Raw genomic sequence first — 143,885 nt, forward strand, 5'->3', positions numbered from 1 at the left:
GCCTCTCACTGTTGTGGCCTCTCCCGTTGCAGAGCACAGGCTCCGGACGCGCAGGCTCAGCGGCCATGGCTCACGGGCCTAGCCGCTCCGCGGCACGTGGGATCTTCCCGGACCGGGGCACGAACCCGCGTCCCCTGCATCGGCAGGCGGACTCTCAACCACTGCGCCACCAGGGAAGCCCAATAAATGATTTTTAAAAAGAAAAAGAAAAGGAAGACTCGATAAAAATAGCAGTCATTATAATATATTTGCCACAAAGAATGGCAATCATGTTGGAAGCACTGGCTTCTCCAGACAGTGCTGGACCTGTGCTTCTGACCTTCTCATAGCCTCCTTCTGTTACTGTGTTCGTTTATTTCTACATGGACTCTAACCCCTCCCATTGACCTCTTCCTTTTCATTTCTTAATATCATCAATTAACCAGCCTCCATCTTACCCTGGGTCAGGGTGACTGTCTAGTTTGCCTGGTGACTTCACATAGCTAAGCTCAACCACTGTCATTTTATTTGCCAACTCTGGATAAAGCCAAAGCCTTATATCGTTGCTGCATTGTGTATATGAATTACTATCTACAGATAAACCTGAGGTTTATGATCAGAAAACAAGAATTGTTTTTAATCCCACAAACCAAAAGTAGGTTAGCCCTCAGTATCTTTTCACACCTTGCTGGTTTCTCACTTTCTGTTTTCTCTCAAAATAGTTAAACAGAATACAAACCAGCAGGGGTTGCCCACAGTTGTTAGCAGGACTGCTATCTCTCACTGAAACTGACCTGTCAATCCTTCCCTCCCCTTTCCCTACTTTAAAGTCCTCTGCCTCCTATAATACCCTGCTGGGGTCAAAGTCCTTCACAGAGTGGCCAGTGTACAGTACAAACAGAGCCTTGACACATACTGTGGGCTGAAATCAAGAATGGTAGGGACATGGAATGCAAATCAAAACCACAATGAGATATCACCTCATACCTGTCAGAACAGCTATCATCAAAAAGACCATAAATAACAAATGTTGGCAAGGATGTACAATAAACTTGAAAATCTTGTACACTGTTGGTGGGAATGTAAATTGGTGCAGCCACTGCGGAAAACAGCATGGAGGTTCTTCAAAAGCTAAAACTATAACTACCAGGGACTTCCCTGGCAGTCCAGTGGTTAAGACTCCGAGCTTCCATTGCAGGGGACATGGGTTCGATCCCTGGTCAGGGAACTAAGATCCTGCATGCCGCACAGTGCGGCCTAAATAAATAAATAAATAAGAACTACCATACGATCCAGCAATTCCACTCCTGAGTATATATCCAAAAAAAATGAAAACACTAATTCGAAAAGATGCATGCACCGCAATGTTTATAGCAGCAGTATAGCCAAGATATGGAAGCAACACAAGTGTCTATAAACAGATGAATTGGTAAAGAAGATCTGGTATATATATATATATATATATATATATATACAATAGAATACTACTCAGCCATAAAAAAGAATGAATTTCTGCCATTTGCAACAATATGAATGGATCTGGAGGACATTATGCTCAGTGAAATAAGTCAGACAGAGAAAGACAAATACTGCATGTCATCACGTATATGTGAAATCTAAAAAATAAAACGAACACATCAATATAACTAAACAGAAGCAGACTCACAGATACAGAGAACAAACTAGTGGTTTACCAGTGGGGAGAGGTGAGAGGGAGGGAGGCAACAAGGGGTAAGAGATTAAGAGATACAAACTACTATTTATAAAATACATAAACCACAAGGATATATTGTATAGCACAGGGAATATAGCCAGTATTTTATAATAACTTTAAGTAGAGTATAAGCTATAAAAAGTTCAAATCACTCTATTGTACACGTGAAACTAATATAATATTGTAAATCAACTATACTTCAATTAAAAAAATTTTTTAATGGTAAGGACATGAAGTAAAGCAAAATTGTCAGGACAGGAAATCAGATAGCAAGCCTTGTCCATTTGCAAGTGCACAGGACAAGGTAGATATAGAGAGAGCTGGGTCTGATTTCCCAGGATTTGCTGCAGTTGAGCGAGGTCCAGCTGCTGGCAGGGTTTATAAAATATGGCTACAATCACCAAAGGAAGTTAAACAGTAGCCAGGAGCCAGAACAAAGTTACCCACAGGAGAAAATATCTTGATTTATTTCCGTTTGCATTACTTGCTATAAATAGCATGGCCTTGGCCTCCTTGTACTGCCTAAGGAAAGGGATTTGTGGCCCTATTGTTCTTCCTCCTGTTTTATTGATAAAAGAAAGGGCAAAGGTGGAAGACATACTCCCAGTTGGCAAAGCTGTGAGACTAAACCAGCTGGATTGAGGAGGAGAGACTTGAGATGGGCGGGCACCAGGGTCTCCGGTACTCCGGAGAGAAACAAGTCATAGAGGAGACGTTTCTGTATAAAGACAGTGGCTAATCCATGCAACAGATACATCCTTTCAACAGATACAGACTGAATGGAGGAGCAGAGTGAGAGATCACAACCAGTCTCTCTATATGGTTACTTGTATATATCATTCAGTCAAGCTCTTGAAATTCATATTGGAACTGGACCCGCCATGTTTAAACTTGACAGTCCAAAGGGAGGTATTATCTTGGTCAGATCACATATTCTCAAAGCAAGCAGTCTTAAAATGCTGAGCCTAAATGTATAACTTGTAATGGGATGTCACCTGGCAGATGTGGGAAATTTATGTTTCCAAGTTAGGGGGTGTAGGTATGTACACCAATCCCAAAGGTCTAAACTCACGCTAATACACGTGTAATGAGAGCCACATATGTGGGATGTGTGTAGAGAGCCGGGGACCATGAAGGCCATGTCCAAGGCCAATTCTGAGGCTTAGTATGATGAGGTCTTGGAAAAGGTGCAGCAGTGGCTGTGGAAATGGGCAAAGGTTGTAAGAGGCATTTCCCAAGAATGGATGGTGAAAGATGCTTCTAGCTTTTGAACCTGTATGCGTGCAGCCAGGCCGTTCATCTGGTCTAAGGATCTGCTGGACGATCCCAGAGACTCCAATGCACTGAGCCACGTCCCGTGTCCACAACTCTGAGTTCAGGAACTTTGTAGACCAGGCAGCTTACCTGAGGTCGGGCAGGGTGATGATCAGCCATGCTGAGGGTATGTAAATGGTGCCCCACAGTGAAACCCCATAGTGTTTAGCCCCAGGACTGGGGAGGGTCACCTGGCCCAGCACATACCAGGTTGATACATACACACAGCAGTCTGGGCCCAGGAGGGGTCAGTTGAGCTTCCTGGAGGCTGAATGTGACCCTGGAGACTCAGATGTTCCCATCTGCACCTCACCCCACCACCAGCACACGCACATTTATGGTGAGATTGTTTAGGTTCTGAAGCTTGCACTTCTGTCCATCCCAAAGATTGCTGCTGATTGATTTGTTTTCTGACTGCTCGCTTCCTTATGGATCCCCTAGGTATGTAAAACCTGTCTGATTTACCCAAGGGGGTGACTGGGCTTGGCTTTCCTTCCCTCGGAGCCAGCTACTGACATTCATCAATACAGCTGATAAACCCGGGTGAGGAAGTGAGGCTCTAGAAACTCCTATGTGCTGTGGTCAGAACGGCCTCCTCTTCATCATAGCAGGTTCAGGGATATTTAAAACAGTTGCCTAGGGACTTCCCTGGTGGTCCAGTGGTTAGGGTTCTGCCTTCTAATGCAGGGGGCGTGGGTTCGATCCCTGGTTTGGGAATTAAGATTCCCAAAGATTCCACATGCCTCGCGGTGTGGCCAAAAATTTAAAAATAAAATATAAATAAATAAAACAGTTGCCTAACTTTACCTCTTAAGTGGCAATGGCCAAGCAGTCCTACACACAAAGAAGGAACTTGAAACAATTCATAACAGGGGTTTACAGGTACCTACCTAGTAAACTGGGCGTTCCTGAAGGCGGCTGGCCTGGAGTGAGAGACAGCAGGTTCTGGAAAGGAAAATGACCATAAGAGAGAAGTCTTGTTTAATTTACCTAAAGGGTGTCTGCATTTGACTTTTCTTCCATCAGCCCCTTCTATTGACAAATTGTGTCTGCACAGCTATCATGCAATGGAAGAGAAGGTGCATGTGTAAAGATGTTGGTTGTAACACTTTGAAACAGCAAAAAATTAGAAAATATCTCAATGATCACCGTGGAGGATTGGTTGTATAAATCAAGACACATCTATACCATGAAATACTAAGTAACCATTAGAGGAAAAGGTAGAGAAAATATATTTCAAAAACATATGAAAAATAATGGTTTTCGAAACATTGGACACCAGGTGATAAAAAACAGTGATCCTTGTGGGACAAGAAACAAACAGGACTCTTTAACATGGCCTGTGTGACCAGGAACAGTCTGGCTCCTCCCTGCTCCGGGGACCTCGCCTTGCCCCTCGTTCTCTCTGCTCAAGCCACACTGAACATATGTTCATCCCTCACACTCAGCAGGATCCCTCTCACCGCAGGGCCTTTGAACCTGCTCTTCCCTTTACCTTGCTAATTTCTACCTTCAGATCTAGCTTCTTCAGGCCTTCTCTGAGCCTCCTGACTCCTGGGCTAGGTCCCACAAAAAACACTCTCAGAATCGCATCTTTCTGCTCCTTCTACCTCTCATTTGTCATAACATATTATATAACATAACAAATATATACAATCAAATGTATATACATACATATGACTCTTCGTTAATATCTATAGCCTTATTGGTTTGTAAATAGACAGGGTCTGTGTTCATTTTCATTCTCCATTGAATTGACACTTTAGCACAGTACATTCCATAACTATTTGTTAAATGTGCAAATCAGTGAATGCAATTCTTATTTGGGGTGATTTTTGAAATATTTAGTAGCAAATATGGCATAGGCACTTTTCATTCAGTACTGGAGTCATCTGTAAACAACCAGCATAACCATACGCATGAACACTAACCATATATCAATATTAGCCCTGACGACATCACAATACCAAAATTTCTAATGCAAACTTATGGTTTTCATTCTGAGTTATTACAGGATTTACGTGGGACCATAAATAATGAAATAATAAATTTAAATGACACAAGCAAAAATAAAATCAGATCTATTTGCTTAATTTCATTTAGAAACTGAAGCAGTTAAGATTAGTTTCAGGGACTTCCTTGGTGGCGCAGTGGTTAAGACTCTGCGCTCCGAATGCAGGGGGCCTGGGTTCGATCCCTGGTCAGGGAACTAGATCTCACATGCATGCTGCAACTAAGAGTTCGCATGCCAGAATTAAGGAGCCTGCATGCCACAACTAAGGAGCCCTCGAGCTGCAACTAAGGAGCCCAAGAGCTGCAACTAAGGAGCCCGTTTGCCACAACCAAGACCCGGCACAAGCAAATAAATAAATTAATTAAAAAAAGATTAGTTTCAGCTTTATGTGATAGAACACCCAAATTAACAATGAATAGGGGCTGCCCTGGTGGTGCAGTGGTTAAGAATCCGCCTGCCAATGCAGGGAACAAGGGTTCAAGCCCTTGCTGGGAAGATCCCACATGCCATGGAACAACTAAGCCTGTGCGCCACAACTACTGAGCCTGTGCTCTAGAGCCCGCGAGCCACAACTACTGAGCCCACTTGCCACAAGTACCGAAGCCCGCGTGCCTAGAGCCTGTGCTCTGCAACAAGAGAAGCCACCACAATGAGAAGCCTGCCCACCGCAACAAAAAGTAGCCCCCGCTCGCCGCAACTAGAGAAAGCCCGTGTGCAGCAGCGAAGACCCAACGCAGCCAAAAATAAATAAATAAAATAAATAAATTTTTAAAAAAACCAAAAAACAATGAATAAGCCTTGCATGCAACACACACACAAATGCAGTCTGGAACTGGTATGGAGCGTCTATGATATCATCAGGAATGCAAGCTCTTTAAGCTTTCCACTCCTCTATCCCTTGGACTCTTGGCTTCAAGATCTAAGATAGCTGTTAGAGTTCCAGCCATCACATTTACATTCTAGGCAGCAGGATGGAGAATTGGAAGAAAAAGAAAAAAGAGGAAAAGAAGACATGCAAAAACCTTTTAAAGCAGTAGTCCTGTGACTACACCTAGCTGCCAGGGAGAGTAGGAGAAGGGAGCCTTTGATGAGTGAAAATTATAGATTGTATGACTTTTTAAAAATATTCAATGCTTTATTTTTTTTATTGGACTATAGTTGATTTACAATGTTGTGTTACCTTCTGCTGTTCAGCAAAGTGAATCAGTTATACATACACAAATATCCACTCTTTTTTAAAATTCTATTCCCATACAGGTCATTACATTGTATTGAGCAGAGTTCCCTGTGCTATACAGTAGGTCCTTTTTAGTTATCTATTTTATACATATCAGTATGTATATGTCAATACCAATTTCCCACTTTATCCCTCCCCCCACCACTGACTGTATGACTTTGGAAGACGAACTCATCCGGGGTAGGTGACTAAGAGTCTCTACTTCAGAAATGTTCACATTTTACATATTTCTAAAAGGTGGGGGGTAACTGAAGTTCTCAGGAACTTAAGTTGATTACCAGGGGTGGGTGGGTGGAAAAGGGTAAAAAGAGAAGATAATGGGAATGGGAAGTGCAGGTGAGGATAGGGCTACAGTTCTCTGAGAATGCCTTTTTTTAAAAAATTTTTGGCTGCATTGGGTCTTCCTTTCTGCACGCGGGCTTTTCTCTAGTTGCCGAGAGCGGGGGCTACTCTTCGGTGCGGTGCGCGGGTTTCTCATTGCGGTGGCTTCTCCTGTTGCGGAGCACGGGCTCTAGGCGCACAGGCTTCGGTAGTTGTGTCACTCGGACTCAGTATTTGTGGCTCACGGGCTCTAGAGCACAGGCTCAGTAGTTGTGGTGCACAGGTTTAGCTGCTCCGTGGCATGTGGGATCTTCCCCGACCAGGGCTCGAACCTGTGTCCCCTGCGTTGGCAGGTGGATTTTTAACCACTGCGCCACCAGGGAAGTCCACACATGGACTTTAATTTCAAAAAGATTAAGGACTGCAGTTGATTAAAACATATTGAACATATAAAAAATATATGAGTTCAGAATAATTTTTTAGAAAAGAAATAGTCCTAGAGATTGTTGGGACATCAACTTACTCCTCGGAACATCAATAATTATAGGGGAAAGAACTAAGCATTCATCCTACCTTTCTGATATAAACTGAATTTCAGTGTAACCAAATATCACTGTGGACAAGGGAAAGTTTTTCACTGCAGAAGAATTCTAGCTAGGGCTAGGACTAAGGTAAGGCAAGGGAGATGCCTAGCGTATAAAATTCACGGAGGCTCTCAGCCCTGATTCTAGTTAACGGAGGCAGGAGTGTCGAAAGTCGAAAATTGTTTCAACTATTAGTGAAATAACTGATTAAGGCAGTGATCATTAGTGCTTCAGAAACCACTAGGAGAAAGGCTGGTAGGAAATGTATAAAAATCAGACTGTCAGGGACTTCCCTGGTGGTGCAGTGGTTAACAATCCACCTGCCAATGCAGGGGACACGGGTTCAAGCCCTGGTCCGGGAAGATCCCACATGCCACAGAGCAACTAAGCCCGTGTGCCACAACTACTGAGCCTGTGCTCTAGAGCCCGTGAGCCACAACTACTGAGCCCAGGTGCTGCAACTACTGAAGCCCACATGCCTAGAGCCCGTGCTCTGCAACAAGAGAAGCCAGTACAATGAGAAACCCGTGCACCGCAATGAAGAGTAGCCCCCCGTTCGCCCCAACTAGAGAAAAGCCTGCGCACAGCAATGAAGACCCAACGCAGCAAAAAAAAAAAAAAAAAAAAAAATCAGACTGTCACTATCTGAACCCAAGGATCAATCTAAATGTCACCAAAAATGAGACAGAAAGTATAACATGCCTCCAGACAGTGATGCAAAAAGTACACAGCACCACCTAGGAAAGATTCTCAGGGAAAAGTTTTTTTGAATCATAATATAATCAAGCCTTTAAAGCTGATCTCCAGTCCACAGGAAATATTGAGCATAAAGGATGTAGTCCACAAGGAAGCAATATACCAGATCTCAAAGGAGGGATCTTATATTGGACTCTAATTTCATCAACCAGTCAATGAAAGAAAAAATAAAAGGGTAGGGGACTGTTCTAGATTAAGAGAAACATAGGACTTAAAAGACTTATAAGAAACACAAGAGACATAACCAAATAAAAGAGATCTTGTTTGATCCTGATTCTAAACAGAAATTACAGAAAGAGTATTTTTATACAATAGAGGAAATTTGAGTATGGCTTGGTAATTGAATGATATTAAGGAATTATTTTGAATTGTGTTAGATGTGATAATGGCATTGTGGTTATGCAAGAAAGTATTTGGATATTCCTTTTGGGGTGCATACTGAAGTGTTTAGAAGTGAATGGTATGATGTCTGGGACTTGCTTTAAAATATTCCAGCAACAAAAACATAAGAAGGGGACAGGGGAGATGAAATAAGTCTATGATGAAATGAGGCTAGGGGATAGACACATAGGATTCGTTATACTTTCAAATAAATTCCACCTTATAGTATGTATCCTAGAGAAGCTCTGGTAACAGTGCACATGTCCAAGGGTGGTTCTGCAGCTGTGTTTGTAAAATGAAAATTGGAAATGAGTCTGTCAATAAGAGAAAAACAGTGATAAAGTGATAAGGGACTGTCCTTTCAGCAGTCCGTTCCTGCTCCTCCTGTTTAACAAAATCCTGATTTTACTTATCCCCCACATAAATGTTTTATGGATGCATTGTGATGAATCCAAGGCATAAGATGGAATCTCTTTTGCCAGTAATTGATCCAGTGGTGGGCAGGCTACCAACTTCACCGAGGAGAACTAACGGGAGATTTTGGTGAGAGACTTCTGAGAAAGATTCACTGTACTTCATTGATTCTAAGACACACACTCTTTCTTTTGTTTCTGAAATTATCAGGCTTCTCACAATCTCTGTCAGATGGCTGCTATGGTGTGATTGTCGTTCCCCGTGTGTGTGCAAACGATCTGAAAACCTACCATTCGTGACTTCTGGTAAGATCCAGAAAGTGCCAGAACTGAAACCTGCAGAATGGGCCTTCTTGAGACAACAGTGGTGATTCTGTGAGGAGACTGCTGTCCTGCCAGTGTTCCTGAGGGCACAGAGGGTGATGAACACAGACAGGGAAGGCACTGAATTGAAAAGTAATTTAGAGTGGAACTCTGGCGGGAAGACGTTCTGAAAATACCTTAAACAATTTAGTTCATTTCTATTTTCTTGTTTTGTATACTCAGGAGTAATATATAATTTTAAAAATTTTATGTCTAGGTCTCAAAGAGCTATTTATTTAAACATAAATTCTAAGGGATAAGAAAGCATTAAGTCAGTTTAATTGTCAGCACTCTTTATTTTTAGTAGTAAATTGATAGGATCTTGGGTTTGATGAAATGTGGTACCTATTTGTTAGAGAATAAGGCTGGAAAAGGAAAATTCTTTTCCCCCTTCCTCCACTTCCTTTGGATACCGCGACAGGCAAGCGTATGATGCTCAGAGCTATGGCCATTATCTTGGGACCACAAGAGGAAGATAGAACCCCAGGGATGCCCAACTGCATCTTGACACTGCTGAGTCACTGATTTAGCAACGGAACAGTCTACCTGCAGATTTCTCATCAGTGAGATATTTAATGCCTTTATTATTTATGAGACTTTTCTTTTTTGGCTACACTGCGAGGCATGTGGGATCTTAGTTCCCCGACCGGGACTGAACCCAAGCCCCGTGCGTTGGAAGTGCAGAGTGTTAACCACTGAACTGCCAGGGAAGTCCCTATGAGACTTCTATGTAAGGATCATGCTACAAAAGTATACCTAAGTGATCATCATTTAGTGGAATATAAATATATAAATATATAAATATAAACTATATATGTTGTTTAATATATATAATACATTTATTATATATATTATATATATAATATATATGTTTATTTATATATATAATACATTTAATACATTTATAATGTTTATATAAATATATTATATATTTTAAATGAATATTATATATTATGAATATATATTTCAATCTCAAAAATGTAGCATTGAGTTGAAAAAGCAAGTTTCAGGGAATTCCCAGGCAGTCCAGGGGTTAGGACTAGGCGCTTTCACTGCCGTGGCCCGGGTTCAATCCCTGGTTGGGGAACTAAGATCCCACAAGCCCCATGGTGTGGCAAAAAAAAAAAAAATTTTAATTTAAAAATTATTTTAAAACATTTTATTTTATTTTAAAAATATTTATTTATTTACTTACTTATTTGGCTGTGCCAGGTCTTAGCTGCAGCACACGGGATCTTTGTTGCCATGTGCAGTATCTTTTAGTTGCAGTATGCAGGCTCTTAGTTGCGGCATACGGGATCTAGTTCCCTGACCAGGGATCAAACCCAGGCCCCCTGCATTGGGAGTGCAGAGTCTTAACCACTGCACCACCAGGGAAGTCCCTTTTTAATTTTTTTAAATAAAAGAAATTAAAAAGCAAGTTTCAGAATGATACCGTCAGTGTGATATTTAAAGTTGAATGAATAATAATAAATGTTGTTTATGGGTATATCATGTTTTAAACATGGACTACAAGGACACATAGCATCTTCAAAGAAGTGCCTACCTCTGGGAAGAGAGTAAGGGAAATGCAATCAGGAAGGGAATATAAATTGAACTCATCTGTACCAGTAACGGTTTTCAAAAGAAAGATCTGAAGCAAACGTGGTGAACGTTGACATTTGTCAAATCTGAGTGGTAAATAAACTTGTCATAATATATCTGTACTTTTCTGTGTTCTGAAATATCTCATCATGATGATGATAAAATTTTAACTACTCAATTTTCCCATTATTTATAGTTGAATAATCTTTCTGAATTCAGGTTTTAGAGAGTAATAAAAATATGTTTAACATACATATTTTTTTCTTCACTTGTAAATTGGAAATGTCCTCAAGGAGAAGGCACCAATGAGTCATTAAAAAAAACAAAAAAACAAAAAACAGGACCGGTGGTCCAGTGGTTAAGACTCCGTGCTTCCACGGCAGGGGGCACCGGTTTGATCCCTGGTGGGGAAAGATCCTGCATGCCACAAGGTATGGCCAAAAAAAAAAACCCCGAAAAACCCCACTCTACCTTGCTGGTTTGACACAGAATTAGATATTGGTAATGTCTGCACAACTTTGTGAATATACTAAAAACCATGGAATTATATACTTTAAAATGGTGAATTGCATGGTATGTGCTTATATCTCAATTTTTTAAATTAGTCATTGTCCAATAACAATAACTTATTATTTTTCACCATTCTGGGGGTTGACTGAGCAGTTTTTCTTTTCTTTTTTTTTTTTTTTTTTTTGGCTGCATTGGGTCTTCATTGCTGCGTGCGGGCTTTCTCTAGTTCTGGCCAGTGGGGGCTACTTCTCATTATGGTGGTTTCTCTTGTTGTGGAGCACAGGTTCTAGGTGCGCGAGCTTCAGTAGCTGCAGCACGTGGACTCAGTAGTTGTGGTGCATGGGCTTAGTTGCTCTGCAGCACGCGGGATCCTCCCGGACCACGGATCGAACCTGTGTCCCCTGCACTGGCAGGTGGACTCCCAACCACTGCACCACCAGGGAAGCCCCTGAGCAGTTTTTCTGCTTCATATGATGTTAGCTAGGATCACTCATGTGACTGCATTGAGCTGGCAGCTGGATTGGGCTAGAAGGTTCAAGAAGGCTTCATTCTTATGTCTGGAACCTTGGTGCTGGTTGTCACTTGGGACATCTTGGCTCCCCTTCTCATGGTCTCGCTCCAGCAGGACAGTCTTATAGCCTTACAGCATGGTAGCTGAGTACAAGGGAGGAAAAGTGGACACTGCCATGCCTTTCAAGGGCTAGAACCAAAACTGGCTCAGCATCACTTCTGCATTCTGTTGGTTGGAGCAAGTCACAACTCATATTCAAAGGGAGGGGAAGAGCAGCAATGTTCATATTGGGATGGGAGGGACTGGTGACAACCATTCTTGGAGACAGTCTTCCACAAATGGCAAGGACCACATCGGGTTTGAGGCACTGTGGGTACACAGTGGTACCATCACTAGCTGGTACCATCACTAGCTGGATGCGAATTGACTCACCATGGCTGGTGACCAAGCAGAGTCCCACTGAGATTTTTTACCTCCCACTTTTTTTTTTAAATAAATTTTTATTTATTTATCTATTTATTTTTGGCTGCGTTGGGTCTTCATTGCTGCGTGCGGGCTTCCTCTAGTTGCGGCAAGAGGGGACTACTCTTTGTTGCGGTGCATGGGCTTCTCATTGCAGTGGCTTCTCTTGTTGCAGAGCAAGGGCTCTAGGCCTGCAGGCTTCAGGAGTTGTGGTGCACGGGCTTAGTTGCTCCGCGGTATGCGGGATCTTCCCGGACCAGGGCTCGAACCCGTGTCCCCTGCATTGGCAGGCGGATTCTTAATCAATGCGCCACTGGGGAAGTCCCACACCTCCCATGTCTGAATTAACTCTTCTTCCTCCCTGTAAACGAGGGAGAGCTGCCAATATGGAAAGGTGAGAGAAGAGACCCAAGACGTTTTCCACATAGGCGAATTCTAGAACCTTTAAAGCTGAATGTAACAGTTAAGATAATAGTTGTTTACTAGTCTTGTTACTTGAGAAAGTGGGTTAACACCTCATTTTCCATATCTGTGAAATGGGTAAGGTCCAAGAGGTGGGACCACATGTGAGAAAGTGAAAAATGGCTCTGCTGACAAGCCTGGAGACTTAAGAGAAAAACAATTCTTCTAGCAGAACACTCCCAGCGGGACATACACTACACTCACAGAATATGAACATGTTCAGAGAAGGTTACACCATAATTGTGTTTGGGACAAGACAGAAATGAAGCCCTCCATAAGCACAAAAATGAGGGAACACCTCCTTCTTCTAACATGACTGATGCAGCTCCCTGACCAATGACAACTCTCTAGCCTTGCTTTAATCCTCCTGCCTCCTAGATAAAAACTACTAGATAAAAACTAAGACACTCAATCACTGAATTGTCTGTTTCCTGACTGCCTCCAATCCAAAACTGCCAACCCCTCAACTTCCCTAATCCCTCTTTAAAATCATCCAGCAAAAGCCCAAATTCTCTCAATTTCCTTTTAATTCCTTTTTTATTGAGAGGCTCCTTACAGTGGCTAGATCAGTAAACACTGCAGGTGTCTTTTTATGTGGGCTCTAACATACTCATCAAAAGACATACTAGGGCTTCCCTGGTGGCGCAGTGGTTGAGAGTCCGCCTGCCGATGCAGGGGACACGGGTTCGTGCCCTGGTCCGGGAAGATCCCACATGCCGCGTAGCGGCTGGGCCCGTGAGCCATGGCCGCTGAGCCTGAGCGTCCGGAGCCTGTGCTCCGCAACGGGACAGGCTACAACAGTGAGAGGCCCGCGTACCGCAAAAAAAAAAAAAAAAAAATCTTGACCAGTATTCTTCAAAGCTGTTAAAGTCATCAGGAACAAGGAAAATCTGAGAAGTGATTACAGACGAGAATAGCCTAAGGAGGGAATTCCCTAGCGGTCCAGTGGTTAGGACTTGGATGCTGGCCCAGGTTCGATCCCTGGTCGGAGAACTAAGACTCTGCGATTCTGCAAGCGGCGCAGCAGAGCGGGAAAAAAAAAAAAAAAGCCTAAGGAGACATGAATAATTTAATGTGGTATCTTGGACAAGATCCTGGAACAGAAAATCGACATTGACTAAAAAAGTGTTTTTTCATTTTTTTAAATGTTGAATTTAGTTAATAGTAATGTACCAACCAAAGTTGTTTCTTAGATGTGACGGATGTACCATAGTAATGTAATAATTATTCAAGAGGATCACAACAGGGGGAACTAGGTGAAGAGTATACAAGAGCTCCATGTATCATTTTGCAATTTTCTTGTAAATCTAAAACCTCTAAAATAAAATGTTTCGTTTTGTTTCCAAACGGGGAATCGCAACTGTGCCTTCTCACAGAGCTGAGAGAAATCATTAAAAGTGTACAAGCCAAGTGCAAGGCTCAATGCTTACCATATAGATGTCAGGTGCAGTTACTCTGGTTTTATGTAAAATGAGGGACAAGAGCTCGGATACTCGAGAATTCTAACCAGGATAAGCACACAGCAGCGGCGCGCAGCTCCCACCCGGCACACCCAATACACGCGCAGACGCGCGGGTGAGCGCACGTCCGGCCGGGCGCGCGCGCTCACGCCGCAGGGGGCGGGCCGCCGGGGACGCCAGCGTGGGGCGGGGCCAGCCGCAGTTCCCACGCCGGCCGCGGCCCCCGGAAGTAGTGTGTCAGGGGACGCGGCGGGGCGGAAACCGTGCATGGCTGGAGGTAGTGGCACCGCCCGGGGCGGAGACGCTGCTGCTGTTGCTAGACGACGCAAACTAGTCTTCGTCACTTCCTCAGCCCGCCGTCTGCCCACTCCCCAGGCCGGAACCCAGGGGCCCGGAGCCGGACTGGGCGCAGGGTCGTCCTCCGAGGTCCAGGATAGCGGTAAGCCGGGCAGCTGGAGTGGAGGCCACGCCACCTGCGGGGAACCCGAGCCGAGGCGGGAAGATGGCCGCAGACAAGCCTGCAGGTGAGGCGCCCGCGCCTCGCGCGCTGGGGCGGCGGGACCCGCGGGGGCGGGCAGACCCTATGCTGCGGTGGCGGGGCCCCGGGTGGGGACGAGGGATGGGGACTCCGGGGCGACTCTAATTGGAGCGTGCATTTCTCTCCCCCATCTCCTCCCTTGGCCGTCGCTACTGTGAGTCTTTGGGCCCAAGGTCCGATAGTTTCTTACCAAGTGCAGTATGAAGCCGCTTCTGGCCGCCTTTGCCCGGCTCTCCGGAATATCTCAGATTTAAAAAGCTTAAATCTAGGTGGCCGCTTCACAGACTTTTCGAATTCCCACTGAGGAAGGCAGAGCAAGGAAAGTTCACCCCGGAGATGCGGCTACCTTGATGCCCCCGGCTCGGGCTAGGACTCATCTGGGTGGTTTCCGCCACATCAGCCTGCCTATGGTCAGCGACGTCTTGTGTAATTAGCTTTGTAAAAACAACTTATTGAAATAGGCATAACATTATCGTGTCTCACTTCGAGCTGTGCTCTCTATAATATCTTGCGTTTAGAACCTCTTTTCCCCTTAAGTTTAATCTCGACGATTTTCTTTATGGATTACTGCTCCATTCCTAGAATCTTCTCCATTGAGGAATATAAAATTCTTTCCTGCCTACTCTGCGACGGTCTGGTGTATATTTCCTGTAAGAAAATAATGTTCTCTGTGGCATCCATCCAGGTTTTGTTGGAAGGAACTTAAATGACAGGACTTAGAAGTGGTCAACAGTTAGACTTTTTACAGTAAAATTAATTTTTTTAAAAAAGGAAAAGAGGGCTTCCCTGGTGGCGCAGTGGTTGAGAGTGCGCCTGCCGATGCAGGGGACACGGGTTCGTACCCCGGTCCGGGAAGATCCCACGTACCGCGGAGCGGCTGGGCCCGTGAGCCATGACCGCTGAGCCTGCGCGTCCGGAGCCTGTGCTCCGCAACGGGAGAGGCCACAACAGTGAGAGGCCCGCGTACCGCAAAAAAAAAAAAAAAAAAAAGGAAAAAATCTCAATGTGCTGTAATTTTTTTATTAGGTCCTGATCTCAATAACTGACGAACTTGATTTGAAATTAAAGTGAGCCAAGCCTAATATAGGTACAGATGAATGAAATTGTCAGAGCATCTCTTCAGTAATCTACTAAGAAGAAAAACAAGAGAAAAGGTTTAGAGAGTGAGGCTAAACCTTTAGAGGGCGCTAGAGAATTTTAGGTAGGCTGGTCAGGGAAAGCCTCTGGTGAGGTGATATTTGAGCAGACACCCCAACGAAATGAAGGGGTGAGCCATACGGAATGAGGAGGGGTGGGTGGGAGAAAGTTCCAGGCAGGGAATAAGCATGGCCTATGCAAGGCTGGACCAAGAGGACCAACATATTCCATCTTAGTTTAGGACATTGTCTCTCCCCCAGGTTTACCATTTCTATTCACCCATACCATTGCACTTGCCTGGAATGACCTTTTTAGGCCTAAAACCTATGTTGTTTTCAAGTCCTGTTTCAGTCATAAAGCATTCTTCTACTTATTCATTCATTCGTTCATAAAAATTGAGTGCCAGGCACTGCCTTGGATATTAAAGAAATGGATATGACACACTCCCTGCTTTTGAAGACCTGCTATTCAGTCTGTTAGAGTCAGCCTTATTATAGTGGCACTCCCATTTGGGAAGAGCTATGTAATATATGTAGTAGAAGAATAAGGTCCAGAGTGATTTGGGGCCTTTCTTTGATTGGTTTAAGTTTATAGGCCACAGTGTAGGAAACTTCCTACCTAGATAATAAGGTTGAATTTGTATTAAGTAGATGAGTGTTTAGTGTGGCCCCATGAATCTCTCCGCTCCTCCTCTCCATCCCCATTTCAAGTGCGGTTGTTCTGGCCTTTATCTCTCTCTTTTTTTAAAAAAAAATTGGAGTACAGTTACTTTACAATGTTGTGTTAGTTTCTGCTGTACAGCAAAGTGAATCAGCTATACGTATACATCTGGCCTTTATCTCTTGATGTGGTCTGTTTCACATTGAGCATCCTTCTGAATGGTTTTGTCTCTTCCTATCCAGTCCATTCTCACTGCTGCGTTTTCACTTTATTTCTAAAACACTATTTAGATCATACCATTCCTTGCCTATAAACTTTCTAAGACTGTGCCATTTTTTGTGCATCAGATCCTCACTCCTTAATGTCATTTGTGAGGCTCTTCACAATCTTTTCCCATCTGATACTTCTATATCATCACATCTAGCTCTTCACACCAGAAATGATTCTTAAAAAGTATCATGTTCTTTTGAGTTTCTGAGCGGTAATGCCCTTCTTTCTCTTCTCTATCTGGTGAACATGCTTCTCATTCAAAATCTAGTTTATATGCTGCTTCAACTCTGAGCTCCTGAGCCCAAGACCCTTTTCATGGAGATTGTTCTTCATTAGGTTAAGAAAGAGGCCCATGAAAGGATTTAAGGAGGTAAGTGACCTGATCACACTGACTGTGGTAGAGAATGGATTTTTTTTTTTTTTTTTTTTTGGCCTCACCTCTCGACCTTTAGATCTTAGTTCCCCGATCAGGGATCAAACCTGTGCCCCCTGCAGTGGAAGCGTGGAGCCTTAACCATTGGACCACCAGGGAAGTCCAAGGATGGGTTTAAATGAAACAAGACTGGAAGCTCAGAAACTAGCTGAGACCAGCTAATGTTGTGATATTAATTTATTCATTAAATATTCACCAATAGCCTGCTCTGCCAGACACTGCGAAGTCTCTGTCCATGAGGAGCTTGTAATGTAGTAAGAAAGGCAGATAAACATGTAAACAAAGTAAGAAATAATTCGGATTTCAAGCTGTGATAAATATTGTGAAGAAAAGAAAAAATGAGTAAAAGGATAGAGGATAACTGAGAGCAGGGACCCTACTTTGAGTGGATTGGTTAGAGAAGGAAGGGCTCTCTTAGAGGTGACATTTGAACAATGTCCTTGCTCCTTGGGAAAGGTTCTGAGTTAAGCCTCAGTTTCTTCATTTGTAAAATGGGGGTCCTAATAATTTTCTAATTTATTCCTAATAGCTTTCTCATTTATTTACCTCCCCAGGTTACAGCTTGTGAGGATCAGCTGAGGTGAGGTGTATGTTTTAGCCCACACCCTCTGGGAAGCAGAACCCGATTAAGGTGTTCACTTTTTGGAAGGTGCAAGCCCAGGATAGTGAAGGTGAGGGAGAGAAGGAAGGAAGGCAAAGGAAGATGAACTACATTACAGCCCTAGCTACTGTTCCATCGTGACCTGTGAAGAGATGTAGCAGGTCATTTGCATATGGGACTTTTCTGTAAGGCTTTCAAGGAGAAATTACACTTCAGAATAGTCCATATGAGAGAGAAAGAAGGGATGATTTATTTGTCCAGCTTTCTCCCATTTCCTGTTTCCAGCTGGTCAAGACTCACCTCCTGGAGAATTAATTTACCTGTGCTTCTAGGTTACGTGGCTTCTTAGTGATTGATCAGCCAGCAGTTCTCACACCCTGATTTGTATTTCAACCAAATCATGAAGGAAGGGGGTTCCCATCCACCCTGATCCCATCCTCCCTTTATGATTCAAAGATAAACATTGAAGGGGCAGTTGAAAGTCCTAAGGTTCATGTCCCTATGTAACAGAAAAGCGGTGTGAAACACCAGCAATATTTTAGGGTGATTTATTTGACTTTACTTTTGATAGTTATTTGAAAGGAGAAAGTGGCTGGAGTTAGGATGCAAAATCCTAGATTTGAATTTATCTGAGAATTTGGACTATGAGGATGGCAGTAGTAGGCTTAATAGGAAAAGGTTGATGACATTATGAATATGGGAAAGACAGGACCAGATGAGTAATATGAAATCGGGAGAAGAGTACTTGAAGATGGCTTTGAAATTTTGAGCCAGGATGACTGTAAAAATGGTAGGAAGGGGCTTCCCTGGTGGCGCAGTGGTTGAGAGTCCGCCTGCCGATGCAGGGGACACGGGTTCGTGCCCCGGTCCGGGAAGATCCCACATGCCGCGGAGCGGCTGGGCCCATGAACCATGGCCGCTGAGCCTGCGCGTCCGGAGCCTGTGCTCCCCAACGGGAGAGGCCACAACAGTGAGCGGCCAGCGTACCGCAAAAAAAAAAAAAATGTTTTAAGGTTGTAGTTAAAATGGAATATATTAAATTATTTAAGGTAGTTATAATTTTGTTTGAAGGTATAAGTGAAATCAAACATTCATCACGGCCCTTTAAAATGAAAACTCCAAACAGAGTAAGATGTCGACGTTAAATGTAAAAGTTTGAGGAAAATCTAGTCATTCTGAACTTGTAAATTAATAACTGTTAATATTTGAAAACTAGAGTAAATCTCTTCTCCATGCATAAAAACTACTATTTTTTTAAACTAGTATTTATGAAAATAAAAACAGTCATCAGCACTGGTAGCGTTCTGCTTTGCCTGTCTTTCCCAAAGTGTGCTGATATTCTTGAAGCTTGGTATTCTGTTCTTTGTTTCTGCACTGCTGGACAGGGTGCTCAAGTCTATAGCATTGCTGGTCACGTGTTAGTCCTCTGAGCTGTGGAGAAATCAGCCATTGTATGTAGGGCTTTGCTAAGGCAGGTGTACTTGGTCATGTGATAGAAAACCACACGTGAGGTGTGTGAACATTAGCTGGATGGTGGCTTTAGTAAACCTGAATTCTTTTTCTTTGAAATGGCATCCTCATTTAAACTTTTCCTTCACAAAAGCATCAACACTATTTTGCGAGAGTAGCAGTAGATTTCCTTAGGCCTGCATTTCTTTTTACTTTGGGGAAATTTTTCTTTTCTTGAACATCATTGGAGCTGTATTTTGAAAAGTGTAGCTTGTGTGGAAGATCCTCCGATCAGATTTTTTTTTAATAAATTTATTTGTTTTATTTATTTATTTTTGGCTGTGTTGGGTCTTCCTTGCTGTGCGTTGCTTTCTCTAGTTGCAGCGAGGGGGGCTACTCTTCATTGTGGTGTGTGGGCTTCTCATTGCAGTGGCTTCTCTTGTTGTGGAGCACAGGCTGTAGGGGCGTGGGCTTCAGTAGTTGTGGCTCACAGGCTCAGTAGTCGTGGCTCACAGGCTCAATAGTCATGGCTCACGGGCTCAGTAGTCGTGACTCACAGGCTCAGTAGTCGTGGCTCACAGGCTCTAGAGCGCAGGCTCAGTAGTTGTGACGCACGGGCCTAGTTGCTCCCCGGCACGTGAGATCTTCCCGGACCGGGGCTCAAAACCATGTTCCCCACATTGGTAGGCGGATTCTTAACCACTGTGCCACCAGGGAAGCCCCTCCAATCAGATTTTTTTCTTTTTTCTTTTTTTTTTTTTTTGCTGTACGCGGGCCTCTCACTGTTGTGGCCTCTCCCGTTACGGAGCACAGGCTCTGGACGCGCAGGCTCAGCGGCCATGGCTCACGGGCCTAGAAGCTCCACGGTATGTGGGATCTTCCCGGACCGGGGCACGAACCCGTGTGCCCTATATCGGCAGGCGGACTCTCAACCACTACGCCACCAGGGAAGCCCCTCCAATCAGATTTGAATTGTTAACATTCTGTGTTGGAATGTGTCTGGGCTTTCCGTTAACTGACTTTTTCCAGTTTTGGAAAAGCAGTGTGTTTCTTTTCTACTTAGTTTAAACCTAATTGGTTAGAAATGAAGCCCGTTGGCTTAAAAAGCATCAAAGTCTGTGCGCCGAAGAGCTCTGTTCGCCTAGATGGTCAGCCCTGTTCATTAGGCCAGAGTAGAAGGAAGGTCAGGCTTATGGATGAACGGTCATATACTCTTTCAATTGGCAATAGAGACTATTTTGGGACAAATAAAGACACGTTGTGGAATTACGTGCAGCCTCTTTCTGGTAAGAAGTCAGTAGTTACCAAGAAATTGAATGTTTTAAAGACTGATTGTCAAAATAATACCTGTTCCTTGCAGAAAACTTGAAAAGTGCAGAAAGATAAGGAAAATAGGAATAGGAATCCTATTGGAGTGGGGTTTTTTTCCCCTAGTTTTATCTTGAAGTAAAAGAATGTAGGTAAAATAATAGCTGGTTAACATGTAAAAGTCTGTTTACTGAGCTCAGTTCTCTAAAATGTCTATTTCAGAGACTCTTGTCATCCTTAGAGTCTAGCTTATTAAAGTTGGCTTCTTTCCTTATTTGGAAGATTTTAGGAGACTTTTACAGTTCCTAGAGAATAATGATAGCAGTGGCCACATAAGCCAATCTGCTTCTGGTGGGAAGTAGAAGCTTAAACTCTTCAGTGCCTTGGTGAATTGTTGGGTGTTTCCCTCTGCCTTGTATTTATAATCACAATTTATAAATGACAGTTGGGCCAAAAAGTCCCATTAAAGAATGTCATCTAATTTAGAGAGGCTATATTTTAGAAGAAGCTATGGAGATAACTTGATGGCAAACTAAGAATTTTGGGCATTTGGTTTAAATTTAGTGTACTTCTTTATGAGGGGAGATAAAGTTTTTAAACACTTTAGGTTTCCTAAAAAATTTCAAAGTATTTACGTTCATTGTTAAAATTTTACGGTGAATATACCTAGAGTTGAGGTTCTGTCTCAATCTAAACTCATACCTGGCTTTCTGGGGTCCTGAAATCCTGTGTCCCCATTTTTACACATTTTAAAGAAAATGGTCCTTACTGTTATTGTGCACCTGAAAGTTTTGCAAAGCAGGTGTATTGTGTAAACAGTTGAGTTAACAGTAACTCACTGTTACTGGCTTTCTAAAGAAAAAGCTGTTTGACAGGGTCCTCTTAAACCAGTGAGCTCTCTCACTGGTTTAAACTGTTAAACTATTAGTTTTTGTCCTCCCTGTTACGAATCAATTCTTATTTATTTGTATGCAAAAGTGGAAATGCAATACTAATTTATCTAACTTTAATTATCAGAGGTAATACTTCTAATAAACCCCAATGCCAGGGACTTCGCTGGTGGTCCAGTGGTAAAGAATCCATCCTGCAATGCAAGGGACACAGGTTTGATCCCTGGTCAGGGAACTAAGATCCCACATGCCGTGGGGCAACTAAGCCCATGCGCCATAACTACTGAGCCTGCACACCTCAACTAGAGAGCCCGTGTGCCTCAAACTACAGAGCACTCGTGCTCTGGAGCCCGCGCGCCACAACTACAGAGCTCATGCACCCTAGAGGCCGTGCACCACAACTAGAGAAAAGAAAACCCGCACACCACAACTAGAGAGGAGCTCACATGCTGCAGTGAAAGATCCCACATACCACAATAAATATCTCGCATGCTGCAACTGAGACCCAACACAGGCAAAAATAAAAATAAATAAATAAAATAAATATTTTTAAAAAAACACTGTGAATAAAATTTACCTCTAAAAAAACAAAAACACCCCAAAAAGCCCCAAATACCAGAATACCTTTTTTTGTAGGGCAGATCTAAGTCTTAGATAAGTTCACTTAAGCACAGGTTATATTTTGTTTTTAAGTGTAAGTGGTGATTCTCAAGAGTATTGTAATAATAGGGGTTTTGCAGTGATCTATGGAGCTGTTCACACTAAATCTAATTTCATTGTTTATTTGTATGTTTAAAGTGCAGAAATAAGTATTTTATAAAAAAAAAAACAAAAAACCACAATGGAATCCTAAGTTGTTCTGTCAAAAGGAAAGGGGGAAGGAATCCTTAGTTGTTCTGTCAAAAGGAAAGGGGGAAGGAAGCTAATATCTAGTTAAGAGAGTTAGATGGTCAAGGGGAGACCAGACTGAAGATATGACTGATTCCAAGACGTATGTTTTCATTATACCATGATATCATCTTGACAGAGGGAAATCGGGGGTCTTTGCTTACTGCTTATATGTGCCACGCCAGGGCTTCCAAAAGTCAGCTCTACTGAGGACTCATTTGTTGAAATGATCCTGGAAAACAGGTTTCTAGGCAGTTATCAAAAAGTGCTCACATCATAAGTGTACATACAGTTTAATGAATTCTCACACACCCAGAAGCACCCCCCACTCTCCACCCCATGCATCTTGCAGTCACTAGACTCCTGGAGGTAACCCCTTATCTGAATTCTAAAACCTTGTATTAGTTTTAGGCAGGCATTTAAAAATAAAACTTAAAAAAAAAAGTAACCCATTTAAATTATAAAAATTTAAACAAGTGTTGTCAAATGCAAGTTTATGTGCCTGAAGCACAGTGAGGCCAAACAAACCAAAATGTCAGAGTTTGGAGCAGGGAAAGGTTTACTGCAAGGCCAAACAAGGAGATTGGGTGGCTTGTATTTAAAAAACCCAAACTCCCTGATGGTTTTTGGAAAAAAGTTTTTAATAGGCAAAATTTGGGGTGAGGGCTGCAGGGTGTGTGGCTTTCTTCTGATTGGTTGGTAGTGAGGTAACAGGGTGGTGTCCAGGAATCTTGTGCTCAGCCTGAAGTTACTATCCTCCACCTGTGTGGGGGCCTTAGTTCCTGCAGAAGAACTCAAGAGATGTGTTATATATATTCCTTGAGGAACCAGTACTCTGCACTACTGTTTCTTGACTGCTCCACCTTTGTTTCTGCATTCCCTCCCTTCTCTAATTACTGTTTGAATCTGCCCTTTGGTACTCAGGAAAGGTCTAGGAGCCTGAAGCTTTTTTCTACAAAGAAGAAAACGGGGTGGGAGGGGTGTTCGGAAGGGTTTTTGTATCCAGGAGGGCCCCACAGACAGGGTCCTGCTCTGTTTCACAATTGAGAGGAATAGGAAGGGAAGTAAAATCTCTCACTCTTCCATCCCACTCCCTGAAGGTAATCACTGAGTTTGATGTATATCCTTCCAAAGTTTATTCTGTACATATTCAGAAGTACATATCTATGTATATATCTTTACAAAACATGAAGTTCAGTTGTATAATACTGTTTGCAGGACTTCCCTGGTGGCGCAGTGGTTAAGAATCCATCTGCCGGGCTTCCCTGGTGGCGCAGTGGTTAAGCGTCCACCTGCCAATGCAGGGGACACGGCTTCGAGCCCTGGTCTAGGAAGATCCTACATGCCACGGAGCAAATAAGCCCGTGCGCCACAACTACTGAGCTGCACTCTAGAGTCCATGAGCCCCAACTACTGAAGCCCTCATGCCTAGAGCCTGTGCTCCACAGCAAGAGAAGCTACTGCAATGAGAAGCCCGCACACCTCAACGAAGAGTAGCCCGCACTCGCCACAACTAGAGAAAGCCCCTGCGCAGCAACAAAGACCCAACTCAGCCAAAAATAAATAAGGAAGGAAGGAATCCACCTGCCAATGCAGGGGACATGGGTTCGATCCCTGGTCTGGGAAGATCCCACATGCCACGGAGCAACTAAGCCCGTGCACCACAGCTACTGAGCCCACTAGCCACAACTACTGAGCCCACACTCCTAGAGCCCATGCCCCACAACAAGAGAAGCCACTGCAATGAGAAGCCCGCGCACCGCAATGAAGAGTAGCCCCCACTTCCCACAACTAGAGAAAGCCTGCCTGCAGCAACGAAGACCCAATGCAGACAAAAATTAATTAATTTTTTAAAAAAAACTGTTTGCAATCTGTTCCTTTAAGATGTTGAAGATATTTTTCCATGTCAACACAAGTAGACTCAACTTCTTTAACAGTTGTTTAGTGTGCCATTGTATTCCTATACCATGCTTCAGTTAGCAATTTGTTTTTAATTGGAATATATAGTTAGCAATTTCTTAACTGAGGGATATTTAAGGATATCTCTAGTTGTGTTATTTCTAGACATTCACTTTTATAAATAGTGCTGCAGTGAGCATCTTTGTGTATTTGTAGAGTGAATACCTAGAAGTGGGATTGTTTGGTCAAGGCTATGTACATAGACAGGTATTGGCAATTCCTTACCAGGAGGTCTTAACCAGTTTACGCTCAGACCCAACAGGTGTTGTCCTTGAGTAGTTTAAGACTTGGTTCAGCTGAGATTTTTATGTTTATTTTTTAAATTAAAAAAATCTAATTTTTAAAAGAGTAAATTGGGTAGAAATTGTGAATATTAGAATGTACATGGACAGTTCTGTTAAGGAAGCTTTTTAAAAAAAATTTTTTTTTGGCTGTGTCAGGTCTTAGTTGTAGCACACAGGATCTTTTCATTGTGGTACACCGGGCTCTTCGTTGGGCGCATGGGCTTCTCTCTAGTTGTGGCACGCAGGCTTCTCTAGTTGTGGCACACAGGCTCCAGAGCACGTGGGTTCAGTAGTTGCAGCGTACGGGATCTCTAGTTGTGGGGTGCAGGCTTAGTTGCCCTGCGGCATGTGAGATCTTAGTTCCCGAACCAGGGATTGAACCCACGTCCCCTGCATTGGAAGGTGGTTTCTTAACCACTGGACCACCAGGGAAGTCCCAACGAGGCTTTTTAAATGTATTAATCTTGGCTTTTGGATTTCTTTGCCTGGAAATTACCTATGAGTTCTTATCAATGTAGTTTTCTTATTGTTAAATGTTGCTGTGTTCCAACTGGATTATAAACTTTTTGAAGGCATTGTATATGTATTTATAATCTCCTTGTGTCTGCAGGGCCTGGCATATTTTCTTGAATATGTGGGATTTTTGGTATATGGCTGGGGGACAGATCTAATATTTTTAAGAGAACACAATATTCTCAGCCTGAATGACCTGACAGACAGAACTGTAATCCTTACATAAGGATTTCCACAGCAAAAGGAAACATTTCTTAAGTTTTCGAAGGAATGGCTTCTTCCTCACTTATGACACTAATAGCCATTGTGGTTGAGAGAGGTCTAACTTTGGCAACTTCATTAGAAAGAAGACAATTAAGAAGAAAACTAGGGATACATTCACTGCATTACTGTTGTTTCTAAAGAACTATAAAACTTGTGTGTTTGCAGATCAGGGAGCAGAGAAACATGAAGGGACAGGTCAGTCCTCTGGGATTACTGATCAAGAGAAGGAGTTGTCCACCAGTGCTTTCCAGGCTTTCACAGTAAGAAGTGGTTTCTCTTAATCTGTTCCATTTTTAGTAACTGTCAAGCATGAATATTTTCACAGTGAATTTTTTAATTTATAATTTTTGTTCTGTACTAATTCAAGAGTTTAAGTTTATAGAGTAGGTTTAGGTTTAAAATTTTTTTTTTAATTTTAGAGTTTAAATATGGTGAAAGGAATGAGAGTAATTTGAGCCATTCCCAAATTTTTGTGTTTCCATAAACATATTTTAACTGTCAATGTTGTTTTTAAGTCTCTTAAATTTAGATTTGTAGTATGTGAGTCAGTCTTTTCATTTTACTACTCTCTTCAGTTCTCTTCCTTGACTGTACTTTAAAGTGGAACCCCAAAAGTTTATTGTCAGAATTTTAACTTTTCTGACATTAAACGATATGAAAGAAAACATTATTTGATTATCAAGTTACATACATGTAAGTGGAAGAACTTGATACTTGGGTATTCCAAGTATACTAGAAATTAAAATTTGGAGTAATTAATCATATTACTTTTCTTGGCTAGCCTTGGCTATTATACCTTGCTAGCAATATGTACTAATATATATTATATCTGATTATAATATATACTATATATAGGTATATTACATACCCATATATGTGTGTGTGTCTTGTAGATATAATGCACATGTATCACTGTTAGAGTTTCATTCTTTGGAAATAAATATCCACATTTTTTTTTCAGTTTTATTGAGATATAATTGACATATCACAGTTTCTTAATTGGCATGACTCTTACTTCAACTAGTGACTTTAATTAGTATATTTAGGGGAATTATATCTGTCTTTGTAAGAATTTTTAAATAAAGATCACTGAAATATATTTGGAAATGAATGTATAGTTCTTAAAGTTGGTATGTAATTTTGTTTGTTTGTTTTTGTTTTAGGCTGGAAATTATGATGTCTGTCTGCAACATCTTGCCTGCCTACAAGATATAAACAAAGACGATTATAAAATAATTTTGAATACAGCAGTAGCTGAGTTTTTCAAAAGTAACCAGACAACAACAGATAGTTTAAGACAGACACTTAACCAGCTGAAGAATCAGGTGATACATAAATGAATTTCATTATAAAAATATTGTGGTGCTCTCTAGATTGTGAAATAAAGTTAGTTAAGTAAAATTAATTTCACTTCCTATCTGATATTAATAGCATAATTTCTAATATAAAACATTTGTTGGTATTAATTTTATTTGTATAAAATTCTTATTCCAGGAAATGAAAGGTATGTTGTGTGATTTTATTTTGTATTGGTTTTTTTTTTTTTGGCTGCATTGGGTCTTCGTTGCTGCGCACAGGCTTTCTCTAGTTGCGGCGAGTGGGGGCTACTCTTCGTTGCAGTGCAGGCTTCTTCTCATTGTCGTGGCTTCTCTTGTTGCAGAGCACAGGCTCTAGGCGCTCAGCCTTCAGTAGTTGTGGCACACGGGCTCAGTAGTTGTGGTTTGCGGGCTCTAGAACGCAGGCTCAGTAGTTGTGGCGCACGGGCTTAGTTGCTCCGTGGCATGTGGGATCTTCCCAGACCAGGGCTCGAACCCATGTCCCCTGCATTGGCAGGCGGATTCTTAACCACTGCACCACCCGGGAAGTCTTTCTATGGGGTTTTGAACCTGAACAGAATAAGCTAATACACAAAATTTGAATGAGCTTTGGAGTTTTGAGAAAGAATTAAAATAGAAATATGTGAGAAGAGTAGCTGCCGAGATTTTATCTTATTTATAACTGCAAAGATCTGATTATTAATAATAATGTCAAACTGTTTTAGCATTTTGGATTAGGAGATGATTAACTGATCAAATAGAAGATATTCTGATTTATATATGGTTTGGGACTTGCCTTGGTCATTAGGCATAACAGTCACAAGGGTAGACCTTTGATATTCAAGAGGGCTAATAGCAGACCTTTAGTGCTTACTGTGTAACAAGACCTTACGTAACTAAGAACCTCATATAGGACATCTCACTTATTCTTCCCAGTAGTCCTGTGAAGTAGCTACTATATTTTTTCTCATTTTACAGATGGGAAAGCTGAGGTACAGATGGCTTGGATAAATTGTCAAAAGACACAAAGCTTTTAAGTAATAAGAGCTACATGTTTGTGTTTGTGTTTTTAGTTACTGCTTCATGCTGTACAAGGTCTTGAGACCTTTTTGAGCCCCCGTCCTGGATTCATGAGTACCACCATACTGTGGAAGCATCACCTAAAATGTGACATGGTTAGAAATAAGAGACCCCTTCAGGCTTTTCATGACTTTATAGGAGTAAAGTAATTATTCAACCCTATTAAAATTCGTCAATGAAAAGGAGAATAATAGCCAACATTTATTAAATGGTTATTACTTGATTCCATATTTCATATTAAGTGTTTTTTATGTCATATCTCATATAATCCTCACATTCAACCCTTGTGGTAGGTATTTGTTATCTCAATTTTTAATTTTTTTTATATTTTATTTATTTATTGGGCTGCACTGGGTCTTAGTTGTGGCATGCAGGATCTTCGTTGCAGTATGCGGGATCTTTCCTTGCGGCACACAGGCTTTCTACTTGCAGCACATGGGCTCTCTCGTTGTGGTGCACAGGCTCCAGAGCGCACGGCCTCAGTAGTTGCAGCGTGAAGTCTTAGTTGCCCCTCGGCATGTGGGATCTTAGTTCCCCGACCAGGGATCGAACCCGTTTCCCTTGCGCTGGAAGGCTGATTCTTAACCACTGGACCAGCAGGGAAGTCCCCTATCTCAATTTTAAATTGAGGTTTAGAGGACCTACTAATTTTAATTTTTACAGCTAGGAAGGGGAGAAGCAGGATTTGAACCAGACCCTCTGACTCTTGAGCCTGTTCTCATAACTGCCTCAGTCTTTGTAAATGTGTATGTCATCACATCATTGCTCTAGTCTTATTAACCATGATTTATCTGGAGCTCCAGAATCAGAGGAAAGATGATGTTTGCTGATGTCTAGTACTTGTGCCCTACAACCCCATAGACAGTTTCTTGCAGGGAACATTAATTTGGGCTTTGAGTACAAGTTCATCCTGAAAACTTTTTTTAGAATAAGAGGCTCCTGGGGACTTCCCTGGTGGCACAGTGGTTAAGAATCCACCTGCCAGTGTAGGGGACACGGGTTCAATCCCTGGTCCAGGAAGATCCCACATCCCACAGAGCAACTAAGCCCGTGTGCCACAACTACTGAGCCTGCTCTCTAGAGCCCGAGAGCCACAACTTACTAAGCCTGTGTGCCACAACTACTGAAGCCCATGCGCCTAGAGCCCATGCTCCACTATAAGAGAAGCCACCGCAATGAGAAGCCCATGCACCACAACAAAGAGTAGCCCCCACTTGCCACAACTAGAGAAACCCCGCACGCAGCAATGGAGACCCAGTGCGTCCAAAAATAAATAAAATAATTAATTAATTAAAAAAAAATAAAGAATAAGAGGCTCCTGCAAACTTCCTGTAATTTAATTTTTGGCTGCATTTGTTGCTGCTTGTGGGCTTTCTCCAGTTGCACCAGGCAGGGGCTACTCTTTGTTGTGGTGTGCGGGCTTCTCACTGCAGTGGCTTCCCTTGTTGCGGAGCACGTGCTCTAGGCGTGTGGCCTCAGTAGTTAATTAACTCAGTAGTAGTTAATAAGATTGGTTCAGTAACTAACACACAGACACACACACACCCAGTGCCTTCCAACTCTTGAGTTTCCTACAAGTGTTTGTACTTGTGTCTCCTTGCTTTCTCTAAATCATACTTCTGTTCAGTCACATGTCCTGGGCATAGTGACACACCTTGTCAGTCTATTCCACTTTCAGTGACTTTTTATCTCATTTAGTGAGTAGTTTTTGTTCTGGCTGGAGCAATTACTAGATTATTTTGGTGAATCATAGAAAATGTGGCAAAGTTATTCATATCGTAAGTTCAACCTTTGCTGAAACCAAAACTCCTTAATTTGTCCAAAACCCCTTTTTCTGGCTGAGAATTATCCCTTCTTAGCTTATTCTCTCTTCATTGCATAACTACCTAGAAGTGTTACCTTTCTTTGGAAATTGAGTTTTCTCTATTTAAAGAGACTACTTTTAATCACTTGAAGATAGAGACTTGATAAGTAAACATTATAAAGACCCCAAACTCATTGAGATGCACATGCTATTAGCTAGCTAGGACCAATTGTTAACAATTGAATCCTCCTGTCAGGCTCACCACATGGGTGATTGAAATCTGCAGAAGTCTGATTACAAATCACTATGTATCATGAACTTTCTGTTTCTTATCATTAGCTAGACCAAGGTTGTTAAGTCCCTGTACAGTTGAACCTGGAGGTCCACGGGGGTTTGATTCCAGGGACCGCCCCCCACAACCGCGGTAGCAAAATCCACAGTTCAAGTCCCTTATATAAAATGGCATAATATTTTGATATAACCTACACACATCTTCCTATCTTCCTGTATACTTTATTCATTTATATTTTTTTTGCGTTACGCGGGCCTCTCACTGTTGTGGCCTCTCCTGTTGCGGAGCACAAGCTCCGGAAGCGCAGGTCCAGTGGCCATGGCTCACGGGCCCAGCCGCTCCGCAGCATGTGGGATCTTCCCGGACTGGGGCACGAACCCATGTCCCCTGCATCGGCAGGCAGACTCTCAACCACTGCGCCACCAGGGAAGCCCTTCCTGTATACTTTAAATCATCTCTAGATTATTTATAATACCTAATACAATGTAAATGCTATGTAAATAGATGCCAGCGCACAGCAAATTCAAATTTTGCTTTTAGGAACTTTATGGAATTTTTTCCCCCAAGTGTTTTCAATCTGTGGTTGGTTGAATCCACAGATGTGGAACCTGTGGATACAGAGGGCCAACTGTATGTCAAAATTCCACTGCTTAATTTAGGAAAATGTCAGTCTTAGAATTAATTACTTAACATTCCTCAGTAATTTATTGCAGTCATTGTGGTGGCAAAGAAAGATAAATTTTAATACAGGTAGAATTCCATTTTAATGTGTTCCATGGGATTATAGAATGGTTGTAAAACTTGATAAAAATTTAAAAGCCTATTACAGAAAGTGGGTATACAGATCGTCATTAGCTTTAAAATGCTAAGTGTTGTGACTTTTCTTCTTTTGGTATCAGATGTGGATGTTAGGGTTCTAGTAAAGCCATTAAAAGCCGATTTTCACCACCATGTGTGACAAAGTGTATTTTTGTTGTTCATTACTTTGAAAAATCTTTTTTTTTTAATTGTGAGAATAAAACCGGAACATAATAGGAAAATCAGAAAATATACTTTCTAGTCATATGACCTCAGGCAAGATAATTAAGCTTTTTTTCGTTTGTTTCCTTATTTATAAAAAGGAAATGATAATGTCTGTGTCCTTGAGGTATGAGAAGGATTAAATGAGGTATTCTCTGTAAAGGGTTTAATGTAGCAGGCCTGGCACATAGTTAAATAGTATTATTTGTTAATGTTTAAATTTACTTTGGTTTTTACAAAATGGAATCAAGTTTATGTATATGTACCTCATAACATCCTCATAGGAAAGGTCGTTTTGAGTTTTGCCCACTCCCTATGTAGCCTCTTGCTACGTGAGGCTGGAAAGTGGGAATCTAACTCAGAAGCCACACTGGCTTTTAGAAAGCATTGAGGATACCTTCACAGTGGCAAGGAAGAGACTCGCCTTGCCTTGGGCAAGGTACTTAATAAAGTCCCATCAGAATGTTTTACTTAGCAGAATTTTATATGAATGAAATAATTTTTAGTATGTGAGAGTAATTAAAATCTAGAGGTCCTATTAAAAATGTGGAAAATTTTAGAGTAAGAAATGTTGGTCTGTGTTCCTGTTTATTCATTTAGAGTCTTTCACTTTTGCTCTTTAGTACTGTTAGAACATAATCCCTATTGATTGTTTAAATAGGTGCACTCGGCTGTTGAAGAAATGGATGGATTAGATGATGTTGAAAACAGTATGTTGTATTACAATCAAGCAGTCATCCTGTATCATCTCCGGCAGTATACAGAAGCCATATCCGTTGGTGAAAAACTTTATCAGTTCATAGAACCTTTTGGTATGTTATCTGTCAAATCAGAAATTTGCCTATCTTCTCATACCTGTGAAGGTTTCTGATACTTTCATCTAGATAATAACCTGAATCAGAATTACATGTGAGTGTTTAAAGAAAGAAAAAAAGCTGTGTCGAGTTTTCTTAATGGTTAGAAAAAATAAAAATTATATCACTTTTAGATGAATCCAGGTTTTCCTTTAATATCCCAGTTACCCCCACCCCAGTTTTTGATGATAACTGTTAGAAATGCTATTTCTAATTGAAAAGATTTACTGATTTTTTTTTCTTTGATGTTTAAACACCACCTCAGTGTACCTGATCCTTTCTTTCTTAAGTAGTATATTAAGGAAGGAGTGTTTTGGAATGTTAGGGGACAATGTAGTATTTTATTTTGTATATTACCTAATTGAAATTTCTGTGGGTAATCATAGAGTAGATAGTATAGAACACAATTAGCTTTTTTGTTAACTAGCTTACAATTACTAGCCTCAAGTGAGAGTAGTGAGACAAGTAAGGGCAAAGAAAGAAGAGGGAGCAAATAAAGCAGCAAAGCTGGACCCAGGAAATGTTTGAGAGGGCCGTTAGTTTCCAGCCTGCAAGCAATCAGATTTCAACTGTCTTTTTCTCCATGGCTCCTTTCTTTTAAATTCAAAACACTGGGGCGAATTCCTGATTTATAAACCCCTTATTGCTGTTATGGTCACCACAGGACGGGTGGTGGTCTGTACTTGCTCTGGTACTTTGGGAAGGTTCCAGGGTCCCTTGTGCTGACGGCTGGCTGGAGAGCTCTCACTGTGGCTCCAGGGAGGCCTTTTCCAGGTGCTCTTCTGCCCCTCAGCCCTGAAGATGCAGTGGTTGACAGACTAGGCAGGAGACATCAGTGGTGAAGGATTGTGTGCTAGGGACCAGTTCCTTTCCCCTGTAAAGCTGGAAATCAGTTACACTTCTAGGATGGCACAGGTGTGCTTTTGCTAGAAAGCTGGTTTTTAGAATTTCCAGAACAGTTAATGAAATGATGTTCATCTTTACTATGGCTGAGCAGAATATAGCAACCAACTAGTCAGTTTTTAGATCCACTTTTCCTCCTTCTTTGAAAACTTTTTTTTTTTAACTTTATTACTTGGCTCTTCATACAACATAAATTATTGAGCATACCCTATGGAGCAGACACTATTCTAGGGTCTGAAGATAATACAGTGAATGAAAGAGAGGAAGTCTTTACCGTCATTAAGCTTATGTTCTAATGGCAGAGAGAGGCAATACGATAAATACATCTGGCGAGGTAGTTAAATGCTGCAAAGAAAGGCTAAAATTGGGTAAGAGGATTGACTGGGGATGTTATTTTTAGATAAGATAGTTGAGGAAGGCCTGGGATAAGACAGTATTTGAGAGACGCTTGAATGAAGAGAAGAGGTGAGCCATGCAGCTGGGGGAAAGCATCACAGCCAGAGGTAATAGTGTGTGCAGAGGCCTTGCGGTGAGCGTGGTCCTGGCAAGTGAGAGAAGCAGCAGGAGCGCCGTGGTGACTGGAGCGAGGTAGGAGCACAGGGTTAGCATTTTAGCCTAGGGAAGGACTCACTCTTTTTCAGGTGTGGTGGGCAGCCCTTGGAGATGTGTGACCTTTGCACATCAACTGCACTGACTTTAATTCTAAATGGATTCTACTCTGGCTGCTGTGTAAGAGCAAGAATGGAATCAGGAAGACTTGTTAGGAGGCTCTTAAGGGCTTTTGAAATGTTCAGTTCTTGATTATAGCAGCCTTCTTTTAGACGCTTTCCATTTATCTTCTCTTTTGAAAGGAAAGGAAAATAGTGTTATGTCATATACCAGATTAACCCTCCTCTCTTCGCTGGGCTCTTCTTCCTTTGAAGTTCTTGTCTTTATATTTTCCTCTTGGCTGTTTCAATTTTCTGGTATACTCCAGTCCACACCTTGTTTCTTTTATGTCTGTAATCGCCCTGTTTCTTTTCCCCATCTCTGCCTAGAAAGGAAGTCTTTTTCCTAGAGTCATAGACCTTTTTAGAGTTAGAAGGAACCTCGGGATCGCCTGGTCCACCCCCTGCCTTCAGGCATGTGAAGTATTCTCCCCATTTTACAGGTCAGCCAGCTGAGGTCTAAGTAGTTCAGTGATGTGCAGAGGCTGCACATCTATTAAGTAGCCAAGCAGGCACTGGAACTAGGGTTTCCTTCCACCTAAAGTAATACTCCTCATTTCATGTGCTGGTATTTGGTAGATATTTTGCCAAAGGAATTTCAGACAGTAGAATCCCTGATATGAGAGGCCTTGAGATGCCTAATAGAATGACACTGTGGCTTCCATCCACAGCTCTAGGTAATAAATATTCCTTTAAGTCAAGACTCAGGCTTTACTTTTAGAGCTTTTTCTGTGGGGAATGGTCTGAGATGCTTGCTTCACTTTGGATTGTGACTTTTCTTTTCATGTTTTTTTCTCCCCCAGAAGAAAAATTTGCCCAAGCAGTGTGTTTTTTGCTCGTAGACCTGTATATATTAACCTACCAAGCTGAGAAAGCTTTACATCTTCTTGCTGTTCTAGAAAAAATGATTTCACAGGGCAACAATAACAAAAATGGAAAGAATGAGGTGAGTGTTCTGAGGTGATCAGACTAAAATGTAAAGTATGATTAATATTTATGGTTATTAAATATTTTAACAGCTTTATTAAAATATAATTTACATACACAAAATTTATCATTTTAAAGTGTACCATTCAGTGGTTTTTAGTATACTCACAGAATTGTGCAACCATTACCACTATATAATTTCATCACTCTGGAAAGAAACCCTGTACCTGTTAGCAGTGATTCCCTTTCCCTCCTTCCCTCGGCCTCTGGTCACCACTAGTTTACTTTTCTATCTCTGTGGATTTGCCTCTTGTGGACGTTTCATATAAATGCAATCATACACTATGTGACCTTTTGTGATTGGCCTCTGGTATATTATTTTCAGTTTACCATGTGTAGCCTGTAGCATTCCTTTTTCATGTATTTCATTCCTTTTTATGGCCAAATAGTATTCCGTTATGTAGATATGCCACATTTTTTAATCCATTCATCAGCTGATGAACGTTGGTTGGGTTGTTTTCCTCTTTTGGCTGTTATAAGTAATGCTTCTATGAACACTGATGTACAAATTTTTGTGGGGGCATGTTTTCAATTCTCTTGGGTGTGTATTTAAGAGTGGAATTGCTGGATCATTTGGTAACTCTATGTTTAACTTTCGGAGGAACTACCAGACTGTTTTCCAAAGTAGCTGCACTATTTTATATTCCTACCAGCAACTTTTGAGGGTTCCAGTTTCTCCACATTCTCACTAGCCCTTACCTGTCTTTTAAAAATTGTAACCATCCTAATGGGTATGAAGTAGTATCTCATAATAGTTTTGATTTCCCTAATGACCAAGGATATATGTTCACATCTTTTCATGTGTGAGATATTAGTTTTACAGAATGTGAAGATTAGAATGAAGACCACAAAATTCCATTATCTGGGAAAATTTCATCATTAAAGTTCTTCAAAAGGAGGACATACTTATGACAATTAAGCTTCACCACGTTCTGGAGACACTTGGTGTAAATTAAGAACACATCTTCGTTCTTGTGTTTTTCATTTTGCTTGTGCTTCTGGCTGCCAAGGGATGATCCTTCTTTCTTCCTCTTCCTGCTTCTTTGTTGAAAAAGGAGTGTTTGTAGAAAACAGATTATCAATACATTTCTTTCTGCCTGTATAAGTTCTTGAGGTTTAAAAATAAACATTTAGCGTTACTTTTTACAGGCGTGTATATCTGAGAGTTCAGTTAAATAATCTTAGCATTATTCCCAAACACTGTCTGTCGTGTAGTAAAACATTTCGTTTTTATATTCAGTACTTGTAATAGTTGATGAAATATAACTCATTTCAGCAGATGCTGTGTCCTCTATGAGGTGGTACTAAGGTGACAAAAATGAAAACACTGCAGTTGTTGCTTTTCAAGGAACTCACATCTGTGGGAAGAGAAAGATGGAGCAAAATCTGTTCATGACAAGGAGCAAGGAGGTTAGGGAACGTTTCAGAGCAGTTTGGATGTTTGACTTGAGCCTTGAAAGATGTAACAGTTCAACAAGTCAGAAGAGGAAAGATGGAGCAGGATGACCATCCTGGCAGAGTAGAGAGTACAGAAGGAGTGAGAGTGGTGTGTGGGAGGATTTCTGGTCATCTGACCTGGGGAGTACCTGAGGGATGTGATGGAGATCATTGGGGTGAGATTGGCATCTCAAATATGGGTCAGATCGTGAAGGACTTTGAATACTTTGCTAGGTATTTAGGGTATGATGTTGGCAGTGTTGATACCAGAGAAAGTTTTGTTTTGTTTTTTAATTTATTTACTTATTTGGCTGCACCGGGTCTTAGTTGCAGCACGCATTATCTTCGTTGCTGCGTGCGAATTCCTAGTTGTAGCATGTGGGATCTAGTTCCCTGACCAGGGATCGAACCCAGGCACCCTGCATTGGGAGCGTGGAGTCTTAGCCACTGGACCAGCAGGGAATTCCCCAGAGAATGTTTTTAAAGAGGGAATGACATGATCTATTGTGGGTTGCAGAAAGACAATCTGAGTTCTGACCAAGTAATATCCAGGCTTTTTTTTTTCTTTTTAATAAATTTATTTATTTATTTTTGGCTGCATTGGGTCTTCGTTGCAGTGCTTGGCCTTCTCACTGAGGTGGCTTCTCTCGTTGCGGAGCAAGGGCCGTAGAGCACGTGGGCTTCAGTAGTTGTGGCATGCAGGCTCTAGAGCACAGGCTCAGCAGTTGTGGCACACAGGCTTAGTTGCTCCACCGCATGTGGGATCTTCCCAGACCAGGGATCGAACCTGTGTCCCCTGCATCAGCAGGCGGACTCTCAACCACTTCGCCACCAGGGAAGCCCTATCCAGGCTTTTTAAACCTAGCCCATCACTATACTAAACTATGAGCTTCTTATAAGTAGAGTTTCTTGTCATCCACTCCAAACTATTTTTGTTTTTTAATTTTTATTGGAGTATAGTTGCTTTTTACAGTGTTGTGTTAGTTTCTGCTGTACCGTAAAGTGAATCAGTTATACGTGTACATATATCCACTCTTTTTTAGATTTCCTTCCCATTTAGGTCACCACAGAGCACTGAGTAGCGTTCCCTGTGCTAAACAGTAGGTTCTCATTAGTTATCTATTTTATATATAGTGGTGTATATATGTCAATCCCAGTCTCCCAATTCGTCCCAACCCCTCCCCGCTTCCCTGCTTGGTAACCATAAATTTGTTCTCTACACCTGTGACCCACTCCAAACAATTAAACCTGAATCTCTGGGACCTGGGATTCAGAATTTTGAAAATGCTCTCTAGGTGATTCAGATTAGCTCACTTGGAAATCAGTGATTTCAGTTATGGTTAAAAATATTTAATTTTGGTTAACTTTGTTTCACCACCCTACAGACTGGTAATAACAGCAACAAAGATGGGTCTAATCATAAAGCTGAAAGTGGAGCTCTAATAGAAGCTGCGAAGTCAAAGATACATCAGGTAGCATAAATTTTAAGAGAAGTTATATGTGACATGTATTTACTAGTAGTTAATGAATGATGAAGAATGTGATAGATCATTGAGAGCAGTAAATAATTCAAGGCATGTATGCTTATTTGGCTTTGAAGTATTACAGTTTAGAAGCATGTTTATCCTTCTAAATATATTTTGCTCAAGATGATAATGCAATGTTATTTCTTTTACTTCTCTATAGAAAATTGAGAGAAATGGCCTGGGAATGTATTGGATGATAAAAATCAGTTTGTAGAATTTTAAAATTCATTGTTAGTTAGCCATATGCAGTTAAGAATTAATAGGATTTTTGCTTGGAACTTAGTTATAAATTTCATCCTGCCATGTTTTAGTTTTTAAAAGTATATTCCAAGAGTACAATAAAAATAGATTATTTAAGATAATTTTAAACTCGCTTTTGCAAGTAACTGGTATAACTGTTGTGAACAGATTGGGCTTAATTTTCTTGACTAGAAAGTAAAATTGCTTCAGCATCTGTAAATCCACTACAGTTCCTACATACTAGCGTTTTTCCTTTGACAGTATAAAGTAAGAGCGTATATCCAAATGAAGTCCCTGAAGGCATGCAAAAGGGAAATCAAGTCTGTCATGAACACAGCTGGGAATGTAAGTTTCTTCTTAAGTTTTCTCTTTTTTATTTTCAATTAGCAGCTTTTATGTCGTAAATTTTCTTATTTGGACAATAGGTATTATCAGTTTTAAATAATTTATCACAGTCTATTATAGTGTATATATACTGCCAGCTGTAACCCTTTATACTGAGTTGTGAAGTAGTGATCATACTGTGTCTATAATTTAACATCATACTTTTCTCACTTAAAATTATAACAAGCATTTCTCTTTGGTATATAGCCTTCAAAACCACCATTTTGAATAGCTGTCCAGAATTCTTTGAGTGGTTTATCACAATTCACGTAAACATTTACTGTTATTAGACACTTTAGGATTTTTTTAGATTATACTCAAAACATTTATTAAAGATAAACAGTTTGGTTGTAGCCCAAACCTGCCCCTTCCAAATGATCTTTGGCTTGACAATACCTTCAGTTTGATTAGTGCCAGAGTACTTGAGTTATAATTACTCCTTCATTTCCCTCCACCCCATCCCTCCACTAATAAGTAATTTTTTTAAAGACAGTAGAGGGAAAGTTTAGGAAAACTGTTCATTAAAAGTGTGAAATCATAAAGAGATACGGTTTATAGAAGGAATAGTTCAGGAAAATTGACTCTAGAAATCTCAGGCAGGATCTAGATTGGCCACTGGGTCAGTTTTACTCAGGTGATTTTTGAGAACACTTGTAGCCTAGACCTGAAGGGTAGACTTGAGGCTAAGAGGGAAAGGCTTAAGTATAAGTAGCCAGCCAGCCGTTATCAAACCTTTTTTGGGAGAAAAGACATGATTCCCTTCCTTAAAGTATACCATCATCAGAGGGGAGAGACAAACAGGAAAATAAATAATTGTTAGTCATACCCAAATCAGGGAAAACTTCAGGAGGAAGTTTTAGGAGAAGCAAAAGGTGGTCTGTGATCTAAAGCATGATTTTTGTAACAGCAAGATTAGCCCTTGAAAATAAGGAATTCTGTTAGGGAATTTTTCCATTCATAAAATGACACTTTTTTCCCCCACTTGGAAAAGCATTTGATTATTTGTACTTCTTTGGGTTCTAATGGAGGTGTATTTATATCCTAAAAAATAAGGGAGATCACCAGTCTCTGTAATAACCATTAAAATGAAGGACTTAGTTTCTGCTGTTACATTGGCTTTCAATTAATAGTGTAATAGATGAAGACAGTCAGTGGATATTTTGCAGACTGTATTCTTACTCATATATGTTATATGTATTTTTTTAGGTAGACCTTTAATAATTCAGTTTGTAAAGTGCTCTCTGCCAGGTTTCATTGTTTTAGATTGTGAGAGCGATGGAAAGCTCAGAGACCATAGTTTTTGTGACCGTGGCTTAAGTGACTCATGTATGCCCTTGACCACATGCCAGTGCAACAGTCTGATTATGATCTCACATTAGGCATCTGAGTACAAACTGTAAGAAACTTATGTTTTCTTTACAGTCTGCACCCTCCCTGTTTCTTAAAAGCAATTTTGAGTACTTAAGAGGCAATTATCGAAAAGCTGTGAAGCTGTTGAATAGTTCAAACATTGCTGAGCATCCAGGATTCATGAAAACAGGTAAAAGAAAATTGTGAAGTTTGGGTATTTTCTTCCTGACTCTTATGCCTTGTTTCTTGGTTTTTTTCCCTAGACTGCTGTTCAGAGTGATTTTTGCTAATTTTTTAAATGAAAATGTTTTATTATTGCTGCTTCAGAAAATTCCTGGTATTTTATTACTCATTTCCATTTTAAAAGAAACCTCCCTTCTTATTTTACTTTTCTTTCACTTCATATGCTCTTTATATCATTTTGGTTTTAATACCAGCTTAGAAATTCTGTCCAGGGCATGAGGTCCTTGGTCTTTTGCTTTGTGAAATGAGTCCTTTTAAGGAAATGAGATCATAATGTTTTTACTTTTCCCTTCTCTCCCATAAAAGCAGTGAATAATATGATACTAAAATGAAAGGTAGAATTTGTAGCTGTCATTTAAGTTCATATCATTGCTGTTTTATGGGGAAGAAGGAAAATCAGTTTATTCAAGAAATGAGGTTAAACTATTTTTTTTAAGATTTTTTTTTTTAATGGGGCCCATTTTAAAAATCTCTATTGGGACTTCCCTGGTGGCACAGTTGTTAGGAATCTGCCTGCCAATTCAGGGGACACGGGTTCAAGCCCTAGTCTGGGAAGATCCCACATGCCGCAGAGCAGCTAAGCCCGTGTGCCACAAATATTGAGCCTGCGCTCTAGAGCCCGCGTGCCACAACTACTGAAGTCCGCGTGCCCTAGAGCCTGTGCTCTGCAACAAGAGAAGCCACCACAATGAAAAGCCCGCGCACCACAATGAAGAGTAACCCTCGCTCGCCGCAACTAGAGAAAGCCCGCACACAGCAACAAAGACCCAACACAGCCAAAAATAAATAAATAAAAATTTTAAAAAGACATAAATAAATAAATTTATTTTTTTAAAAAAAGAAATCTAATTAAAGTCTCTATTGAATTTGCTACAGTATTGCTTCTGTTTTATGTTTTGGTTTTTGGCCACGAGGCATGTGGGATCTTAGCTCCCCAACCAGGGATCGAACCCACACCCCCTGCATTAGAAGGCGAAGTCTTTAACCACTGGACCACCAGGGAAGTCCCAAGGTTAAACTATTGAAAATATTTTGTACCAAGTTCAGAATGCAAAGGATGAATATAGTGTTTGTTTCGTTTGAGATTCTATTCAGACCAATGCACAGAACACACATGCAAACATACTCAAACCTTCCCGCATTCACCCCTTCAGTTCAGTGGAGTCATAGAGGATGGAGAAAGTCAGTTTTTTCCATTATAATTCTCTTGGGTACTCCATTTGTTCTGAGTACCCATTTCTGATTCTGTTAAATTTTTATTTTTCATGTTTTTATTGTCATAGTTTCTCCTCAGAGACCCTGTAATACCCAAACTGGAACGGTCTCTCAGACTAAAAAGGTAATATACATTGCAGAAATTTTACTTAGAATTGTCTTGACACAGATTTCAGAATTTCAGATATTGTCAGTCTTTAAAATGGAGCAGGACATGTAGTCGACTAGTCAACAGTTATGATAATCTAATAGGATAGATTTTATATATAGTTATATACTTTAATGTATTGATATTTTTCATAGTATTAATTTTAAAATCTTTAATTTGCTTCCCACACATAAAATTCAGTGTTTGCTGCTGATAAAATAGGCTTATTAGAGAAGATTTGGGAATAGAATTTCTCCTAAATTGTTCATAATGCCACTCGCCAGAAGCAACCTCCTTTAAAACATATTAATGTATTTCTTACTCTTTTTTCCTCCGCCTAGTTTTTTTTTCTTTCTTAAATATTCTCATTGTTTAATTTTAAAACATATCAGAGGCCAACCTTTAATTTTTAGCATTCAATGAATATTCTGATAATTAATTTTATCAATCTAGTTGGGTGTTTTACATCATTGAGGAAAAGACAGACTATCAGTAAATTGTTTTGGAATGTTTGGGAAACCATTTAGAAAAAAACAATTTAGAGGGCTTCCCTGGTGGCGCAGTGGTTGAGAGTCCGCCTGCCGATGCAGGGGACACGGGTTCGTGCCCCAGTCTGAGAAGATCCCACATGCTGCAGAGCAGCTGGGCCCGTGAGCCATGGCCGTTGAGCCTGCGTGTCTGGAGCCTGTGCTCTGCAACGGGAGAGGCCACAACAGTGAGAGGCCCGCATACCAAAAAAAAACAAAAAAAAAAATTTTATAAAAACCTGGATTGCTTTCATTACACCAAAATAAAATCTAGAGAGATGCAGGATTATAATGTAAAAATAAAATCATAAAAACAGCAAAAGAAAACTTGGATGAATATTTTGTTTTTGTGGTGGGGAAGCCTCGATTAAACATTATCCAAAATCTAAGAACCATACAATTTAGAAAAGATTACCAAATTTGACCACATAAAAATGTAAAACTTTTTATGATTGAAAACATAAGCATACACACACACTCTGAACCAAGTCACAAGACAGATGACAAACTGGCAGTGGAGGGAAATAATTGAAACAGATGTGACAGAAGGTTTCTATAACATACACACTAGCAGGTAACCAATAGGAAAAACATCTGTAACCAAATTTTTTAAATGGGTAAAGAGCAGGAAGAGCCAAGTGTACAGGATAAGAAATACAAATGCCCAACACACATGGGAAGATAGATGCTCAGCCATAGTCATATTTAAAGGAGTGTGAATGGAAAGAAGAGTGGAGACTTAAGAGTTGAGCAAAGCAAAGCAGGATTTTCCATGTTCTGTTTATATACTCTTGCTATTCTTCATTTAACATATTTTGACTGTTTCTGTAGCTTGCTGCATTCCTTCCAGTTTGTACATAATATTTTGTTGTGCGGATGCAGTGCATACATATGTTACTAATAAATACTTCTTGTCCTTTGCATTTTTGTATTATTTGCCTATGATTATTAAAAGTTAAATCAGAAGAAAAAACTAAACAGGCTAACAAAATCAATATGCAGGATTGATTTATCACCTTTAATAAGAGATTTTAAGAGAAAAGGAATTTACAAAATTTTCATGTTTCCTAAATTTCAAATGCCTTGTAAACTGTTCTGTAAGGACTGAGTAGAATTGCATATATAATTAACTCTTGCTTGCTAAGCCTGATTCTTGTATGATATGTAGCAGCAGTAAAATTTGTGGATAAACTTATGTATGTTTTTCTCAGGTGAATGCTTGAGGTGCATGTTCTGGAATAATCTTGGTTGTATCCATTTTGCCATGAGCAAGCACAATTTGGGAATTTTCTACTTTAAAAAGGCTCTGCAGGAGAACGACAACGTCTGTGCACAGCTCAGTGCAGGTAGCACTGATCCAGGTAAGCCCATTAAAGGGGGACAGTTTATATTTTACTACTTGAGGAAAATATGATTTTAAAGAGCAAGCATCTGGTTATAAAATGCATGCCATGTGTTCTTACATACACTTAACACTGATCCTGCCCAAAAGTTTGACTCGGGATTTTTAGTAGATGTTGCTCCTTTGAGTAATAATTAAAGAAGTTTAAGCTACATTCATTTTTTCATGGATTTGAAAGTCAGTAATCCCATATGGTAATGCTATAAAGCAAAATATTTTGCTAAGGTTTCTTGACTGTGCCAAACTAGTTTTATTCTAGCTTCCTTTCAGAGTTTCAAATGTGATACTGTTGACAGCACCTGACAATCTTTAAGCAAATTCCTAGAGTTTATTCCTTTAATATTCATAGGATGTGGATCCTTGATCTGAAATGCTTAAAATCAGGCAATTATTTAGCTTTTTAAAATATTTAAAAATTTTTTAATTTTTAAAAAATTATTTTTTAAAATATTTATGTATTTATTTATTTGGCTGCACCTGGTCTTAGTTGCAGCACACGGGATCTTTGCTGCCTCGTGTGGGCTCTCAGTTGCAGCATGCAGGACCTAGTTCCCTGCCCAGGGATCGAACCCAGGCCCCCTGCATTGGGAGCATGGAGTCTTAACCACTGGACCACCAGGGAAGTCCCGCTTTTTAAAATATTTTAAAGACTATTTAATTGATGGAAAATGTATCCCAAAAATCACAGTCTCTTTTTTTCTTTTTTTTTTTTTTTTTTTTTTGTGGCCACGCCACTCGGCTTGTGGGATCTTAGTTCCCCAACCAGGGATCAAACCTGGGCCCTGACAGTGAAAGTGCCAGGTCCTAACCACTGGACTGCCAGGGAATTCCCTAGTCTCATTTTATTATGGCCTGCAAAAGTTAGAATAAGTGAGTGGGACTTCCCTGGTGGTACAGTGGTTAAGAATCTGCCTGCCAATGCAGGGGACACGGGTTCAATCCCTGGTCCGGGAAGATCCCACATGCGGCGGATCAACTAAGCCCGTGCACCACAACTACTGAGCCTGCACTCTAGAGCCCGCGAGCCACAACTACTGAGCCTACGAGCCACAACAACTGAGTCCGTGCACCTAGAGCCTGTGCTCCTTAACAAGAGAAGCCACCGCAGTGAGAAGCCCACGCGCCACAACGAAGAGTAGCCCCTGCTCGCCGCAACTAGGGAAAGCCCGTGTGCAGCAACCAAGACCCAACGCAGCCAAAAATAAATAATTAATTTTAAAAAAAAAAGAATAAGTGAGTGAACAATAGTCACTGTAGATATATAGTACATTAATTTTTTATTTCCCTGGTAAAGTTCCCTAACACCTAAGATTAACTGAATGTTTCTGGTTAAGAAAACACATAATGATAACATGGCTAACTGAACTGAAAGTGAAAAGGAGTGGAATCTTCTTGCAGGCTCTAAAAGTGTGCAAAGGTAGTGTAAGGTTCAGTGGAGTGAGAGTGGGTCTTTGCCTTCCTGGAACATTGTTGCCTGAGGAGCTGGTAATGAAAAGACACATCTCTGGCCCCACAAGCACAGACAACTGAGATGCCTCTGGAGGATATTTGTGGGGTTGGGGATGGAGATCATCACTGTGGTGAGAGCTGTTTACAACTTCAGATTGGGGATTGGGGTCATTGGTGTCAAAAAGGCAGTAGTTGAGTACTTAGTGGAATAAATGTTTTCAGTGGAGCTGTTATTTAAAATCTGATGATTCTCATCTGCTTTTTATCATCAGGCAAAAAATTTTCAGGAAGACCCATGTGTACATTACTAACCAACAAGAGGTATGAGTTGCTGTATAACTGTGGGATTCAGCTGCTTCACATTGGAAGGCCTCTTGCTGCATTTGAGTGTCTGATTGAAGCTGTTCAGGTTTACCATGCAAACCCCCGCCTCTGGCTGAGGCTGGCTGAGTGCTGCATTGCTGCCAATAAGGGGGTGAGTCTCTGTCTTTTTGAACCCCCACCCCACCCCCACTTGTTGCATAGAGAGCAATAAATACTTGGTAACATAAAGACCTCCTCCCCTTTTTAACTCTCAGGGAATTTGTAAAGATAGTCTTCTGTTCTTTATCAGTTGGACAAAATTTAGTTTCATGAAGTCATGTGTTCACTTTCTGACTCTTGGTGAGCACGGCAACATGTGTCAGCAGTCATGTTGAAAAGTTGAAGCCATTAAGAAGGTCATATCTGTTGAAACAGTGGTCTGCGAGCTGCTGGGGCAGGGGCCACGCCATCAGCTGGCGTGAGAGTGGTGTGTGCGCCCAGTGATTAAAGGAGGGCTGCTGATAACACAGTGAGTGTGGAAAGAACCGCATTATGCTGTGCTTCCTCCAGTGCCTGCAGGGTTTACTTTTGATTCAGTAAATGTTGTCGAGTTAGTGGATTACCAGGCTGTTTCTCTCTGACACGTGTTCATCCACGGTGGCCGTGAGAAATAGGCCAGTTTACACTAGTGTCCATGCCTAGATTATCTCCAAACGGCAGTTGGTGAAAGCCTTTTGAATCTCAAGTGGGGAGGGGTCAGTGGGAGGTAGGGGAAAGACAGGTTGTATCAGAATCACCAGACACCCCATTTCCTAGCCACCCCCTACCCCCCGCCGTTGCTGGGCTCAGACTCATCAGGTCTGTGGAGGTGGGGGGTATGGCATCCTGAGGTTTTGCTTGGCATGTTTGCCATAGGTGATAACGCTTCCTGAAAAGCAACTACAGGAACTAAAGGGATTAAAGAGGTGTGTTTGCCTGGCAGTTTTCACACTTGATACTTAAAGTAGCTTATGATTTGAGTATGCCACTGGGGGAAGAGATGAATGTTGTCTTTGAGGCTTTAATGGTTTATTTCATTGTCTCTTTTAAGGGACAACATTCTTATTAGATAATTCTTAAATTAGCTGATAAACAACTCAAGGCAGAATTTACACTTTTTTAAAACAAAAGAATCTGTAGAAATTGCTTATTCTCTTTAATGTGATGAATTTAATCAGTGTTGGAGGCCTTAGTAAGGTTTAACATTTTCTTTTAAAATTACTTATTTTTAGAAATAGTACTTTTAGGATTGTCTTTCTTCTATGGATTTCATTCTGACGGTTTTTTCCTCCCATTTTTTCTGGAAAGTTCTAAATTTGTAACTTTTTTTTTTTTTTTTTTTGCGGTGCGCGGGCCTCTCACTGTTGTGGCTTCTCCTGTTGTGGAGCACAGGCTCCAGACGCGCAAGCTCAGTGGCCATGGCTTACGGGCCCAGCCGCTCCACGGCATGTGGGATCTTCCCGGACCGGGGCACGAACCCGTGTCCCCTGCATCGGCAGGCGGACTCTCAACCACTGCGCCACCAGGGAAGCCCTAAATTTGTAACTTTTAAACAATGGTAAAGATGACTTGGTTGCCATAGCTTGGTGGATACCAGAACACTCACAGTCTGTGCTACTAATAGGAAATTTGCTATGAACAATTATGTTTATCTTTGTGCTTCTCCTCTTTCTAAAACCTGAGGTGGGGAACTCCCTGGCTGTCCAGTGCTTTCACTACCAAGGGCCCACTTTCAGTCCCTGGTTGGGAAACTAAGATCCTGCAAGCTGCGCACAGCACGGCCAAAACCAAAAAAAGGACAGAAAAATAAAGTAAAATAAAACCTGAGGTGACCGAAAAGACAGTAAAAACAACCCCAAAATACACTTGAGGAAAATCCCAACAGGAGAAATTATGAACTCCAAATAAAATTTCATAACATTTATTTACTCAGGACAAAAGGGATGCTGAACAGAGCACTTTGTACCTTCCAAAATAAATTCATTTTTTAATAAACAGAACCAATTTAATTATTAAATTGGTGATGCCAAAGAGGTCATTTTGTCCTCATTATCTGATGCATGTTGTTTCAGACCTCTTCTGGCAGATGCAGAGTTTATGTTTACCTGGGCAGTGTATGATATATAAGAAAAGATTTGCTAGATAAAAAACATAGACTCAGGGACTTCCCTGGTGGCGCAGTGGTGAAGAATCCATCTACCAATGCAGGGGACCACGGGTTCAACCCCTGGTCGGGGAAGATCCCACGTGCCGCAGAGCATTTAAGCCCGTGTGCCACAACTACTAAGCCTGTGCTCTCAAGCCCGCGAGCCACAGCTACTGAGTCCGCACACCACAGCTACTGAAGCCCACATGCCTAGGGCCCGTGCTCCACAACAAGAGAAGCCACCACAATGAGAAGCTCGCATACTGCAATGAAGAGTAACCCCTGCTCGCCGCAACTAGAGGAAGCCTACACGCAGCAACGAAGACCCAACGCAAGGCTACTTAGGACTTCCCTGGTGGTCCAGTGGTTAAGAATCCACCTTCCAATGCAGGGAACACAGGTTCAGTTCCTGGTCGGGGAACTAAGATCTCACATGCAGGGCAACTAAGCCCACGTGCCGCAACTACGCCGCAGCAGAAATCCCACGTGCCACAGCTAAGACCCGATGCAGCCAAATTCATTCATTCATTCATTCAAAATGGTAGAATTTCCTTCTTTCTAAAAAAAAGAGAGAAGGCTACTTAAAAAATCACCATGAACCATTTACTTTTCTGAAACTGCCGTTTATTTTTCTGAGTTCTGAAACTCGTATTTCTTGAGTGCAGTTCCTACTGCCAAGACACTATAAAATTGCAAATACTTTAATTACATATCATTATTTTACATTAAGACTGTTCTGGGGGCTTCCCTGGTGGCGCAGTGGTTAAGAATCTGCCTGCCAATACAAGGGACACGGGTTCGAGCCCTGGCCCTGGAAGATCCCACATGCCGCGGAGCAACTAAGCCTATGTGCCACAACTACTGAGCCTGAGCTCTAGAGCCCACGAGCCACAACTACTGAGCCCACATGCCACAACTACTGAAGCCTGCGCGCCTAGAGCCCGTGCTCTGAAACAAGAGAAGCCACGACAACGAGAAGCCCACGCGCCTCAACGAAGACCCAACGCAACAATAAATAAATAAATAAATAGATAGATAAATAAATAAAGACTGTTCTGGCACACTTTTTTGGCTACTGATCTATTGTTGAAGCTATGGTATATTATTGTGGAATTTTAGTTCCATCCAGATCTAGCCATCTGATCAGCTTCTACAGCCTTAAGGATCAGGGAAGAGAGTATGGACAAACCATCACAAATTTATCACCCCACCAGGAAAAAAGGTCAGAAGAGAAGGCCTTCCAATCATGGTTCAGAATATCCACTCTTTCTTATTTTTCACTAATGTTCCTTAGCCGCCTCCTCAAGACAAAATAGTTCCAGTCAGTTTTATTGTATTTTTTGTGTTACGTAATACTTTCTTTCTAAAATGAATCTACAAGTGAATCCTTGTTTTGCTTAAAGTCATACATATATGGAAGTACAACTATAAGAAAGTTCGGTTACGGAGCAAGAAGTAATAAGTAGTACAGAAACATTTGTATTTAGAGATGGACTTTTTGCAGGGCAGAGTTTATCTCTGCAAGTTCCTATGAATTGGCTCCATTTTGTTCCTGTGTATGAGAATCTGCAGGACTTTACAAAATGCAGGTAAATCAGAGACTTAGAGTGAAGGGGGAAGATAAAGGAAATTGGCATCACCAGGCTCCTGTAGTGAGATGATGTACTGTAGTGAAATATCAAAAAAAAAAAAAAAAAAAAAACACTATATGTATAAGTAGCTTTTACTATTTTCAGTTTAATGTTTACAGGGCTTTAGAATTTTAATTTTCTAGAAGGTAAGAATTGTGCCCACGTAAATTTTGACATATATAGCTTGTTAGTATGTATATGTTGTTGACATTTATAATTAAAACTTTCAATTAAGAAGGAAAAGATCTGTGTTTTAGGAAGTGTAGCTGCTTCCCTTCTCTTGTTCACTGTGTTTTTGTGGCTTTTATTTTCCTTACTCTGACATCGACGTGCCCATCACATGCAGCATGGTGCCTGGGGCACAGAATGGTCCAAATAAATGATTCTAAATAAATGCTTGAGTCATTCTTTTTTTTCTTTAATACATTCTTTTTTTATATATATTCTTTTCCATTATGGTTTATCATAGGATACTGAATGTAGTTCTCTGTGCTGTGCTATATAGTAGGACCTTGTTAGTTGAGTCATTCTTTTTTTTTTGGACGCACCTTGTGGCATGTGGGATCTTAGTTCCCTGACAAGGGATCAAACCCACACCCCCTGCAGTGGAAGCACAGAGTCCCACTTGAGTCATTCTTTTTTTTTTTTTTTTTTTGCTGTACACGGGCCCCTCACTGCTGTGGCCTCTCCCATCGCAGAGCACAGGCTCCGGACGGGCAGGCCCAGCAGCCATGGCTCACGGGCCCAGCTGCTCCGCAGCATGCGGGATCCTCCTGGACCGGGGCACGAACCCGCGTCCCCTGCATCGACAGGACTGTGCCACCAGGGAAGCCCTTGAGTCATTCTTGAATTGCTTTTTTTCCTCAGAATTACCTCAGACCTTATACTAATAAAGTGTAGTGTATATTGCAGATTTTCAGACTCATGTACTCATCTCTTCACTACCAGACATTTCCTGTATCACCCAAAACTCCACATTGATCTTAAGAATCTTAAGGATCTTAAGAATTTTCTTAGAGTAATTGTAAAAGGTACTGGATTATTTTTCATACCCCATCTTACAATTCCATTAAATTAATTGGAAATTATTTGTATTTTGTAGACTTCTGAACAAGAAACTAAAGGTCTTCCAAGTAAAAAAGGAATTGTACAGTCTATTGTTGGTCAAGGCTATCATCGTAAAATAGTTCTGGCATCACAGTCCATACAAAATACTGTATATAAGTAAGTATTTTGCTAAGAGAAAGTGTATAATAATATTTCATAGTAATGTTATGTATAAAAAATATGCTTAGGAATTACTTCATAGGAGGAGCCACTTTGTAATTAGATTTTATTGCTACTTCAAGAAATAGACTCCTATACGTAGGTATGTGGTGAATGTTATTTGACATATGATTTTGGTTTATTACATCCACGGGTGCTGAAATTGTTGACGCCCTAAGAAACGCTGGTCTATTCAGTGCCATTATTCAGAATGTCCAGAAGAGGGCATCTTGATGTTTCCTTTTTATATCGTTTATCATTGATACTTTTCATTTAGTTATTTTTATTTTCTCATAGTCCCTAAAGCTAATTCTTAATATCAGGATAAAAAAGTACTAACACATATATAAACAAAAGTATTATAAAGCTGTCACTTGTAGAACTACTTTTCAATTGAACAACTTTTAAATATGAACATCTTTATCTTTTACATAGATTCCAATTTGGCGTTGCTCTTATTTCTAAAGGAGTAGGCTTTGTAAGAAACTTGCTCCTTTTCTTCTTTTCCCAAAAATAAAATTGTTCACTACCATTTAAAAGTTTTCCCAAAGTTTTAAAAAAGTATCTGGCACACAATATTTTGCTCTTAATTTATTTCAACAATAATGCAGATTTCGTTCAAAAGACAAGTTAAAGCATCACTTTCCTACAGTTTCAAAATTGTTACTACTTTTCACTTTTTTCCCCCTAATAAAGCTGACTTAGTTTGATATATAAAACCAATAGGAAGTTATATAAAATCTCAACAAAGTTATAACGCTGCTTTTTCAAAATGTGTAAATAAGGTATTTCCAAAAGCAAACATCAACCAAAACAAGGCTCAAATGTGAAAAATCTACTTTCTTCCCTTCTTTCCAGTTCTGACTGTACCTGTCCTGGCCTTCACTACAATTTTCCTTGTCTATAACTCCTTTGTTAGTTTAACGTTGATGTTGCAGATATCCTTCAGGTTGTCTCCTAGCCTCAGTCCCATTCCTATAGACACAATGTGGTGTCTAATGTATATACTTGCAATCTATTATTTATACTTTTTATATCTTATACACAGACATATCTCCTTTTACTGCACTTTGCTGTATTGAGCTTTGCAGATGTTGCTTTTTTTGTGTTTTACAAACTGAAGGTTTGTGGCAACCCTGCATAGAGCAAGTCTGTTGGTGCCATTTTTCCAAAAACAACTGCTCACTTTGTGTCTCTGTGTCACATTCTGGTAATTCTTGGAATATTTCAAACATTTTCATAATTATTTGTTATGGTAATCTGTGATCAGTGGTCATCAATGGTACTATTGCAAAAAAAAAATATTATGACTCGCTGAAGGCTCATGATGGTTAGCATTTTTTTTAACAAGTATTTTTTAAGGTATGTACATTGTTTTTTTAGACATAATGCTATTGCAGACTTAATAGACCACAGGGTAGTGTTTTATTGCAATCTTTGCTTTATTGTTTTATTGCAATCTTTGCTTTATTGTTTTATTGCAATCTTTGCTTTATTGTGGTGGTCTGGAACCGAACCTGTGATATCTCCAAGGTATGCCCGTATAATATTTAGGATTTGGGTTCTTTAGCATTCTCTTATAACTGCTTATATTCAAATTTCTACCTCTTAGATGGCAAAGTTTTTATTTACAGTTATATTGGTTTTATTCCTGATAATAGAAAAGTTTTATTTATTGTTTTTGTTTTCTTAGCTAACTTGGTTTTGTTCTTTTAGTGATGGACAGTCTTCAGCCATTCCTGTAGCCAGTATGGAGTTTGCAGCCATTTGTCTCAGAAATGCCTTGTTGCTGTTACCTGAAGAACAGCAAGATCCAAAGCAGGAAAATGGGTCTAAAAATAGTAATCAATTAGGTGGCAACACAGAGAGCAGCGAAAGCAGTGACACTTGCAGGTATTCTGACCCCTTTGACCTCCCTTGGTGAAATCTTTAGGACTTCATTAGTCAGCCTCTGTCTTGTAGTTGAATTCCTGAAATCTGCAGCCTGAATTTCCAAAGTTCTCTGTTTTGAGTAATAAGAAAGGAAAGTATGAATGTTTAAGTATTTCTGGAAGAGAGAAATAAGGTGAAGCCTAAGTGAGGAAAGAACCTTAAACGAGACAAGTTGAAAGTCACAGCTTTTCACTGCCAGGAGGAATCACTGCAAGAAATCCGGTTGCTGTCAGAAATGGCTTTTTTTTCTTTAACTTTTATTAAAATAAATACTTAAGTCCCTAAAACTTCTCTTTTCTTACTATCTTCTGCCTTTTCTCTTAACATACTGTAAACCACTGACCTCCAGAACATTTCTATACATTTCTGGTTTCCTACTATCAATTAAATATTATGCCAATCTATAGAAATAGGGAGAGTTTATCTAGTAATAAAACAAACACCATTATATGTAGAGAGTTCTTTTTTCACATGGCACCTTTAAACTCAAGTCTTCCATCTCAGCATTTTTTCTTGATTATAGTAGAAAAACATGTTTATTATAGAAAATTTGAAGCAAAATTGTGGAATGGTTTTTCCTCCATCAAGGGGTTATGCTTTACTATACTTAGTAAAAGACAGAAGAATGAGAAATGTGTGAAAATACTGGAGTGGTTTCCTTTGTATAGTAGAGATATTTTTTCTGTTAAGAGACTTTTTTTTTTTTTTTGTGGTACGCGGGCCTCTCACTGTTGTGGCCTCTCCCGTTGCGGAGCACAGGCTCCAGAAGTGCAGGCTCCGGACGCGCAGGCTCAACGGCCATGGCTCATGGGCCCAGCCGCTCCGCAGCATGTGGGATCTTCCCGGACTGGGGCACAAACCCGTGTCCCCTGCATCGGCAGGCGGACTCTCAACCACTGCGCTACCAGGGAAGCCCTGTTAGAGACTTTTTAAAGCGGTATCATGTACTGGGAAAAAGAAACTCAATATGCAGTGTAGCTTTAACATGTTAGTGATACCAAGTTACTACGCATTTTTCAATGTTTTGGTTCTTTTACACTTTTTTCATAAAAAGTTGCATGGGAGTGGGTATAGGGAAACAAAATTTTACATTTAATTGTTTATTCATGTGCTTCATAATTAGCAGTCTATCTTTATTTTAGCAGTAAAAGCCACGATGGAGATAAATGCATTCCAGCTCCACCTTCTTCCCCATTGAGAAAACAGGAATTAGAAAACTTAAAGTGAGTATCTAAACAAAATTAGCATTGTATCTACTAAGTAAGCACATTGTTTATCTCCTTTATTTTGTTAATGTTATGAATTATGCTGATTAAATGTCAAATATTAAACCAACCTTTCAATCTTGTGACTAAACCATACTAGTCAGGATTTATTACCTTTTTTATAAATTGTTAGATTGGATCTGTTAATATTTTGTGAGGAATATTTGCTTCCATGTTCACAAGTAAGGGTGGTCCATGCTTTTCTTTCTTAAGGTGTCTTGGTTAGGTTTTAGTTTCAGAGTTATGCTGAACATATGAGTGAGTTGGGAAGTACTTCCTCTGTTTTCTGAAAGAGTTTATATAAGATAGGTATTGCTCCTTCCTCAAACGTTTGATAGAATTCATCAGTGAAACCATCTGGCATAGGTTTTCTTTGCGGGAAAGTTTCGATAATGAATTCAAGTTCTTCAATCAATGAGTGCTCTTCAGATTTTCTATTTCATCTGTGTCAGTTTGGTTAAGTTATATTTTTGTCTGTGTAGATTATAAGCCCCATTATTTTTGCTTTGAACAGTCATATATATGTTAAAAGGAACAGAGTAGTCTTTTATGTTTAGCCACATGAGTACCATTTCCTGATGATTCTAGTTCTCATATAAGATAGCAAGCATTTCCCTTCAGTCTGAAGATCTCCCTTCTGCATTTCTAATAGTACAGGTCTTTGTTTTTCTAAGGTTTTGTGTTTTTTTGTTTGTTTTTTCTTTTTTAAATCTAGAATTGTCTTTATTTCATCTTCATTCTTGCAGGATGTTTTCACTGAATACAGTATTTTAGGTTTTGTTTTTGTTTTCTTTTTAGTCAGCTCTTTCAGGATGTCACTGCATTATCTTCTGGCCTCCACTGTCTGATCACAGCCATTGTATTGTAGGTGCCATTTTTCTGTCAACATAGATTGTCTTTGTTTTTCAGCAGTTAGACTATGATGAGTCTAAGTGTGATTTTCTTTGTTTTTACTCTTCCTTGGGGTTATCTTTCTTAAGTCTATAAATTTATCTTTCAACAAATTTGGAATATTTTGACCATGATTTTTTCATATATTGGAAGTAGGATTGATTGGTTCAGCATTACTTTTAAGAATGATTTCAATAATGGGACCGCAAATTAAAATGGAAAGAAAACCATCATTGCTTATTTTTTCACCTATTAAGTTGCAAAAAGTGAGAAGAGTATAGTTAAGACATTTATATATTGCAGGTAGCATTGCAGGTAGTTCATTCACGTTTTTTCCAACAAACATTCTTGTGCTAGTTGCAGGGGATTCAGAGGTAAAAGAAAAAGCACTGCCCTCAAAAGCAGATGGCAAACACTTAGGAGAAAATTATATTACTTAGTAGATTAGCTACTAGGTGGTGAGATCAGGGCATCTTTTCTTCTTATGATAATTTGATCACCCTGATAAGTGGAAAACAACCTCACTTTAAAATTTTGCATTTCTTTCAGTCCATTCAAGGTGCTTAGTCTGATGCCAAGGTTTATTGATCACCTATATTACTTTTTCTGTGAACCTTCTGTTTGTAGGATTTACCATTTTCGTATTGGGTTTTTCATCCTTTTTGTTTTTATAAGAGTTTTTCTATATTAAAGAAATTGGCCTTTATCATTTGTCTTGTAACATTGTTTCTGGTATTTAGTTTTGTTTTGTTTTGGCTGCACTGGATCTTCATTGCGGCACACGGGCTCAGTAGTTGCAGTGCACAGGCTTAGTTGCAGTATATAGGATCTTAGTTCCCTGACCAGGGATTGAACCTGGGCCCCCCGCATTGGGAGCACAGAGTCTTAACCACTGGACCACCAGGGAAGTCCCTCCGGTATTTTGTAAAGCAGAGTTTCATTTATTATCATATTTATCAATCTTCTTTACTTTTTTTTCCATTTTGTGCAATGTTTGGAAAGGCCTTCTTGCCTCCAAGATTTAAAAAATAATTTAGCCATGTTTTCTAGCACTTTTACTGATACACTATCACAACCACCAATCTAAATTTTTGTTTCATCTAGAATTTATTTTATATAAACAAATAAGGTATGGCTCTATCCATAATTGTGTAATTTTTCATAATAGTACATTTGATTAACGTCATTTAACTTTCCAAATAAATCTTGGAACAGAGCTATAAAATGCTAAGATTTGTGTCTAAACAGTTTTAAATTACATTTTTATAAAATAACCTACATATATTTTTTTAACGTCTGTTTGCATAAAAAAAGTCTGGAGGGATCTATGTCAGAACCTTCCTAGTAGTGGGATAACTGATGATTTTTATCTTCTTACTGGATATCTGTTTCTTCCAACTTTTAAAAAATGAAGTTACTTCATTAATCTTAGTGAATCCCTTTGGAGGAAAGACTGGCCAGCAGATGTGCCCTTTTCTGGTCATGTATTGTCAGGTCAGTGTGTTCATGGCACTGCATTACTGTCAATGAGCTCAGGGCTCCACGCACCCTGTTCAACAAAACAGCAGCTTTTTAATCTCTTTATTTTATTCTGTCAGATTCCTACTTTGCAGTAATAACCTTTCTTTCCTGGGTTTTATGTATGTGTATATTCCCCCTGTATCCTATTGTCAGGAGGAAAGCATTAATCTTCTGATTATATAGAGGGAAATCTAAAATCTCAAATTTAGTTAGAAATGAGGAGTTGGTAATATAAGGTTTTGAAAGCAGTGTTTTGATTTTTTAAAACTTGACAACGGTAATTGTTTTTTTCAGTAATCTTCAGTTACATTAAAATTTCTTGAATTCTTATTTCTTGTATGAGTCATAAGATAGCAAGAAAATAAAAAAATACTATGACAGGGCTTCCCTGGTGGCACAGTGGTTGAGAGTCCGCCTGCCGATGCAGAGGACACGGGTTCGTGCCCCGGTCTGGGAGGATCCCACATGCCGCGGAGCGGCTGGGCCCATGAGCCATGGCCGCTAAGCCTGCACTTCCGGAGCCTGTGCTCCGCAGCGGGAGAGGCCACAACAGTGAGAGGCCCGCGTACTGCAAAAAAATAAATAAATAAAATAAAAATACTATGACAAATTACTGGTGAAACAATGGCAAAAACAAAACATACAAAAGAATATTGTGGGACTTCCCTGGTGACACAGTGGTTATGAATCCGCCTGCCAATGCAGGGGACGCAGGTTCAATCCCTGGTCCAGAAAGATCCCACATGCCACAGAGCAACTAAGCTCGTGCGCCACAACTACTGAGCTTATGCTATAGAGCCCACGAGCCACAGCTATTGAGCCCACGTGCCACAACTACTGAAGCCCGCACACCCTAGAGCCCTCATGCCGCAACTACTGAAGCCTGCACGCCTAAAGCCCGTGCTCCGCAACAAGAGAAGCTACCACGAGAAGCCTGTGCACCGCAACAAAGAGTAGCCCCCACTCGCCACAACTAGAGAAAGCCTGTGGGCAGCAATGAACCCGTGTCCCCTGCATTGGCAGGAGGATTCTAAACCACTGCACCACAGGGGAAGTCCCTAAAATGGAATTTTAAAAAAGAAAAAAAACAGTCAAATTTGGGGATTCCCTGGCTGTCCAGTGATTAGGTATCTGCCCTTCCACTGCAGGGGACACAGGTTCGATCCCTGGTCATGGGACTAACATCCCACATGGCGCGGCCAAAAAAAAAAAAAAAATCAAATTCCAACCATATAACTAAAATAAACTCACTATGCTAGATTTTCATCTGAGTGGAAATGTGTAAAAACAGAGCAAGTTAAGTAAAGCTAAACTGGGTTTGGTATAGTGAGCTGATGAGAAGGGGTGGATTGTAAATTTCAGCCAGGACCATATTTGGGAAAATGCTTTAATTTGCCCCAAAAATGTACCATTTCTTCCCCAATATGCCTAATATTTTCTATACATTTCTCTGTTTATGGAGCCACCTGCATTTTATAGCTATCTCAAGGTTCATCTATCTTTAATAGGTTATTTTATATGGTAAAAATACAAGTAAGACAAAAGGTTCTGCAGTGTAAAGTGAATATTGGCCAATCCCAGTCCTCTGCTTCCTCTCCCTTGAGGGGCAACTGCTGACCAGTTTCCTATGTATCCTTCCAGTGAGATTTCTCATTATCATCCCAGTATATGTATATATGGGAATTTTACACTACAGCTGCAGAGTTCCACACTGCTCTATACCTTAACTTTTTGCATTTGACAATATGTCTTTAGAGATTGTTCTATATCAGTACAGAGCTCTGTTTCATTCTTTCTAATGGGTGCATAGAATTGCATTATATGGATATGACACTTTATTTAACACTGATTTATATTTAGCTATTTATAATGTTTTCAGTCTCTGCTGTTACAAATAATGCTGCAGTGAATACCATTGTGCACAGTTTTTAAGGGGAATCCTTAATGATGAAGGTATTTGAAACGATGTTTAAGTTTAACTTAATTTTTACAAATATATTTGAATGAATACTAATCTTAGGGTTGCTTTATGTATGCATATGCAATTTAAGAAGTTTATGATTCCACACTGGTTGAACAGCTGCAGAGTTGTGTAATTTAACTTTACCTTCTGTAAGTGGCATTAAAGAGAAGGGTATGTGCAGGGTGGCATACCTCCTCTCAAAGAGTTTTGTGCCTTTCACAACTGTTTTCTTTCCACACACCCTAGTAGGAGGATTGGTGGTTTTCAGAGAAAACTACTTCCCTATTTTTGTGGAAAGGGGCAAAGGGTCTCCATAGGGAATTCCGTCATCATAAAGTGAGGTAAAGATGGGTTTGCTGATATATATTAACCTTTTTTTCTTATGGAGCAGATGGGAGAAGGGAAATGGAACAAGACAGAAGGAGCCTTAGGGTAGATTTATAAAAAGAACCGCTCCACAGGACAGTAGTAACGGTAATGTGGAGACAAATGGTGTGGGGGAAGGAGTCGTAAAAGATTTGTGTGGTAATTTTCAAAGCTATAAAAGCTCCCAGCGCAGTTGGGTGTGTTAAAGGGCAGTTCCGTGGCAGGAGCCAGCTGTCTTCTACAGAAAGGGGTCTGAGCACAGTGGTTCTCCGTTGAGATCCTGGAATTCTTAGAGATTTCATCCATTTCTGACCTGAATTCTTTTATGTGATTGGAAATGTGTGTGACTAGTGTATAGTTTAGTTTTTATGGACTATTATATTTGACCCCTCTGTTCTATAATACCCAAGACACCAGTGCAAAACCTCATTTCCTATTTCCAGCATAACTAATATGCTGTAAATTATCATGACTGTTCTAATGGCCACTTCTTAGCATATGGTTCAGAGCTTCTTGACTATTTTCTTTTTTTTTTCATTTGTATGTAAAAGAAGATGGGGCCAAAAAAATTCATTCTAACCGAGTTACAAGTATGTTTTCAGAAGGCATAGGACACCTGAAGCAATTGTGAGATTCCATATTAAAATCAAGGTAGCTTTCAGGGCTTCCCTGGTGGCGCAGTGGTTGGGAGTCCGCCTGCCGATGCAGAGGGTGCAGGTTCGTGCCCCGGTCCGGGAGGATCCCGCGTGCCGCGGAGTGGCTGGGCCCGTGAGCCATGGCCGCTGGGCCTGCGTGTCCGGAGCCTGTGCTCCGCAAGGGGAGAGGCCGTGGCGGTGAGAGGCCCGTGTACCGCAAAAAAATAAAAAATAAAATAAAATCAAGGTAGCTTTCAGAAAAATATTCTCACAATTAAAACAGAAATTTGTCCTCCAAACAGGAAAATGTCTCAGAAATCAACTAAATAGTTTAATTGTGAGGCTCAGATGAACTTAGAGATACCAATATAATGGATGAAGAAAAGCATATATATAATGACACTGTGAGAATATTGCTTCAGTTCCTTAACCACCTAAAGCTCTGCAAAGCCATTGGTTTCATTCAATTAAGAAAACACACAGGGACTTGCCTGGTGGTGCAGTGGTTAAGAATCCGCCTGCCGATGCAGGGGACACGGGTTTGAGCCCTGGTCCAGGAAGATCCCACATGCCGCGGAGCAACTAAGCCTGTGTGCCACAACTACTGAGCTTGCGTGCCACAACTACGGGAGCCCACGTGCCTAGAGCCTGTGCTCTGCAACAAGAGAAGCCACTGCAATGAGAAGCCCACGCACTACAACAAAGAGTAGCCCCCGCGCACCATAACTAAAGGCTGTGCACAGCAACGAAGACCCAACACAGCCAAACATTAAATAAATTAATTTATTTTTTAAAAAAAAGAAAAGAAAACACACATACACTCTGTAGCCTTGAGTTAAATAAATGCGATGACTTTAAATTTTTAAAATAGAAGATTCTATTTCTAGGTTCTGAGAGAAATGAGAACTTGTCCATGCAAAAATTCCATAGCAGCTTTACTTGTGATAGACAAAAAGTAGAAATAGCCCAGTCATGCATCAGTGGGAGAATGGATAACTAAATTACAGGCCAGGAATTCCCTGGCAGTCCAGTGGTCAGGACTTCACGCTTCCACTGCAGGAGGCACGAGTTCAATCCCTGGTCAGGGAACTAAATCCCACATGCCCCGCAGTGCAACCAAAATTTTTTTAAAAAGAGTTTAAAAAAATAAAAAATATATTGCAGGCAACTCTGTGTATTGGAGTGCTACTCAGCTGTAAATAGGAACAAGCTGCTGATGCACAAGTCAACATATGAAACTCAAAACATTTCGTGTTTCTTCTTTTACTCAATATAAGGCACATGCTGTATGATTTTATTTATACTATTTATACGACAGGCAAAACTATACAAAACTAACTTATGTTCATAGAAATCAGAACAGTGGTTAGGGAACTGACTGGAAGGAATCTTTCTCGGGTGAAAGAAATATTCTGTATCTTAATTGGGCTGGTGGCTACTTGTGTATATTCAAACTTATCAAACTGTGCAGTTAAAATGATGTATTTTAAGGTATAAAAATTATACCTAACTTAAAATTTTTAAGGTATTTTGAAAATTTTCAAAATTAATATAATTTTAAATATATTATTTGGGGAAATATAATTTAACTACTAATGATTGATAAATGGTCAGTTTCTCTTACATATATATCACTTATGGGGTGATATGACATGGAAAACTTAGTTTCTTGACAACAGCAAAAAAACCCTTTCTTTGTATTTTACGTGTATTCCTTAGACCCTAAGACTGCAGTGTCCGGTACCAGAACCACTCATCACATGTGGCCCCTGAGCACATGAGATGTGGCTGGTGAAAGGTCAGATGTAGGACACACACTGGATTTCAAAACTTTAAAAAATGTAATATGTGTCAGTAATTTTTTATATTGACTGTATGTTGAAATGATATATTGGATTAATTTAAATCTATTAAAATTAATTTCACCTGTTTCTGCTTTTTTTAATGTGTCTACTAGAAAATATAAAATTACACTCATGGCCCCAATTATATTTCTGTTGGACAATGCTGCCTCTAAGGTTTTAGAACTGTTTGAAGTGTTTATATTTGTTGATACATGGTTTCTACAAATGTATAATATTGTTCCTATGCCAGTTTTCTCACATGCCACAAAATTTAGCTGAATATCTCTTCTGAAAAATTTGTCTTTAAAAGGCCTAAGGTCCAAATGAATCTTAGAATGTAGAAGCATGTGTGGGATTGATATGTTGGCCATTTGCTTTGATTTAAATATTAATGTTGCCACATGCATTTGGGAGATAATGATTGTCATATAGTGATTGGTTATAAGGATGTACTTTTTAAAATAAATTTATTTATTTTTGGCTGCATTGGGTCTTCGTTGCTGCACCCGGGCTTTCTCTAGTTGTGGCGAGCGGGGGCTACTCTTCGTTGCAGTGTGCAGGCTTCTCATTGCAGTGGCTTCTCTTGTTGTGGAGCATGGGCTCTAGGCACGTGAGCTTCAGTAGTTGTGGCACGCAGGCTCAGTAGTTGTGGCTCATGGGCTCTAGAGCGCAGGCTCAGTAGTTATAGCGCACGGGCTTTAGTTGCTCCACGGCATGTGGGATCTTCCCGGACCAGGGATCAAACCCATGTCTCCTGCATTAGCAGGTGGATTCTTAACCATTGTGCCACCAGGGAAGTCCCAAGGATGTACTTTTAATTTTTTTTTAAGTCAAACATTTATTGACTGTATCACTCATATATTTTTAAAACAGCTTTATTGAGATATAATTCACACATACCATACAATTCACCCATTTAAAGTGTACCATCCAGTGTTTTTTAGTATATTCACAGCATTGTGCAGTCATCAGCACAGTCAATTTTAGAACATTTTCATCACCTCAAAATGAAACCCTGCACCCTTTAGCTGTGACCCCTTTATCCCCAATCTACTCGCCAGCCTTAATCTACTTTCTTTCTCTATAGATTTCACTGTTTGGGACTTTCCTATGAATGGAATCATACAATACATGGGCTTTTATGACTGACCTCTTCCACTTAGGATAGTGTTTTCAAGATTTACCCAAGTTGTAGTCTGTATCAGTACTTCGTTCCTTTTTATTGCTGAATAATATTCCATTGTATGTATATACTACATTTTGTCTATCCATTCATTGATAGACATCTGGATTGTTTCCATCCTTAGGCTATTAAGAATAATGCTGCTATAAACATTCATGTACAAGTTTTTGTGTAGACATATGTTTTTCTTTTTCTTGGGTGTATACCTAGAAGTAGAATTGCTGGGTCCTATGGTAACTGTTTAATCATTTGAGGAATTACCAGGCTGTTTTGTAAAGTGGCTGCACCATTTTACAGTCCCACCAGCAGTGTAGGAGGGTTGCAGTTTCTTCACATCCTCACCAACACTTGTTATTCATCTTTTTGAATATACATTGTAGTGGATATGAAGTGGTATCTCACTGTGGCTTTGATTTGCATTTCCCTGAAGACTAATGATGTCAAGCATCTTTTCCTGTGCTTATTGGACATTTGTATCTCTTCCTTTAGAGAAATGTGTATTGAGATCCAAGACCCTTATCAGATATATGACTTGCAAATATTTTCTCCCATTCTGTCGGTTGTCTTTTCACTTTTTTGGAGGTGTCCTTGAATCGCAAATATTTTTCATTTTGATGAAGTTCAATTTATGTTTTATTCTTTTATTGGTCGTGCTTTTTGTGTCATATCTGAGAATCCTCTGCCAAATTCAAGGTCATGAGGTTTACCCCTATATTTTCATCTAAGAGTTTTATAATTTTAGCACTTAAGTTGAGGTCTTTGATTCATTTTGAGTTAATTTTTGTATACAGTATGAGGTACGAGTTCAACTTATTAATTCTTTTGCATACTAGTGGTATCTTATGATAAAGAAAAAAGTTCATAGGATTAGTCACATATTAACATTTTAGGGAATTCCCTGGTGGTCCAGTGCTTAGGACTCGGTGCTTTCACTGCGTGGCCCGGGTTCAATCCCCAGTTGGGGAACTATGATCCTGCAAGCCAAGTGGTGCAACCAAAAAAAAAAAATTTCATTGTCGCATAGTGTTTTAATAACTGTCATGGATATGTACGAAGTCTTATATGTTGCATAATAATAGGACATCTTTGTTATTCATTCTGAGATTGTGATATTAGCGAACTTTTAGTTTCTAAAACTAAATCGGAGGCTTCTCTAGAACCTGGAAAAGAGTATAACAACTAGAAAAGGGTAGCAAATAACACTGAGGCCAGACTTAAAGCATACAAGATAAAAATGAAATTTCAATTTGTCTTTTTTTTTAATAAGAGGCTCAAAATGGATAAAAGGAAATGTTCAGACCAAATTTAATTAGGCCCAGTTATTCCACAGGTATAAATTATGGAACCTTAATTAGTTCTTTTAGACTCTGATGTGACACTCAGTGAATTATTTCCCATTCAGTTAAAAGGGACCTCCCTTGGGCCAGTGTTTATAAAAGAAGATGAGTCAAACAAATGGTTGATAACATTAATATTACAGGCAGTTTTAGTGTACTTAAGGAATCATATTTCTTTTGGTCTTACACAAGTGGTTCTGTTATAGCTCATGAGACATTCCTAAAACAGGTTTATAGCTAATAATCTTTTGAATCTCATATTGCTCTTGCTAGAGACTTGACCCCATTTCAGTCTTACAGCTGGGTCTGGTCCTACTGAAACTTTTTTATCTAATAAACTCTGCCAAAGCGGGAACCTGCCTGTGTGACATATCCTTCACCTTATCAGCAGTTTGTGTTCACATCAGCATGATTCACACCTGAGTCCCAGGACCCCATTCAGCTGAACTGATGATCACATTGATCACAAGCGGGGGTTAGAATAATTCTTCAGTGGTCTCCCACTCTGGAGAAACCCCACAGGGCTCCTGCTGACATTGAACAAATCATTTAACCCCTTTGGGCCTTTCATTCCTCTTCTGTCAAATTGGATTGCATTGTCTTAAGGTCCTGTCCATGTATAAAATGCAATGTCTGTGACTGTTGCATTTTATTTGCCACCAGGGGTAAGACTGGGTTCCTTGAGATGCTAGATTTGGTTGAGGAGGAAAACTTCTTCAGCTTCTTTGAGCTGGGCTTATATTAGTGTTGGATTTGGAGTGTGTTTGTCAGTAAGATTCTTTTTGCACAGAACTGTTATTAGAAAGCAAAATGTTAAAAAAAAAAAGAAAGAAAGAAAGCAAAGTGTTTACAGAAGACATGAAGTGAAAAACTTATCTAATTTAACTTTTTAATTTTCTTGAATGGGAAGTTGACAGGTTTAACATTTTCTAGATTTTTGTAGCTAAATGGGAACAGCTTGTATATTTTTTTAAATTTTAAAATCCAGTACCATGTTCAGTTTATTGGAAGAAATTCTTTATAGGATTTTTTAAGCCAGTTTTTCAAATAACATTTGCCATGAAATTACTTTGTGAATTTATTTTCCTTTGACCGATGGTGACTGACTGGATTTACCCCCATTTTAGCCTCTTTTGATATGGGTTGAGCTATTTCAGACACTTGGTTCATTTTACTCACAGAATATATGGCTTGACAAATTTTAATGCCCAGTCTTAACATAGCTTGTTGCTGTAGTTTGGTCCTTTAAGGAAAATTATTTCCCCATTTCTCTTTCTTCTTCTTCATCCTTTTGTTCCTTTCTTTTCCAAGGGTTGGCATTCTGTAGACCTAAAGCCAGCTCCTCCAGCATGTGGAGGAGAGGGTGGGGCTGTGTCAGATCCGCCACAGTGGGGGGGAGAGGCTAGCGTGTCCTTTCCCTTGAGGTATAGTTCTTCCAGTCTAATGAACTGTCAGATCCACTGAGTGGCTGGTAAAGCAGATTGGACAGTGACTCAAGGAAGTAAGAAAGTAGTGGGGCAGGCTGGTGGGTGGGGGTCAATATTTTAAGTAGCAGCTATCAGAAGTAAAGTGATTTCTCCAGAGGCTCAGTAGAGAGAGCTGTGCATGTTTCTAGTGTGACTGGTCTGCAGGAATTATGTAGAGTTGAGTGTTGTTTTCTAAGAGGAAAAGGAGGATGAGTGAGAGGGTGGTGAGAGATGAGTTAGGGTGGGTTGGAAGGCACTCTGACAAGAGGAGCATAAATGCCCCAAAGTTTTGCATTCACATATTCAAGTATTTTTTAATAGGAGGCTTGTATTATTAGTATAAATCTTTCACCCTGTTCTAATTTGATATGGTATCTTATGGGGAAAGAGGTAAAAGCTAAGGAAAACAAGATTTTTACCTTATACATAATTATAGTTTGGGAGACAGAATCCTGCTGCAAATCTTACATGACTGATTTCTGGACCCAAAGTGGGCTTGACAGTGGGCTGGAGCAGTAATAGCCCCCCTACTGTCAGGAGAGGCCAGGGCAGGCTTTTCCCAGCAAGCCTGCCTGAGGTGAGGCCTGTCCTAGACTCTAGGACCTAGAGCGTGCAGGGTGACTCCCCTGTGTTTGGGAGCCGGGAAGGAGCTGGCCTGGTCAGCAAGGTGGCCTGCCAGCAGGACAGGTGGGGGTCTGGGTGCCTGGAGAAGTAAATCTAAAATGTTGAAAGCTGTGGTCTTCAGTGATTACCTATTAAACACCTACTGCAGATGGTGAGAAATTGCTCTCGTCTTTGTGTAGGAAACAAAAGATGCAGGCTTCTGCTTTTAAGGAGCTGTGTTTTACCCTGGCCTTTGGCAAAGTCACAGATGAAAACGGATATTAAATTGTATGACTGCCATGAGCTGATGGTGGTCTTGGGCCTCTGGAGACTTAGGCCTTTAAACGTCATTCTTTGTCTTCATAATGCATATCTGGCTGATGAATGAATGTTTATTGCCATTTAAAAATAAAACTACAAATAAACCAAAAGAGGAAATTAAGTCACCTAATCTTACCACACAGAGCTTAACCACTGAAGTGCTCCTGAAAATGGGAGATAATTAGCCAGTGCCTCCGTCCTGTGGGCCCTGGAGTCTTCCATCAGGGAGAGGACTTCCCCCAGGGGCCGTGGCTACAGGGTAGCCTTGCTAAGTGAAGACAGCTCTTGGAGACACAAGGATGACAGTCAGCTTGTTAGGAAAATCCCTTTGGAAATAACACTACTTGCCTGCTCTTAAATTACTCTCTTCTATGAACAGGGTTCAGATTTTACATTAGGTGCTCAGTAACAAAATTTAAACTTGTAATGTTTCAATTAAATTCTGTTTTCTTCCTTTTTAAAAAGACAGATTACATATGCGTGCATAGTTATGTATGCATTAGGAAAATCATAATGTAATCTTTTCTTTCTGCTTTATTTTTAGGGCAATCTTATGAATTGACAGAGAAGCAGTGTGATAGGATGGGAAGAACTGTGAATTGAGAGTCCACAGTGTTGCCCGTTAGTTAGTCCAGACTTTAATCACATACTCTAAGCTAGTGAATATATTTAATCACTTTGGATCTCAGTTTCTACACTGATATAAAACAAGGACCCACAGTGGGCAATCTTCTAGCCCTTATCATCATAACCTAAGGCCATAAATACCAATTTCCTCGTGCCAGTCTACTTTTCTGTGTTGTTAGGAGTTGAGGGGCTGCTTTTCGTTTAGTAGATAATTTTATAAGGTTCCAGCAACCAGGAGTGAGCCAGTAAGGAGGAAACGGCAGGCTGCTTCTGAATTTGCCTGGCTGCGCTTTTACCAGAGGGGCATTTCTGGTCAGAGGATTTCAGAGTGTTAGAAAACTCTGTGTTGCCAGGATGGTTACATTCTTCCTCAGACTAAAATTACAACCCAAGTACACTTCATGATATACATATGTATTGTAATTTGTAAACATAACTCAAAACCCTGTATCTAAGTCAGGTCATTTGTGGTCGGCCATTCAGACCTCATTTCTATTTGACAAGGGTTTATTTTAAGATTGCTTTGTGGAGCGGTTGTTTAACATTCAAATGATCTATTAGTGTCAAGTCTTTGGCTAGACTTGTTTTAAATGAGCTGCCCCTTAAGTAGAAAACAAAACAGAAATTTAGGTTTCCAACCCAACCTAGCAAAATCGGTGTAACTTAAATTTTTTACCTTCACATGTATTTATTCAGCCTGTTTTTTTCTTGAATATTCATTTAGGATAATAGTACCTATGTGAATGAAATTCTTTTAGTTACTCTTGATACTGTTGCTTAGCAAGACCTATAGACTTCTTAATAGTTTCAGAGGAGAACACTTTACAGTAAGCTGAGCTAAATGGATTTTTTAGTAAGTTAATTGTGTTTCTTAGCAGAGTCGCAAATGTGCTTCCATAGCGTTTCTAGGATATTAAAAGAAATGTTCTATGGAAGTAAGTTCTCACTAGGCCATTAACTATATTATTTTTTTACAGGCTAAATATATATTGTAACTCCATTTGGTTATTTTGTTGGAGATGGGATGGAAGCTAAAGATGATCTAGGTAAATAGCTAAACTGAACCTCAGACGGTAGTTTACACATCATTCTAATTCTTACCATTAGTACCGTGGCTTCCTCTCTCCTTTCCTGGTGTCCAGATTGCCACAGCTATAATTAGGGAGCTCTTTCCTGTTTAACAAATATCATCATTGTCACTTTGTAACTCAGGTCTTCAGCCCTTGCCTTTTGTGTTCCAGGTGCTCCATACTCGCCTGTAGTGCTTACGTGGCTCTGGCTTTGGGTGATAACCTTATGGCTTTGAATCATGCAGATAAACTTCTTCAGCAGCCCAAGCTGTCAGGATCCCTGAAGTAAGTATGACTTGCCCTGTGTGTCCCTGGTTTGTTTTCTTTGGAGGGTTTCAGTTAGTTTGTGGTGCATATTGCTTCTTTTACTCCCCCAGTGGAAAATTATCTTAGGGAAAGCAAAAAGTTTCTTTCTTAATTTGGTAATTGTGTGTTTGGTAGTGAAATTTTTTTCACTTGTTGCACCTCAAGGGTTATTGGAAATGGCATTTGCCGTTCTGAGCATTAGGAAGCAGAATCTTTGGGCTCTGTAGTTTCCACTGCTGGGTCTGACTGGAGCATGTTATCATATATTAGCTCCCAAACAAGCTTAGTCCTCAAGCAGAAGACCCACACAAAAAGGAGTTTGGTCAACAGGATAAATCTGCTTTGAAGAATTAAATTAAAGTAGACAAATAAGAATTTTAAAATATTTTTCCAGACTACTGTACCATTTCCTGAGTACATGAGTTTTATTTAAACTCTTCAGATGCCTCTTCAATATTAGTGTCATTGTCATGCTAAAATTTTTCTAAAGCACATCATCTTTTCTTTTATGGAAATTGAGGAAGATGCAGCATTCTTTGAATCTTTGCATGATGCTGATGCTAGAAATTTTACCCAAGACCACAAGTACTCTGCATAGCATTAGGACAGTTGTTTTTTCATTCATCCTGTGGGTATATAGTTATAATTTCCAAAATATGTTCTTTTGCCTTTCAGCGCCCTTTGTGTGTAACATGCAACATTTAGAACTGTGAGATCGTACTCTGAGGAACAATTCTATAAATGTTTAATTATTTTTGTCTTTTAAAAAAGTATTACTTTATATAATCATCTAAAATTTACATTGATTAAGGTTGTTTCAGGTCAGTGTTCCCCAAACATGCCTTGTGTTTTATTATTTTTTGTTGTTTTTCATGCTTTGTGTTAAAAAAAAAACAATAAAATTAAAAGAGCATCCAGGAACATAGGAGAATTTGTCACAATTCAAGTGTGAGCGTTCCTGCTTGCCTGTGAGAAAACCTTATCTAATATCCAGGCCTGGAGGGTCCTGAGCTCGAGGTCAGGGCGGTCGGTCGCGTTACCTCTAAGGCGCCTTCCCTCCTTCCCGTGGCCCAGCCCCGTGAAATACCAATCAGGAACGTCGGCCTGCACCGCCCCACTGGACATGCGCTGCTCAGATGTGGTGTGTGTGGTCGTCAGTAGAGCAGAGTTGTGTGTGTTTTTTTTCTTTTTAACAAAAATGAAACACGAATCCTGTCTGCTTTTTTTAATTCTCTGGCTGACATTGTGATCACTATTCTAAAACAATCCCAATTAGATTCTTTACTTGGCATTTACTGGAAGGTTTTTAACCTCATTTATCAACTTCTTACCTCTGAACGTCAAAACAATAAAATTCTTAGATTTTATGATGTCTTAGCCAACCCTGAGGGGTTGGCCAAGCCATGTCTGATAACTTCATCTTTAATTCTCTTAACTATTCTATCCTAAGCATTGGTTTCTAATTACTGGCCAGACCACTATCTTTCCAGTGAGGATGAGCATTTTCTGCCCGTGGCAGCCCAGATACCACAGCAGCTTTACCCAGCTGCTTGTTGCCTTCCGTACACCTCATCTGGAGTTCTGGGCTCTGAGTATCATGAAGGCATTTAATTTGATTTTTAAAAAATTTTAAGTAAATTCACAGAAAACAATTTGAAGTCGTTCTTTGAATTTGTGTGTTTGTGTTTTATAATGATTATTGGCTTATAGATACTGCTTTAATCACGTTTTTTAAAATATCTTATTTCAAAATACATTTGAGGTTACTGATTTTTTTAAAAGCTGTCATTTCTTTTAGGGTATTTGGTGGGGAAGCAAAATAGAAGGGCATTACAGCTCCTGCTAGTTAGAAGAAAGAAATTGCTTAATAAAGAAATAGCTCTTGAGTGATTAATGTGCATAAATCCCAGAAAATGGTCAAACTGAAAAGAGCCTAAGATTTGAGGACCCAAGATCCATGTGGACAGATTCAGTTGGGACAGGCCAACTAAAGGAGGCGAGAACTGAGCTGGCCTTTAAAAGGAGTTGGATTTTGGCCTGGCTTTGCACCCCAGGAGGCAAGGCCACAGGGAGCACAGTGGGGTGTCCCGCCCAGGACGCTGTGTCTGGTGGGAACAGAAGAATCTTTGGGGGAGTGAGAATGTTGACTGAATACAGGAAACTGGGACCAAATTGTGGAGAGCTTTAAATCTATAAGTTTAGCTTTGTTTGTCTTATTTTGTTCTCAAGTAGAAAAAGTCATTAAGATTTTGAGCAAGGTGTAATATGGCTGAGGCTGTTTTAATTTTGAAAAATCAATCAGATGATCATGGGGAAAATGGCTCAAAGTAAGACTGGAAGAAGCAGGCTGTTGTAAACCTGGGGAAAGCACATCTGCCCAACATCAGTGGACAAAAAATAGATGATGTGAAAAGGAGGACACCTTTGGAATAGAAGTAAAGGTGATCCAACCCAGATCTGGTCTGGCGTCCTGGTGCCTTTTGACTGTTCCAGCAGCAGAGGGTTGGGGGCCCCTAATTTTTTTTTTTTTCTTTCCCTCTTTCTTTTCTTTTGCTGTGCTGCACAGCTTTCGGGATCTCAGTTCACCGACCAGGGATTGAACCCTGGTATAGCAATGAAAGCCCAGAATCCTAACCACTAGGCCACCAGGGAACCCCCTGGAGGACCCTAATTCTGATCCTCCGCTCCCGGGGAATCCATCCTCAGATCTGCCTCTTATTTTAGAACTTCATTACCTTCTTATGTTATTTTCTGTATAAACAGAACAGCGTAAATTTGCCAACTTTATTTTATTTTAAATTTTTATTGAAATATAGTTGATTTACTGCCAACTTTAAACTGCTCTCTTTTTTTTTTTTAATTAATTTATTTTGGCTGTGTTCGGTCTTTGTTGCTGTGTGCGGGCTTTCTCTAGTTGCAGTGAGCGGGGGCTACTCTTCGTTCTGGTGCGCGGGCTTCTTATTGTCGTGGCTTCTCTTGTTGCGGAGCACAGGCTCTAGGCACGCAGGCTTCAGTAGTTGTGGCACGTGGGCTCAGTAGTTGTGGCTTGTGGGCTCTAGAGCTCAGGCTCAGTAGTTGTGGCACACAGGCTTAGTTGCTCCACAGCATGTGGGATCTTCCCAGGCCAGGGCTCAAACCTGTGTCCCTTGCATTGGCAGGCAGATTCTTAACTGCTGTGCCACTAGGGAAGCCCCTAAACTGCTCTCTTAATTGATATGTCATTTGTTCCTACTTAGCGAACATAAAAATTATTGTATATTTAAGATATTTTTAAAGAGATAAAATTTAAATGACTCTTAATCAACCCATTTATAAACTTAGATTTCAATTCAAAGACTTGAAATATGTGAAACACACATACACCAAATTCTATTATACTTGAGTATTTTTGTGATGACCTACTTTTCAGTTTGGAATCTGGTTGGTTTTTTTTTTTTCATTTTAGGTTTCTGGGCCATTTATATGCTGCAGAAGCCCTCATCTCTCTGGACAGAATCTCTGATGCTATTACTCATTTGAACCCGGAGAATGTCACTGATGTCTCCTTAGGGATCTCTTCAAATGAGCAGGACCAAGGTTAATGAGGACACATTTGATCAGAACTCTTCACCATTTCCACTGCCTTTCCGTTGTAACTCAGGATGTGTGGAAATTTAACGGCACGGTTGTAAAGGGAAGGGAGTTTTAGGTCGGCACTGTACGGTTTTGGCTGTACTTACTTTATGCTAATTGTTTGCTGAGGAGACCTAGGAGTTGATTATCACATGGTCTAAATTCTAACTTTTGAAAGGCTGATAGTGTTAGAACAGTTTGTTTTGATTCTTATATTTTTCTCTTCAGAGGGATTCCACAATCCAGGGGAGAGTAAAAGTATCGCATTCAAAAGTCAGTTTTAAATCATGGCTAAGTTTTTGAGGGAGTGAGACTAGTTTTCACTTTATTCAGGGTTATTTCTCAGGCCATGGTGGTGGTGGTGGTAGGTAGCATTCTCATATCTTTTATTAGAACCTCTACTACATGAAAAGGAAATACTGTGGTAGATTGCTTTAATATTAGATTTCCATTTCATAAAGAAAATTAGGTTTTTAGAAAATATACTCTGTTGTCCGACCCCCTCAGATTTACTTTCATGTCTTTGTAGGATCAGACAAAGGTGAAAATGAAGCAATGGAATCCTGTAAGTAAGACGTTTTGTAAAGACTTAAGTAGCCTGGCCTGCTTCCCAAAGACTCACCCTCGAGCCTCTGTGTCCTTCCTTTGTCCGCCTGAGGAGTAGAGAGAGCTAGGCTTTATTCTGAGCAGCTCTTCAGGCAGTAGAGGGGGTTGCTCCCTGGCCCTTGGCCTGGCCTCTTCACATGTGTCTGGTCTTCTCCCCAGCTGGGAAGCGGGCACCTCAATGCTACCCCAGTTCCGTCAACTCAGCCCGGACCGTGATGCTGTTCAACCTGGGCAGCGCCTACTGCCTGAGGAGCGAGTATGACAAAGCACGGAAGTGTCTCCACCAGGTGAGGCTGGGCCAGTGCCAGACCATCTTGTGAGGCAGCCAGCAGAGGGTTTGGAGTTTCTAGGCTCTGTTATTTTGTTTGAGGCTTCTGATCAGTTTGTTAAACATTGGAATATTACTCCTCCAGACATATTCTTGGAAGGTACACAACTGATTGTTGTTGCAAATGAACCTAGGCACCTAATGGAGAGTTTTCCTGAAGATTTTAATCATTGAAATTTCAAAAGATTGGAAACCATCTAAATAAGGGCTCACAAAAATCAATAATGGTGTGTCCATATAGTTGAACACAATGCAGCTGTAAACCCTATATACTAAAATGGTAACATATCCAAGACATATTAAGTGAAAAGAACAAGATGCAAAACAGTTTTTATATAATCCTGTATATGCAGAAAAGATCTCCAAATGAACACGCCACAAACTGTTAACACTGGCTGCAGGGCTGGCAAGATAAGTACTGTGTAGATGGAGCACTGAACTGGGAGACTTTTCACTGGATACTCATAGGCTTTTTAGCTTTGAATTGTATAAATCTCTGTCCACTCAAAAAGTTAAATTACAAATACGTCTTTTAAGAAGAAGGGTTCACAAAGTCAGTACCAAAGAAACTCTATATACAATAAAGAAAGCTCCTGGCAATGTGTAACTAAAACAGACCCCTGACTTCTACCACTGAGAGGGGCCTCATCAGCAGGTCTCAAGGAAGGTTCTGATTGGGTCTCTTTAGGTCACCTGCCCATCCCTGGACTGATCATGGGCAGGGACCCATACCCGTAGTAGGAGAACAGGTACTGCCATTGGCAGCCCCAGAGGAGTCTCCCAGAATTGGAAAGGGATAATTCCTCAGAAGAATATTAATTCAGGACCTCCCTGGCAGTCCAGTGGTTAAGACTCCATGCTTCCAATGGAAGGGGCGTGGGCTCGATCCCTGGTAGGGGAACTAAGATCCCACATGCTGTGCAGCACAGCCAAAAGAGTTAAAAAAAAAAAAAAAATTAGGGGGAAGAAAAGGGTATTAATTCAGCACATGTGCTTCTGGGCTAAGCCAAGGGAATAAGACAGTAGTAAATAAGTGGACATGATACAACCTTGCCCCCATGGACCTTACAGTTAGGAGATGTCTTCCTAAAAAGGGAATTACAAGATCAGGGGTTATGCAGAATTTTCAGACTTCTAATATAGAAAGTTTGTGCCAGGGACTTCCCTGGTGGCACAGTGGTTAAGAATCCACCTGCCAATGCAGGGGACACAGGTTCGAGCCCTGGTCTGGGAAGATCCCACATGCCGCGGAGCAACTAAGTTCATGTGCCACAACTGCTGAGCCTGCACTCTAGAGCCCATGAGCCACAACTACTGAAGCCCGTGTGCCTAGAGCCTGTGCTCCGCCACAAGAGAAGCCACGGCAGTGAGAAGCCTGCACACCGCAACGAAGAGTAGCCCCCACTCGCCATAACTAGAGAAAGCCTGCATGCAGCAATGAAGACCCAACGCAGCCATAAATAAATAAATAAATAAATTTATTAAAAATGAAGGAAAAAAAAAGAAAGTTTGTGCCAGATGGTGTATTCACCAGCAGCACATAAGAGAACCCACATCCCCATATGTTTGCCAGAGTAACTGAAACTGAAATTAAACCTATTCTCAGAAGGTAAGGCAGCTTCCTATGAAGGTGACCTTGTTGTGTCTAGAAGTGAAGATTTACCATGTGGAAAATAACCATGAGTGATATTTAGTCGACTTAGTGGCATCTGGTCAGCATTTCTGATCCAAAATCAGTAAAGTGAAGTGATGGACTGTCCAGGGAACACGTTTGATCTTATCTAGGAGTTGAGTGCAGGAGTTAAACGGGAAGAGTTAAAACGTTGTGCTGTTCTCCGTGGCAAGGCTGGGCTATTGAACAGCCCTTTGGAAAGTGCCCGTGGACCTCAAGGCCTGCAGCACACAGGCTTTGGATGTGAAGTTGCAGTGTGTACACTCTAGCTCAGGTTCTTGTGCAGCAGGTGGCCATGGCGGCAGCCACGCTGGGAGAGACAGATGGTGTCAGGCCTGGTTTGGGGTCTGAAGGGGGTTTTGTTTTGGTCCCTTGGTTTTTAGGTTAATCCAGTGGCTGGACCTTGTTAATGGGGAGGCCCACCGTGCCTGGGAGGGAGAACAATGATGTGTGAAGAGTTGGATAGGGCTCAAGTAGAGGTTTCTGAGGTTGCCTGCCCACCACTAACTATTATGAACAGCCAGTAAGCAAAATACCATTCTCTCATAAAGTTGTTGCCATGAGTTCTTGTATTTTAGAAAAGGCTGCAGTCAGTGCAAAGGACAATAGATGACCTGTGTTAACTAGCCAGTTGGAAGGAAAATGGAGATTTTAATATCCACAAAATGATGTAAAGGTGGTCTTGCCTATTTAAAGCTAGGCCAAAAGTATAAAATCTCATTTTCTGAACTGAGCTGTGGTACATCAGTGATGTGGTAGGAGGAATGAAAAGCCTCCTTGCTTCATTCACGAGGAACCTGGGAGCATGTGCTCTGGATGAGAACCCCCACTAGTCTGAGATTTCTTCTAATGCTGCCCGGACCCGACCTTGTGCCCGTTTCTGGTCCCCCAGATGTCTCCCACACTCACCCCGTGGCCTGCACTGCCGTGCCTCCCCGCTTTCTGCCTCTCAGGTATCCACCCTTGGAGGACAGAGATAGGCTTCCCTTGCCCAAAAGCTCTGCACTCGAAGAAACTCTTCTCTCTTCGTATTCATACTACGTTCACTTTCCTCTCCCTAACAGTAAATTTGTTTGGATTACTGTTAGTTATTTGCATGCTGTTTATTATCAGGGTAAATCCCTGTCTTACACCCACCTCTGGTCAATAAATATTTGTAAAGGACACTTTCTGATTAGATTAAGGGAAGACGCAAAGCGGTCTGGAAGCATGAGCACCTGAACCTGGATGAGGGAATACCAGTTGATGGCAAGACGAGGAAGAGGCTGCGGCCCAGAGGGGCCCAGAATGAGGGAATAAACCTACAACCAGCACCTTCAACCAGAACAGGACTAAATCAGAAAACTGCAGGCTGGTGTTATGGCTCTCAGATCCAGGAAAGGACAGCATGTTGCCTAAACAAATAATTTTATTTGACTAAATTGTACTATTTCAGTCCTTAAGAATGGAGACATTGAACGTGCTTTTTTTTGGCTGCGATGGGTCTTCGTTGCTGCACGCGGGCTTTCTCTAGTTGTGGAGAGCGGGGGCTGTTCTTTGTTGTGGTGCGCGGGCTGCTCTGCGGCATGTGGGATCTTTCCGGACCAGGGATCGAACCCGCATTCCCTGCATTGGCAGGCGGATTCTTAACCACTGCGCCACCAGGGATGTCCTGAACATGCTTAGTGGTATATTTTTTTAATATTTCCAGCCTTTTAAGTTTGAATTCTTATTCCTGACATTGGGAGTTTGCAGCTTACAATACTAAGCTGTTACTTAGGGGAAAAAAATAGACATGCAGATTTGGATAGAGGTGCAACTGTGTGTGTCTGGTGAAGAACTACCAGCAGACCTGGATGGGTGACTGGAGTGTAGAGTCAGGAGTGTCTGATCACCCATCTCAAAACCAAATACAGCCAAGAGATAGAAGAAAACCAAGAGGGAAGGAAAGCTTTCTCCTATTAAGAACTCATTATGGATTAGGCAAGGGAAGATAAATATTTAACTAAAAATAACATGTCTAGTTTAATGGGGAGGGATCAAGACAAAGACAGCTGGACTTCCCTGGTGGTCTAGTGGTTAAGAATCCACCTGCCAGTGCAGGGGATACGGGTTCGATCCCTGGTCTGGGAAGATCCCACATGCCGCAGGGCAACTACTGAGCCTGCGCCACAACTACTGAGCCTGTGCTCTAAGGCCCGCGTTCCGCAACTACTGAAGCCTGTGCGCCTACAGCCCATGCTCTGCCACAAGAGAAGCCACTGCAATAAGAAGCCCATGCACTGCAACGAAGAGTAGCCCCCACTCGCCACAACCAGAGAAAGACCGCTTGCAGCAATGAAGACCCAGCGCAGCCGAAAACATAAATATTTAAATTAGATTACATAAAAAATAAGAGTTATAATGAAGTAGCTTTAAAAAAAAAAGACAAAGACAGCTGAGGACCATCCAAGCAGAACTGTAGTGTCCCAGTGAGGTTGAGTAAGTTTGCTAATTTGTCATTGGTAGGTTGACATTCCTTTTTTTTTTTTTTTTTGACACTACTTGGAGTTATCTTACGCTGTCAGTTTCTCATGGGTCTCTTTTTTGTTTTGAGCAAAGGCGGCCTCAATGATCCATCCTAAAGAGGTGCCCCCTGAAGCCATCCTGCTGGCTGTCTACCTTGAGCTGCAGAATGGTGAGTGATTCTTCTCTTGAGTTAGGACTGGAGCCCTGCAAAGAGCCCGAGATTTTTGGTGTCTGCTTTTTCTCTTTGAAATTTAAGGGGTATTACCCATCAAGTTCTTCTAGACAAAAATATAGCGAGGGAGTTTTTGGTATCTTGCAAATTCCTACTTCTTGCAGGTTAAGCATATTTCCTTTTATCTGTGAAAATGAAGAATAGCATAACTTCTGACAATTATAATTAATCTCTACTAATTAACCTTTCTCTTAGGCATCCAAATGACTCTAATTGAGAACCTGAGTCAGAATGCAGTGGGTTTGAGTTGTATACCTTGATGTTTTAAACATAGGTGTCGTTAATGAGTTTTACAGTAAGCCAGTTCCTGCTGAGAATTTTTTATTCAGACCTAAATCCAGGTCATGCCTTTGGGGCATATACAACCTCCAGGATGTAGCTTACTGGAAGAAAGGCTGTGGGCCCTACATAAGAGAAGGCGTGAAGTAGAAAAGGAGAGCTGAATGGGGGAAATGAGAGGGGACCAAAGTTTTAAGAGTTCTTAGTCATATCCCCTTGCTGAAATCCTTCCAAGGCTCCCCTCTTTTTATAGCTGAAAAAGGAGCATTAAGTGCCTGGCACCCAGCAGGCCTTGTCCTCCTAAAAGCTGTAGTAGGGTTAGTGCATGGTCTTAGAGCCCTTCTTTTGCGCAGTCCACCTGTAGACAAGTTATCAAACTGGGCTCCACCTTAGAATCAGTGCAAAGCTTTTAAAAATCCCATCACCCAGGTCACACACGAAATTTCTTAAATCAGAATTTCTGGGAATGGTGCAGCGGGCATTACATGATTCCAGTGTACAGCAAAGGTTGCAGACCACTGCTCTTCTCCATCACCTTTTACCCCCTTGCGGGATTCTGACGGCTTGCTTTGTATGTGGTGGTATTGTTATATGCTTTTTTTGTGATGGGAAGTGTTTTTATAGGTAATACCCAGCTGGCCTTACAGATCATCAAAAGGAATCAGCTGCTCCCTGCAGTGAAAACACTCTCTGAAATGAGAAAGAAGCCAGTGTTCCAGCCTGTCCACCCGATCCAGCCCATCCAAATGCCGGCGTTCACTGTACAGAGAAAGTGATATTTTGCGCTTGGAAAACTGTTACCTGAGACCCAGGGGAGTATTTGCAGGCCTTTTTAGTTGTATCACAGGAAAATGAATAAAAGACAGATGGTAAAGGATACTAGTTTTGAAGACACAATTTTGAAATGATTCTAATCCCTGAATTTTTTTGCCGGAAGCTTACATCAAATTAAGGATTCACAGCTCATTTTCATCGGTTTTCCTTTAATCTTTGCTAGACTACTATTTTTGAGCCATTATGTGATATATATGTGTCATAGGCAATTAAAACACAGTCTTACCAGAACAGTCTCGTATAATACATTTTGTCTTTCTTGCAACGGTTAGAGTATTTTGGCATCTGAGATTTAGTGTTAAAGTTTTAAAAATGGAGAGAACGGTATGAGCAGATGAGTAGCCAGTCCAGAAGCCGATCAGAGGGGAGGGGAGGGGAGGTTGGTGTGTTGTACACCTAGTTAGGACTAAAAGGGCCAGAAAATGCATAATAAAACTCATGGGCTAGTCAAATTGGGTTAAGAAGAGATGACTGATCTGATAGGAATCAATCATTTGCTTAAAAACTACAGATGAAGACAAACAGAGTTGAGGGCACTGGTTTCGTTCACCCTCCTGTACCCATAGGCAGAAGCACCGGTTCTGGACCCTGTTAGCAGGGAGTTCAAGGTTCATTGCTAACCCCTTTGGAAATGCAAACAGGAACTTAAAAGCTTCTTTCCAAGACAGGTATGTGTTGCAGGATTGACATGGCCAAAATTTGTCCATAGGGTCGATACACTAACTGTAAGTAGGAAAAACAAAACACACTACATACAGGCTTGCTTTAGAAAAACTGGGTGACCCCTAGTCAAGAGCACATTTGATAGATTCATCAGAGCTTGCCGTTTAGGATCATCCCTTGCTGTCAACATCTCTTCAGTTCCCAACTTTGGAGAACAAGTTCAGATAGGGAAACATACTAGCTGAATCTACATGGTTACTCGGTTTCACAACTGGAGAGGGGAGTGTTTGGATAAGCACATGAATTTATCTGAAACTTTATCTGAATTATTCTGTTGCTGATATCAGTTTAGTTAGGGATCTATACAAGAACTGAGTATTTGTGATGTGACTAGACATTGCCCACAGATGACTCAGAGAAAGGGAGCAATTCTTCTTTCACTTGAACACGGGATGGATGTGCACAAGGGCTCGACTGCTCTTTTGCCACGTTGCAGTTGTTTATATACAGAGCAGATTCTTTCCAGGAGGATGCAGGAAACAGAGGTGGCCTAGCTCCCTTGGGCCTCTCGAAGGCTTTTCCAAATGGGATGGGAGTAGGACCCGTAAGCTGCACTGGTGCTGGTCCAAGTCTGCAGGTGCTGCTTTCCCAAGCCCCAGACAAGCAGCAGCACCGTGGGACCCCCTTGTGTGCTGCAGGGTGGTAGCGTTGCTTAGCCAGGGCATTTCCTGGACAGAGTCCACATGCTTCATAAACTGCTGGGAACCCACAGGGTCTTGGGTAGTGTATGGTGGTAGAAGGCCTGTAATTGTACTCGAGGGCAGTACATCTTTGGAGAAATCTCAAAAAAATTAGAACTTTCCCTGCTTGCAGGTTGGTTTTGGGGGGAAAGCAGTAATAGCTATGAGGCAGATTAGGCCCCACGTTGCTGTGTTAAATAATACTCTTGGCTGCAAGTAGCACAAAATGGATCCATGATTTAAACAAAGGTAGTTTTTCTCTCAGTTGAGAAGGTGGTACGTAGGCAGCTGGTGGCCTTTGCTCTAGTGCTCAGTGATGCCATCAGGGACTCAGCCCTGTTTTTCTCACACCACTGTCTTTAGCATTTGGGCTTTTGTCCCCGTGGTCACAGGATGTTCCAGCATTACATCTGCACTGAGGGCAAGAAGAAGAGGGCAAAGGCAGCCTATCGTGACAGGAGACCATCAGGAACAAAGTTTTCCCAGAAACCCCCAGCAGACCTCGGCTTCCCTCTCCTTTGTAGGGCAAGTCATGTAGCTATCCTTAGCTGCCGCTGCTGGGACAGCCCTGCACATCTTACGGGGAAGCCAGTGAAGTGTTTTTCCAACTGGAGAACTCTATATATGATGTGTTGTCAAATTATGATCCCAGCAGCCCAGCTTTCCCTTCCACTGTGGCCCTTGGCAGATCTGAACACAGTACATGTAAGCTTTTCACCTCTGTGACTTGTCATATGGAGTCCATCAGCCAGCTGGCTTCTCCCACCTGTTTTTCCTGCCCCAATCCTTTAGCACCACGTCTGCTAACAGAGATAATCCTAACTGTGCTGAGAAGGTTTAGGTTCCACATCCCTGAAGTTTTTCCTAGCTGTCCCAGTTTCTCCCCCGCCTTTGTGTCCCTTGATCATACCTTTTCTTCTATGGTATAGGGTATTCTGTAGTTTAACAGGTGCAGGTGCTCAAAGGGTGGTGTCATATCTGATGGGGTTGTGAATTCTGAGACGAGCCTTGTTAGCTTCTGTTCAGGCTCGATCACCAGCAAAATGAGGCAAAATTCACTGCATGGGTCGCTTCACAGACCCAGAGAGAACGTGATTGTGAGTGTCCCCAGAACTGCAAGCCATGAACTCTCAGAAGAGCTGGAGTAGTCTTTCATTTTGCCCAGGCCCTTACTCCACAAGACAACACCCCTGCGGAGCCAGCGCCTTCAGGGGCCTCTCCTGCCCCGCCTGCACCCCAACCCCACTCTCAGAACAACACAACTGCTGTTCTCACCACGCAGAACCCCTTATCGACTAAAGCTGGGAGCTCTGCCCCTCACCCAACCCAAATGACTTGATTACTCTCGAGGCTTTTGATGGGTTTGCACAACGAGGCTAACTTTCCTCAGGGCCTCGTGTGAAGATTAAGATGAGATGATGAATGCAAAGGGCACTGGGTGGGCATTCACTACAGGTGAGTTCACTTACCCTCCTGTTGCCCAGAGGATCTGCTCAGCCCAGTCACCCTCGACACTGCCTTCCTTTCAGCCTTGCCTCTCTCAGGCTCCCATCCAGCCCCCTACTTGGAAGCCACCTGGAGAAAGGTGACCGACGACATTGTGGACCCTGGAGCCAGGTTCTTGGACTGGCTTCAAATCTCAGCTCTCTCACTGGGACAAGCTTGATCTGGAACAAGTTGTTTTGCTTCTTTGTGCCTCAGTTTCTTCATCTGTAAAAGGAGGACACTGACAGTACCTACCTCACAGGCTTGGAGTGAGGTTTAAGGTCCTGGACATTGTTGCTGGATATGAACTCCAAATGTACAAAGGGGAACTCTATAATTTTTTACTGTATAATATAAGGGATAACCAAAGCAGAAACTGTTTTCTGAGCCACTGACACTGTGGAGTTGGGTGGTAGAGAGTAGGGGGACTCCTCCAGGTAAATGGCTGTCTCCTTCACTCTGGATACATCCAGTGTCTGGGCTGCAGTTGTTGTTCAGTAGATACTGGCATCCTGTGTTCTCATCCCATTCTTACCTGCCTCACCCAGGCCCTCATCCTTGGATGACAAGAGGTCTCTTCCCCACCCTTTCCTCCTCACCTCGGCCTGTGGCCTGTTACTGCCTGCAGCACAGCCCTGACTCCCGCTGGGGGCCTCTTCATGGTAACTGCTCCCCTTTTCCTACTGAGCTTCTGTTGATCCCTCCCTTACACTCCATGTGTTATCCAAACTGGAATCTGCTGTCTCCCAAAAGTGGTCACCATTTCCCATCCCTAGGACTTTGCTTCAGTCTCCTCCACTCCCTAGAACTTCGTTCCAGTTTCAGTGTGTACACATCCTGGCTGTCTCACACTAACTCCCAAGGAGATACGTGTTACAAACCAAGTCTTCATTCATTCCACATGTGCTTACTGGAGGCGTGTTCCGGGTTGGTGAGCTTTTCACAGAGCCCTGTGGTCTTCAGGCTCAGTCTATGTTCTGTTCTTTGTCATCTGTTTCCTTCCCCTTCCTGGACTGTGAGTACTTTGAAGACAGGGCTGTGCATTATACAGTGTGTGGATTGTTCTAGATAAACAATAAAGTCTGCAGAACAGAACTTTGGGTGCTTGCTTTCTAGGTCTGGCAGTGTCACAGGAACTACTTCTTTCAAGGTGGGATGGCTTATTAACATAATCCCAGGGTTCACGGGGCCTCAGCATCCTTGACCCTCTGAGCCTCATCAAGTGAGTTAAATACTGACCCAGGATGGGTGGGTTACTGGTGAAACTCAGCTGGCCCAGCCTAAAGTAACCAAACCTATACCTACACACAACAAGCAGTTTACACACTCGGCTTCCCTTCCTCCCTGGGAAGAACCGGGCCGAAATGCAGGCCCTGGGGTGGGAGTGGGAGTGCCCCGGGGGGGGGGGAGGCAGCGAAGTTCATTAGTCCCCTCATTTGGGGCAAAGGGGATCCGTGTGGTGACAAACAATCGTCCTGAGGATTTAGGCGGATTTGGCCAAGTGTCCCTGTGGGCCCCAAGCCTCATCCTAATCCCGTCCACATTTCTGGCTACTTAGGATCGCATTAAATGTCAAAGCCAGCGTTTAGGGAAATATCTACATTTCGTATGCATCGCCCTAGTCAAAAGAAAAGCTGGAGCGAACCTTCGAGCAATTGGCGCGAGAGCCGCTCTGTGTGGTCCGGAGGGTGAATGGGGAGAGGGGGGCGGCGCCCTCGCGGCCTCCCCGCCCAGGAATGCGGGCTTTTCACATGTAGAAAATGCTAACGCTTTGTTCCAGCCTCGGCCTCCCGGAGGTACCGAGACGCCCGACCGGATTGCCACTGCTGCATTTGCATGTGGGCGCCCCGGTCCAGTCCCCACCCCCAACGCTCCCCTCCCCTCCCCCCAGCACGGCTTTCCTGGGGGCTTCTGAGACTGAGGGTGAGGGAAGGCCGCCTGCAAATGTCCTCTGCCATCACTGAGTCCCCGCTAAAGCCACAGGTAGCTATTCTGGAATTCTCTGAATGAATATCCTTTCCCCTGAGGCACCAGGCAGGTGAATTTTTTGACTCCAATTTCAAGATGTTATTTTACATTTTAAGTTATATGACACAATTTATTCCATCGAGGAAGATCAAGGGGTTGCATGAACCATCCTGCAGTCCCGTTTCACACTAATGTTCTTGTGGCAAGAACCCTGCGTTTGATGTGACACTGCATGGGCTCCAAAGTAACCACTGTGCGGCTCATCCTCCGAGGGAGCAGCCGAGAGCCCTCAGGTGGCTGGGGGAGGGAAGAGTCCAAAGGGTTAAGCAGGGCCGGTGGTCCCGCGGACGGGCCTCGGGGCCCGGAGCGCCACCTGCCGGTAGCAGTGTCGGCGCAGTGAACCAGCCCCCGAGGAGCTGAGACAGTGCCAACCCGGGGGACCCCTCGTCCCCGGCGAGACTCCACGTTTACCACCTCGTAAAGCCACCCCACCCGAGGGCGCCGCGCGTTAGCTCTGGCTGACACCCAGGGCCCCAGAGATGCAGGCAGAAAAACGAGATCTGGCTCAACATACTGTTTCCTCCGATCCTACGGTGTTTCTTTAATTACATTCCTTTTCATTTTACTAATTTTCTTATATTTATTGTATTAGCTTTATTTATTTTTATTTTAGTTATTTCCTTTTATTTCGTTCTTATTTCGCTTATTCCACTTCGTTATTTTACTTGATTATTTCATTTCATATTCATTTTGTTTTACTACTTTTATTTCATTACTTAATTTCGTTTATTTTGCTTTGTTTTTATATTCTGTATTATTTTATTCATTTTATCTCATTGATTCATTTCATTTGTTTTTATTTTCTCTTATTTTACTTATTTGTGGTTGAAGGGAAAGATGGATACCTTTTTCATCCTATTCTAAGGTTTATGTATTTTCCTGCCTCTGAGTTTTGAGAAATAGTGAAAATGAATACAATCTCAGCTAATTATTCAGGGTGTTTGCCTAATCTCCACAACTAAATTGGAAGCACCTGAAAGTCAGGGGCAAGGTTTGATATCATAATTGGACCAGGGAAATGTGTTCACCAAAAGCCATTAATAAATATTTCTCCAGTTGACACAATGTGAAACGCTCGTTGCATGTCCAGTCAATCAGATATTTAAACTGCATCAAGGTACCTTCTCTGGATAGCTGCCTCTAGAGCTCCAAGCCAACATGAGGATGGGAGACAAGGACCCAAGAATTCGAACAAACTTCATGGAGGAAGTGTCACTTCAGGTGGGCAGGTAGAGGGGGCAGGAGACAACTACAGGTGACTGGACCATAGGGGGCATGTTACAGATAAAACTAGGAAAGAAGTTCCTGTGGTGTTTTTGTTTTTTTTTTTTCCTGTCACACTGCGGTGGGTCTCAGCTGCTAGAGGGAGAGTGGTCTGTAATTTGAGGTAGGCAAGGGGTCATTTGTCAGGGAAGTCTCAGCTCTCAGACGCTATGGTTCTTTGGGTTCCATGGAGGCCATAGCGCTTGTGACCCATCCACCCCCAAAGACCCTGTGCATATGGTGTATGTAATTTCAGAGAAGGGGAGAATGAGTCACTATTTATTTGCTATTAATTGTCTGGAAAGCACTACGAATTGCATTTCTGAATTTTCACCTTATCATCCCTCAACCTTTTATTCTGAAAAAGATTAAATTTATGGAAAAGATGAAAAAGTGGTTCTGTGAACACCTTTATACCCTAGATCCACCAGTTAGCACTTTGCTAACATTTGCTTTACCTTTCTTCCTCTCTTACTCTCTCTCCCCTACACACACTACACACACATACACCTCTCCCCTCTCTCTCTCTCTCTGTCTCCCTCTCTCTCTATTTTTCAAATGAACTTTTGAGAGTAAACTGCAGACATGATGATACTTCACTACTGAATACTTAAGCCTGTATCTCTAAGAAGAGGGCCATTCTCTGCAAAACCATAATAATTTTATTATAATAATTGTCTTTAATAAGACACAGTACATATTTCAATTTTCTCAGTTGTCCTCAAAATGCCCTTTGTTGCTGTTTTTCCACGTCAGGATCCTGCATTTCATTTGGTTGTCCTAAGTCCTCTTTAATTCAGAACATTCCCCCAACCTTTATGGCCACTCATGACATTGAAGGCTTTGAGGGTTCCAGGCCATGCACGGTCTTGGAGAAGATTCCTCCATCTGGATTTATCTGATTATTTGTTGATGACTACATGCATCTTTATGAGGAGGGGGCCCATTGCTTCCGTTCCTGACACCTCCTCCCCCCAGCTGAAGGACGTCTCCTCAGAAGCCTAGACCCTGGTTTCTTAATGTTCTGCTCTTGCTACCCTGTCTGTTGAGATTCCAATACCCCTATTCTTACACCACGCCCAAAACAACCCAAAAAGGAAAGCACCAAGACATCCAAGTTTCCCTTTCTAAAAATGGCACTCTTCCTGGATTGAGAAACTCAACTTTGTATTGCTGTTTAATGATTGTGGCTTTCATTAGCACTGAGCACTGGAAAGGGAAGGATCTGGGAGGTATGGGAAGTGGTTGCAGACCCAGAGCCGTGGCCAAGACGCTGGTTGGAGGAAACCTACTGGAATCAGAAGAAGTACCATGGTGGTAAGAAAGGGTTGGCCCGGCTTCCCACAATGGTTAAGAATCCGCCTGCCAGTGCAGGGGACACAGGTTCGAGCCCTGGTCCGGGAAGATCCCACATGCCACAGAGCAACTAAGCCCGTGAGCCACAACTACTGAGCCTGTGCTCTAGAGCCCATGCTCTGCAACAAGAAGCCACTGCAATGAGAAGCCCGCACACCACGACGAAGGGTAGCCCCTGCTCGCCACAACTAGAGAAAGCCCGCAGGCAGCAACAAAGACCCAACGCAGCCAAAAATAATAAATAAACAAATAAATAAGTTGAAAAGAGAAAAAAAAAGAAGGGGTTGGCCATGGCTATTCATGCCTGACCCGCATATGGTGAAACACAGGGTGGACAGCAGTCCTGAGTTGGGGGTTAATCCATCTGCAGGTGGGAACAGGTCTTTGGGGACCTCCACTCACATACGGCTTTTAGAACTGGCATGGGTGGGAGGGGCAGAAAGAAAGAAGCCTCCTTTCAGCCCTTGGACCTCGTGGCTCCCGTTGCCACAGTCAGTAATAGGGCCAAGAGGCCTGCGTGGACAAGAAAAAACAAACAAACAAACACAAATTCCAGTCTTGTACCAGCTTACTATTAGTAACAAAGTTTATTTACCTAATTAAATCCAATCTAATCTTAATCGCTCCTGACAACTTACAAAATTCTTTTCTCAAAGTTCCCTGTTTTCACAAACGTTTTATCACTTTTTGTGTCCGTATGATTTATCCCTTATTTTTCCCCCATCCAGAAACAAACAGCTCTAGGACAAAATTATTATCATCATTTTTCCTCAACAAAAATATCTCCTTTCTTTATACCTTCCCTCGCCGACGACATATATCCTACTTGCTTTACACACTGAAATGCTTCCCTTATCATTTTTAGTAGCTTTAATTACATATTACAATTTTTAACCCTTAAAAGCCTTAACAAAACCAAGAAACAAGTAACTGAAGTATTATACCAGCATTTACTGACTGGCAAACTTATGAATATATTCTATAACCTCTAAAAACTCACATTTTTCTCGTATCATAATTTCACTTTAATGTGGTACAAGATACATATTTAATAAACCCAAACATCTTTTGAAATTCTACTAATTAACCCAAGGCTGAAGTATCAGTCAAAGTGGGCTTTGTTTATATTTTAAGGACATGATGAGAGTTAACTTCAAGCTTTCTCCTAGGCATATTTTTGTTCTCTCAGGGTCAGAATTCTGAAAACAGTATTTTATCAAACTAGCTTTCTCTAAGCGTACTTCCCAACACAAACGGTCCTCAACGTCAGACACACATCAGAACCAACTGGCAAAATGCCCAAATAGCACTTCGTGCTCAAAAGAGAAGTTTGCCGGGTGCGCACCACGGGACTTACTTGGTCTTGGAGCTCGTCAGGTCGTTCGGAGGCATCTTTCCGTTTCACCAAGGAAAAGCGTACATTGGCAGCCAGTGCCAAGCAGGGGAGAAACAGGGAGGAGCCCCAAAACAAATGGTTTGGGCAGCCGCTAGGCATGTTCCCGTCAAACCCCTCTCAGGGCAGGGCCAGGGAGCCACGACCAGGAGGCTCCTCGCAGCCATCCCAACGCGTCTTCATGGCGGCTGCCCTGCTCAGGAAAACGCGGGAGCCAGATATCGCGAGAGCCCAGCCTCACGCTGGGAACCAAAATCTGTTAGCAAAAGTAGGTCCAGCTGCCTGCTGCTCAAAAGCAGATAGACAAGGCTGGTGGAAAGGAAAGCTTGCTTTATTTTGGAGGCCGGAAACCTAGGGGGATAGGCGGACTCCTGTCCAAAGGCCACTCCCCCCACTGACAATCAGTGGGCAAGAGCTTTTATAGAGTGAGGGAGGGGGCTACATGCAGAAACAGCACAGTCAGCTCTGACCATCATCTTGAAATTGGTCATCGGTGGTCTGAACACCATCATCTTTTTTTTTTTTTGAATTTTATTTATTTTTAATACAGCAGGTTATTAGTTATCTGTTTTATATATATTAGTGTATATATGTCAATCCCAATCTCCCAATTCATCCCACCACAACCACCACCACCCCACCACCACCACTCTCCCCCCTTGGTATCCATACATTTGTTCTCTACACCTGTGTCTCTATTTCTGCCCTGCAAACCGGTTCATCTGTACCATTTTTCTAGGTTCCACATACATGCGTTAATATACGATATTTGTTTTTCTCTTTCTGACTTACTTCACTCCGTATGACAGTCTCTAGATCCATCCACGTCTCAACAAATGACTCAATTTCGTTCCTTTTTATGGTTGAGTAATATTCCATTGTATATATATACCACATCTTCTTTATCCATTCACCTGCTGATGGGCATTTAGGTTGCTTCCACGACCTGGCTATTGTAAATAGTGCTGCAATGAACATTGGGGTGCATGTGTCTTTTTGAATCATGGTTTTCTCAGGGTATATGCCCAGTAGTGGGATTGCTGGGTCACATGGTAATTTTATTTTCAGTTTTTTAAGGGACCTCCATACTGTTCTCCATAGTGGCTGTACCAGTTCACATTCCCACCAACAGTGCAAGAGGGTTCCCTTTTCTCCACACCCTCTCCAGCATTTATTGTTTGTAGATTTTCTGATGATGGCCACTCTGATGGGTGTGAGGTGATACCTCATGGCAGTTTTGATTTGCATTTCTCTAATAATTAGTGATGTTGAGCAGCTTTTCATGTGCTTCTTGGCCATCTGTATATCTTCTTTGGAGAAATGTCTATTTAAGTCTTCTGCCCATTTTTGGATTGAGTTGTTTGTTTTTTTAATATTGAGCTGCATGAGCTGTTTACATATTTTGGAGATTAATCCTTTGTCTGTTGATTCATTTGCAAATATTTTCTCCCATTCTGAGGGTTGTCTTTTCATCTTGTTTATGGTTTCCTTTGCTGTGCAGAAGCTTTTAAGTTTAATTAGGTCCCATTTGTTTATTTTTGTTTTTATTTTCATTATTCTAGGAGGTGGGTCAAAAAAGATCTTGCTGTGATTTATGTCAAAGAGTGTTCTGACTATGTTTTCCTCTAAGAGTTTTATAGTATCTGGTCTTATATTTAGGTCGTTAATCCATTTTGAGTTTATTTTTGTGTATGGTGTTAGGGAGTGTTCTAATTTCATTCTTTTACATGTAGCTGTCCAGTTTTCCCAGCACCACTTATTAAAGAGACTGTCTTTTCTCCGTTGTATATCCTTGCCTCCTTTGTCATAGATTAGTTGACCGTAGGTGCGTTGACCACCATCATCTTGATTGTTTTAAGTACAGTTAATTTTCAGCTCCAGGGTCTGTTTGTTGTCATTTCCTTGAGGCCAATTCTTGGAATTGTGGCAGCTTATGTCATGGCTACAGTCTGGTCATCATGTAGTTAGCTTCTTCCACCTGGTGGGGGTTTCAGTATCTATAAGGCAGCTATAGATAATATTCTGAGCCGTATCTTATAGATACGGCTCAGAATATTATCTATAGCTCCTTGAGAAGGAACTAAAAGTCCTTGACTCTGCTTAATGACTAATCTTATTATTTAGACTTGCTGGACTGTTTTCCTTTGTTTCTGCATTTTCTCACTTCTCAGATTAAACTTATTCTTTGGCTAAAGTTTTTCCATAGACAAAAGGCAGGCGGGGGAATTCCCTGGCAGTCCAGTGGTAAGGACTCCATGCTTCCAATGCAGGGGGCGCAGTTTCAGTCACTGGTCGGGGAACTCAGATCCCACACACTGTGCAGTGCAGCCAAAAAAAAAAAAAAAGGCAGCCTGAGGACATGGGGGGCAAGGATCATAGGGTCCTGCTCTGGTTTAGGACCGTCCTTTCAGGGAAAGGGCCTCACCTGGCTGCCCCTTGCTTGGAGCCTCTGACTTTTCCAGGCCTTCTCTCTCAGAGAAGGAAATAGGTGTTTTCTTCCTTTCTGGCCTTTCCCAAGAACAGTGTGAAAACCCCTGAAAAACCCAACAGTAGCTAGGAATTCCCTGGTGGTCCAGTGGTTAGGACTCAGTGCTTTCACTGCTGTTTCCTGGGTTGGATCCCTGGTCAGGGACCTAAGATCCCACAAGCTGCACGGCATGGCAAAAAACAAAAACAGGGCTTCCCTGGTGGCGCAGTGGTTGAGAGTCCGCCTGCCGATGCAGGGGACACAGGTTCGTGTCCCAATGAGGGAAGATCCCACATGCCGCAGAGCGACTGGGCCCGTGAGCCATGGCCGCTGAGCCTGTGTGTCCGGAGCCCGTGCTCCACAATGGGAGAAACCACAACAGTGAGAGGCCCGCGTACCAAAAAAAATAAAAAATAAAAAAAATAAAACAAATACAAAAAGAATAGAGTGGCTTTGTGGATCAGGAATCTGAGGTCACTAGCAGCCCCTCATTTGGCCTCAGTCAGCCCCTCAGAGGCCATAGAAGCAGAGTGGCTGTTGGCTAGCCTGGTACTTCTGTGATAATTGTCCTCTCCACTTGATGTCACAATGTTTTACAGAACTCTGAGTATGGGTTGTCTTACCCATCTGTCTCTCTGTCTATTCATCTATCTATGTATCTATCTATCTTTAACTCAAGTCCAGACCAGGCTGATGAGGAAAATAATAGGCAGGATTCTTCTGGGAGGAAATAACAAGCTTTGGTCCCTCATCCATGGATTCATGCAGTAAAATTCATACAGCAAACGGGTTCAAGTCCTCTGGAAACTGGCTTAAGCCAGAGACAGCTATGGACGGTTGGGATTGAGGCCAGAATTCGGGAGAGAAAGTCTAGACTTTTCTTGTTATGGTCTTTTGTATTTTGGGAATTTCAACTATGTTTAGTTGTTCAAAAATATTTTTAAAGGAAACAAGGGGACTAATAAGAGGAGCCCCGGGGCTTCCCTGGTGGCGCAGTGGTTGGGAGTCCGCCTGCTGATGCAGGGGACACGGGTTCGTGCCCTGGTCTGGGAGGATCCCACATACGGCGGAGCGGCTGGGCCCGTGAGCCATGGCCACTGAGCCTGTGCGTCCAGAGCCTGTGCTCCGCAATGGGAGAGGCTGCAACAGTGAGAGGCCTGCGTACCAAAAAAAAAAAAAAAAAAGGGCCCCCCCCCCCCCCCCCGCCCATTGAAGACGGGAGCCTTAAATATGAGAGGCAACCAGATGGAGCCCAGAAAGCCCTGGTTGTTGGCTTCCCTTCATAGGCCATCCAGGTTTTCCTTAGCTGAGAAGGAAAAGGGAATTTCATTTTCTTTGTCTTTCCTTTTTTTTTTTCTTGGCCGCACTGCACAGCATACAGGATCTTGTTTCCCCAACCAGGGATCCAATCCATGCCCCCCCAGCTGTGGAAGCACGGAGTCCTAACCACTGGACCGCCCGGGAATTCTTAAGGGATTTCTTCATTATGATCCAAAATAGAGATGAGTTTAGGGTGCTGCATGGCTGGACTTTCTAACCTTCAGAATCCCACTCCGCTCAAGAAAGGTCTTAATTAGGTCGAGCGGCCCTAACTTGACCTGCAGAGCCAGTGTTGCCCTTTTTAGAGGGTGATCCTACTGAATTAAAATTCAATTAATCCAACTTTAAGGGCAAGAAGGACGATTTGTGAAAAATCATTAAACAGCACATAAAACCCTTTGAGGAAGGGGGAATACAAGTACAGCCTGGCTTTTGTTAAGATACTTTGGGGCCAATGAGTTAACTTTTTGGAGGAATTTTAACAAGATAGCGGTCAAAGTGGAATTTGTTCGTGTCGTTTATTTAAGGTTTTACAAGGCCCTGCAAAGAGTCCTCCCCTGAGTCTGGACAAGAAGAGGGTTTGGTAACAATGTGGTGAGAGGTGAAATCTTAGGGGGCATTTTGAAACCTGTGAGGAAACCAAACAACTGGCCTGACTGCTTCAAAAATGTCAGGTCCTAGGAATACCTAGCAGTCCATTGGTTAGGACTCCAGGTTTCCATTGCAGGGGGTATGGGTTCGATCCCTGGTCTGGGAACTAAGATCCCCCATGCTGCACGGCGTGGCCAAAAAAAAGAAAAAGAAAAAAAGTCAGGTCCCGAAAAACAAAGGAGGGCTAGGGGTCTGCCCTGATTAAAGAGGATTGGAGAGACAGGACCATGGACGGCGGCCTGTGATCCCAGACTGGGTCCTGGGAAGGGAAAAACAAATGTGCCTGCAAAGGACATAATTGAGACAACTGGTGAAATGTGAATACAGTCTGTGGATTAGATAGTAGTCTTGTAGCAGTGCTAAACTTCCTGATTTAGATACTGTACTTTGGTTACATAAGATAATGTTTGTATTCTTAGGAAAGGCACAGGAAGTGATTAGGAATAGAGAAGGGCATTGTACCCCCTCCCAAATGGTTCAGAAAAACAATTTTTAATCTATATACGTATTTTATTTAATAGATATCTGGGGCTTCCCTGGTGGCGCAGTGGTTGAGAGTCCGCCTGCCGATGCAGGGGACACAGGTTCATACCCCGGTCCGGGAAGATTCCCACATGCCGCGGAGCGGCTGGGCCCGTGAGCCATGGCCGCTGAGCCTGCGTGTCCGGAGCCTGTGCTCCGCGGCGGGAGAGGCCACAGTAGTGAGAGGCCCGCGTACCGCAAAAAAAAAAAAAAAAAAAAAAAGCTAAGAAAGAAAGGAAGGAAGGAAGGAAGGAAAAAGGAAGGAAGAGAGGAAAAGAAGGAAGGAAAGAAGAAAAGGTGTGGTACTAAAGGAAATAGACAAAATGTTCATGTCTGATGGCAACATTTATTGGTTTCCTCCTGCCTGAAAAAAGCCCTAAAATAGGTACCAACAGGCTGCACAAGAAATAGGAACCTCCTAAGAGAGGCTTGTAACTAGACTGGGAAGACTGAAGGCATTTGCCTACAATCACTGAAAATACATGGTCATCCATGCATCCAGAGCCAGCATTTAACCAAGAGTCCCTGAGGGCCACCGGTGCCCAGACCAGAGCTGATGACTTAGCCTCGCCTCCAAGGAGCTAGCAGTTGTATATGGGAGACAGACATGTAAAATGACTGCAGTGTGGTTTGCCAGGAACCGGGACAGCAGCAGGAATGTGGGAGTTTGCTTCTCTTCTCGTTCTGGGGAGGAAACCAGCCAGAAATTACTTACTCCCCAGGTGGGACACTTGAAGTAGGTTTTGAAGACTGAGTAAGAATTTTTCAGTAAAGGGAAATTGTGAGCAATGGTAGAGGGGCCATTCTGCTGAGCACAGAGGTGGGAGACAGGATGCAATACTGAGCGATTTGTCAGCAAGTGATTTTTTATTGAGCCAAGGCCACAGGCTGGAGGCTGGACAGGTGAGTCATTGGTGACAGGCTTAGAGGAGGCCACGGGTTCTGAGCTGGGGTTGGAGCAGGGATTGCCTCGGATATGCAGAAACCGCATTTTGCACACAGATGGAGGGAATGTCTGGTACAAAAGTGCAGAGGTCAGGAATGAGCAAATCCCAAGGTGAAGGTCTGGTAAACACCTTGGAGCCTGGGAGTCTGCCCCAGGTGGGGCTGGGCAAGGTGTTTGCCGCTCACTGGAGCCTGCACACTTGCACTTGAGTCCTCAGCCTAGAGTGCCACGGTCAGGGGCAACCCAGCAAAACAGAAATGATTTTACCTATTTATAACAGAGGGAATTGAATGGAGAGTTTTGATTGGACAGGTGATAGAACCCAGAGGTCAGCTAGAGCAGGAAGCTGCTACCACACCTCGGCTGGGTGGAGGATCAAAGGAGGGGATGGAGTTATCAGAACCCAGGAGTCCCCTGCTGGAAGCTGAAATCACAGCAGGCCTGGAGATGGAGCGAGGAAGAGATGCAATCATGGCTGGAGACTGGAGTTGCCACCCAAAGCAGAGAGCGTGATGGGGAGAAACCCCTGGCCTTTCCCTCATTCCAGTTCTCTAATCAGCTGCCAGCCTCCTATTGGCCAAACCCAGCCAGAAGCCAGCTGACTTAGGAACCTGGGGAGTTAGGGCTGCAAAGATCAGGCCCTCTGAGACTCAGAATGGAGCTGGGAAGGGCAGGGAACAGATCTGAGGGCACACAGGTCCCAAAGCAGCCCGGTCAGGACTTCTCCAGGAATTGTTTTCTGTCCTACACGTAAGTTGCACATTTTTAGTGCCATGATCAGCTTAAACTCATTCAATCCCCCAGCATTCTGTAGCTCAAGAAATGGTTTCACCATGTATCCAACTGCCCAGGCCAAAAATTTTGGAATCATCCCCAATCCCACCTCTTGATTTTTATCATTCTCTCATCCAAGCCATCAGCACATCTTACTGGCTCTACTTTCAAAATACAGTGTATTTCATTAATTTGAATAGGCACATTTTTTCATATGGTAATAATGGTATATGCTCCAGTCATCCACTGCTGCTTTACAAATGATTCCAAAATGTAGTTGTGTAAACAACGACCATTTTACTATGCTCACAGATTACATAGGTCTGGAATTCAGACAAGGTACAGCAGAGGTTGTTTGTGTCAGCTTCACGATGTCTGAAATCTCAGCTGGGAAGACCTGAATGGCTGGGGTGACTCTAAGGGTGTGAGGGTAGAATCATCTAGAGATGACTTCACACACGTGTCTGGTTCCTTGGCTGGGATGATGCGAATAGTTGGAGCTCTCTGTATTTCTATCTATCTATCCATCCATCCAGCTATCTATCATTCATCATCTACCATCTATCTGTCTGTCTATCTATCCATCCATCTATCTATCATCTACCATCTGTCTACCTATCTGTCTCTCCATCCATCATTATAAATGTTCAGGACCTCTCCACATGGCCCCTCTATTACAGCAGCTCAGGGTTTCTGGGGTGAGTGTCCCACTGAGCAAGGTCTTGTCACAATGTTGTGTTAGTTTCAGGTGTACAGCAAAGTAATTCAGTCATATATATATATATATATATATATATATATATATATATATATACACACATATTCTTTATATATATTCTTTTTCAGATTCATTTCCATTATAGGTTATTACATGATATTGAATATAAATTTACTAGCATCTATTTTTATCCCAATTTTATAGAAAAGGAAAACAAGGCCTAGAGAAAGACTTTTTAGATACAATAACAAAAGCACAATCCCTAGAAGAATAAACTGACATGGCTATAGCTTCTTCAGCATTCTACTACTAAATTCAAGCACTGGTCCTTGGGTGTCTGACCTCGACGTTCTAGTTTACACAATGTCTTTAGAGAATTCTGTGCGCTGGCCACTGTGATGCAACCATTGGGCCAGGAATGCTCTGAGTTTATTAGTAGTGATTCTGACAAAGTTGATGCTGTAACATGAGTATGTAAATGTCAGAAAATTAGCAAAAGTCTTAGTCTACATATCGCAGACAGTTCTGTCAGCATATTTTTAGCCTTGAAGTCCTCAGTGGCAAGTTTCTTCTGATGTGTTCTAATTCCAGTGTTTTAACCCTTTGCAGCTTTAATGTTAAGACTTGTCTGCTAGAGGGCTTTATTCTTTAAAACTCCTCTTGTTTTCTGCAGAACTATCTGTGGTTTACAAAACAGATACTTCTTCCGCTTTAATATTTGATAGCTTACATCTAAAGGGAATTTTCAGGCTTCCCTGGTGGCACAGTGGTTGAGAGTCCGCCTGCCGATGCAGGGGACACGGGTTCGTGCTCTGGTTTGGGAAGATCCCACATGCCGCAGAGCGGCTGGGCCCGTGAGCCATGGCCGCTGGTCCTGCGTGTCCGGAGCCTGTGCTCCACAACAGGAGAGGCCACAACAGTGAGAGGCCCACATAGCGCAAAAAAAAAGTAGAATCCGCCTGCCAGTGCAGGGGACATGGGTTCAAGCCCTGGTCCGGGAAGATCTCACATGCTGTGGAGCAACTAAGCCCGTGTGCCACAACTACTGAGCCTGCGCTCTAGAGCCCGTGAGCCACAACTACTGAACCCACAAGCCACAGCTACTGAAGCCTGCGCACCTAGAGCCCAGGCTCTGCAACAAGAGAAGCCATGACAATGAGAAGCCCACGCACCACAATGAAGAGCCTGTGCTCCGCAACGGGAGAGGCCACAAGAGTGAGAGGCCCACGTACCGCAAAACAAACAAACAAACAAACAAAACACAATGAGATACCACCATGCACCTATAAGAATGGCTAAAATTAAATAAAAAAACATAACTGTCTATACAAAGTTTGGTGAGGATGTAGACAAAACTGAACTCTCATACGCTGCTAGTAAGAATGTAAAATGGTACAACCACTGTATAAAACCACACCTGCCATGTGATCCAGCCATTTCATGAATAGGTATTTTTCCAAGAGAAAAGATATACGTGTCCAAAGAAAGATTTGTACATAAATGGTCAGAGCAACCTTATTTTTCTTTTTTAAAGTCTTTATTGAATTTGTTACAATATTGCTTCTGTTTTATGTTTTGGTTTTTCGGCTGCAAGGCATGTGGAATCTTAGCTCCCCGACCAGGGATCAAACCTGTACCCGCTGCATTGGAAGGCAAAGTCTTAACCACTAGACCGCCAGGGAAGTCCCAGAGCAACCTTATTTGTAATAGCCAAAACTTGAAAACAAACCCAAATGACCCATCAACCCAAATGATCCCTCAAACAGGCAAATCAGCAAATTGCATATATCCATACCATGGAATACTACTCAGCAATATGAAGAAAGGAATTACTGCTCTACGCAACACCATGGATTAATCACAAAGTAATTATGCTGAGTGAAAGAAGCCAGAGCCCCACCACCCGAAAAAAAGTACATATTGTACAAAAGAATACGTATTATATGGTTCCATTTATGCAAAACTCTAGAAAATGAAAACTGATCTATAGTGACAGAAAGCAATGGGCAGTTGCCTGGGGAGAGGTTACATGGAGGGTTTATCAAGGGGTCCAGGAAAACTTTTGGGGGTGAGATGTATTCATTCTCTTGGTGTGGTGATATCCATATATCCAAACTTATCAAACTGTATACTTTATTATTTATTTATTTATTTTTGGCTGCACTGGATCTTCGTTGCTGTGCGCGGGCTTTCTCTAGTTGCGGTGAGCGGGGGCTACTCTTCATTGTGGTGCGCAGGCTTCTCGTTGCGATGGCTTCTCTTGTTGCAGAGCAGGGGCTCTAGGCGTGTGGGCTTCAGTAGTTGCGGCACGTGGGCTTAGTAGTTGCGGCTTGCGGGCTCTAGAGCACAGCTCAGTAGTTGTGGTGCGTGGGCTTTGTTGCTCCGTGGCATGTGGGATCTTCCTGGACCAGAGCTCGAACCCGTGTCCCCTGCATTGGCAGGCGGATTCTTAACCACTGAACCACCAGGGAAGTCCTCAAACTGTATACTTTAAATGTGTGTAGCTTATTTATTGTATGTCAATTGTACCTCAATAAAACTGTCTTATTTATTTTGGCTGCATTGGGTCTTCATTGCTGCGCGCGGGCTTTCTCTAGTTGCAGTGAGTGGGGGCTACTCTTTGTTGTGGTGCGCAGGCTTCTCATTGTGGTGGCTCCTCTTGTGGAGCACAGGCTCTTGGTGCGCGGGCTTCAGTTGTTGCAGCACGTGGGCTCAGTAGTTGTGACATGCGGGCACTACAGCACGCAGGCTTCAGTAGCTGTGGTGCATGGGCTCAGTAGTTGTGGCGCATGGGCCTAGTTGCTCCATGCCATGTGGGAACTTCCCAGACCAGGGATCGAACCGTGTCTCCTGCATTGGCAGGTGGATTCTTAACCACTTTAACCACTGCGCCACCAGGGAAGTCCAAAGCTGTTTTATTTATTTTATTTTTATTTTTTTTGCCGTGGGGCTTATGTGATCTTAGTTCCCCAACAGGGATCGAAGCCAGGCCCTCGGCAGTGTAAGTACAGAGTGCTAACCACCGTATTGCCAGGGAATTCCCTAAAGCTGTTATGAAAGAAAGGAAGGAGAGAAGTAAGGGAGGGAGGGAGGGAAGGGGAGAGAGAGAGAGAGAGAGAGAGAGAGAGAAGAAACTTAGGGATGTTAATCTGGCAGAAAATACGGGGCAGGTGGGGGTGGAGTGTCCCAATTATCTACTGCTGTGTAACAAATGACCCCAAAATTTAGTGGCTTATAACAAGCATTTTATTATATTCCACAATTTTGTGGGTCAGAAATTTAGACTGGCTCAGTTGAGTGAAGCCTTGTGGAACCAACTGGGTTATATTCAGGCTGGAATTGTCTAGGGGATCCAAGGTGGCTTCACCCACATGCCTGGTACCTTGATGGGGATGGCTGGGAGGCTGGGCTAAAATGGGCCCCTTTTACTTTCCATGTAGACTCAGGACCCCCCCACGGGGTCTCTCCAGAGGGAATGAGAAGCTGGTCGGGCTTAATGGTATGTACCGATTTATGTATCTTTTGATTTTCTGCTATATTTATTTAAAAAACAACTTTTATAGTTTTTTTGCCCTTTATTATGAAAGATACACATTTCACTTTAGAAAATGTAGGCCGAGGGACTTCCCCGGCAGTCCAGAGGTTAAGACTCTGCACTTCCAATGCAGAGAGCACAGGTTCAATCCCTGGTAGGGGAACAAAGATCTCACATGCCACATGGTGAGGCCAAAAAAAAAAAAAAAAAAATGTAGGCTGAGAGCTTAGCTTTAACGTGGCAGGCCACAGGCAGCCACTACGAGGTCTTGAGCTGTGAGTGACAGGAGATGAGACCACAACTCTCTATTATGGAGGGGAAAGAGGACATGATTGGTTGCCTGAAATGCTGAGGTCCAGGGGAGGGTAGTGATTAGGTAATGACAAATTTAAGGGGTAGGCAGGCAGTAAACCACTCTGCTGAATAACCATAACGAAAACAAAAAGCTAATATTTAACTGTGTGCTTGAGCACTTACACGTGATCTGTACTATATTAAGCCCTGTACATTTAGTAGCTCATTTAACCCTGATTGGCTAGGTACTTGCACCAGTCCCCTGCTATACACATGAGAAATCGGAGGCACAGAGAGGTTAAGTAACTTGCCCAAGGTCACACAGTTAAGAGTGTTGAGCTGGGATATAAGCCTGGCTGAGCTCTGAACTAATTTAACTAACCAAGCTGGATGTTGACTTTTACCACTCCTATGTGCAATTCAAGCTTCTTTACTATAGTCTCTGAAGTTCTAGGTGACTAGAGCTTATATGATATCCTCTTACTTGTTGCTATTCTGAACTCTGGGTTGTTGAAAGCAGCTGACACACTTCTCATAATGACCCCAAGGCTGGAGTCAGGGCAGAGTTAAGAGTTGGCCTGGTGTGTCGAATGCCATTCCCCTTCAGCTGGCAGAATGCAGACAATGATTCACGGGTAGTCTATTCGGTACCCACCCCACCCCCGGCCCTAACCCCCACTGGTTTAAAAGAGTTATTGTGGTGTAATGTTTGTTTAATGTTTAAAAGGAATACTCTGGTGATTTATGTATTTAAAAATTATGTGAAAGCACCCTTAGGATGGTGGTGAAAGGTGCAACTTTGACATCAAAACAAGCGGGTGCATCAAATATTTAATTAAAGGATCAGATGCAAAAAGCAGATGCAGATTGACTTCGATGGAAATGTGGTGGAACCTCAACCCCAGGCCTGAGAGAGCAGCAGGGGCCAGTGTCATCTTTGAAAACAAAATATGGTTATGGATGAATTCGAGAAAGACTGCAAATTCACTGCCTACATCATTTTAGGGCTGGTTTCTTTTAATAAGTAGTTACTGATTAAAATACAAATGATTTATTTTCAGGATTAGGAAAGATATACACATACTCTCTTTCTAATGTTAGGGAAAACTGGACGGCTGCTTGCTCCTCCCTTTGCTAAAAATGGGTGTTTATTAGCTAGGATGGCAGTGAAAAATTTAATACTAGTTTACAGCAGGGGACTGTCTTTGGCCTTTCATCTGGATATACGGCTCCTGTTCCTCTCATGGATAAGCTATAGTCTTATTAAAATCTCATCCTAATTTGTTCTTTATCACTATACCATATTTTTAAAAATCATAACTGTATTTCTATACAATTGGGATTAAATTAGTTGCTTTAAAAATTTCCCTCTTTCCCACCTATGGTAAATTAAGTCTTAATGGAAATTAGAAAAGTGCTAATTTAACAATTTACACTGCAGCCCTGTTTCCTGGCAATGTCCTGTCAATTCAAGAAAGGAAGGGGAAGCTACTTCATGAATAGAAATCAAGACCTTTTTTTCTCCTCCTCTTTCTTTTTTTCTTTTCTTTTTGGCTTATTCTGAGCAATTGTCCCCAGGAAACTAACCCACCAACTGCTGTCGAGTTTGATTCCTCTTTCTGGAGTTACAGCCTTCCTGCTCCTCCACAAGGTCTCAGCTGACTTTCCATCTCTGCCATCCACTTGCAAGATATTTAGAGTCATAGGACCAGGAGGACTGCTAATTCTCCCCTCCCCCTCTCTGGTCATCTTTTTTAAACCTTTTTAGATGCTGGTGGGTGGGGCCAACCATGAGGGAGACAGCAGGTCTGGCCCATCCCTTTTCTGACCCTCTGGGGCCATCTTCCTTCTGGCAATTCTCTTCCCCCATCTGTTTTCCTCTTGTTTTTGTTTAAAAAAAAAAAAAAAAGAAAGAAAGAAAGAAAGAAAAGGAAAGAAATTAAAAACAATCAAAGAAAGGAAAAGAAACAAAACCAAAGAATACATACAACACCTCTGCTGAAGCAAGGCCAGCACGGTACAAAATTCTGTAGGAAAATTCATGTGTGAGCATGTACCTGTTTACACGCTGGTCTCAAACTATGGAAGAAACACAAACACATATTGGCAATAGATAGTTGCGTGAAAAGCTCCTAATATTTATTTAAATTTTAATTTTGGAGTACAGTTGACGTACAATGTTGTGTTAGTTCTAATATTTAAAGTATAAAGTGTTTACTTCTCTTTCATTGGTCAAAGAAGGAAATCTGTTCTTTTTCCCCCCGGTTTTATTGAGATACAATTGCCATGTTCTGGGTTTATTTGATAATAATTTTTGCACTCCTCACACATTTCGGTGAATGTTCACTGAGCTTAGATTTGCTCCAGGTGCTGAGGAGAGCCCTCCTGACAGCAGCTGAGGACTTTGGCTGCTAGCTTGTCCTAGAATTCTTCCCATCTCGGGACAGCACCGGGCCCCACAATGGCTTTCCCCTTTAGGGTGGTGTTTCTGCAGCCTGCGGCCTTCAGCATGTTTGTCCAGCAGGTTGATCTAAGGGTTCTTTCCCGGTTGATATTTCCCCCAGAAACCTCCCTGAATTCTGGTGAGCAAGTTCAGAGAAGGAGCTGGAATTGTGTATAAAGTGTTTTTTCTTTTTTATTTCACTTTTATGATACAGGCATGATTATTAGGTTGGACACCAAATTATTTTTTTTTCAATTTAAGTATAATTTACATAGTGAAATTTTGCACAGATCTTAAATGGCAGATCTATAAGTTTTGACAAATGTACACACAAACATATTTCTACTTCACGACCCTAGAAGATTCTCTCCTATTCCCCTTCCCAGTCAATACTCCCTCACCCACAAGGGTTCTTTTCCTATCCTCAAAGCTTAGTTTTGCCTGTTCTAGAATTTCCTGTATCTGGAATCACACACTACGAACTTGTGTTTGGCTTCTTTCTTCTAACATGATGTTTTTGAGATTCATCCAGGTTGTTGCTTGTAGAAGTGGGACCCAAGATGTCAGTCACAGCTTGATGGTGTTAAGACAGGGACAATTGTTCCACCCGCTGGCCTCCACACCAAATACCCTCTAAATCCTGGTATGTGGCCCTCTCCACTCCTCCAAGTTAGTCTCTCTCCAGGGCCCAGCGAGTTCCTTTCCCAGAACCGCCCAGGCAGCCTCGGGCACCACCCAGATGGCCGCGGGGCCTTCACCGGGAACCTCCCCAGAACAGCTGCCCTCTGCCCCCCACTTCCCCCCACTAAAACTCAAAAAAGAAACCGGCCCCTCCGCAGATCAAAATTCAGATTCGTTTAATTCCAACTACGTGATGTTTTGGTGTTGATCACAGATATGCAGTCTTTCAGAAAACGTAAAAAGGAAAAAAAAAAAAAAAAAGGTCTTGGTGGGGGGACCCCAGATCTCACGGGCAGCCTCTGCAGAACCGGGATTCAGAATGAAATCTTTTCTTTTTTAAATAAACGGAAGAGTCGCTCTCCACTCCTCGCTCGGAAGGTTTCAAAGGTCGTCACACTGAAGCCCGGGGGCGTTCATCTCCCCTGCGGCCCGGAGAAGGGAGGAGGTTGGAGGGAGGAGGGAGGGAGCACACAAAAGCGAGCCGTGCCGAGAGGGCTAATGTTTCCTGTTTGCCTGGAACCCCCTCCCCTGCGTCCCCTCCCCCAGCCCCCTCCCAGCACTCGGGCGGAAGTGAGTTTGCTCCTTTGGAGATTAAAAGGATTCCGAATTCCGATCAGTCCCAATATCCAGCGTACTGAGAGGAGGAGGAGGAAGAGGCGGCAAAGCAGAGAAAGAGGGGGCACGCGCGCGCGTGCACGCAGGCAACCCGAATTGGGGAGTTGTTCAAAGCCCCAGGAGGCCAGGGCGCAAGGCGCGAGCAAAGCCCGGTAGGCGCAGCAGCGCTGCCGGGGCCACCCGAGTCTTGCTCGGCGACTCGTTTCAGAAAGAAGATGACGCGGGAGCGGGCCGGCGGCGTTGACCACGCGGCTCCCGAGCTCACCGCGCTGGGCCATTGCCGGTTCCACTGATTCCGGCGCGCCCCGGTGGAGGCTCCGTCCCCGCGGCTCGGGATCGGAGGGGGGGGACCAACGCGAGGGCGAAATGGCCCGATGACAAAGGAAATGTGATCCCCCTTCGCTGCCAAGGTTTCAGAGAGGACGGACGCGAGGAGGAGGAGGGGCGCGGGGCGCGCGCGGAGCTCGGATAGCATTGCACGACGGCTCGCGCGGAGCGGGCAGCGGGTACATCTAATATCTTCCTGCCGATGAATAATTCACGACGGCCCGCGGGGACCTGTGGTCCCGCGTTACGGCGCGGCTAAACCGGAGAAGGAGCTCGCTGGAGGCGCCCAGGCCCGGCGAGGCGGGGGCAAGAGGGCCCAGGGCCGCGTGGGGCGCGCGTGCGTGTTAAGCGCCGGCAGCGCGGCCGGGCTCGGCGGGCGCGCGGGAGACTCGAGGCGCGTGGGGCGCGCGTGCGTACTACACGCGTGCGGCCGCAGCGGGCTCCCACTAGCTGCAGCTGCGGCGGGGCCGACCGCCCTGCAGGGAGGCCGCGCCGGGCCGTGCGCAAGCCCGGAGCGCCGCACGCCGGGCCACCCAGGAGCCCCTGGCCGCCGCGTCATGCGGCGGGGCGGTCGGCGTCGCGCGGGGGGACACGGGCTCGGCATCGCGCCGCTCCCGCCTCTACTAGTTTGGGGAGCTTTCCTGTCCCAAGAAGAGACTAAATCCGTTTAAAGAAAAGCCACGCACCAAATACTCGTCGAACCAAATTCAGCTTCTCCCGCCGGGACTGGGATTGCACAGTGGACTCGACTTGGGGGGGACTCCCCTCGGCTGGCGAGAAGCTAAGCTACAGCTGCTCCAGGGAGTCCTCTGACCTCCCTGCCCCCGCTCGCCCCTCGCGTGTCGGGACTTGTTCCGGCGCTCCCGCTTCGGGAAAGCACGCGGCCCCCGCGTCCTTTTCCGGGAGGAATCTGTGTCGCCTCCGGAGAGTGGCATTTAATGCCCGCAGCGTCGGGGGTGGCAGCGCGCGAGCCGGACGCGGCGAGGCCGAGCGGGCCGCGCCGCTCTGGTGCCGGCTCCTGGATCGCAGGCCTAATTGATGCCTTTTTCTGAGTGAGTCGGCGGCTCCCCCACCCTCCTTGTCCGCGCTCTCCTCTCCTCCTCCTCTTCCTCTCTGGTCTCCTCCCTCCTCCGGGCTTGGTTGCAAATGGCTTCGTTCTCCGAGACCGACTTCCAGATCTGCCTGCTGTGCAAGGAGATGTGCGGCTCGCCGGCGCCGCTCTCCTCCAACTCGTCGGCGTCGTCGTCGTCCTCGCAGACGTCCACGTCGTCGGGGGGCGGCGGCGGGGGCCCCGGGGCTGCGGCGCGCCGCCTACACGTCCTGCCCTGCCTGCACGCCTTCTGCCGCCCGTGCCTCGAGGCGCACCGGCTGCCGGCGGCGGGCGGCGGCGCGCCGGGAGAGCCGCTCAAGTTGCGCTGCCCTGTGTGCGACCAGAAGGTCGTGCTGGCCGAGGCGGCGGGCATGGACGCGCTGCCCTCGTCCGCCTTCCTGCTCAGTAACTTGCTCGACGCCGTGGTGGCCACGGCTGACGAGCCGCCGCCCAAGAACGGGCGGGCCGGCGCCGCGGCGGGCGCGGGCGGCCACAGCAACCACCGACACCACGCGCACCACGCGCACCCGCGCGCTTCTGCCTCGGCGCCGCCGCCACTCCCGCCAGCGCCGCAGCCGCCCGCGCCGCCCCGCTCAGCGCCCGGCGGCCCCGCGGCCTCCCCGTCGGCGCTGCTGCTGCGCCGGCCTCACGGCTGCAGCTCCTGCGACGAGGGTAACGCGGCTTCGTCGCGCTGCCTCGACTGCCAGGAGCACCTGTGCGACAACTGCGTCCGCGCGCACCAGCGCGTGCGCCTTACCAAGGACCACTACATCGAACGCGGCCCGCCTGGCCCCACAGCCGCCGCCGCCGCCGCCGCGGCGCAGCAGCTCGGGCTCGGGCCGCCCTTCCCCGGCGCGCCCTTCTCCATCCTCTCGGTCTTCCCCGAGCGTCTCGGCTTCTGCCAGCACCACGACGACGAGGTGAGTTCGGGGGCCGCTCCCGCGGGGGCTGCGGCCGGGCGGCGTGGGGCGCGGGTCTGGCACCCGGGGAGCCGCGTGGGTGCTCGTGCGGGCATCCGGGCAGGCCCCCCAGCAAGGAGAGGGGGTCCTCTCCCTTCCGGATTTCTCGTTTTTCTTTTGGCTACGCGGCAGCCGCTGCCTCAAGCAGATCCTGACCCGGAAAGTGTGTGTGGAGAAGACCTGGCCTCTGTGCGGGCTGCGAGGGGTCCCAAAACGCAGAGTCCCCCGCTTCCGTATCCAATTTTCTGTTCGGCAAAATGTGGCAGCCGCTGTCTCCAGTTAGGCATGAGCTGGGAAGAGGTAGTTGTGTGCGACTGTGTAGACCTGGCCTTCGTGTGCGAGGGTCCCTCCTCTGCCCTCCGACGGCTCCCGAGGTTGGAGACACCCCCTCTTCTTTAGGGACTTTGATTTCCTCATTCCTGTTTGACAAAGCGTGCAGGCTATTGTTTTAAGTAAGACATGAGATGGAAACGTGTGTATGTGTAGACGTGGTCTCCTTGTGCGGGCACACCAGAGGCCTCCCAGCATGCTGAGGGTTCTCCTTTAGTTTTTTTTCCCAACCTTATTTTTGTTTGTAAAACTCGTCGATTGTTGCTTTTAAGTAGGGCATGAGCCAGGAGGAGATGGTCGTGTGGGTGAGTGTGGGGTGCGCTTGCGCGTGTAGACCTGGTTTCCACGTGCGCGCTTGTGAGGGGACGACTGTGCTTTTTGTTGGGACACCGTGGCAGTTGTTGCCTCCTTGTATGGAGTAAGAACAGCCTTCCGCGGTTCTATTCCCGCACCGTGGAAAAAGCGCGTTCTGGCCCCTGAACCTCCCTTGTATGGAATCGCCCTTCGGCCTCGTGGGCCCACCGCTGCACCGGGAGCAGCGGAATCGGGGGGCCTTGCCCATTGCCCTCACCCAGCTGGAAGTCCTTGGGCCGCCCCCGCCTGCCCCGGCTTCGATCTCTGCGGGAACCGGTTTCCCTGGTTGGGAGGTGTTCCCACCCCGTTCAACCTGGGGCTCGACTTTTCATGGAAAACAAGCCGACCCCAGCTGCACGCGGCTCGAACCGGGTGCGCAGAGTCCGCGGGCTGCACGGCAGCCTTTGAGCTTATTTGGCTCTTTTGGCTGTTTGTTGAATAAACCGTTCTTGCTTATTTTTCACATCTTGTGCCACCTTCCACTCACCCGAACCCACTGGAGGACGGGGCCAGAAACTTTGAGGCGCAGCCTCTGCTGAGAGGGTCGGCGACTTAATGCGATCTACCTGTAGCCCCTTTGTGAGACTTGGTGCTAGCCTTGCCCTGGGCGCGGGCAGGAGACGGCTCCTGGTGCGAGTTGGCTGCGTGCTAGGTGGAGTGGGCGTGCTGGTTCCGAACGCGGCTGAGGCTTGCCGAGCGCAGCCTTTTCCACGCCTAACCTGTTATTTGGGGAGGAGGGCGGAGCTATTGCCTGCTGGCCTTAAGCCGGCTTCTCCTATTGGAAAAAAGTTGAAATTCTAATCTACTTGTTGTGGACGCCTCATTTTAAAAGTTTCTTTCTCGGTATGAAGCCTAAGGGGCAGCTATTCTTTTCCTTCCTTTTTTAAGCTTTGAATGGACTCATCTTTAAAGTTTTCCCACATTCATGGCTGAATGTGTCTAGTAGGTTCTTTCAAAAATGGATTGAGTTAAATACTGATCCGAATCCCGGGGATGGAAAGAGGGAGCCAATTCGCCGGGAAGATTAGCGTCGAGGGGGAGGGGAAGGGGGGGAGGGAGAGGGCGGCTTGAATCCGCCACAATTTCCCTCCTGGCAGGGGCGTTGATTGAATCCTCCCTCCCAGCAGTTGGGTTTAAATGTCAGGTTTTATTTATATTCCCAGTTAAAGATCCACATACGTTTTATTTGGGTTAAAACAGTAGATGCTCAGTGTTGCCACACTTGTAAAAGGTTTATACACTTTTTAAATTATTAAACCATTCAAACGGTATGGGAGCGTGTGAAGTGTCGCACCCCTCACCCTGGGAGGTACCTGGATGCCCTGAACATTTAGATTTTTTTTTAACGTGTGCAATACTAGGTTGAAGTTGTTTGGCAAAGGCACTAAGATATTACACTGTTAGACCAACTATCCTTTTAAAACATGACATTTGCTCAGTTTTGAGCAAAATTCTACTTCCCCTTCTTGGTTTTTCATTAAAAGAAGAAAACTTGGAAAACAGTTGTTAGATCTCTTTAATCGTTCCTGCATTTGGAATGTTAGGGAATTTAAGTTTAAAGGGACAAACCAATGCTGTGAATGGAGAAGTCAAGTGTTGGGAGGGAAAGCACCAGGTTCACAGAAGTGATCCCACCCACGGCCTGAATTCTTCGTTTCCTTCCAAGGGAGTGATCCTTCACAGTTTAGTAATATTGTTCCTTTAAAAAACCATTCTTCGGATTGGGAAAAGGAGACTGAGGGCAATGTGGAGGACTATCGTCCTGTCCTCTATTCGATTGTGACGGACTGGATGCCTAAATCCATGTGTTTTACAGTAGGTACACTACTTCAGTTTTTGAAACGTGCTCCTTCACTGAGTTGCCTCCCGGGTCAACAGGCTCAATTAAATAATTCAGGGAGCCCTTGCCTGATGGTGACTAATGCCACCTGACCTTGGGAAGAGGGCCCCGACGCCTGGCTCTTCCCCTTTAATTGTAAGGAGGGTGCCTCCGACAGTTGGCCACCTAGGGGTGCGGGAAGCAGCCGGTAGGGTCTCTTCCCAGACTGCTTTCCTAAGCATTCCCCGCACCCCCCCGGAAATGGCCCCTCAGGACTGACAAGGTGGTGTTCTGAGCACTGGTTTAAAACTTAATTTTAAAATCTAAAAGGAGGGTTTTCCAACGGAATGGTGAGGGTTGTTTGCTGCCACTCTGTATTTGGTCCATTTAAAAAACAGAGTTTGGGTTTTTCGCTTTGGTGGTCAGTCCGAAAGGCCTGCAGGCGCCGAGGCCGGCGGTTAGCCAGGCCGGGAATTGGGGGCCCGCGCTCCTGACCGCTGGCCGCGCGCCTCCCGCGGGGCCTGGGAGAGGCGGACGGAGGCGCCGCGGCGGTGGGTCAGCCCCAGCCCGGCCGGCCCGGAGCCCGCCTCGGCGAGCGGGAGGCGGCGGGGCCGGGACGGGGTCTGCACGCATCTGGGGGGGAGAGTTAGGTAGTTGAGTGGGACTGGAGCGCGCTGCTCCCACCTTCACGAGGTGCCTTTTAATGTGTTAATTGCACGTGGGATGTGAGCCCTTGGCTGCCTTGGAGGCGACACTGGAAGCAGAAAGGGTGTGTGAGTGTGTTTAGAGGTCGGGCGGTAGGATTCGTAAATGGCGAGAAGCCCAGTGGGGTCTGAGCCTGTTCCGGTCCCCGGGAAAGGCCCTGTCAACTGGCGGGGGTGGCCGAGGGGGGCGATGGTGACCCAGTTGCCATCTTGAGCCGAGGGATATTTTGTAGCTCGAGGATGGCAGTATTGTTCCCCGTTATGAAGGCGGGGGTGGGGGTGGATTTTCCTGAGTGTCCTGTATGGAAAATGGGGTGTAGGTGCTGATACAATTTATTTTCACTCCCTGGAAATATAGGTTCTAGAATTCCAATCCAGTGTGACCCTAAGTATTGAGCCATCCTAGGCTTGCGGGGGAGACTATCTTTCCCCAGGAAACCACTCTCAAAAAATCAGCCTCAAACCGCTGAGGAAGACGGTTTGCTGCCTAAAATAATTGGTTGTGGAATGAATTCTTGTATCTTATTTTGAATAAGTTCCTGTAAATGGGGATTGTACCAGTATTGGCACCAATGTATTTTATTTTGCATTCCCAGAGTGTAAGCTTTTTCAGGCATGCATACTCAGTGTATGTTTTAAAATAATAGGTGTGTGTTTTGTACATTGTAAAATTTATAGCAAGAGCCTTTTTTTTTTAAGGACAAGAGAGAAAAAGTGAGTAGAAATGTGCATTCTAGTTGTTTCTGTGCCCCATCTTCAACCCGTTCTGTAGGACTAGGTAGATGTGTGTCTGCATAGCACACACATCTCACCTATTCACCAGAAAACCAAATTTTCCATACCTTGGAAATAATTGGAGGTTCCTGCTTTGAATCTAGTTCAGCAGGTGGATGTTTGTAGATTGAAAGCTGTTGAATTAAGAAAATGCTTGATGAATGGGGAATTCCCTGGCAGTCCAGTGGTTAGGACTCCATGCTCTCACTGTTGAGGGCCCAGGTTCAATCCCTGGTTGGGGAACTAAGATCCCACAAGCTGCGAGGCATAGCCAATTAAAAAAAAGAAGAAAATGCACACGTATGTAATTTTAAAACGTATTTCAGGTCACTAAAACCAACATTAAAATGTGTAGTTTTCTAATTTCTCCTAACATGTAAAATTTTGAACACAGCTGTTTGGCTTTTTATGTTTTCATTTAAAAAATTCTGTGCATATATAGAAAGGGAGTTAGTTTTGGAGGAAGCCTTAAATGAGGAGGTGAAATGGTTAAAATGCTTTTGTTGTTGAGGTAGTTTGCCAGAAGAAAGGGTTTTATAAGTTTTTCTGATTATGAGGAATTTTAATTTACTTGATAATTCTATATAGCTCTGAAATTTAATCCCTTCCAAATTTTATTTCCTTTGGTGCTAACTGAAGTCACATGGGTTGCTTACTCGCCAGCTCCTCACACAGGGCAAGGTTTATTTCAGATGTATTCATTCTTAGCTAATAAAGGACCATTTCGATGTCATTCTTCTTGACACTTAAGCGAAAGGTTGAGAAGAATTCTACCATGCAGGCGGTTTCAAAGTAGCGTTTCCTCCCCCTTCTCCCCATAACACTGACAAAGAGTTGAAGGCTTGACTCACTAAGGCTGTTTGTGCCATCTCTCTTATTTTGGAAGAGAGCGGATAAAGAATTACAGTTGCCTGAAGGGAGCAAAAGGTGCCACCACTGCAGCCCACTCTGTTCCTCGTTCTTTGACCTTTCAAGCTTTGTGACTTACAGGAGGAGGCTTGAGCCATCTTTCCTCTTCAGTTGATGTGACCTCCTGCTTCTTCAATACTAAATTATTCTTCTCCCTTTGAGGTTTTGTCTGTACCCACAAACCTAGTTGACTGAAACCACATTGACTGTTTTGATTGACAAGACTCTGGCTTGTTAACAGAAAAATTGGGAGGCGTGGGGGGGTGAGCGTGGGCAATTTACATCTGAAACTTCGGCTTAAACCCTATTCCAGTGTAATTCCTTGCCTCTTCAGATTGCATCTCCAGTTTCCTTCATGTTATAGATAGTTGGCTTACAGTTGGCTTTGAAGGTATGGTGGAATGAAACAGGGGAAGACCCCTAATGCCTGGGTTTAATCTCCCACTAACACCCACCTGAAATTTTGAGAGATTCATATTTAATCCGAAGACATCAGGCCAATTTTTAAAAATTAATTAATTAATTTATTTTTGGCTGCGTTGGGTCTTCCTTGCTGTGAGTGGGCTTTTTCTAGTTGTGGTGAGCGGGGGGCTACTCTGTTGCGGTGCGTGGGCTTCTCATTGCAGTGGCTTCTCTTGTTGCAAGCATGGGCTCTAGGTGCGTGAGCTTCAGTAGTTGTGTCGTGGCCTCAGTAGTTGTGGCTCGCGGGCTCTAGAGCGGCAGACTCAGTAGTTGTGGCGCACGGGTTTAGTTGCTCCGTGGCATTTGGGATCTTCCCGGACCAGGGCTTGAACCCGTGTCCCTGCATTGGCAGGCAGATTCTTAACCACTGTGCCACCAGGGAAGTCCCAAGGGTGCAATTCTTGATTGTGATTACTTATCTGACAGGCTTTTCTTGATTGTGATTGTTTATCCAACAGACTTGTGCAAAATTGCACATTCTGTCATCGTTAATGGGATTTTTTTTATATATATATTAATGGGATTTGAATGAAACCGAGCAGTGGGCACAAGACAATGAAGTGGGTCAGGTCAGTTTTGTCAACTGAGGGCTCCCCTCATGGCTCCCACATCTTGTGAATTTTGAGGGTCCCTGTGTGGGCTTTGGAAACCCCCCTGCCCAGCCTCTGTCAAACATCTGTCAGCAACTGTATCCTTAGTTGTTATTGTTGCTTCTGGAAAGTTCGGGCAGCCATTTCCTTCTATCTAGCCTTGTTGAAATGCCAGTGGAGTTTGCAGATTTCTTTAATGTCTTTGGCTAATTGGGATAGTTATAAAGATGTTCTTCTACTAAAAAGTCTGCACATGGAGATTTTGCTGCTGAATATGGATCTGATAGAACATCTTCAGCACAGGTGTTTAAAAAATGAGAATTGTGAATAGGTTGTGTCAACACTCATGATTATGGTGTGTTTATATAGACCACATCCGCAGATTTTGTTCTGTGCCGTCTGCCTCTCTTTGAGATCAATGTCAGAGGGAGATCTTTCTCTTAGGATCATCTGTAGGCTTGTACTGGGTAAGTGTTGAGCAGAAAAGTGGATATGGTAAAGGAAGTTTTAGTAGGAGTTGGGGTAATGTTTTTGTGATATTTCTTATTAAAGCTGTCTGTTTATATAGCTTTATTTTTACTTAAGCATTTAGGCAGTGTGGTTTTAGGTTGAGATTTCTTGCTCTGCGTTAGTTTTCTCATCTGTAACACTTTGCATTGTTAAGGATTCCAGTTAACATATTTAAAGAGTCTGTAGCACAGTAGAAGCCAATTGTAAACACTTATAATAGCTTTGCTTTGTTTTATTATAAATTTATTTATTTATCTTTGGCTGTGTTGGGCTCTCATTGCATCGAGCAGGGGCTACTCTTTGTTGTGGTGTGCAGTTTTCTCATTGCGGTGGCTTCTCTTGTTGCGGAGCACAGGCTCTAGGCGCACCGGCTTCAGTAGTTGTGGCGCACGGGCTTAGTTGCTCCATGGCATGTGACATCTTCCGGGGCCAGGTCTTGAACCCGTGTCTCCTACATTGGCAGGCGGATTCTTAACCACTGCGGCACCAGGGAAGTCCCAGGTTTGTTTTTTTTTTAATTAAGAATTTTTTAAATTGAAGTATAGTTGATTTACAACGTGTTAATTTTTGCTGTACAGCCAAGTGATTCAGTTATACATATATATATTCTTTTTAAAATATATTTTCCATTATGGTTTATCATAGGATACTGAATATGGTTCTCTGTGCTATACAGTAGGACCTTGTGGTTTGTAATAGCTTTTATTAATAAACTGTTGAGTATTGCAGCAGACTCCTCACCCCACCCCTCCTCCCTCCAGAGGGGATGCTGTAGAAGAAAACTAATGTCAGTGTTGGAAATTGTGGCTTCTGTCAGTTTACTATGATGTAAACAGAAGGATGTAGTGATTCTTTCAGGTGATGCAAAGTGAACTGGAGAAACATGCATAAAACTTGTTTCACCTTAGAAAACTGGACCTCAACTTTAACTTCTGGTCTAGACCATCTTAGGGTTATAGGGCTCCCCGAGCCTATGGGAAAAGATGGACACAACTGTGTTTAGAGGCTACATCAATGCCCTCGGCTTTTTTTTTTTTTTAAGAGATGGAAGGCCACTGTTTCTGTTCACATTTTATATGATGTATTTGACAACCATTAATCTTTAAAGACTTGATCTTTTTTGGCACCATGACATTTCAAGGAAATGGATCAACTTGCTCAAGGGAACGGTCTGATTTCAGGGACTGGAATATTTTATAAGCTTTAATTTCACGGTGTTGTCAGGTGTGTGTTTAGGTGTTCCTGAAGAGGAAACTTCAGTTATCACAAGAAAGGCCTTAAATCATCATAGAAAAACTGCTACTTTACAAATGGGGAGACAGGCTGGGGTGATGAAATGACTTAAGCAGGAACTTGCCTAGTCTAGCACTCTTTTCACACGGCTAGTTATTTTTTATTTTTTAAAATTTTTAATTAAAACAAAAAATTTTTTTTTTGGCTGTGCTGTGCAGCTTGTGGAATCTCAGTTCCCCGACCAGGGATTGAACCCAGGCCATGGCAGTGAAAGCCTGGAATCCTAATCACTAGAGCACCAGGGAACTCCCCACACTACTATTTATATACAATATTTGGCAAATTTATTATTTTTTTTGAAACTAGTTCATAGAAGTCTGATTTTAAAAAATTAATTAATTTATTTTTATTAATTTATTTTTGGTTGCGTTGGGTCGTCCTTGCTGCACGCAGGCTTTCTCTAGTTGCGGCGAGTGGGGGCTACTCTTCATTGCGGTGCACGGGCTTCTCGTTGTGGAGCACGGACTCTAGTCACGCGGGCTTCAGTAGTTGTGGTGCACGGGCTTTGTTGCTCTGCGGCATGTGGGAACTTCCCGGACCAGGGCTTGAAGCTGTGTCCCTTGCATTGGCAGGCAGATTCTTAACCACCGCGCCACCACGGAAGCCCAAGTCTGATGTTTAATATTAAATTTCTTGCTTGAATCTTTAGCTTCTTGTGTTTTATCTTGTTTTTGGACTTTTTAAGTTATTAAGGAGAAAATTAAATAGCACACAGGTAATTACAAATGGACCACAGTATGGTCTCTTGGCAAAAGTGAGTGTGACCGTCATTACCGTGACTACTTCTCCTTCCAGAATGAACTTAATGCGAAGTATTATCAGAACAATGATTTAGCAAGGAAGAGGCCTTGAGGTTTGTTTTTTTTTTTTGGAGATATATATATATATATTTATTTATTTGGCTGCATTGGGTCTTTGTTGCTGCGCGCGGGCTTTCTCTGGTTGTGAGCAGGGGCTACTCTTTGTTGCGGTGCACGGGCTTCTTATTGTGGTGACTTCTCTTGTTGCAGAGCATGGGCTCCCAGGGGCGCTGGCTTCAGTAGTTGTGGCTCGCGGGCTCTAGAGCACAGGCTCAGTAGTTGCGGCTCATGGGCTTAGTTGCTCCATGGCATGTGGGATCTTCCCGGACCAGGGATCAGACATGTGTCCCCTGCATCGGCAGGTGGATTCTTCACCACTGCGCCACCAGGGAGAAGTCCGAGTCCTTGAGTTTTAATTAGTCTCTTGAAATAATGTCTGTCTCATAGCAGATCTCTACAGTATCAAAGTGAGAAGGGTACTTCCTCTGTCCGCCAACCTCTAACATAGGCCTGTTCTTCCGTGATCTCAGGCAGTGGAGACTCCCACCCGCCCTTGCCCCAGTACTCTTGCCCTGTGGCCCCAGCACTTCAGAGAAGCTACTCTGGCACTGGTGGGGCTCTTACACCAGATCTGGCCTTGGTTGATGTTAGTGGACTTAAGGACCAATTCGAGAAAGATGTTGCCAGGTTGCTGGTTCTCAGTGGTGATGCAAGTTGGGTTTAATTAGAATATGCTCGTGATGCTGCCTTGATCCCTTTGCCAGAAACAAAGGAGATCTCTTCCTTTTCAAGCCACAGAATGCCCTGAAAATGTTCTCTCTCACATTATGTAGTTGGGGGATTAAAAGGGGAACAGTAAGTGGGAAAATGCTTGTAGCTTCTTGATGTAAAGACAAGAGCATGAGCTTTAGAGTAAGAAGACCTGGGTTCACAGCCTGGTGTTACGCGGAAGTAGCTGTGTGACCTTGGACAAGTCACTTAACCTTTCAGGTGGAAATGGTAGGAGTAGTATTAGAGACCTATTTGTGGAGGGGAGTTAAGATTTATACGAAGATGCTTGGAAGAAGGAGTTAGAAAAATTTGTTTCAATATACGTGTACATAACTGTGTGAGTCTCCTGAAAAAAAATTTTGGCTTCAATTTTTCCTGCAAGTTGCAGCCAAACGGGTAAAATTCCTTCTTCTTGAAATTAAATATGTTGCTTATCCTTCTTAAAAAAATACTTCCTGGTTGATGGCCAAGCGATATTTGATACCATGAAATAATTTGGGCGGTTTCTCATTGCTGACAGGACTTGATGTGTTAAGATTTGTCATCAAAATATTTGAATGTCTGTTTTCTGCTAGGAATTATGCTCCTTGCTGAGGATGCTGGAGCCTTGTGGTTAGTCTACTGGGAAGACAGAACTGGAAGAAAGTAGTTGATGGGGAAGGGGGATTCTTACCTTCCTGGGTGGCTACTTTATATATGGTCGCATTTACATTACCAGAGGAAATATAAGTGTTAAAAGCTTGTGGCATCTAAACAGAGGTTCTGACTGGGAGATGAGTTTGGGTTGAAAGAGAGGAGTTTAAGATGAATCTTGGAGAATGGTGGGATTTTAGGTAGAAGATGGAAGAAAGGCAGGAGTGGTTTCAAGGAGCCTGCATTGGATTGACTCTAGAGGAGGGTGTGCAGTCTTGATCTTTTATCTAGTTTTTCCTTTCAGCATCCCTAAGAAAGGTGTTAGGGTCCCCTCACCCCCTTTTAAATTGAAGGATAGTTGATTTACAATATTATATTAGTTTCAGGTGTATAGCATAGTGATTCAGTATTTTAGGTTATATTCCATTAAAAGTTATTGCAAAATAAAGGCTATAATTCTCTCTACTGTACAGTATATCCTTGTTGCTTATCTATTTTATACATAGTACTTTGTACCTCTTAATCCCATGCCCCTATCTTGCCCCTACCCACTTCCCTCTCCCCACAGGTAACCACTAGTTTGTGTTCTTTTTTTTTTTTTTTTTGCCTCACTGCTGTGGGAGGGATCTTAGTTGCCCCACCAGGGATCGAACTTGTGCCCCTTGCAGTGGAAGCATGAAGTCTCTAACCATTGGACTGGCCAGGGAAGTCCCTAGTTTGTGTTCTATGTCTGTAAGTCTGTTTCTGTTTTGCTATTCACTTGTTTTTATATTTTAGATTCCACGAATAACGGATGTCTTTTACTTATTTCACTAAGCATAGTATTCTCTAGGTCCATCTACATTGCTGCAAGTGGCAACATTTCCTTTTTTGTGGCAGAGTAGTATTCCATTGTATATTTATTCCACATCTTTATCCATTCATCTGTTCACAGACACTTAGGTTGCTTCCATATCTTGGGTATTGTAAATAGTGCTGCTGTGAACATAAGGGTGGACATATCTTTTCGAATTAGCATTTTCATTTTTTCCAAATATCTACCCAGGAGTGGAATTGCTGGGTCATTTCGTAGTTCTGTTTTTTAGGGATCCCCTCCTTTTTTATCCTTCTTAGCGGGGGTGGTTACTGATACGTAGAAGAAATAAATATCAGTCTGGAGCCAGAGCCACTTTAGTTACTTTAACAGGTCATTTAATGTAAAGAATTGTTAGTGTTATTTGAGTTAACTGAGAAGCTGCAGTGCAAGGAGAGAGCAGAGCACTCGGGTACCTGGGAAGTAGCAGCTGTGGGAAGCGGCTACCACCCAAGGGCTGGGAGATCGGAAGAGAAAAGGTTGGAGTTGTTAAGACATAGGAGGGTACCTGTGGGTCTGGCCAGGGACCCATGACGCTGGAGTAAGAAGTCTGTTGAGGGTACCACCCAGGAAGCAGGACAGCGGAGAGCGAAGCCTTTCTCCCCCTCACATCCCCTATTGTCTGAGTCACAGGGATTCAGCGGGCAAAGCAGAGATGTGGTTTACTCGGGAGGGTGGGTTCGAGCTGAGAGACAATAAGAATTCAGTAAGCAGCACAGCTGGGAAGATGGAATCGCACTTGGGCCACTCCTCCGGCAGCACCACTTGGTGCTTGATTCCATTTGAAAATTTCATGAAAATACGGGGGGAGACCTCAGGCTAAGGAGGACCAGAACGTGTCCAAAGTTAGCAGTGCCGTTCCTGTCAGTGTGTTTCCAGTCTTCGACTAACCCAGCTTGCTGTTGACTTGCCAGCAGGCTGCACCAGCCACGGATAGCCCACGCCCTGCTTCCAGCTCTCTGAGTCATGTATGTGCTTACCACGAGAGGCTGCTGCTTTTGTTCCCAGACCTATGTATGTTCTTCGTACTTGTTTGTGTAATTAACACAGTTTAAATAAAAAGGAAACAAGTGCAGAGAATTTCTAGGTAAGCAGACCTGAATTTCTTATGAAATCGGATTTGGTGTAAAGCAGGAGGCCCTGGGGAAAGAGCGGTGAGCAAAATAGCCCCGAATCCCTTTCTTTGTGGAGCTTACACAACCAGTTTGGGATTGGGGGATTCTCCTTGCCTTCCCCAAAGGCTGGTGCACCGGGGCATCCGTGGGTACCTCCCTGGTGTGAGCTAGACCCGTGCAGCCCATTATGGTTATAATCTTGAGTGAGGGGAGGAGCCTCGGCCCTGCAGGAAGGAGCTCCGTTCCCTGCTTCCCCTTCCTCTCCTCGGCCTTTGGGACGACCTGCCCCCACCCCACCCCCCTGGCTTTGTCCTGCAGTTCAGGGGGCAGTTTGTGCTGCAGAACCTTAGGCCGAGAGGGAAGGCCTCACTTCTTACTAAGTCTGGTGATTTCCTATTTTGATTTTTTGGTATTCGTTTTTGTGTATTGAGGTAGATACGCACATTGTAAGATTCACCTTTTTTTCGTGTACAATTCTGCACCTTTTGATAAGAGCATAGAGTGCAGTCACCACCATGCTCAGTACAGAGCATCCCATCACCTCAAATGCTCCGACCCCCAGCCTCAGGTAGCCCTCTACCTGTTCTCCAGTCCTATGGTTTTGTCTTCTCCAGAAGATCATGAATCTGACAGTGTTGACTCCTTGAGTCGGGCTTTTTCCACTTGCCAAGCTGCATTCGCTGGAATCAGTGGTGCCTCCCTATTTGTTGCTGAGTAGTTTTCCATTGTATAAATGTACCACAGTTTATACATTCGCCAGTTGGAGGGCACTCGTGTTTCCTGTTTTTGGCGATGGTGACTGTTTATGTTAATGCCTGGAATATGAGCAGTGCAGTGTTGAGTGTTGGCGGTCACTGTCTTCTGCTGGAGCCTCCATTTTGATCAGGAATATTTGTCAGCAAAAGTGTGTGGCTTTGTGCCTCCTGTTTCCTCATCACTCTGTAGGATGGTAACATGTGCATTCGTCTGCCTAGGGCTGTCTTTTTTTGAGAATCAAATGAGGTATTTTCTGATGAAAAATTGCAATGTGTGCTGTATATAAATATAAGTGAACAACAAGGACCTACTGTATAGCACTCAATATTTTGTAATAACCTATAAGGGAAAAGAATCTGAAAAGGAGTATATATACATATATAACTGAATCCTTGTGCTGAATACCTGAAACTAACATGATACTGTAAATCAACTCCACTTCAATAAAAGAATTTCTAAAGTAATAAATATAAGTGAAGACAGAAATTCAAAGGGAAGGAATTGCTTTGGGGACAGTGCTGCAGGGGGCAGTGGAAGCACCTGCCAGCCACCCACCAGTCTTGCCCTTTATTTTTAATAACTTCTCAGAAAAATTCCCTTTGGTTTTTTCTTTCTTTTATAAATTTATTTATTTACATTTATTTTTGACTGCGTTGGGTCTTCGTTGCTGTGCATGGGCCTTCTCTAGTTGCGGTGAGGGGGGGCTCGTCTTCGTTGCGGTGCGCGGGCTTCTCATTGCGGCGCGCGGGCTTCTCATTGCGGCAGCCTCCCCTGTTGCTGAGCATGGGCTCTAGGCGCACAGGCTTCAGTAGTTGTGGTGCGCAGGCTCCGCAGTTGTGGCGCACAGGCTTAGTTGCTCCGCAGCATGTGGGATCCTTGCAGACCAGGGCTCGAAACCGTATCCCCTGCACTGGCAGGTGGATTCTTAACCAATCACTGTGCCACCAGGGAAGCCCCCCTTTGGTTTTTATTTCCCTTTTTGTTGTTGTTGTTAGCTTTATCAGAGCTTTCAGAGATTTAGAGGAATATGCGAAGAGGAAAATTTATTTTACCAATTTAACCAGATTTTTAAAAAGCCACATAGGTGCAAATAAAAAAAGCATAGCTCTCATCAGCGATGGACCAACCCAAATATCTGGAACTTTGAGGGAATTTTGGAAAGAATCGCCTCCAGGGAGTGTAAATGAAGTTAGGTTTGTGTCTCCACTTTAAACTGAAGGTTAGTTGGGGAAAAGGGGGTTTTGTGTTTGAGTTTATATTTATGGTGATGAGTGGAAACCAAGTTATGAAGGCATAGCAAAATCCTCTCAGCAAGAGATAGCGGTTAATTGTGGACAACATTTGGGGTTCACAACATCTATTAATTTTATAATCTTATTCATCCTTAAGTATATTGTGCAGTAAAAAGACAGACGTACCTTGAGATCCAAGAACTGAGGTATAGTTGTTAATTGTATTGAAATGTTAGTAACTAACATACAGAAACATGCAAAGAAAAGCACTGAATATATCTGGGCATCTCAGACTGTGAAAATGCTTCTAGTGCAGCTAGTTTTGAAGTTGGAAGGCAAACATTTTCCTTGCTCATAAAAGGACGGGATGGTGTTTCACATTTGCTGTTTTCAGCATTCATATCAGTGGTCCTTTTTTTTTTTCCTGTATTGGTTGTATCGTGTTTACTGCAGAACCAAGCACAGAATTTGTCTGAAGTTAATGTTCATCAGTGCCTATTTGTTCTAGCCCCACAGAATTTATTTTCAAGGTTTTTTCCATTTCTTTGCTTGTTGGGATGCAAAACCAATTCTCTTCTTCTCCACCAAAAACAAAACAAAACAACAACAACCAAAAAAACCGCATGAAAAGCAATAGATAAATAAATGGGAATAAAATCTAAAAGCATGTAAGATCAGATGATGAAGATGAGGAGGGGATATTGGGCCTTAGTTTGGGAGAAAGGATTGAGTTTCAGGCTCTGTTGAGTCCTCGATGTTGGCTTGTATAACATGATGGAGGGGTTGTTGCATGGGGGGAGCCCAGAGTATCCAGAGCATAACATTCTGTGGTTTCAGCAGATTAAGAAAAAAAAAAATCTAAAAAACTAACTGGGGGAGGTATCCCTGTCCTGTCTGCCTGGCCCTTCTTATTTCAGCTCCTCGACTTTCAGTTGGCACTTGTAAATGTTGTCACTCACTGTGGGAGGGTCTCACCCCTTCTTGGTACTAAATGCGGATAGGTTTGCCACAGTGAACACAAAAGAGGAACACGGATGAATGAGTGCTTAATACAAACCATAGAACATTTGCAAACACTTGACAGGGGCTATAAAGGGGGAAGAGGTAGCAATTTTGTTTTAAATTTGTGTTCTTTTAACAACATTGAGAAGTTTTTTTTTTCTTAACTGACTTTTGTTTTTTCCTTAACTGACTTGTTTAGACTTCACAGCACTTGTCATTTTGGGTGGTAATTTTTCTGAATATGTATGTCTCTGTGACTTTATTTATTTGACCTTTCCTTCCTTCCTTCACCATCTTCAGTTTGTAGTTGCTGGATGAATGGAAAATTGAGATTTTTCTCAGGGCTACCTGTATTCCCTCCCAGGAAGTAACTTGGACCGCTTAACTCTAATCCTTATTTAATTATGCAAGTAATAAATATCTTTGTTCAGATTATCTGTAAAAAAATTTTTTAAGTGTACCCCCAGTCCTACTTCTTCCCAAAGTGTGTGATCTGAGTGTGTTTTCTTCCAAACCTTAACAGCCATTCACACACACATAGAGTATAGACATACAGTCTTTAAAAACATGTAGTACTTTTTCCTGTACTTACTTTGCTAGTCATTACTGCTCCAAACTTGGCATTCATGGTGTGAAATTAATTTAGCTGTTCCCTTATGTGGGATTTTCTCTACATCGGCCATTGCCATCAATTTGTGTACTTGTTGCTTCCGGAGGGAAGATCCCCCTGGCTCCCCCTTCTCCCCCCGCCGGGGACTTGCTAAGATGCTGGAGAGGCACATTTGAAATGTTAATTTGCCTCCTCGCCAGCCACATTTCCTCCCACCCCACCCGGCCTTGTTGCCATCAATCTAATGGGAGAAAAATGGCTCGTCCTGTTGGCTTACTTTGCATTTCTGCGATGACTGTGGGGTGGGCGTCTTTTTGTTTATTGACCATTTGGGTTTCCTCCTCAAATTGCCTTGGTTCCCGGGCCTCTCCCTCCTGGTTTTTTTTTTTTTTGCGGTACGCGGGCCTCTCACTGCTGTGGCCTCTCCCGTTGCAGAGCACAGGCTCCGGACGCGCAGACTCAGCGGCCATGGCTCACGGGCCCAGCCGCTCTGCGGCATGTGGGATCCTCCCGGACAGGGGCACGAACCCGTGTCTCCTGCATCGGCAGGCAGACTCTCAACCACTGCGCCACCAGGGGAGCCCCCTCCTGGGTTTTTAAAAAATCAATTTGTAGGCATTTTATCCAAAATATTGAGTACTGGCTCTTTGTTGCAGTGGATTTCTAAGAGTCCTGGGCTTGCCTCAGTTTAGTTTAACTTGTTATACATTTTAAATTTTACTGCCACTTATGATCGTCTTCTACTGTCTCTACATATTTTGTCTTTAATCCTACCTTAGAATACATTCTTAGTGTATTATAGGAGGTGGGGTCTAATTTTATCTAGAACAAATGATGAGCCTGGTGTCCTGTTAGTGAATGGTCTCATTTCCCCTTTTTCTCTGAACCCGTACAATTCTGGGAAACAGTTATGAATATAGCTGTTAGCTGGGGGTGAAGAGAAGGGTGTGTTAAGGCCTGTACTCAGTGAACGCCGACTGGGTTGCAGTTTAATGTATGTATATTGAGTGTTCATGCTTTGTGGTCATATACCGGTGATCTCTGAAAAATCTCTTTGATGTTTGGTGGCTACTAAGGAAATAGATAACAGATAAGTGGCAATGCTTGGTTTGGTGTAGGCCTGTTACACATCAGTCAGTGTTTAAGCATGTGTTGCTCTGTTGCCTACTGTGTACCAATTACTGGGCAGGGCCCTACAGACCTGCCGTTTCTCCGCTTGGTTTTTATCTTCATTGGGCTTTTTAACTGGAAGAGAAGTAAGTAGTCATTTTAACACAGGCAAGTGCTAAGTAGCTAAAAATACACAACTTGCTGATTCCACTCCCCAGATGTAACTACTGGTAAGAGGTTGGAGTGTATCGTTGGTCTCATTTCCTATGCTTCTGCAACATTACCTTTATGACTGTATTTATCATTTAATAATCTTTTTTTTTTTACATTAAAAAAATATTTATTTGGCTGCACCGGGTCTTAGTTGTGGCACGTGGGCTCTTCATTGCTGCGTGCGGGGTCTAGTTCCCTGACCAGGGATTGGACCCAGGTCCCCTGCATTGGGAGCGCGGAGTCTCAGCCACTGGACCACCAGGGAAGTCCCTATTATTTAATCTTTAATTGTGCACACACTGATGTTAATGAACTTGTTGGGAAAATATTTGTATACTGCATCTGTAGTTCTACATCTTGCTTTGTTTTTTTAGATCTAATAGTCTAGCACATCCTTGCATGACAATATACAGTTTGTTCATTCATTATCATCTTTATTGCGGTGTAGTGTAGGCACAATCAAATGCACTCATTTTTATGCATGCATTTTGATGGTGACTTCTGACAAAGTTATACATCTATACTACCACCATCATAATCAAGACACCCTAGAAAGTTCCCTTGCTGTAGTACCTTTCAGTGCTAATCTCTGGAGAATTTGGTCTGCTGCTCTGGTCATGGGTGTTGGGGAGGATTTATGGAAACTAGAGTGAGACATGGGCCTTTGGATGTGAATGAGTCTCTGATGACGGAAAGTTGCCATGTCTGATGTCCTGGTTTATTGCTGAGGTGGAGGTAGCTGTAAAACGCCCTAAAATCTTTACCTTTGAGGCATTTTGGCCTCTGCAAAGGCCCAGATTTCACCAGCCGCCCCCCCCCCTTTCTTTTCCTGTTTTAAACATTTGCTGTTTCAGGGCCACAATGCAAATGGTCAGGGAACATTGTTTTCCAGCAAGCACTTGCCTGCTGGGAGGCAAATTCCTCAAGGATTGCTCGGAAAATGTGGAAGTGAATTCCGTTCAATCAACACACTTCTCATTGAACACCGGCCATGTGCCTGCTCTCTCCGGGTGTTTGAGGACACAAAGGACCAGAACAGAGGTTGCCTTCTGGGGACCCTTACATCACTATACAGGGAAATAGAGTGCCCGGGGATTTGGGGGTATTCTGGTGAATGACGTACATGTAAAGTACTAAATTGTTTTTGATTAGGTATTACATGCTTATGTGTAAAAAAAAAAAAATTTCCAGGGCTCAGGAAAGGGTAACTCGGTAGAGGAGTGAAGTCCTACGAGCAGAGTGCCAGCCTCCTGGGTGTCCTTCAGAGGGTTCTTATCCTTGAGTCTAGGCTTGTTGCCCTGAGCATTTCTGAGAAACTTCATAGCTTCCCAGGCCTGCCAACTCAACTGGAGGTGACAGGTTGGTGGCTTCCATTCCCAAAGACCCTTCCTTTTCAGAAAATTTTGGTTTTGAGCTTCTTAGAAACTTTTGAGTTGTTACCAGAGGATGTTTCACTTAGGGGTTAGGGGTGGGGGCAGTTCCTTGCCCTGAACCAGCTGTTTTAAGTGTCATTCAGAACCACCTTCCCCTGGTTTTAAGGCTGTATCCCGTGTGCAGAACTGTTGAGTCCTTTGATCATTGAGTGCTGCTGTGGGGGGAGGGGTCCTCGACTGCCCGACTCTGTCAGGATCCAGAGTTGGTTTCTGCCCTCTTCCTCCTCTTTCCGGGTGTTTGGCGTCTGCCCCCAGTGAGAACTGGGCTGCTGAAGGAAGTAGTAGGTTGCCGAGCTGGGACGGAGTAAGGATTGGATACTGCGAGAACCGGCTACAAGGCGTTAAAATGATTTTTTTTTTTTTTGCAGCGAGAGTGAAGTGAGGGTGGGGAGGGGACTCAGGTGGAGGGCAAGGACCGGTCGTGGTCTCCAGGAAGAAAGGTCTGGGAGCCTTTGAGGGCATCTGAAAAACTGGAAAGCACTTTGCTGAGGACCCCTTGGTGATTAGAACTTTATCTGCAAAGCAAATGTTCAACCAATGTTTACGGAGTTAATTCAGACAGGCTCCAGGGACCTGTTGGGCCCCCTTTAAAACCTGCGGTTGGGGATGTGTGAAAGGGGACTTCCACGGGAGCGGTGTCACCCTTGGAAAAACCTCTGCCCTCAAAGCAAAAGAGAACCTCGCAGTCGTCAGTCTGTCCTCAGACTTCGTTACCGAGGCCCTGGAGTGCCCAAGTCTCTCATCTCCCCTCAAGCTGTTTGAAGATCCTGTCCACTGGGGTCCCCAGAGGTGGGTGCCCCCTGTACGTGGGTCAGAGACAAGGCTGATTCCCCCAGTTCTCACCCGCACCTGCTCCCCTCCTTCCGAAGGTCCTTTGTGCTGGGGATCTGCGATTAGAATCTGCCTGGGAGATCATCTGTGGTGACGCGGGAGCTGTAGTTTAAAAAACAAGCCCGCGAATCCCACCCTCTCTGAAGGACAGTGAAATGTTCGCATTGGTTACTTTAAGTAAAAGCCAGCCGGTAGCAAGAATACAAAGAAGACCCTCAAGGTAAAGTTAATGATTAAATTCGGAACTTTTGGCCTGTTTCCTTTAGATTTTTTTCTCTCTTGAACTTTACTCCATCGCGGATAGAGACTTAGCCCCCAGATTGCATTTCGTGTTTGTAGGGCTGAATTTTAATATCCGTGCTGGAGGCTTTCCTTGGGCCTTCTCATTCCTCTTGGAGGGAATGGGCTTCTTCCTAGCGCCTCTTGCTGGGGATACTCTTTTCTGCCCAGTTTTCTTTGGATACTACCCCACCCCCATGCTTGGGGCAGCAGGAATTCCTCCCCAGGCCCTTTGTTCCTCCTGAAGGGCGGGAATGCTGCCTCCTGGAATGTTGATGCTTTGGCTGAGTGGCCAGCACCATTGAAGCCTCTGTCTCTCCTCTTGGGGGGGGGGGTGGGGTGGGGTGAGGTTTGCATCTCCCAGCTTAGTCACCCCTGGGCTGGATTAAGTGCCCCAGCTTTAGTCCTGACCACAGTCACACTAAAGACCCCTCCCCTCATTAAAAAATAAAATAAAATAAAAACAAACAAACAAACCTTGTCACAAAGCCAATGAGGAGTAATCTCAAAAGTTCTGGCAAGAGATTTGCCTCACTCCACTGGAAACCCCCCCCCAACTCAGCAGGAAGCCTCCTGACCAGGATTGCCAGCTCTAGCTCCCTCCTAGACCCCCCCACAGGATGCCTAGTTCATAAACAGTAAGCAATTTTTTAGTACAAGTATGTCTCATACAATACTTGGGACACACTTATACAAAAAATTGTCTGTTAGAATTTAAAATTTAACTGGGCTGTAGTGCTGTAGGTTATATATGGCAGTTCTCCTGCCACTCCTTAAAGCTATTGGAGGGGCTGAAATCCCCAACCTGAAAGGCTCCCCCCACCCCCTGCAGGATCCACCCCTCCCCCACTCTGCATTTGGGTCCTACAGACCCTTTTGTTGCAGAGTTCCTCATAGGTGACTAGTTTTTCACAGGACAGAATGCCTAGAACAGGACCCCTCTGACCTCCTCACTCCCACCCCAATCACTGCAGGTTCTGGCAAAGGAAGGGGGTCCTGGAGATGGAAAGTTAGCTTGGAAACCAAATGCCAGCTCAGAGGTGGGAAAAAGCTTAGCTCTTTCCCGCACTCCTGGTCCATTGCTGCCAAACACTCTGGGGTCAGTGACTGCCCCCCTAGGCCCTCATGGGGGTGGGGTAGATTGCACTCCTGTTTGAAGGGTTAGGGCAGTAGTTCGGGAAGAGTCGTTTTTGAGATTTCTAGAAGAGAATTTTTGGGGAAGCTCTCCTGTACCTGCTTTTCTCTAGCAAGAAAAAGAAAGACTGTCCCTGGAGGATTTCAGCAGGGATTTCTGTAACTCGGGGGAAGGGAAGCCCAGAGAGCAGGTTACAGGAGTGTGTTTCCAGCTGTGTATTTGTTTCACGTACAGACCTTAAAGTGTTTCCCGGAGGAGGGGATTTACAGGTTCGCTGCTGTGTCTGAATCTGCTGCCAGGAGAACTATTGGCCCTCTCAAGCGGATGGTTTGACAATGACATAGTTGTGGCGTATTGCCCGTTTTGCTCTGACTGCCAGGAAGCTCAGAGCCAAACTCCTGGTTTCAGTCCAGGACGGCTCATTGACATGCTTCTCCTTTGCTGACTCAAGCTTGGTTCTGCATGTTGTTGGCTTTCTTTGTAAGCTGCTCTTCTTAGATTTGGGTAAGAGCTGCTGAAATAAGTTTCAATAAAAATTGAGTGAAAGATGAGGGGGTTGTAAACTGCCCAGGATAGGGACAGTTTTCAACCCAATAAATCTGGCTGATGCATATGTAAAAGAATTAAGCCATTGTACCAGCATAGTACTTGTCAAATAAACATGTAATCCTCGTGTACGCCCTGTCCCTCCCTGGACAGAGTTCAGACCCGTGCCAGGGGCGGTGAGGAGACTTGCTAGAATGTGCCCCACTGAACTGCAGGGGCAACAGGACCCCAGACGCCCTCATCTGTAAAAATCAAAGCAACTTGAGAGACCCCAGGGTTAGTCGTGTCCCCTGGTAGAGGCCGTGGCCCGGCTATGGGATCTTTTGACCCACGTCCCCCGTTTCTCCTGCCCTGGGAACCCTTCTATTCTGCAATTTGGTAGAGCTTGGAACCCCTTCTTGAGGGGTGGGAGGAAGTGGTTAATCCCCACTTCCTCCCCTGGGAGTTTTATGGGCCTCTGGGAGCCTGCCTTACTCTGGGCTTAATGCTCATAAATGACCCTCTCCCAGGGCAGGGGCCAGGCTCCTGTGCATCTTTGCCCGGGCTTTAGGCAGTTAGGTGCTTAATTGATGGTGATGCCCTTGGTTTTCTGTAATTGGGAGGTGGAGTGGAGAACCTTTTAGGATTACTGGGGTGGTGGCTTGAGCCCTTCCCAGTAGGGCCTGGGCTGGAAAGTTTGTGACCGAGCAAGGGCCCCCTGGGTGCTGGAGCTAGGTGTGACTGGCTGGGACAGCAGGGGAATCCTGGTGGGCGGGACAGGGTGGGGCGGGGAGAGATGGGAAGGGCTGAGTGATTATTGCACTTCAGAGGATCCTTCCCCACCTAGTTCCCTCCCTTATTTTCATTCTTCCGCATTTTAAGATAAAGCAGTAAACTCCTCAGTAAGCTTCATTTTTGATGAACAAGGCATTTGAGGTTGCCCAGCTCTTGGGACAGGCTTTACAGAGTGGCCCTTAAGTAAGGGATGCTGGGTCTTATCAAATGGAGTGATGGCTGGTGGGGTGCACATTGGATCTTGATTAGGGAGAGAGCTCTGGGTAGGCAGGCATCACCTCTCCTGCTAGCAGGCCCCCCCCCTTTCCCCCTACGAACTAATCCCCTGCCTCCCTAATCCCCTGCCTCCCATTCTGCAGGGTTTTAATTAACTGTGTTTAAACTTCCCCGGGAAGCAGGCTACCGCCTGCATGTTTATTCTGTTACCTGCTGGATTTTCTGTTCCAGCCTAGCCAAGGACAAGTAACATTCAGGGAAGGAGTCCTTTTTCCCAAGGGCGATTAGAACCTCCCTGAAAACTGTCTTGCTCCCTCTTGGGAAGGTGCAGAGCCAAACCAGAAAGCAACCAGGGTGTGGGCTCTGCCCACAGTAACACTGAACACCAGCCCTCCTTTGTGGAGGAGCTCCTGGATTTAATGTTATGCAAATAACATCAGATAATGTACTTTTTCTGTTAAGGTGCCTGGAGGTGAAATAAAGTGTCCTAAACTATTGGAGCAGAATTAAAATATTTTATGCAAAGAGCATTTTTAGTGAGTGCCTACTATGAGCTCGCTTATATTTTTCATTTCATTATTGTTTAAATCAGCCCTTTCCAGTTTAACAACGACTGGAGTTGATTAACCCCAGGGCTCCCTACCTACCCCACAGAGATTCTGATTCTTTAAAACTGGGGTGGGGTTCCAATTTGCATTTTTAGCTAGCACCTTGGGGTTCTAATGCAGGTGGCCCCTTTGAGAGAGAGGTTTTAAGTGGTGCCCTAGGAGAGGAGATTTAAGGTCACAGCAGAGCCCCAGGCACACTTTTGTTTTTTGCATTAGCATTTTAACCCCAATTGTCAATACACCTGTTAATCAAAGGATGCCCTGATTTCAGCAGCCCTTGATAAAAATGATGCTTTAACATACTATTTGGTGTTTCACTTCAAGCTATAACATTATTGTCCCCTCCTCTGAGCCACTTTGGAAAAGAGGGTCAAGGGGTCCATTACTTCATATCCCCAAAGTTCTCCAGTCTTACTGACATCGGGATGAAAATCCAATTTCAGCAGGTTAACGAAGTGCTTTGGCCTGTGTTGGAGTGAAATGCCCCACAGTTGCTGCCCGCGGAACTGCGGAACTGCTACGGACAAAAGCAGCTGGAACTAGGTTAGCCCCTCTGGGACGGGGCGCCAGGGCCAGAGTCCCGGTGTCCGCGCAGCTGTCCGGGGCGAGGCTGCGTCTGTTGCCAGGTCTTCAGCTGCTGCTCCTGCTGCCAGTTGGCACCTCCTCTGTCTAAATAGAGCCACATGGGAGCCACCTGGAGGCCTTCCAGGTACCTGTCTGACAGGCACGGGGCCCGCGGGGCCTGGCAGGCACTTAGGCTGCGAGGAGGCCGCAGGAGCATCTCAGGGTGGCTTGTCAGGGAGAGTAAGGGCCATCACACCATGCCCAGTCGGGGAGACCATGTAGCAGCCCCGAGGAAGCCCGGGCCTCCCCCCTCCCCGCCCCCCCTTGGGGGCTGCTGCACATTCAGCTTTCATTTTGGGTTAAGAAATAATCATTCTTTTAGAGCTGCACTGCTCTTCCTTGGGAAATTGATCTGTTAATATTATACTATATCCCAATTTTTAAAAATTCCATGTTTCGTTGAAAGACTAAGTCAGTAAGTAAAGCTCTTTCTCTTTTTTCCCTCCTCTGTCTAGTTGTTTCATCCAGACTCTTTACAGTGGCGAAGGCCACCTTGAATTCATCCACTGCTGCCCACCCCCAGGAGAGGAGTCTTAGACGAGTGCGGGGAGGAATGTGCCAAACAGGACACATCTTCCTCAAGTGTCCCTTTCATTTGAAGATTGTATTAAAGCAGCCACCGCTATGTCATGGAGGGGGTACAGTGATTTTTAAGACAAGGCTGAAACAGTGAGCTTGTGGATGTGTCCCCCAGACCCGCCCCCAGGGCTGCCATTTATTGCCCACGGTGAATTCCACTGCTTGGGTGGAGACTCGGAGATAGTGGCCCATACCCTGCTCCTGATACAGAACTAGACCTACAAAGACCTTGCGAAAAACCTGGGATTCCCTAGGGGCACAGAGGATGGAAGAATGCAGCTGCTGGCTGCTCTGCTCACAGCTAGTTTTCCGTCCCCATGTCCTTCATCTGGCTGAGCAGCTCCTGCTACTACTCCAGGGCTGGCTTCCTCCCTCCCTCCTTCCTTCATTTCATCATTCCTTTCTTTTTAAGTCTTGCCTACAAAGCAGTTAGCTCTTTTATAAACCGATATTTGTGCCTCTGGCACACTCTAGCAGTGTTGTAGGCACTAGTTTAGGGATAGACATACAGACCTTGAAGCAGTGGGCACTAGGTAACTTGAGCTTTACATGCCATCACAAACGAGTTGTGCATGTTGTGGATTAATAATATTAACATGCCTAGCCCCGTGAGGGAATAAAAATAAAGCCCCTTGGTGTCTTTCATGCAATTTCTGGGTCACATTGCGTACCAGCCCTCTGACCCGGGCCAAACGTCAGTTTCCACCATCTGTAAAATGGAGATGGGGCTATGGCTCATGAGTTGTGCTTTTTTTTTTTGAGTTGTGCTTTTTAAACCTGTTGAGGCAGGGCAGCATCCAGCCCAGAGCCTGACTTATAATGTCCATCGAGTTGGCAAGTATCCACCGAGTATCTGTGCTCCGTTAAATGCAGCCCCTTCCTCATGTGGCAGAGGAATGTTTTAATAACCAGACAGATCTGACTTAGGGTCTGCCCCTTCCCCACAGCCTCTTGAGTCTCAGCTCAGGTGGCTCTCCATATGGGGCTCTGGTCTTTTCTTTTTCGTTGTGATAGGACACATTGTGAAAGGAATGTGTTGGGGTGTCCTTTATGCGCCACCTACAGCTGTGTGACCTTGTGCAGGGTCGTTCCTCTCTCCTCTTGCCCCGGTTTCCTTATTTGTTGAGTAGGGATCAGGGTAGGTGCATTCCTATATGCACACTCCGAAATGTTTGAGTTTTGACAGTTGTGCACCTTGGGGTAGGGTGCATTTCTCTCTGCCCTCTTGGTCTTACAGGGCGAGGAATCCTGCCAAGGGAGTTCCACAGGTCTGGCCCAAGTCAGCTGGTTTCCTCACTGCTATCCTGGTACTACCCCTCTGCCCCGGGGGGGCATGGGGCCCTGAGTCATCGGGGCATCGGATTGTTGGAAATGTCTCTCTGAAGACACACGGAGGTGGTTTTTGCTGGTGCTTTGCCCCCTCTTCATCATTTCATATTCCTAAGGATTGCTTCTTTTCATGCTCCTTCTGGGAAATGAGGCTCAGGAATACACTACACTGCATCCGTGAACAGGAGTATGAGGTTACTTTCCCTTTGCCGGGCATTTAAACAATGCTGTGTGTTCTTCATTTTTACCCTTTGGCCACCAGTCCTGGCAGCTGGCTGAAGCCTGGGCCAGTAGCCAGGCTGCGGTGGAGCCAGTGGAGGAGCAGCTGGGACCCAAGGTGGCAGGAAGACCCAGGAAGCCAAGCAAAGCCTCCTGTGGCTGCAGCTCGCATTGGTGGATGGGTTGCTTTTCCTTCCCTGACCCTGGCCGACCTCCCTCCGGCCCCTGCCACCCGGGACCCACACCCCCCAACGCCCCCCACCTCCACCTCAGCCAGCGGGCTCCCTGCAGCCTCGGTGTCTGGGGTTGGGGGAGGGTTAAGACACTTTTAAAAATTTCAAGGATTCTCTTGTTTTAGGAAATGGGATCCTGGGGATCCTGGCCCTGGGAGGTCAGGGGGGACCTTAAGCAGAGAGCTGGGGGGGATGGGCACAGTGACTGCAATTTAAAGTTAAAAGCTGTGCTTTGGGAAATGGGCCTCAGTTTGGACGGATAAGGTCAGAAGGGAGCAAGCAGATCTTTTCTTGTGGGGCTGAGGGAAGGTAGAGCTGAGTCCTCTGGTTGGCTTTGGACTATAAACCTGGCATTGGGATCCCCTACTAGGACGGATTTGTAAACAGGAGGGCCCCGAGTTCTGATCCTTATTCCTATATTAGCCACGCTTGTTTACCTGGATAAACAAGCCTCCTTCCACTCCGCTCTTTTTGTCTCATGGAAGGGGCAGAGTTGAGCGCATTAACTGGATTCTTTACCTTTTTCTATAAATTTATATTTTTGGCTGCATTGGCTCTTCGTTGCTGCGCACGGGCTTTCTCTAGTTGCAGCGAGCGGGGTCTACTCTTCATTGCGGTGCGCAGGCTTCTCATTGCGGTGGCTTCTCGTGTTGCGGAGCATGGGCTCTAGTAGTTGTGGCACGAGGGCTCAGTAGTTGTGGCTCGCAGGCTCAGTAGTTGTGGTGCACGGGCTTAGTTGCTCCGCTGCATATATGATCTTCCCAGATCAGGGCTCGAGTCCGTGCCCCCTGTGTTGGCAGGCCGATTCTTAATTAACCACTGCGCCACCAGGGGAATCCTACCTTTTTCTTTTTAATAGTCGGGGACTTCTGAGAATCTGACACCCATGCACCCTCACAATTGTGGATGCAAATTGAGGGCTCCTCCCCTGTAATGTGTAAGATTTTGTGGCTCAGGGACTTCCCTGGTGGTCCAGTGGTTAAGACTCTGTGCTGCCAATGCAGGGGGTGAGGGTTCGATCCCTAGTCGGGGAACTAAGATCCCACATGCCACGCGGCCAGAAACAAAACAAAACAAACCAAAAAAAAAAAAATTTTGTGGCTCAAAGCATTCTTGGGGGATGTCTTGAGTGCCTTTCAATCGAGATAGTCATCTGTTACCATGAAATTTTAAAAGTGGAACAGAACCCCACCCAGCCTGGACAGTGTCAGGATTGAGCCCCTGAGGCCCTTGGTGAGGAAGCCTTCCAGTCTCTGGGTTCTTTGGGGGATGAGGTAGGTAAAGGGAGCAGAAGAGTGTTGAGGCCAGACTGAGCTTGTTTACAGTGCCAGCCCTGTGGCCTATCTGGGGTTTGTTTGAACAGGAGAATGTGGTGATTAGAGCGGGAAAATGTGCATCATTAATTAGAAATATGAATTTTTGCATGTGATGCTCTAAAAGCAAAAAAGCATTAGGGAGGGTGAAAAAAGCTAAGAGGAAAATTGTCTCCCAGAGGATTTTTGTAAGGCATTTCCCTCCCCACTCCTTGTGTTTGACCTATTTATGTACTTTCAGAGTGTTGATGTCATAGCATTTCAAAGGGATATTGTATGTCTGGACTGCTAACTTCTTTTAAGTAGGCCTGAAATATCCCCGTCTCCATTAATGACAGCATGGTTCTCTCCAGTAATGGAAATTGTCATAGAGTGTCTAGTCATCCAGATGACTGGGGTTATTCTCCCCCGATTCTGGACCCCCTTTGGCAACAGCTGGAATGTAATCAGCCAATAAAAATAACCCGAAGGAAAACTGGCTTGTGTCGACTAATGTTCTTTGGATTCTAGAAACTATTTTAGGATGAACTGCTGAGTCTGGGTTGGGGAGGAAACCTTGCTCACCAGCGGTTTTTTTTTTTTTTTTTTTAATCTTTTGACCTATTTATTAGTGAGGCTTTTGTAGGGGAGCCATTCCCTGCCCCATCCGCCTGTTTCTCTTGTGGGATTAATCATTTCCTTTTGACCTTGTGCTCTGCCCCTAACATGTTGCATTGATCAAATCCCGAAATCTCAAGTCATTTCTCCACCCCCACCAGCAACCCCATTCACATTAGAAAACCTGAGGGGGAGAGAGGGGGAGGGGTTTGAGTAGAAAAAGCTACTTGTCAAAATACACAAGATGAGAAAAACATTATTAGTTTTTTAAAACAACCTTCTCCACCTTCCTGTTGTTTTAGGACTTTCATGAACAGGCCATTAAAAAAGCTCCCTTTCCCGAAATGTGACTGGAAACGTCCCTAATTCAACTACTGCATTTTAAAACCTGTTTGACAGTGTTTCTTCAGGGGAATCGGGAAAAGTGTGTTCTCTTTTTGATAGGCGTTGGTTTTAATTCCATCCCCACCCCCGCTCCTACTTTAAAAAAAATTTCCCAAATCCTGAAATTTAAATTTCAGCCTACAGTGAGCAAAGAAAGTGAATTCAGTTGATAGGTGAACGCAGTCGGTACTAAGTTGAATGCAAACAATTAGCAGAAGAGCTGAGTCCATAAATAAGAAGCGTGTGCAGAGTTGACTTTGTAGGCCTTCCTCCTCCTCAACTGAATTCACTCGGCCAGCAGAGAGTTGTTCGAATTCTCTTAGTCGCTCTTACCTACACCTTTTCTTCTGACTGGTAGTGATGTTAGAGCTTTGAGAGGGATGGGGCGATTCGGGTTTAAAAGTAATTACCTCCTGTGGGACAATCCTAGAAATTCCCTTTTTGGAGCTTAACGATTTCAGGGTGGCAAGTACTGAAGTTGCAAAAGAGAAAGAAAGGAAACCTCGTTTCACCATCCAGGCATAAACAACTGTCTCTTGTGGGGGAGGTGGGGAAGGAATTTTCTGTCAACTTCCCTCTTGCAGGGCGGGAGGGAGATTGTGACGCGGAGGGAGTCGCTAGGAACAAAGGCTCCGTATTGGACCAGCCGCCATCTTGGACCCAGCTATTTTATGATTGGCCGTAAGCCTTGGACCAAATTGATCACAGATCCCCTTGGGGGGCGGGTAGCCTTTTGGATTGTGGGGCCTGAGTGAAATTAGGGGCAGTGTTGTGGCCTGAACTGGAGCCCTGGGGCACATCCTGGAGAAGGACGTTGAGCCGTGCGCCTTCCCTCGGACCACAGGGCTGTGAGGGCTGGGAGATAGATAAATAGGTTCTTCCAGCTCTGCCGCCTGTTCACTAGGTTATGCGTGGGGGGGGGTTGTGTAGAAATTTGATGAGTGGTTGGGATAAACCCTCTGTAGAGGGTAAGGGGCTCCATTACCCAGAGGCGAGCGGTTAGGAGCAGAGGCCAAAGCAAGACAAAAACCTGCCCAGAGAGGTTTCATCATCCTGAGTTCATTTTAGGGTGCCTGGGGAATATGCTCTTAAAGTAAGACGTGTTCAACTTGAGTTTATTCTTGACCCATAGGCAGTGTGGAGCCATCGAGGGTTTTGTTGAGTTGGGGATTCATGAAAAAAGAAAAAAATTGAGTCGGAGGATTGATGTTAGCAGTGGTTGTTGGCACGCAGGTTGCCTGTGCCACAGTATTACTAAACCCTAGATGGGTGGTGGGAGATTACAGAGGTGAGTTTTCCAAGGCTGTGGGGGAGGGAGTGTTGTCGCCGTTAATAGAGGCGGCAAACCCCTGTGGTTTCTACATTGACTCTGGAGCCAGGCTCTGCCACTTTCTACTTGTGTCCTTGGGCAAGTCACTATCTACGCCTCAGTTTCTTCATCTGTAAAATGGATACTAATAATACTCGCTAACCAATAAGGCTGTGATGAGGCTTAAACAAGTTTATGTGTGTACAGCATCTGGTCTAGGGACTGACCCCAGTAAGCACTTCGAGACGTGTTTGCCATTATTAAATTCCTTCTGGCTCTGACGGTGCTTGGGTAAATGAACCTCAGGGGAGGAGCCCTATGCTTCATTCGAGCCCCCTAATAGATGCCCTATGTGGAAACAAAAAAATATAGTAAACTAAGTGGCTGGTCATCCTAACCCATAATTAGCAGTTTGGTTTATATCATTCTTTTTCTGCCATGCCGTGTGGCTTGTGGGATCTTAGTTCCCTGACCAGGGGTTGAACCCGGGCCCACGGCGGTGACAGTACCGAGTCTTCACCACTGGACCACTAGGGAATTCCCTGGTTTATATCATTCTTGATTTCATGGCTTAAAAGAAAGTGGGCACCCCTCCATTCCCCTATGAAGATCATACTGTGCATACGATTTGTATTCTGTTTTTCACTTCACATTATATCATGTTAATATCTGATATTGGTTATTTATTTAGTGTAAACAGTAATTAAACATGTAGCTTATCTCAGCAAATATTTTAGGAATGTGAGGGAATAGCAAAAAGTATTTACAATTTCATTAGGTTCTAAATAACTACATTGGGACTTCCCTGGTGGCACAGTGTAGTTAAGCGTCCACCTGCCAATGCAGGGGACACAGGTTCAAGCCCTGGTCCGGGAAGATCTCACATGCCGCTGAGCAACTAAGCCTGTGTGCCACAGCTAGTGACCCTGCATGCCACAGGCTACGGAAGCCTGCGTGCCTAGAGCCAGTGCTCTGCAACAAGAGAAGCCACCGCAATGCGAAGCCTGTGCACTGCATCAAAGAGTAGCCCCCGCTCACGGCAACTAGAGAAAGCCCACGTGCAACAACGAGATCCAACGCAGCCAAAAATAAATAAATTAATTAAAAATAAATAACTACATCAACACACTGCAGTTGGGCGTGGGGTGAAAAATACTACACAATAGTATCCTATGGCATCTAAGCACATTCAGGTACTCCTGAATTCTTGAACCTATTTTCTACCTTTGCTCGAATAGTAGCACACTACTCCTTCCTTATTTTCTCCTCGGTAGTGTATTTTGGAGTTCATTCCATGGATCATATTCTTTTTCATGGTTGCCCCAGTAATCAGTCTATATAACAGTTGTTTAACTAGTCTCCTATTGGTGGACATTTAGCTTGCTTCCAATCACAAACATGGTGCTATAAATCATCTTTTCTTTCAAGGAAGTGCCGAATTCCTAGCTGGATGGCTTGAATATAAAGCTTGTAAAGGTTCTTATTGCTGGAGGGGTGATAAGTATGCCCTCTCTTTTTCCTGAGAAGAAATGGAGATTAAGGCTTTTCCTGAGATCCACAGTGGGCTGGGGTTGAGAAATAGGATTATAGATCCAGACCCACAGGAGTGTCAGATCTGGAGTTTGGTTTTGTCAGAAGTGTGTGGGAGACAGTGGCTTAGGGATGACCCCTGGAAAGACATCATTTTGGAAGCTTACTGGGGATTTACACTCTTCTTCCCCCCACTTTAATGGTTTTCTACCACGTTCTGGGTAGTTATTTCTGGAGAACGACCTGTTCATAGACCTGGTCTCGGACATGGAAAGATGCTTATGCGTGGGCTTAGTAGGCTGTTGTGGCTCTGAGAGGTTGTGACCAGCTCTTGGGGTTTTAAGAATCTGCATTTTCCTCAGGCTCTCCCTCTGTGGTTGCTGCCTGATCAGGGTCTGCGGTGGAACCCACGAATTGAATTTTGATGGAATTAGCTGTGGGCAGAGCTGGGAAAGAACCTTGACTATCTTATTCTAACCCTAGGCCTTACTCGAGAAGGGAAGAAGGCGTTATTTTCAGTGAAAAACTGTTCTATCTTTTCTCATGGATAAGATTGAAATGGTGTTTTGATTATTGATTGTTTCTCCTGACTCCGCAGTGTGCCTTTTGGCCTTGTTATTGAAGGTGGAAAGTCAGCTGGTCTGAAAGGTCTGCGGGGGCTGGCTCCCCTGGCTGGTGGTCCGCTAGGGCTGGCAGCCTGGGGTGCCTGGGTTCTCTCTGTGGCCTGGGTTTCTCAGGGCACGGCTGCTGGGCTCTGAGAGTGAGTGCTCCAACCAAGCACATCAAGGCTTATAGCGTGACCACCACGCCTTTGACTGGGCAGGGGAAGTTGCAAGACCAGCCCCAATTCAAGCAGAGGGGAAGTAGATTTTATATTTTGATGAGAGGTGTAGCAAAATATGTGCAACCATCTGCAGTTGCACACGAGTGGCTTTTCCTGGAAAAGTTCATAAATTCACCCAGATACTACCTGCTAGTGATGGGAGCTGGATTTCCCTATCATAACCTAGATTTCTGTTCACATTTTAGACCTGCACACCTTGGAACAAATCTCCCACCGTCTCCTTCCCCTTCCACTTTCCTTGTTTTTTGCTTTGTTTTTGTTTTGAAGTGAGGTGTTTTTCATCAGCAGTTAGTGAGATGGCTAAACAAGGTCAAACAGGTGGCCAGAACATCTCAGTTTATCTGGGGACCTGCTGCAGAAGTGCTGGCCGTCACCCCTTTTCTGTGTGTTCTGGTGGATATAGTGCCAACCCCTCACCTAAGTAGAGTTACTCGATTGTTCACTGAGCATCCATGTGCCAGACATGTAGGGACTGGGAAGGAAGTGTTGAACAAGATAGAATTCGCAGCGTTTGCAGTGCGTAAATTCCAGTGAGGAGACAGACCATGAACCAGTGAATAGATACTTTCAGGTAGTGAAAAGTGCTACAAAGAAAATTCAGCAGGGGAAGCCAGTGGTCAGGGGAAGTGTCTTCCTGAGGAAGTGATACTGAGACTTGAATGAACTGGGGAAGGGAACCTTATATGGATGGGCGGCGGGGTGGTGGTGGTGGGCACAGTTCTCAGGCAGAGGGAACAGCAGGTGGAGTCCAGGATAGGTGGCGTCCAGGATGACCCATCCAAACAGTGGCACGATGGGAGCCACTGGAGGGCTTCAAGGAGGGGGTGCTGTCTCTGACTTTAAAAGGTGCTCTCCCCGTGGAGAAGAGACTGTAGGGCAGCGACAGTGGAATCTCAGGCAGAGTGAGAAGGTGTCTTGCGTTTCCCTGCCAGAGTCTTCCTTGTCTGGACCTTTTATCCCACCCATTCCTGTTTGCACTTTTAGACTAAACTCGGGCTTCCCTTCCTCCAGGAAATGTGCTGAGATTTACATCGAAGCTCCAGTGTTAGCTTTCTTCCCTCAGCCCTGAACTTGTTGGCCTTACTCATCATCCCTCCTGGTGGACTGTCACCTCTTAGAGGGGAAGGGCCTGGTGCCCGGAGCGGGTGCAGTAAGGAAATGTGCCTGCCTCGGGGATTCATGTTGAACATATGACATCTGTTGGGAGGGCCTGAAAGAGGCTGATCTGACTGATGAGAGTGGAGGAGCAGGCAGGGTGGCTGCATAGGAAGTTGGAGATATGTGCAAGTCAGAGGTGGTCTTCCAGTATGCCTTTTCCAAGCGTATTTATGGAATCTCTCAACATTCCATTCAGTGGGCAAAGAAAGTCACAGCTCTGGTGAACAACGGCCCCAAAGGCCATTGGAGTGGCTTTACAGCCCTTATCAGTCCTGCCTTGCAAACATATCCAGCCCTGCAAACAGGTTCCTGGAGTTGATTTAACTTGCCTGGCCACTTACCAAGCTGGAGCCCTCACAGGCAGGCCGCCACCCTGCTCTTTGCTGCTGGAACTGCCGGTCAGCATTTGCATTTCACGCACTTCTCTTATGAATTCTTCACCACCGCCCACGAGATGGAGTGTATTCTCCCCATTTTATGGGTGGAAACAGCTCAGTGAGCCCACTTAACCAAAAGAGCTGGAGAAGGAAGGACCACATCAATATGTGAACCCAGGTTTTTTGACTTAACAAAAAAGTTGACCCCAGGCTGTGCCCTGGCCTCCTTCCATGTTGTCCCCGTGAGGCCACCTACCCCCAACTCCCTCACCCCCCCGCCCCACCCCCCGCCCTTGAGCTCCCAGCTAACTTTCCCCTCCAGTCTACTCCAGATTCTTCCCTGCACTTGGACCAAGAACAGTGTGCTTCTCTGCTGGAGGTGTTCCTTTTGTTTGGACTTGTAAATCTTCCATCCCATCCTTTAAAAAAAAAAAAAAAATCCCGTTATCCCATTCTTTCTAAGAAGCCATTTCTGACTTGTCTGCCCCACCCCCAGGCCATGCAACCACAGTAAGTCCTATGAAGGGATTTGGTACTTCTCTGGGTGGCAGTTTTTCCTATCTGCCCTCATGTATTTTGGTTAGTTCCCCATTTGTCTTACTGATCCTGTCCAGTGGGTTTCCAAACTGGGTCATTTTTGAGAGTGAAGGAGGGTGTTGTTAATAATTATGCTTAGACAACACAAACAGACTGGACTTCCCCAAACTGACCACCCAAGACTTGTAGGAGATTGGAAACTTGAGTTGTTTTTTAAACCTCCCAAGGCTCTTAGCTGAAAGCCTTGAGTCCAGTGTAAATGGTTTTAAAAAAAATCAGCAAATGTTGCAATGTATCTTTACTAGGACAGCTTTCCCTCTATGTTGGTTTTTTTGTTGTTGAAGTGTGGTTGATGTACAGTTTTATGCTGATTTCTGCTGTGCAGCAGAGTGACTCGGTTATACACATATATACATTCTTTTTTTATATTCTTTTCCATTATGGTTTATTCTCTATGTTTTATCAATAGATCTACAAGTGCCTAAGGAAAACAAGTTTCTGAAAATAAAGGAAAATGTTGTTCAAAAAATCTGCAAACACCGCATACTTGTTAGGGACATCATGGCCTCAGAGACTACAACCTGTATTAAAGCTGTCTCTAAAATAGATGAAGTTAACATCCAGGAGGCAAAGGTTGGGAGAGCCAGGAGGGTCCCCACGGCTGACCCAGAAGTGGACAGGCCAGCCGGAGACTCCCAGTGGGCCTCTTGTTTGGGGAAGGCCCTTGGAGTTCGAGGTGCAGTGGGTTCCTGTGTAGAGGGGCTGAGGAAGAGCCACCTGGGGCCAGAACTTCAAAATACAGCAATTTGAGGATCCATCACAGACAAACGTCTGCATCTCCCTGGCCTCGCATCTCACCATTCCTGGTTAGGTGCCAGCCAAAGTTAAGGGCGACTCCCTGCTCGCTCTCCCACAGAGAGCCAAACGAAGCAGGTCAGAAGTTAAAAAACCCAAGGAGAAACCAATTTAAGGGCTGTTCCTTTATCATCCGCCTTGAACTTTAGCTTACATAACACTCCACCTGATTGTTTCCCACCTGATTGTTTCCCAGCTCAGGTGGGGATTTTCTTTCCCCACCCAGTCAGGTCTAGTCTTTGAACTGGAGTTTATCCTTGAGTATCTGCTTGGGGGGTGCTGGGGAGGTTCTGCCCCTCCCCTCCTGTGTCTCCTGGTTGCATTACCTGCTGGGTCAGGGTCAGCGGGCTGTCAAGTTCTATTGAACAGCACGCAGGTGCAGTGCAAAGAGGTGAAGCTCAGGCTTCCTTCGTTGGAATGAAGTGGGATTTCTGACGAAGCTCCATCCGTATCTGAGACCTGAATTTTTTCTCATTACCATTATTTTCTCATTACAACTTCGTTCATGCATGATGAGTGGTCCTGGGAATTCAGGCTCCTCTAAACAGGAGTTTGACTCCAGTGGTTTTACCTGTAGTGTCCCCAGATGTTGATCTTTTTTCAGATTGTATCTTATTCCTGGTTAGTTGGCATTTCCCTGCCTGAAATCGCGCTGCTGGCCTGGTGTTGGGGTTCCCTGACTCCTTGCCAAATCCTGCTGTAATTAGTGCTTTAGGACCGCAGCTATCAGGATCTGTGCACACTGGTGGGAAGAGGGGTGGGTGAACTCCAAAGGTTCAGGGCTTCATTGCTAGCCTGAGGTCTCCACTGCTCGCTGCAGTTTGGATTTTTTCCCCTTGCGATGGGGGAGGGATTAAGACCCACCCTGTAGACTGCCTGGACCACAGAACCGGCCCCGGGGCTCCTATTCCTCCCCGTGTTGCCCAGCCCAGCATGGGTGACAGGTGACTCTTTAAATAAAGCTGGTCTCCCGGCCTGGCCTGGCTCTGTTTCATTTGTAGGGGTGTCCGAGGGATTAAGTTTCCTGTTGTTGGAGTTGAAGGAGGGTGTGATTTAAATTAATTGCCTAACAAAGTGCTAACTTGAAAAGAGTTTTAAAAAGAAATCCATTTCTTGATAAGACTGAGGCTTTTCCTTTCACCCTCAGCTGCTGCACTGGAGCTGTGGTTTGAGGCCCCTCTGCTCTTGGTCACAGAGGAAACTGTTGAGAAAGCCTCTGGTGATTCCTGAGGTGTCACAGGGGATAGAGGAGTGTGTCTGTCTGCTCTCTATTTGATGCTCTCCTTGATGGGAGCAGTTTTGAGGAGTGCCGCCAAAGAGCCTAGGCTTAGGGCTCCACAGACACACGGGGAGCCCTCGCCCCAGCCCCACGTCGAGGGGCGGCCCTTAATGGCATTGAGAGAATTCACAGAGTCCATCTACTGCTTTCTTGATGGGGCCCCCCTCCCCAATTTAAATCATTCCTGCCTGTGAATAAGATTCCTACAGCATTAAATATTCGGTTAACCTCCTGATTTTTTTTTTTTTTTTCCCCTGTACACGGGCCTCTCACTGTTGTGGCCTCTCCCGTTGAGGAGCACAGGCTCCAGAAGTGCAGGCTCAGTGGCCATGGCTCACGGGTCTAGCCGCTTCGCGGCATGTGGGATCTTCCCAGACCGGGGCATGAACCCGTGTCTCCTGCATCGGCAGGCAGACTCTCAACCACTGCGCCACCAGGGAAGCCCTAACCTCCTGATTTGGAGGCAGTGCTTGGTGTGAAGTTAGCTGGCTCTTAAAATTGTCACCGGGGGTGACAGTGTCACACGGGGCCGTCGGGAAGACCAGTGTTGGACCTGTGTTGCCCAAGGCAGCGGACAACTGAGTAACAGGCGCCCAGCTACTCCGGATTATAGAACTTGCCGAATTGGGGAGAGAAAGGAACAGTTATATTGGGTTGTTATCCCTTATTGGAGGGATAAGATACGGCTAGTAATATTTCAAAACCTTTTTTGTTATGAATTTTCTTTTCTTACCTGAGTCTTTATTTCTGCTTCCCTTCTCGAGGTGAGTGCTTTCCTTTGCTTTACATCCACCTGTCCACATGATCTCAGCCATGCAGGCCATTGAGACCCTTTTTGCTACTTCAGGGGGGGTGGTGGTGAAAGGTTTCGGGTGCATGGCGTTGCCCACTGTTTAAGAGGTGAGGACTGAGTTACGTGGCCACCTACAGTCTGGCCATTTTTTACAGTCAGCCTCCCAGTACCACCAATTCTGGTCTAGAACACAACAGATTAAAACTGGGCCTTGCTTTTGCGACAGGAAACAGGAAAACTGTGTATCTGTGTCAAAATCCATCTTTTCGTGCCTGATTTGAAAGTCTATAATTTACGTGGGCGGTGATCTCTGTGTTGGAACAAATCTCTTTTATTTGCTGCTGGAAGCTGCCTGGACCACTCATTAGTACATCAGAGGTCAGGTGCAAGCCTGGGCGGCAGCTGGCACACTAATGATTTCGTAGGGCTTTGTGTGACCGCTGGCCGCCTGTGGGGCTGTAAATCGGACTCGGGGTTCTAATTTTTATCAAAACCTCCAGGGAGTTAGTCCGACTTGCCTCTTGTGAGATTAAACTTAAGATAATATTTATAGTGGAGGGCAAAGGAAAAATAATACCTAATGGGAACATTGTGGGAAGAATGGTAGTGACCTATTAGAAGTAAATTATGTGGGGCCATTGGAGTAACTCATTTATGGGCTCAAAGAGTATTTATTAGGTCTGTAGCTGTGAGGAGCCCATGCTGAGGCTGGGCTCCAAGCTTCACCCCACCACCGCTAGGTGGTCGCTGGGAGGGTTTCCCCCTCACTTATTATTTTTTAGGTATAATTTACATAAATAAAAAGTATACATTTTGACAGTTCTTTTTAAATTTTTTGGTCACGCTGCACATCTTGCGGGATCTTAGTTCCCCCACCAGGGATCGAACCTGAGATCCCTGCTGCCGCCATGGAAGCGCTGAGTCTTAACCACTGGACCACCAGGGAGTTCCCCATTTTGACAATTCTATACACCTGTGTACCTACTCCTTCTACCAAGACGACATAACGACACATCCATGGCTCCAGAACATCTCCCTTGAGTTCCTTCCAGTCACACCTGTTTCCACTTGCAACTTCTTTGATTTTTCTCACCTTAGTTTTGCCTTCATAGAAATAGAATTATGCAGTATATGTTTTTTTGATTCTTATTTTTCCATCAGGCATCTGTGTGATAGCACAAAATCAGTAATTAGTTCTCATTGCTAAAAGTATTCTACTGTGTGGACATATACCTGTCTGTTTCTCTGTTGATAGGGAAGTTTGGTTTTTATTTTTGAACTGGAAGAATCCCCACCCCCCCGTACGCGGGCCTCTCACTGTTGTGGCCTCTCCCGTTGTGGAGCACAGGCTCCAGAAGTGCAGGCTCCAGACGCGCAGGCTCAGTGGCCATGGCTCACAGGCCCAGCCGCTCCGCGGCATGTGGGATCTTCTTGGACCGGGGCATGAACCTGTGTCCCCTGCATCGGCAGGCGGACTCTCAACCACTGCGCCACCAGGGAAGCCCCCTGGAAGAATTTTTAAACACCCACATATTATTTAAGTCAACAAGTTTATTTGTGAAAAACCATTTGGTAGGCAGTAACCCCAAACACAGTTCTGGTATGTTCCAGAGTGTCACTGAATGTCATGTGACTTGGATCTGTTGGAGGAAAACCCCCAGCACAGGGGTGTCACCTGCTCTTTTGTGTGGGCCATTGTTAAAGCCTTCCAGGAAGGAGAGAGACTGCAGGCTGTGGGCAGTCAACCCTGCTGGCCTTGGTGGTGGCGGCCAGCCATGACTGTGCCTCAAAGCTGTGTGGTTGGGCAAAGATACCAAGACTCCAGCCTGAAAACCAGAATCCGACCAGCAGGCAAATGAATAGTCCAAAGAGCGAAGGAGCTCTTGCAGGTTGGGTCCCCCCAGAGGTCTGGATGGAGAACTTGTTTATCAGCATCTGGGGAGGAAGCAGGATGGATACAGGCCCACGAGGAGGCTCTCAGTGATACCAGCGTGGCTGCTGGGGGCCTGAGTATAGCTGGGCTGGCATAGGGAGGGCACTCCGGGTACTCGAAGTGAAGGGACAGAGGCATAGCTTGTCTCTGGAGTTCCCATGTGTATTGTCCCACACTGAGTATTTTGTGACATCCTGATTATACCTTTATAAAACATGCTTCTTTGGGGGACTTTACAAAGGCTCTAAGAAGTGCTGACTGTAGCTCCACGTGGGAAGCGCTGTCTTCTGCCTGCTTTTTTTCTTACCCTCCTTTTCACCTGGACCTCTGCCCTTAGAGCTCCCTTGGAGGATTCTCCTGCCCCGAAAACCCAGCTGCACAGTTCCCGAGTATCGTCAGGATCCCAGAAAAACACACACACCTCGGTTATATGTCCTTCCTCGCCTCCTAAAGGCCCTATTTGAGTCAGATTTACTGCTGCAGCCTCAGTTTTGGAAAGGGAGCTATGGTAAGAAATATTTGTAAGGCTCTTTTGTCTATGACTCTGGCAACACTGGAGGCAGGCGGTATGTGTCATTGTTCTGTGGGGCTTCAGTGCTACAGGGGAAGTGGTTTCCTTTCTAGGATGAACTCATTTTCATACTTTTTAATAATTCTGACAGTTTTCTGAGCCAAAAATGGAGGTATTTTTTTTCTCTCTCTCTCTTTTTTTTTTTTTTTACCAAATCTGCAAGTGAGCTCAGCCAAATTCAGTCATTTAACTGTAGAAACAGAACTTACTCCTTCAATTACCTGTGGCTTTTTATAAAAAGGCAATGGTTCTGCTTTTTGCACATGTTAATATTAGAAGCTGTGTGCCCAGGGAGGGTTCTTCCTGGAGGAGGGCCCTGAGACAGGGAATATAAAGTATAAGATATAAATACTGCTGAAATATAAAGTGGGGATCCCGTGTGCCTGGCTCTGGGGTGTTGGGACCTGGTCCCACAAGCAGGGGAGCAGGTGATAGGGAGGAACAGGAGCCTGGAGAAAGCCTCATGGGTTGAGGCACTGGAGGAGCTGGGTCTTGCTGGGTGGTACGTGGTGGTTGGTCGGTGTTGGGAAGCAGTGGTCATTGGGAGTGTGAAAATTTTCTTCTGAAAAATAGGAAAGGGATCATGATGTGGCTTTTGCAGTGGCACAAAAACCTCCGGGGAACAGCATGGGACGTTCAGTCATCATTGAACTATGCCTTCCCTTGGTACCAGCAACCACATTGAGTATAAAGTTGTTAAGAGCTGGGAGTTCCCTGGTGGTCCAGTGGTTAGGACTTGGCGCTGTCACTGCTGTGGCCCAGGGTCGATCCCTGGTCGGGGAACTAAAATCCTGCAAGCCGTGCGGTGCAGCGCAGCCAAAAACAAGAAAAGTTGTTCGAGCTGATGGCATTCCTGTTTCCAACCCTTCCTTTTCAAATTTGCCTTGTCCACAGGAGCCAAAAAATTTGGCCTAGAACTGCTCTGACCCCACTTGTACACCCCCATCCCACTCTACCACCTGGTAGTCTTAACTCCTTCTCTTGCCTGTTGAGCCCAGGAATGACTCTTGTTCAGCTAGCTGGCCTGGCAGGTCTTTTACCCTAGCCCTTGGGATTAGATGTGCCTTGACATTCAACGTTTATGGTTTTGGAAAGTTTATACTGTGAAACAGCACCACAAAGTAATGAATATTAGCAGTTCTTCAGTGAAATATATGAGAACTCACAAATGGTATAGATAAAAATCTGAGATCATTTTCACACCAGTTCAGGTTTTGCTGCCAAATAGCTTGTGTAAAAACTTTTGCTTTCCAGATCTGTTGAATTTGGGGATTGCAGAAGGGGGTTCTGGGCTTGTATGGGGCTACCCATGTTTGTTTCACCGGGTGTTTGAATGATACCCACTGGGACTGCCCTCTTCCTTTACACTGCCTGAGACCACCCTCACTGCCCACCTCGGGAATCATCCCAACAAGCGGCCCCACTCGCCTCTACCCTTGTGTTTTGGAAAATCTAGCAGCCAATCCCGAGCACACAAAACACAAGCCTTGCTTTCTTGCTGCTCCTCTGGGGCTTCTTTTCAGTCTCAGCCTCCACCTTCCACCTTCCAGCCAAGCAGAGTGGACCTGGACTCCCAGTCCC

The 143,885-nt window shown here is 43.8% G+C and overlaps 3 protein-coding genes and 1 non-coding gene across 7 annotated transcripts in view; 3 read left to right on the plus strand and 1 right to left on the minus strand.

Annotated features, from left to right (window-relative positions):
• The first annotated feature begins 14,279 nt into the window (after positions 1 to 14,279).
• On the plus strand, positions 14,280 to 77,141 carry CNOT10 (CCR4-NOT transcription complex subunit 10). 4 transcript variants are annotated; one of them, XM_027088365.1, is made up of 19 exons: positions 14,280 to 14,589; positions 25,425 to 25,519; positions 26,423 to 26,584; positions 31,433 to 31,583; positions 34,039 to 34,181; positions 37,045 to 37,131; positions 37,687 to 37,770; positions 39,232 to 39,349; positions 42,504 to 42,653; positions 44,416 to 44,618; positions 49,365 to 49,486; positions 51,245 to 51,421; positions 52,603 to 52,683; positions 66,724 to 66,837; positions 70,304 to 70,434; positions 71,000 to 71,035; positions 71,236 to 71,363; positions 75,657 to 75,732; positions 76,699 to 77,141. In XM_027088365.1, exons 1-19 carry the CDS (start codon positions 14,568 to 14,570, stop codon positions 76,848 to 76,850), a joined length of 2,232 nt encoding a protein of 743 aa, XP_026944166.1. In that variant the 5' UTR covers positions 14,280 to 14,567; the 3' UTR covers positions 76,851 to 77,141. The 4 variants fall into 4 exon arrangements, with proteins under 4 accessions (XP_026944166.1, XP_026944164.1, XP_026944165.1 ...); XM_027088363.1 differs by having other exon boundaries at positions 14,318 to 14,504; XM_027088364.1 differs by having other exon boundaries at positions 14,318 to 14,504; positions 52,606 to 52,683; positions 76,699 to 77,139.
• Positions 77,142 to 100,756: 23,615 nt separating this feature from the next.
• Positions 100,757 to 101,733, minus strand: LOC113610268 (translation initiation factor IF-2). Its single transcript, XM_027088262.1, is given in 5 exon segments — positions 100,757 to 100,904; positions 100,907 to 100,931; positions 100,934 to 101,149; positions 101,152 to 101,325; positions 101,407 to 101,733. Coding segments are annotated over 5 exon segments (846 nt in total). The 3' UTR covers positions 100,757 to 100,800.
• A 486-nt stretch (positions 101,734 to 102,219) lies between these two features.
• TRIM71 (tripartite motif containing 71) overlaps positions 102,220 to 143,885 on the plus strand; it is a 58,371-nt gene continuing 16,705 nt past the window's right edge. The window contains exon 1 of the mRNA XM_027088324.1: positions 102,220 to 103,139. Within this exon, the coding sequence (XP_026944125.1) occupies positions 102,276 to 103,139 (864 nt within the window). The 5' untranslated portion in view covers positions 102,220 to 102,275. The remainder of the gene's footprint in view (positions 103,140 to 143,885) is intronic.
• TRNAD-GUC (transfer RNA aspartic acid (anticodon GUC)) lies at positions 143,016 to 143,087 on the plus strand. The gene has a single exon. It is a non-coding gene; the product is annotated as a tRNA-Asp (tRNA).

The sequence above is a fragment of the Aethalodelphis obliquidens genome, unplaced genomic scaffold (assembly GCF_003676395.1).
Source record: "Aethalodelphis obliquidens isolate GAN/ISIS:26980383/991018 unplaced genomic scaffold, ASM367639v1 scaffold62, whole genome shotgun sequence".
Classification (NCBI taxonomy): Eukaryota; Metazoa; Chordata; class Mammalia; order Artiodactyla; family Delphinidae; genus Aethalodelphis; species Aethalodelphis obliquidens.

Coding starts and splice junctions, on each gene's coding strand:
- CNOT10 (XM_027088363.1), top strand. CDS start 14,333: ATGGCTGGAGGTAGTGGCACCGCCCGGGGCGGAGACGCTGCTGCTGTT. Junction 49,487..51,244: donor ATACAAAATACTGTATATAA/GTAAGTATTTTG, acceptor TTGTTCTTTTAG/TGATGGACAGTCTTCAGCCA. Junction 70,435..70,999: donor TTCAAATGAGCAGGACCAAG/GTTAATGAGGAC, acceptor ATGTCTTTGTAG/GATCAGACAAAGGTGAAAAT.